At 39.2% G+C, this 144,179-nt stretch overlaps 2 protein-coding genes and 1 pseudogene across 23 annotated transcripts in view; 1 reads left to right on the top strand and 2 right to left on the bottom strand.

The window, feature by feature from the left end:
• Window positions 1-56,687, bottom strand: part of IPO8 (importin 8) — a 71,757-nt gene extending 15,070 nt beyond the window's left edge. Inside the window, exons 1-20 of the mRNA XM_025879751.2 lie at window positions 56,379-56,687; window positions 50,772-50,853; window positions 44,523-44,679; window positions 41,691-41,849; window positions 40,487-40,643; window positions 37,621-37,710; window positions 36,358-36,452; window positions 35,639-35,723; window positions 32,212-32,346; window positions 30,510-30,609; window positions 27,790-27,866; window positions 27,410-27,526; window positions 26,904-26,993; window positions 24,848-25,013; window positions 23,708-23,868; window positions 22,746-22,871; window positions 18,805-18,871; window positions 15,096-15,221; window positions 14,326-14,423; window positions 10,633-10,728 (exon numbers count right to left, since the gene is read on the bottom strand). Coding sequence (XP_025735536.1) covers window positions 10,633-10,728; window positions 14,326-14,423; window positions 15,096-15,221; window positions 18,805-18,871; window positions 22,746-22,871; window positions 23,708-23,868; window positions 24,848-25,013; window positions 26,904-26,993; window positions 27,410-27,526; window positions 27,790-27,866; window positions 30,510-30,609; window positions 32,212-32,346; window positions 35,639-35,723; window positions 36,358-36,452; window positions 37,621-37,710; window positions 40,487-40,643; window positions 41,691-41,849; window positions 44,523-44,679; window positions 50,772-50,853; window positions 56,379-56,462 — 2,268 coding nt within the window. The 5' untranslated portion in view covers window positions 56,463-56,687. The remainder of the gene's footprint in view (window positions 1-10,632; window positions 10,729-14,325; window positions 14,424-15,095; window positions 15,222-18,804; window positions 18,872-22,745; window positions 22,872-23,707; window positions 23,869-24,847; window positions 25,014-26,903; window positions 26,994-27,409; window positions 27,527-27,789; window positions 27,867-30,509; window positions 30,610-32,211; window positions 32,347-35,638; window positions 35,724-36,357; window positions 36,453-37,620; window positions 37,711-40,486; window positions 40,644-41,690; window positions 41,850-44,522; window positions 44,680-50,771; window positions 50,854-56,378) is intronic.
• On the top strand, window positions 3,572-3,681 carry LOC112830232 (U4 spliceosomal RNA; annotated as a pseudogene).
• A 10,267-nt stretch (window positions 56,688-66,954) lies between the features above and the next one.
• Window positions 66,955-114,068, bottom strand: CAPRIN2 (caprin family member 2). 22 transcript variants are annotated; one of them, XM_025879758.2, is made up of 19 exons: window positions 113,862-114,067; window positions 112,477-112,689; window positions 110,438-110,500; window positions 98,784-98,870; window positions 93,272-93,510; window positions 91,903-91,985; window positions 89,453-89,620; window positions 88,383-88,426; window positions 86,900-87,571; window positions 84,353-84,475; window positions 83,137-83,218; window positions 81,645-81,700; window positions 78,969-79,073; window positions 76,749-76,895; window positions 73,726-73,894; window positions 72,269-72,451; window positions 71,439-71,539; window positions 69,193-69,256; window positions 66,955-67,876 (listed from the first exon to the last, which is right to left on the bottom strand). In XM_025879758.2, exons 2-19 carry the CDS (start codon window positions 112,648-112,650, stop codon window positions 67,308-67,310), a joined length of 3,129 nt encoding a protein of 1,042 aa, XP_025735543.1. In that variant the 5' UTR covers window positions 112,651-112,689; window positions 113,862-114,067; the 3' UTR covers window positions 66,955-67,307. The 22 variants fall into 22 exon arrangements, with proteins under 22 accessions (XP_025735543.1, XP_073733844.1, XP_073733843.1 ...); XM_073877743.1 differs by having other exon boundaries at window positions 72,269-72,391; XM_073877742.1 differs by having other exon boundaries at window positions 72,269-72,448; window positions 113,862-114,066.
• Window positions 114,069-144,179: the final 30,111 nt, after the last annotated feature.

The raw sequence follows: 144,179 nt of genomic DNA, 5'->3' as shown, positions 1-144,179 counted from the left end.
TGGTGCTATATGTTAACTAGACTTACTGTGATCATTTCAAAACATAAATATCAAATCATTGTTATGCACCTGAAAGTAACATGCTACTCGTCAACATCGCAATAAAAAAATTCCTGTTAGTATAAGACTGAAGAAAAAATGATGGCCTTCACAATGAAGGCATCTGACTCCAATCCTACAGTATTGATGAACTACTTTTATTAGAAGTATTACCTAATAGTTATTTTCACTGAAAGGGATGGGCTGAAATGATTTGTGTAAAACAAAATTCTGAGGTCTTAATACAAGCTCATTTTAAAATTAAATGTTAAAAATCAAGGCTTGAGGGGAGGATTGGAGGACCAGTAAGAGCACAGAGGAGTATGAGGGTGGTGAAGACACTCTGTTACTGGAATGGTAGATATATGTCATTATTCATCTGTCCAAACTCATAAAACGTATGACACCAAGAGTAACCCCTAGGTGGGAGAGATGGGGTGGATGGGTGATGGACACTAGGGAGGGTATGTACTATGGTGAGCGCTGTGAATTGTGTAAGACTGATGAATCACAGATGTGTGCCCCTGAAACAAATATTACATGTTAATTAAAAAACAAAGAGTGACCCCTAGAGTAAACTGTGAAATATGCATTCTCAGTGTAGGCACATCAACTGTAACCACTATACCACCTTGGTGCAGGTGTTGATTAACAGAACACTGCATGTGTGGGGCAGGAGGATATGGGAAATCTCTGTATGCTCAATTCTGTGAACCATAACTGCTCTAAAAAGTCCATTAAAAAATAAAGTTTCGTCTGAGGGTTGCTGGGGGGGAGGTGGGTGGAGGGATGGGGTAACTGGGTGATGAATATTAAGGAGGGCACTGGATGTAATGAGCACTGAGTATTACATGCAACTGATGAATCACTAAGTTCTACCTCTGAAACTAATAACACACTATATGTGAACTAACTTGAATTTAAATAACATTTTTGAAAGAAAAACTAAAAAATAAAGTTTTGTGTAGAAATTTGAGTTAAATTTAATGTTTTTGTAGTCCAAACTATAAATATATTAGGATCAGCAGAATACTAGCCGCCTTTAGGAGGATATATAAAATTAAAACACATAACTACACATGGTAATTTTTTTTTTTTTAAGATTTTGTCAGAGAGAGAGAGAGAGACAAGGCCCAAGCGGGGGCGGGGGGGGGCAGCAGGCAGAGGGAGAAGCAGGCTCCCTGCTGAGCAAGGAGCCCAATGCGGAACTCGATCCCAGGACCCTGGGATCATGACCCGAGCCTAAAGCAGACACTTAACCAACTGAGCCACCCAGGCGTTCCTACACATAGTACTTTTCAGATTGAGATTTTATAAAGAGATGACTAATTTGATGTTTGATTAACCATATTGAGGGGGCACCTGGGTGGCTCAGTCAGTTAAGTGTCTGCCTTGCTTTGGGCTCCCTGTCTGCTTCTCCCTCCGCTTGTGCACTCCCTCTCTTTCAAATAAATAAAATCTTTAAAAAAAAAATAAAAAACCTACTGAATTCTTCTCAAATTCTGATACAGAGCATTCAGGTACCACAACACATGTAGGATACAGGCTATATTAAAAAATATTACTATGGAAGAAAGGGGAACTCTCTTGCACTGTTAGTGGGAATGCAAATTGGTGCAGCCACTGTGGAAAACAGTATGTACGTTCCTCAAAAAGTTAAAAATAGAACTACCCTATGATCCAGTAATCGCACTACTGGGTATTTACCCCAAAAGTACAAAAACAACACTAATTCAAAGAAATACATACACCCCTATATTTATAGCAGCATTATTTACAATATCCAAATTATAGATAAAGCCCAAGTATCCATCAGTAGATGAATGGATAAAGAAGATATGGTATACCATACAAAAGAATATTATCCAGCTATAAAAAAGAATGAAATCCTGCTATTTGCAACGACGTGGATGGAGGTAGAGTATATTATGCTAAGTGAAAAAAGTCAGAGAAAGACATACCATATGATTTCACTTGTATGTGTAATTTAAGAAACAAAACAAGCAAAGGAAAAAAAAGAGGCAAACCAAGAAATAGACTCTTAATGATAGAGAACAAACTGATCTCCAGAGGGGAGATGGGTGGGGGGATGGGTGAAACAGGTGATGGGCTGAAGGAGTGCACTTGCTGTGATGAGCACAGGGTGATGTGTGGAAGTGCTGAATCACTATATTGTACACCTGAAACTAATATTACACTGTAAGTTAACCACATTGGAATTAAAATTAAAACTTAAAAATTTTAAAAATTGTTACTACAGTTAATTATTGTGAATCAATGAAGCCACAAGAAAATGTAAACTAAGCTTGAAAAGCTCTTCTTGAGATGTTTTAATAATAAAGTTTCATTTTAACAAATATTTACTATTATACACAAAGCCATTAAGAATACAAAGAAACTGGGGTGCCTGGGTGGCCCAGTCAGTTAAGCGTCTGCCTTCGGCTCAAGGTCATGATCCCAGGGTTCTGGGATCGAGCCCCGCATTGAGCCCCACATCGGGCTCCCTGCTCAGTGGGAAGCCTGCTTCTCCCCCTCCCACTCCCCTTGCTTATTTATGTTCCCTCTCTTGCTGTGTCTCACTCTGCCAAATAAGTAAATAAAATCTTTAAAAAATAAAATGAATAAAACTAAAATTATCCCTTTTAAAACAAAATCAATTCTGGGGACTGATTATGCAGAATACTTCTATATACTACTATGGAGTGATCTACAGGATGGATATATGATTATGTGAAGAAAGCAAGATGGGGAAAAAAATATGTATAGTATGCTACTGTTTAAGAAGGTGAGGAAAGAAAAAAAAGTGAGGAAACAATGAATACACCTGTTTGCTTACTTTTTAAAATGAAAGGATGAACGAAAAATGGGGTGGGGGAGATGGGGAAATAAACTAAGGGTAGAGGGGAAAGGGATGGAAGCTAGACTTCCTTGAATACACCTTGTTTTGTAAATTATACTTTAGAGAATTACATATAGGTTATATATTTAGAAAAAATTTTAAAGCATTCCTAAAAATTAAAATAAAATGAAATAAATGAATCACACAAACAGGGGTTATTTTAAAGGACTTTAAAATTTATGATTTGACTATATTCTGGCTATATATATCCCTAGCATATGGATATACCCTGGAGATAAAAAGAGCTACTAAAAAATCTTAAATGGTTAATAGTAATCATATGTTTGTGATAATATTGGTATAATTACTCTGACACTGTATATTCATATTAGTGGGATAAAACAAGGGAGTAATTATGATGAGAACCAGGATTTTTGGTATGGCAGATATAGATTCAGATCAATTAGGTTAAGTAAAAATGATGTAGTCCTGAACTTGAATTGGAAATATCTGTGTACTAACAATAGGCAAATCTTAAAATGATACAATATGTATTGCTTGGCTTTCTTGTGGAAATAATGACCAACTCAATAACAATGAATATCTCTTGTTCTCGTAATCTTAAAATACCATTTCGCAGCATAGGGCAGGAAATGTACAAGATGAATCTGAAACATCTAGTCCTACCAGACAAGCTTTGCACAGTGGCAGTATCGTAGCCAACGAGGTTTATCCGAGGCGCGATTATTGCTAATAGTCCTACCAGACTATTAGGAATAGTCTGTAGTTTGTAGTCCAAACTACCAAACATGACCAGGATCAGGTCAAAAGCACTCATATGATAAACTCAAGAAGTTCCCACTGGCCAAAGCTGAAACAACTTTGTATACCTGAAATATACTGAAACACATCAAACAAACTTGAATTTATAAATTCATGATAATATTTTAAAAAACAAAAAAAGCAAAATACCTCATTGGTCATCTTGGGAGAATGTTAGGAAACAAACTTATTATCTTGAATCATGGTAAATAAACAGACATACTCAAACTGTTGCCCAGAGTAACCTGGTAATAGGTAAAAAAACCTTTGTATAAATATTTCAGCTCATACACGAAAAAGGAATGACAGAATAATCACCACCGACAGCACTAACAACCTAAGATGAGAGACAACTAGACACTCTGTGCCTCCTGGCAGAAATATAAACCACCATCTATGAAGTATTCTTGCCAAAGGAATCACAAATGAATCTAACCAAATCTCTAGACCTAACTCCCAAGTGACAGGAAATACACAGGAATGTAACTCCAAGCAATATAGTCCTTTAGTTCTACTAGAGTGCACCATAATTATAACCTCCCTAACATTAAAGGTTCCCTAGGAACCCAAAGTTTCTGACACAAATTCTTGAATACCAATTTTCCAATCCTCTGCAACCCAGTTTAGGAGTAGAAACCCACTGTATTACACCAGAAATTTTTATCTGTTAACTTCAAATGGGTCCATCCAACTAAAAGCTATTCTTTTTCTTTTTTTTTTTTTTAGTTTCAGGTATAGAATTTAGTGATTCAACACTTACATACAACATCCAGTGCTCATCACAAGTATGCTCCTTAATCCCCATCAACTATTTAATCCATCCCCCACCCACCTCCCCTCTGGTAACCATTAGTTTGTTCTCTATAGTTAAGAGTCTGTTTCTTGGTTTGCCTCTCTTTTATTTGGCACATGCCCCCCATGTTCACTTGTTTTGTTTCTTCAATTCCACATATGAGTGAAATCATATTGTATTTGTCTTTCTGACTTATTTTGCTTAGCATAATACTCTCTAGCTCCATCCATGTCACTACAAATGGCAAGACTTCATTCTTTTTTATGGCTGAGTAATATTTCACTGTATGTATACCGTATCTTCTTTACCCAGTCACCAGTTGATGGACATTTGGGCTCTTTCCATAATTTGGCTATTGTAAATAATGCTGCTATAAACATTGGGGTGCATGTATCCCTTTGAATTAGTATTTTTGTATTCTTTGTGTGACTAGTAGCACAACTGGGGGATCATAGAGTAGTTCTGTTTTTAGTAAAAGCAATTCTTTTATTCAACTCTTTATTATATATTAGACTCCTCCAAACTGAAATTTCAACTTTTTCCACTTTCTACAACCCTTCCTATTTTACTGAGAAGATAAAGCTACTGGATTTAAGCTTCCACACCCCTTCTTGCTACCTCAAGACATCTGTATATCAGCATTATCCAAACAGCACTTTCACAACAATTAATAGATGTTCCTTGGGTTTGGAAAACAAAAACATCCCAGAGTTAAATTAATTTGGAATATACAGATAGTAACACCCTCTTAGACACATTTTCAGATAAAGGCACTAGAAGTCAAGCAATAATGAAACCTACTGAATTTTGTTTTATCCAGTATTTCCAAGGCTTATCTGAATACTTTTTGTCATGAACACCTACAAACACCATTAGATGGTCACAGTTTAAGTAATATCACTGTATTCCTGTCCACTGGTATCCATACTTTCTGTATTTGTGGGAAAAGTCATCTTTATAACTCTCCAGGGTAAACCTGTGCTCTTGGGCTTTCTCCTGCCCTCCTCATCTAACAACCTGTTTTTCAATTTTCTGTGCAATGTTTGCAATGGTCCCCACTGTAAATCTTGTTCTAGTCTTCTATTCCCAATGCTGTCAGCCTAGAGTAGAACCCGTACCCTCAGACTTCAATTAGCTAATAGCCTCCTCGCTCATCTTCATAGCCCAGTGCATGCAGAAGACCTGTTTAGATTAAAGATACTGCTAGCAGACTCTCATTCTAAGTGCCTATCTTTGACCACGTCATTTCTCTGCTCAATGGATTCTCCATTCAATTGCAAGGGTTGGTAAACTTCTAGTCAATATTTAGTAATACTTTCAACTTTGGGGCACCTGGTAGCTCAGTCAGTTAAGCAATCAACTCTTGACTTTGGTTCAGGTCATGATCTCTGGGTAATGAGATGGAGCTCCGTGTCAGGCTACATGCTGGGTGTGGAGCCTGCCTGAGATTCTCTCTCCCTCTCTCTCCCTCTGCCCCTCCTCCTGCTCATGGCTTCTTTTGCTCTCAAAAATAAATAAATTCATACATACATACATAAAATTTTTTTTAAATTCTTAGTAATACTGGGATGCCTGGGTGGCTCAGTTGGTTAAGCATCTGCCTTCAGCTCGGGTCATGATCCTGAGGTTCTAGGGTCAAGTCCCATACCGGGCTCCCTGCTCAGCGGGGAGCCTACTTCTCCCTCTGCCCCTCCCCCGGCTCATGGTCTCTCTCTCTCTCTCTTACTCTCTCAAATAAATAAAATCCTAAAAAAAATTTTTTTAGTAATACTTTCAACTTTGTAGGCTACATCCAGTCTCTGTTGCATACTTTTTTTTTTTTAAACATCCCTTCAAAAATGTAAAAACCATTCTCCATTCCTAGGCCATACATATAGGTTACTGGCTGGATTTGGCCCACAGGCCATAGCTTGCCTACTTCTGGCTTACAGGAGAGATTCTAAACTCTTTGGCATGGATTTATTCTATACCTTTCTTGCATTATTAGATCTTATTGCTCAAAACTTTCCAAAAGTCAATCAATAGAACTAAACCCTTCACTACTCTCACTCAAGTCCTGTGCTTTAGTACTCCTTACTTTGTTACCACCTAAAACACTACTCACTGAAGCCTTCTTTGGGGTTCTTTTCTGTCTCTTTGAAACGGCAAACCTAGCTTCTGTCAAATCTGGCTTCTGTGAAATCAGTGCCTTTGAAAATACGTGTAAAACTTTATCAGTAAAAAAAAAAGGAGGCTGGAAGGTCACTCTCAAAAATAATGGAGAATTTGGTGGTAAGAAAATAAGAGGAGGCTGGTGGCTCCTCCTAATTAAAATAAAAAGATGAACCCTAAACTAGCAGTTCACATGGGAAAAGCAAGGAAAGAGATGGTCATGAAGAACCCTCCTGGGGTCAGAACAAACTCAAACATGGACTCAGAAAACTTCAAAACAGCCATTATAAATGTTTAAAGAATAAAGGAAGCCATTTTTAAAGTTACAGGAAGCTATGATGACCATGTCTCATCAAATATAAAGTATCTATTAGGACATATAAATTATAAAAAAGAATCAAATGGAAATTCTAGAGTTAAAAAGTACTATAGGGGCATCTGGCTTAGCCAGCAGGGCATGCAACTCTTGATCTTGGGGTCTTGAGTTCAAGCCCCATGTTGGACACAGAACCTCCCTTTAAAAAAAAAAGTACTATAAACAAAATGAAAAATTCACTACAGGAACTCAATAACAGATCTGAACTGGCAGAAGAGAGAATCAGCAAACCTAAAGATATACTGAAAAAGAGTATGCAATCCAAAGACCAGAGAAAAGAAAGAATAAAGAAAAATTATCAGAGCTTCAAAGAAATGTGTAACACCACTAAGCACACCAACATATGTGTAACAGGAGCATCAGAAGAAGAGAAGAAAGAGAAGTAAGAAAAAATATTTGAAGAAATAATGGCTGGAAACTTTCCGAGTGTGACAAAAAACAATCTATACATCCAAGAAAGTCAACAAATTCCAAGTAAGATAAACACAAAGACATTTCATAGGAAACATGGTAAAAGACAAAGAGAAAATGTTGACAGCAGCACAAGAAAAAACATACATCATTGCCAAGTACAAGGGAATGCTAATAAGCTTAACAACTGTTAAACAATAGAGACCAGAAGGATGGTATATTCAAATTTCTGAAAGAAAAATACTGTCAACCAAGAATTCAGTAGAAACTGTCTTTCAAAATTGAAAAAAAATAGAAACATTCTCAGAAAACAAAAGCAGAGATTTCATTGCTAGTGGACCTACCTTATAAGAAATATTAAAGGAAGTTCAAGCTGAAAGCAAATGACCCAGAAGGGAATTCAAAGACAAAGACACACACACACACACACACACACACACACATACATACATACACACAAGCTCCACTAAAGGTAATTATGTAATTTTCAAAAATAGAAAAACACTAGTTCTTTGACTTTCTTCTCTTGGTTTAAAAAACAATTGCAACTTAAAAAAAAAGAAAAAGCAACTACATAAAATAACATCTTAAAATTGTATTGTTGAGATTATAAAATATAAAAATATTTTCAACATTAACAATACAAAGGAGAAAGGAGCAAGACTGTACTGAAACAAGCAAATGACACCAGACGGTAACTCCATCCAAAGAAACAAATGAAAGAATTAAGAAATGGTAAATAAGGAGGTTAATATGACAAACTCTATATATACTTGCTTGCCTTTCTTAGCTTCTTTAACACATTAAATTACAAAAAATAATTATAAACTGTGTATTACTAGGTTTATAACATATATATGTAATATATATAACAGTAATAGTACAAAAAGGAGGAAGATAGAACTATATAGGAGTAATGCATCTATTTCTCACTAAAATTAAGTTAATCTAAATCTGAAGTAGATTCTGATACAATGTATTAGAATAAGCCCTAGAACAACCACTAAGCAAATTTTTTAAATAGTGGAAAAAAAATTAAAGCAATTAAAACATGCTATTAGAAAATATTTACTTATTTCAAAGTATTTACTTATTTCAAAAGAAAGCAGTAAAAAAAACAGGGGAACAAAAAATGAGACAAAAAATAAATAAAATGGCAGACTAAATCCATGCATAACAATAACAATATTAAGTATTAATAGATTAAACAATCAAAAAGGAGAGAATGTCTCATTGGATTTAAAAAAAAAGGGGGGGGCGCATGGGTGGCTCAGTCGTTAAGTGTCTGCCTTTGGCTCAGATCGTGATCCCAGGGTCCTGGGATCGAGCCCCGCATTGGGCTCCCTGCTCCGTGGGAAGCCTGCTTCTCCCTCTCCCACTCCCCCTACTTGTGTTCCCTCTCTCACTGTGTCTCTCTCTGTCAAATAAATAAATAAAATCTTTAAAAAAAAAAAAAAAAAAAACAAGATTCAACCAAATGCTACCTACAGGAAACACACTTTAGATTCAAAAATACAAACAGCCTGGGGCACCTGGGCGGCTCAGTTTGTTGGGCATCCGACTCTTGATTCTGCTCAGGTGGTGGTCTCATGGACATGGGATTGAGCCCTGGTAACACTTCCCAGGGTGATCTACAGATTCAGCACAATGCCAGCTGGCTTCTTTGCTGAAACTGACAAGTGATCCTAAATTCTAATGGAAACTCAAGGGGCCCAGAATAGCCAAAGGAGTCTTGCAAAAGAACAAAACTGAAAGACTCAAACTTCTTAATTTCAAAACTTACTACAAAGTTATAATAATAAAGACAGTGTAGTCCTGGATTAAGGATTAAAAAATTAACCAGAATGAGAATCCAGAAATAAATCCTCACATTTATAGTCACATCATTTGACAACAGTGCCAAGACAATTCAATAGAGAAAGAATAGTTTTTTCAATAAATGGTACTGAGGGAATTCAAAGACAACGACAAATTCACACACACACACACACACACACACACACACACACACTGGATTTTCTTTCTATCCACATGCAGAATAATGAACTTAAACCCCTTCCTCATGCCACACAGAAAAACTAACTCAAAATGAATTAAAGACCTAAATGTTACAGCTAAAACTATAAAACTCTTCGAAGAAAAAAGAAGGAAATCTTCGTGGACTCAGATTTAGCAATGGACTCTTAAATATAACACCAACCACAAGCAGCAAAAGAAAAAAATAGATAAATTGGGCATCATCAAAATTAAAAACTGCTTCAAAGGACACCATTAAGAAAGTGATAAGACAATCCACAAATTGGGAGAAAATTTTTGCAAACTGTGTATCTGATAATGGACTTGAATTTAGAATCTATAAATAACCTCTATAACTCAATAATAAACAAATAACCCAATTAAAATGGGCAAAGAATCTGAATAGACATTTCTCAAAAAAGATAAACAAATGGCCATATGAAAAGTCGCTCAACTTCATTTGCCATCAAGCAAATGCTAATCAAAACAACAAGATCCTACTTCACACCTATAAGCATGGCTATAACAAAAAGACCGAGCAAGAGTTGATGAGGATACAGACAAATTGGAACTCTCACTCAACATGAGTAGGAAGGGGCAACGGAGCAGCTGCTCTGGAGAAATAGTTTGGCAGGTCCTCAAATGGTTAAAAATAGAATTACCACTCGTAGATATATACCAAGAGAAATGAAAACATGTCCACACAAAAATCTGCATACAAATGTTCATAACATTATTCATAATAGCCAAAAAGAGGAAATAATCAGGGGAGCCTGGCTGTTTAGTTGGTAGAGCATGCAACTCTTGATTCCAGAGTATCTTCAATTCTGGTTAAAAGAAGGTATATGAGAATATTTCAACAGAATCCACAAAAAATAAAGGGAAAATGCAAATCTCTGGAAAACCTATTAAGGAGAATTTACATATTTATCTCCTTTAGGATTTGCTTGATAGCCTCTTAAATTATTACATATTTTCCTGTTTCTTTCTTTCTCAACTAGAATACAAGGTGCAATTTTCAAACCGCATGGGTATTTTTCTCTGACATTTAAATAGAATTTGTTCCAGCAAGCACGAACTACAGGCTATCTTTTTAATTTTCCATCATAATATAAACAAAATGTCATTCAGGTATGTAAATTTTCAATATAAACATCAAGTACAAACTTTCCATACATGCATTACCTGATCAATTCCCTTTCCTTTGCACTGAAGAATGATGACTTCAAGAAGTTTGGCTGCATGACATTCTGCATCTTCTCCTGCATCTCCACATAGTACCTACAATAATTACAATTCAGCTCAGCAGTGAATGGCATTGCATAGAATTTGAGTCTACATGAAGCAAATATCCCATAAAAATTCGGGCATTAGAATCATAGCTTTGGGGCACCTGGGTGGCTCAGTCAGTTAAGTGTCTGCCTTTGGCTCAGGTCATGATCCCAGGGTCCTGGGATCCAACCCTGCATTGCAATCATCACAATCACAATAAAGTAAGCTATATGAGTTAATTGTCCAGATAAGTGAAGCTTCCCTTTAAAGGCAACAAAACAATAAAATGAAATCAAAAGAAATTTTAAAAAACCTTCCATTTAAACAATGAAACAAACTCTGTAGTTTTGTTTCTTTTGAGTTCATTTTTTCATAATAGTAACCATAATTTACTATCACACACCTTTTAATTTCTCCATATGGAATTTATAACTACAAACATCTTCCATGGATGTTATAACCATTTAGGACTATAAGTATTACAGTACATAAATATAACAGTTTACCAGACCATTCCTCTATTGTCAATTTTGTATTTCTACTATTATAAATAATTCTACAATGCACAGACTCATACATAAAAATTGGAATATAATTGCCTTACAATAAGGTTCCCAGAAAAGAGGTTCATAGAGTAGAGCCATGCTTATATTGGAAATAAGAAAATATGGAAAAATTAGTAAGAGTTCAAACACGAGCTATAAGAAAAAGAACAGACTTAACCTGAAGAGGAGACAGAAATTAAAAATAGAGACAGAAAGAGGTAACAGAGAGAAACAAAAGACAGACTCATTGAAAAAAGACAACAAAGTGGACTTTTGTCAAAATTATTCTTAAAAAGCACAGAGCAAAATTATGAAAATATTAGAAATGAAAAAGACATAAATACACATAAAGGAAAGATTAAAATAAGCAAATACTATGAAGAACATTATATTCCTTATATATTTGAAAGCTCAGATGAATTGGATAATTTCCTAGACAAATACAATTTGAGAAAACTGAATTAAAAAGAAATTCCTGATAAAGAAGACAGATTGAACATTCTCATTTAATTTTATTACTTCCCAAAAGACCATTAAAATAATAAAGAGGTTTTAGAGGCATAAATCCACAAAGACAGAGGAAAGGAAAAAAAGTAGACAGCTATAAAATTTTGAAAATTGGAAAACAGATGGATCAGTGAACTGAATCACAAATAGGAAGCTGGCAAAGCCAAAAATCAGCCCTATAAAATTTAAAATTCTACTTCTTAGGGCAATATATCTACATTTAGATTCTAAACGTGAATGGGCTCTGGAACCAGAATCCCTTGGTTCAAATTCCAGCTCTGCCACTTATTATCTGTGCTTTTAGAAAAGCTAATTAAGGGGCGCCTGGGTGGCTCAGTTGGTTAAGCCACTGCCTTCGGCTCAGGTCATGATCCTAGAGTCCCAGGATCGAGTCCCACATCGGGCTCCCTGCTCAGCGGGAAGCCTGCTTCTCCTTCTGACCCTCCCCCCTCTCATGTTCTCTCTCTCATTCTCTCTTTCTCAAATAAATAAAAATCTTAAAAAAAAAAAAGCTAATTAACCTCCATGTCTTACTGTCCCCATCTGTAAAAGGACGATAAAATACTTACGTGGCAGTGTTGTAGAATAAAGAAAAAAACACTCCCTTTGCCCCAAATTGCATTTACTTGGGTTTTTGGTTGGTTGGTTGGTTGGTTTTTGTCCCCACCTCCAGAAGGAGAAGAAAAAATATATATTTCGGTAATTTTAAAAATGGGCTCTGGAGCCAGACTACCTGGCTTCAAATATGGCTCTAACATAGACTAGCTCTGTGACAGACAATTTGACTCAGGCATGATGCAAAAAATTGTGCCTCGGTCTCCTCTTTGACCAAAAGGTGATCCTTTCTTCATAATGTTGTAAAGATAAAATAAGTGAATATGTATAAAGTACTTAGGAAATGCCTCATATGCAGTAAGAGTTCAGTAAGTATTAGCTATTATTAAAAACCAAGAATACGACATATATTTTAGCCACTTGTTAAGTCTAAGACATCACTGTGAATATCACTTTTTCCCCAGCTGCTAGAACACGGAGCAGCTGTACTAATGGGTGTAGGACTGCTATGTTTTCTGCTTGCTGCTTTCTCTTCCCTTTTGCCTCACTAGCAACGGTCTCCACAACTTAGGAGAGGATACTGAAGACTGCCAAGTGATTACGATTTAATAAGCTAGGTTATTACAGGGCTAACTGGGTCTTCAAAAATCATGATTCTACCCCTTCAGTTTATATGTGATGAAACTTAGTGACCTCCCAAAATCTCCCAGGCTCTTTATGACTGAACTGAGACCTCAATCAGATGTGCTGATTATCAGTTCAGAGCTCTTAACATCTTGGTACACATCTCCTCTAGTGAGGAAGATAGGTTCTACACTAGATATTTTACTCCCAAGGCCAAACTTAAGTATCTGGCAGCCCTACGCAATGCAGTTTTATATTTATGTATATGTAAATATTCACCTAAAGGAGAAGGAAAACATTATTTATACTCATCAATGATTGCAAGATACAACCAACGGAAGGCAAAATCTAATCTGTGACAAAGACAACATAGTAGACAATCCTGTTTGTATGTAAATATAAGAGTAGCCAATATATGGCTAATAAATCATTCTGTACTGAGCTAAATGATGCCATTTTTCCAACTATTCCAATTTTTTTGTCTGTTATTTATATTCAAAATCTATATATATCTAGTGGCTTCCAATATACACGTTCAATTAAAGAAAATCAGTGACTGACAAACTGTGTGGTTATTTTCTTAGCACTTTGCTTTTCTGTTGTTGGGATTTTTAATAACACTTTTCTCTAATCAAGTAGTAAGTTTGCATTTTTGAAAGAAAAAACAAAAAATTATTTATCCTAAACATTATAAAGTACACAGCTACAAGAGTGGCAAACATCAGGAGTGCCTGGGCAGCTCAGCTGGTTGAGCATCTGACTCTTGGTTTCAGCTCAGGTCATGATCTCGGGGTCATGGGATCGAGCCCCACATCAGGCTGTGTGCTTGGCACACAGTCTGCTTGGGATCCTCTCTCCCCCTCTGTCCCTCCCCCAACTCGCACACACACACACACACACACACACACACACACTCTCTCTCTCTTTCTAAAATAAAATAAATAAATCTTTAAAAAAATAAATAAGGGGTGCCTGGGAGGCTCAGTGACTCAGTCGTTAAGTGCCTGCCTTAGGCTCAGATCATGATCCCAGAGTCCTGGGATCGAGCCCCGCCTGATTCTCCCTCTCCCACTCCCCCTGCTTGTGCTCCCTCTCTCCCTGTGTCTCTGTCAAATAAATAAAATCTTTTAAAAAAATAAAAAATAAATTTTAAAATTAAATAAATAAATAAAAGTGGCAAACATTCTTAAGCACAACACGCAATATAAAATTTTCAAATTACAATTCCAGGGTCTATTAGAAAATAAAAAATAGCAAATTTATGTTGAAGGCAACACAAAACTAAAGTATAAGAAACAAACTGAAAGAGCGTTCTGAAGTAAAACACTCAAACATTAGTAAGAACCACTATAACAACTGATTAGGGCACACTTACCTTTCTACACATTGTAAAAAGTATTTCTAAATGCTTTGGATTAGATAATAAAGTATCTGTATCTATTGTCACATAATTATGCAAGAGAGGCATCATATCTGTAAAAAAAAATTCAAAAGCCCAATGAGATTTGAGTAACAAGAGTAGAAATAAATTATTCCCACCGGAACCATATTTCTGTAGCACCCACACATTACTATCTTCCCCCACAACCACAAAATGCTAGTAACAAAAGTGATAGATCTGCTCTATTTATAGACGAGAAAGATGTGGATCAGAAAGATTAAAATGCTCATCATTTATTATAGTGATTGTTCTGAATTTTTGTCTTTTTCTCCATAGGAGTCATCACCATTTGACAAACTGTGTATTTTCTGGCTTGTCTGTGTGTCCCCCACATTCCCTGCCCTCTCCCCAACTAGAATGGAAGCATCAAAACAGCAAGAGCTATTTGGCTCACTGCTGTACTGCTGTGCTTAGAACAGTGCTTGGAATATAGACAGTATTCAGAAAATAGTAATTGAATTAATGTATGGGTATATGTTCTGACTGCAAACTAATTTAAGGTACAACAGGAAACAGTCTCCCTTCTACTGCCTATATTCCCAGAGCTGCAAAACACTGCTCCGATGGCACCACCCTTTCCTCCACGGGGAGAGAACAATTATCTTCTGATTAGTACTGGATTTGTATGTGTCTTTATGTCAAGTGTCAAAGGAAATAATGTCTAGACACAGAAAAGCAAAAATGTTAGATAGTCAAAGCCATACCTGTAAAGTATTCAAAACAATCCTGCTGAAAAACCTCATATAATATACCTAGCAGCTGCCACATTTGAGGGGAAATACCATGGCAGGTTAAACTATATGCCAGGGAAAGAATTTCTTCATAGAATTCTAGAAGGAAGAAAATCTCTATTTAGAATGCTAGAAAACAGGAAAAATTAAACACAAAGACCACAGTGAGGAAGATTTAGGCTACCCACTCGCATACACTCCTCTTACACCCAATATACTTTGAGCACCTCTTTCTCGGCATTCCCATCTTCAGCTACTACATTTGCCACCTTACATTTCTTACCAAGATCTGCCCCTTACCCAATAAGACAGCGCAAAGATTCGTTTTTACTGAACTTACCCATAATACTGGAAAAATGTATATTTTTGATACTGTGTAACAAATAAAATATAGTTTATATTTCTAAAGCTATGTTAGAAATGGATACAAGAGGGGCACCTGGGTGGCTCAGTCGTTAAGCGACTGCCTTCACTGCCTTCGGCTCGGGTCATGATCCCAGGGTCCTGGGATCGAGCCCCACATCCAGCTCCCTGCTGGGCGGGAAGCCTGCTTCTCCCTCTCCCCCTCCCCCTGCTTGTGTTCCCTCTCTCGCTGTGTCTCTCTATGTCAAATAAATAAATAAAATCTTAAAAAAAAAATGGATACAAGAAGGAATAGGTTGTGGTACATCTCTCATGTACAGGATTTTTAACCTACAAATAATTAATATTCTTTGCGAAGCTTAATTAAGCTAGGCTAAAATATCTTCCTGCCTCACATATGTTTACAAACTATATTCTGGACCATATTTTGTCAATTTACAAACCTTGTAAAATTTGTATTTACCACAAGCCAATTATACCTACCATAAAGAGTCCAAAGGGAATGCTCTTGTATTTGCATATATATTTTTTATTATTACCCTCTGTCAGAAGGAAATCATGTATAAACACACAATGAGAAAACACAATTCTCAATACAAAATTTTCAAATAATTCCTACCATGTCACTAAGCAAAAGTCTGTTAACTTCAAAAGTTTTTTTTTTCCTCTTATTTAAAAGGAACTAGGTACGCCTGGGTGGCTCAGTGGGTTAGGCGTCTGACTCTTGATTTCAGCTCAGGTCATTATCTCAGGGTCGTAAGTTTAAGCCCCACATCAGGCTCTGCACTGAGCGTGGTGCCTGCTTAAGAGTCTCTCTCATCCTCTCCCTCTGTCTCCCCACCTCCACTCCTGCACGCTCTCTCTCAAAAAATTTTAAAAAATCTTTAAAAAATAAAAGGAACTCAGGGCGCCTGGGTGGCTCAGTTGGTTAAGCAACTGCCTTCGGCTCAGGTCATGATCCTGGAGTCCCACGATCGAGTCCCATATCGGGCTCCCTGCTCAGTGGAGAGTCTGCTTCTCCCTCTGACCCTCCTCTCTCTAGCTCATTCTCTCAAATAAATAAATAAAATCTTTAAAAAAAATAAAATAAAAAATAAAAGGAACTCATATTCACCCTGGACACGCTTGGAGTTTTTTTCTGTAACATTATTTAAAACACTATATTCAAAAGCTAATAGATGTTTGCCTTACCAAGAGCAAAATAAGATGGAAATCACAGATGTTGGGAAATAATTTGTTACATAAGACAATCACTTGAAAAGCAGCACTATCTGAATATGAAATATCTGAAAGTTCTGTTTATCATCACCCCACACCTTGGATATGAGGAAAGGAGAGCAAATGCCTCTTCCTAACATGAAGCCTGAAGACAGAAAAGGGGCCCGAGATTTCCTTGCACACCCTTGACAGCTTCAGCACGTATGCACGACCCAGCCACTCCAATGCTGAAGATCAGGCCTTTGAAACTTGACAGAGAAACTAGAAGGTGTGAAGCTGTTGCAGATTATTTTTTGCGGCTGTACTAGAGTCTGGACTGTGGTGGGCAGCAGTGCAGGACCCCGTGTTGATAAAGGCAGCACTGGCCTCTTCGGCAGACCACTTCTAGGGCACAATCCTGGGGCTCCAGCCAACTCCAGCCTCCCCACAGAGTCAGTGAGCTACCAAACATCCTTCCGCTAAATTCCATTTACGCCTGAATGCAGCAAAAGTTATTTAAAGCATTCTCAACCAAGAAGACTGACTGTTAGGGTAGGATGGCTGTACTTACTTTGACTTCCTGCATAAGATAAAGCAGTTGAAGCAGTTAATAGCTAATCCTGGCTTCTAATAATAAATGAAATTTTAGGAGTAAATTAGCAATGAAAACAGTCCAGGGAAAAAATTAAAGGGGGACAATGAAAAGAGACTAGACCATGGACACAAATGAAGTCAGGCTGCTGGGGTGGAGGTCCTGGAATAAGAGAGTCAGCCTATATATATATATATATATATATATGCAGAATATATATATTTTTTCTTATCTAAGATCCTGTATAGCCAAATATTGGCTCAAAATGGGCCATTAACATTACAGCTAAAAACGTAAGAAAGATCATCCATCACCTTAGGGCTAGGGATGGGCTATCAGACAGGCAACTGGAGCCATGGCTTTCTCCTCTACCCACTGCAGCCAAAAATAGGGCTGTTTCCTTAACATCCTGATGTTGCAATTGCTCAAATCAAACAGTTGGGGGAGGGAGATTAGAAGGTTGGTATAAATTATTTCTCTTCGCCTTACTTCATGGTTTCACTCCTCAAGATTACTTTACTTTAAATTTAAATGGAGAATCTTCAGTTACAATCTCTTCCATGAGTAAGGGCATCAGTGAATATATTCTTTTTTTGCTTATCAGAATCTCTAGGGTTATGGTCCAGAAATATCATTTTAACTGGCTCCAGGTGATTCTTATGCACACCAGTGTTTGAGAACTACTGCTTTATAGCAATGATTTCAAAAGGAAGGAGGATGTACCTAGGCAGTGTACAAGATAATCCACTGAGAATGGAAAATAATGTATTACAACACTTTATATATATAGACATTTAATCCCATCCTTCTACTTTTCTATTTTTATGGATGTAAATGTAATTTAGTAGCATGTATATTGCCTATAATATGCATTCAAATATTATTCACCTATATTAGAAGTACATGCTCAATTTTTTACTAATGGTATGAATGATAAAAAGTTTGGAGACAACCACTCTTAAGCAGTCACATGCTTTTCTTCCACCTTTCTGTCTGCACACTATAAAGGCTGCATCTCCCTCTTGCCCACATGACTTGGGGCTGCCACCTTTAAAATGCTTGGATACTATGGGAAAAGTCTCCTCTACAAATTGCCATCAGTTTGCAACATCCTGATTCTATTAGTTACTCATTCTATTCAAAAGTCAGGCATTATAATATAACAGAACAACAATTATTTCATACTTCTGAGAGGACATAGGTCTAACATTTCACATTTTTCAATTCCAGATTAAAGTTACTTCACCGGAACCTCATCCCAGTTCTTCCTTTCTAAAAATATAAAATTTAAAGTTCTCTGTCCTTTAAAAATTCCAAGACTAAAAATTCTTCATTGGATGTATTAAATTTTTCTCTAAATGAAAATATAAATATATAATACTAGAAAGTATATCCAAAAACAGAAGAAAATGCAAGCTTCCCTTCCTCAAAATTGTCCATATTGTTGAATTTGAAGGGCTAAAAATGCACTTTAAATTCACCAAATTAAAAAAATATCAGTTTACCTTTTTACTCTACCTTTGAACTTACCAATTACATGTTTCTGTAAAACAAGATCAATGATCCGTAGACAGATATTCTCTAACTGCTGAGTAACCTAAAGACAAATTTAAACATTTAGTTTAAAATTCATCATGATAACCCTTAATCTATAAATATTAGCCCAATAAAAATACCAACAGGACTTTTTTGAGAGGAGAAGTTGACTCTAAATTTGAAGTGAAAAATATAACCAAGAGGGCACCCAGGTGGCTCAGTCATTAAGTGTCTGCCTTCGGCCCACGTCACAATCCCAGAGTCCTGGGATCAAGTACCACATCGGGCTCCCTGCTCAAAAGAGTGTGCTTCTCCCTCTCCCACTCTCCCTGTCAAATAAATAAATAAAATCTTTAAATATATATATATATATAAAACGAAGAAATTCTGAAAAGTAAACTAATGATAAAAGTGGGAGTTAAATCTGTAATAAAATTACAAATTAAGTTAGTTCCTTAGCTTATATTTTATACCAAAATAAGTTCCTAATGCATGAAAGATTTCAATGTGAAAACTTGGGCCATAAGAATACTAGAAGAAATGAAAAGAAGTTGTGTATAATCCTGAAGATGGAAAATGGCTCAAAGCACAGAAATCAGAAATAAATATATCAAGGCACTTGATTTCAAAAATTAATATCTGCATGGGGTAGGGGGAAGTCAGAGATAAATGAAAAATGGAGGGAATTATTTTCAAATGGTATCACAAAGGTCAAATTCCCTCCCATGAAATCAAATCAACAGAAAAAAAGGCAAAGGTTATGAAAAAGAAATATAAACAGACCTTAAGCTTTTAACAAGATGTTCACTCAAACACATGGTAAGAGTACAAATTCTAAGCCCCAGATTACCACTTTACACTTATCAGACTGATAATGATCAAAAAGTACGTGGCTGGGAAGTGAGACACTGCTGTCCATTGATCTGGGAAGTGTAACTTGGCCAAGTTAGCAATATCTCTCAAGCTTACGCATAACTACATCCTTTGACCCAGCAATTCCACTTCAAGGACTTTGCTCTCCAGACATATTATTACCTGTGCAAATGACATGTAAAAGGCCACTCACTATAGCAATGTTTGCGATCAGTATCGACCAAGATTCCATTTAACAAGGGACAGTTAAATTATATTCATTAATGAGGGACCAGTTGAATAAACTTGACATATTATATAAAGGAATATTATGCAACTACTAAAAATATTTAACTTAAGTGACTAATATGGAAGGATCACCAAGAGACAATTCAAAAGTGGCAGATAAAAACTGTATGCTATCATTTTCGTAAAAGAAAAATACACACACTAATTTTTTTGCTTAGCTATTACAATAGAAAAAAAATCTCTGGAAGGATACAAAAACTTGTAGAGGACCTACCTCCAGAGAGAATTAGATCTGGGGAGCTGGGGAAGAAGGTGAATTTTCACTATCTTTTCACATCGTTTGGATTTTTCAACATACGTTATACTAAATATTTTTTAAGTAAGCAAAAATTAAACTCCATCATGGGTTACATTTTTCATCTGAGTCTCCTATTTCAAGTTTGGGGCATATTCTCTAAATATTCAGCTTTAAAGTACTGTCTTAAATAATCAACATATTTTGCCACCAGTAGGCATGGACACCAAGAACAGTTGTCAGTTGTAAATAACTGATATGCTTATTTATCACTGCATATCCCTGAAAACCAGCCCTGGAAAGAGACATATGTGCATCAACATTATTTGGAAGGATATACAATAAATGTTAACAATGACTGTTAAAAAAAAAATAGAAAAAAATAAAGTTCCGTCTTAAAGTTCAAAGGATCCAAAAATCTTCCAGTTTAAAAATCTGTCAATATATTTAAAACCATTAAAGAAAGACTGCATATGCATAAGCATCTGGTTTAGATTTCTAGTTTTGTTCTGCATACATTGTATGTACATGTATTCATACACATGTGATTTTTCCTTTTAAGGAAAGATTCTTCTCAAAGTTTGCTTTTAATAAGTCAAAGTTCAAGATCACAGGACAGGCAGTCAGGAGACCAAGATTCCAGCCCTTGTTTTGCCTCTAATTATCTATGACCTTGGAAAAGCCACTTACTGAAGGCTTTCAGTTTTTGGGTTTTTTCATCTGTAGGTTAGGAAACTGGATTTGATTAGCGCTTCTCAATTTTAAACCGTGCCTCCTTTGACAATCACAGTAAGTTCACATGCTCTTTTACTTGAAATGAAAAATAAATTTAACATCAATAGTAAAAAAAATTAAAAGGAAAAGGTAAAATACTATTTTATTTTCAAACTGATCCTGCTGCCCATCCTCCACACACACATATTCTGGAAAACTGGACTAGGGGATTCTAAGGTCTCTCCAAATTTAAAATACAAGTTCTGCATATAAGGCGAAAGAATTATCCTTAGGTATACTTACTGTAATGTAATTTGGAACATCTCACTGTTCTGAATGGCCCATACAGTTTTAACAAGGATACAAAAATAAAACAAAATAACGAATATGGAAGTAAAAATTCACATTCAGCCTTTTAGGTGAAGGAGGCCTGCCCAGGAAAAGAATATCAAACTGTTTTTAAGAATCTGGTAATCAGGGGCGCCTGGGTGGCTCAGTCAATTAAGCGGCCTTCAGCTCAGGTCATGACTCCAGCGTTCTGGGATCGAGCCCACATCGGGCTCCCTGCTCGGCCGGGAGCCTGCTTCTCCCTCTCCCTCTGCCTGCCTGCCGCTCCCCATGCTTGTGCTCTCTCTCTCTCTCTCGCTCTCTCACGATCTCTCTCTCTGTGTCAAATCAATAAATAAAAAGTCTTAAAAAAAAAAAGAATCTGGTAATCAGGGCATCTGGGTGGCTCAGTCATTAAGCGGCTGCCTTCGGCTCAGGTCATGACCTCAGCGTCCTGAGATCGAGCCCCACATTGGGCTCCCTGCTCGACAGGAAGCCTGCTTCTCCCTCTCCCACTCCCCCTGCTTGTGTTCCCTCTCTCGCTGTCTCTCTCTCTCTGTCAAATAAATAAATAAAATATTTTAAAATAAAAAAAAAGAATCTGGTACTCTTCCATTGGTATGTGATAAACACAGGATAAATCAACAGCCACAGGGTTTAACAATACTATTTAAAGAACCGGCACCTGCTTCCTAAGTCACACTGTTCAAAACAGGAGCTGCCGCCATTGCCGAGCAAGTCAGCTTGAGCTCACAGAAGTAACGAACTTAAATCTGATTTAAGGAGAGGCTATGTAATGCTTGGGGAGGAGAGCAGAAGGTTTCGGGTGGAGATGAATGGATATATTATCAGAATAATCTGACTGCAAACCCAAAACTCTGTGGCTGTGAGCAAGTCTCTCAATACCACCTAAACTTGTTTTCCACTTCTGCACAGGGACACTACCATTTACTTGCTCTAGTGATCGCATAGTAACATTAGTAAAATTCTATCAGCTAATAGAGGGGAAAGCACTTAATAAGTGTCTGCACAAATTCTTATCCCAATATTCTTCTGGAATTCAGTTTAGGAAAGATGATGTTTTAAGCTCTTCTTCCCTTCCATTCTCATGATGTTTCTTACATTTGAATTTGTTCCATTATTTAATATCTGCCACTGTGATTGAATGGCTCTCTCTCTCTACTGAGAAGACTAGACTGTGGGTTCCACAAGGCAGAGCTCATGTCTTATTCAACTTGATATTCCCCAACAACCTAGCCTAGAACATAGCAGATGTGATAAACTAAATTCAGTTTAATACAAAGGAATATACTATGTATCTTACAACAATATGTAATATTCCCCCTTCAATTATTTTAGTATGTTCTTTTAATATTTGAAGGTAATTTTTAAAATCTAGCAACATAACAAAATAGCAATTTTAAAGTCATGACCATTGATCATGTAAATTTCAGTTAATGTTATTACAATGACATAATAAAACATAAAGAAATCCCACCTCTTTATGATCTTCTACAACTGTCAAGATAGTATCAATAGTATGTAAAATTCCCATAGCCATTACTGTTTTGTCTTCAATTTCTTCATATTCATCACTTTGAAGAACTTTGCCAAATATCTCAGCCTATGAACATAACATACACATATTCAACAATCAGTACTGTTATAGCTATCCCTCGCTGTTGATACAAGTTAATAAAAAGGCAGGGGCACTCATCTAGATGTCAGCCTTGCTCAAACTTAAGTTATATACTTTGCCGAGTAAATCAATGACAGAAACTGTATGTTTAAAATATGGCCATTTTTTCCTTATCTAATCACTAGAGTGGAATATACATTAGTTACAACAATTAGATAGCTAAAACTTCTGGTTATCATTAAACAAATAAATTCAAAGTCTGAGAAAAAGTGAAATCTGCCAATAGTCAAATGAAAAATTTGGTAAAAGGTAGAAGACAAAGTCAAGAAATCACCCAGAAAATGAAACCAAAAAAAACAGACATGGAAGACAGGAGAAAAAAGGTAGGAAAATTAAAGACTCAGTCCTGACCCAATATTTCATATCAGAACTATAGAACAGGGGGAAAAAATGGTAGGGAGAAATTAATCAAATAAGTAAGTAATCAAATAAGTAAGAAATTGCCCAAAACTGAGTTTCCAGATTCAAAGCTCAGAAAGTGAAAATTTAGAAGGCTCACATCAAAGCATATCATTATGAAATCCCAAAATACTACAGATGAAATGATCCCAATGTTATTAGATTTAAGTCCAACTGACCACAGAAATTAACAACTGTCAGAATTATTAGGGCAAACATCTTTATATTAACATTTCAAAGGCTTATAAAACTAAACTCCAAATTTTGGAATTTAATTTATTCAGATAAGTCAAGGCTTTTTATTTTTATTATTCAAGGATGAATTTACTTTCAAACTAACATAAAACTTTGCCCATTCTTACCAAATGTTGGGTCATATCAACAGCAATTGAGGCTACTTCTTGACTATATTCACATATCATCTTCTGGATAACATTAGTAACATCATCATTTTCTGTCTCTCTAACAATGTGCAACAGCTCCTGCATGATAGGCCTTACGTGTGGCTTCATATATTCCTTAGCTAATGCAACAAAACAAACAAAATCCATAAAAATTTAGGCATTCACAAGTGGTGAAAGGAATTAACTTGGTCACAAGGTAAAGTGACACAGAGTAATAGATTCTTGGCAGATACTTGCTCTATGGTAAATAAGACACAAAGCTGTACCAAAATAATCTTCACCAATATATCCACTTCCCTTTAAGTAATTGGGGCATCAACCTACACATGGGAAAGAACTGTCCTACCCAAAATTTCAAAAGCTTTCATTGAGAAATTCTAATTATACAAATGCTCTATCATCAGCATGATTTATAGGACATGTATATGACATCAAGATACAAGCATAAAAAAAATCATGTACATAAAAACTATGCCCAATATTGATGGTGCCCGTTCCCCACCACATATCCTGTACAATATCCACTGAAACACTGTTGAATAGAAGTAAACTAGGTTCATGTTCTTCATAAAACTGAATTTACCTTCAAGGGTTAACCTGAACTTTAAACAATAATCTTCTAAACAAACAAATGATTTATCTGTGTTATCACTCACTAGAAATACCACTTGCTACTTTCACAACTAGTAGAATCATAGAATCCTAGAATTGAAAGGACTCCTGAGGCCACCTAGTCCAAGCCCGTGAATTTAAATATATGGCTATCTAACCCTTGACATATGGTGTGCCTTGCCCAAGTTGACACAGCAACCTAGTAGCACAATCAAAACTAGACACCAGGTCACTGGATTCCCAGTATACCCCAGTGCCCAATGATTACCAACTTATTTCCTAATCTAAAATTTTTCTGGAAACCAGAAAAGGGGAAGAATAAAATTCTATAAAATTCTGAGGGGACAAAGGCTCAGAAATCTAAACCCTGCACCTTAAGACACAGAGAATCATCCTTATTAGGGAAGGAAGTAAAGAAACTATTTGAGAAGACTATGTCAAAAATAAAAATAGAATAAACCTCCTAAAAGGTATTTTTGGCTTTACCTTGTGTCTGGTTAGAAATTAATGACTGGAGAGCAAGGGCAGCTTCAACTTTGACAGGCATCTCCTTATCTTCAATCAGGCTCTTCTTTGCCAATTCAACTGCATTTCTTAGATTGAGCTCATTATGAAACTTCAAAGAACTGAATGCATGAAGTACCCAACAGGACTATGTTAGAAAAAGAAATTAAGTATGGAACTATTAGGATTATGGCATTCTATAATAAAGTCACGCATAAAGGAACTTCTTACTAAGTAAAATATAGTTAACTCTACCAAGTACTGTTTGTTTTGGGAGGGTAGCATATTAGCCTTGGTTGCTAACTTCTGGATCTCCCATTTTTTTATTTAAAAAGGCAGTATTGGGGGCACCTGGGTGGCTCAGTTGTTAGGCGTCTGCTTTCGGCTCGGGTTGTGATCCCAGAGTCCTGGGATCAAGCCCCACATTGGGCTCCCTGCTCAGCGGGAAGTCTGCTTCTCCCTCTCCCACTCCCTCTGCTTGTGTCCCCTCTCTCGCTGTGTCTCCCTCTGGCAAGTAAATAAATAAAATATTAAAAAAAAAAGGCAGTTTTGTAACTTCTAAATTATCTATATGAATTTTTTCACAAGGAAAAGAAAATGGAACCAAATTAAGTGTCTCTGAAAAAAGAAATCCTGTTCAAGCTTAATAAATATTATGATTCATAACTAATTTGTTATTTAGTTATATGTAAGAGCTACTACAAACCAATGTTTGACTTTCTTTTGCTGGCCTTCACAGCAAACAAATGAAACATTATTTTCCCTAACTAGCATCAGGATTTAGCAAGGTTCCTTTTTTTTTTTTTTTGCTCATATAAAGTATGAAGAATTTTTTTTTTAAAGATTTATTTATTTATTTATTTGCCAGAGAGAGACATAGCGAGAGGGAACACAAGCAGGAGGAATGGTAGAGGGAGAAGCAGGCCTCCCGCAGAGTAGGGAGCCCGATGCGGGGCTCGATCCCAGGACCCTGGGATCATGACCTGAGCTGAAGGCAGACGCTTAACGACTGAGCCACCCAGGCGCCCCTGAGGTATGAAGAATTTTAAACCTTCTAGAGGTTACCAAGTTTTAAACTACTAGACCACAGAATCATATTATTACTTTAATTCTCTATGTACATACAACACAATTACTGGTAATTTGAATCGCCAAAGACTTTTTAGCAAGAGAGTTACAATTCATAGAGCCTGTCAAAGACAACAGCCTACCTATAAAAAACCTGTATGCCCTCTGCACCTCTAATCTTCATGTGCCCAAATACTTCCCCAGTGAACATTGCCTTCTGTTTATAAAATGCTTTTGTGTGTAAGACATTGTTAACATATGTTCTTTATAGCAAGACATTCTTTGTGTTGATGTAGTTATAAAGATAAATACTAGGCTCTTGAATTAATGTTCTATTTTTATTTCTCCATAAAAGATATTGATTTCAGAAGTAATATACACTTAGAACATGAATAAGTTTAAATGGATTATTATTTTCTCTATTTTTCTAAGGCATATATATCAACCTAATATACAATTTATACTAATCAAGTTTTTAGCCAAACTAGAATTTCATGCTGTTTTAGACACTGAAAATTAATCAGTTTACAAATTTACATTGTATTATTGCTGTAACATCATCCCTCTCCCTGCACGTGTTACAAATGCAGCAAGTAGGGCTAGGATTAACATTTAAAGCAGCTGGAATTAAAATCCGTAAATCCCTTATTTACTAGTTTGTTTTTTATTAGCTTGGGGGACCATAAGGGACATTCTAATTGACTTCATTTTATCCCAATATGTGGTAAAAGGTCAATTTATCCAAAAACATTTAGTTCAATAATTATCTTACCAATGAAAATTTTTTTAAGTTTATTTTTTTTAATAATCTCTACACCAGTGTGGGTCTCAAACCCACAATCCCCACATGACCCCAACATCGAGTTGCATGCTTTTCTGACTGAGCTAGCCGGGTGCCCCTCAAATGAACACTTTAAGATACATAATGGAAAAAAAAAAAAGATACATAATGGAAATATGGAAAACTTACTCTAGCTCGAAGATAGCCCAGGTTAGACAATAGTAACGGAAATACATGATTCTGCAGCAACAACTCCATTTGGTCCTTGAATAAACTCTTCTGTAAGGAAGCAGAAATGAAGTTTCAACTTAGCGATGCCTTGTTCATATATAAAAATCAAAACTAATAATTATGCTTAATATACTTCTATGTACAATTTTATAAAATTATTTGATCTACATATTGAATATTTTAAAACAAGACAGAAACAGTACCTTACATATAATTTGATACTGATTGATTTTTGTAGCAATAAATAACACTAGTCATTTTGTATCCTTTTCTCATATGGCAACAGTTTCACACTGAAAAACTGACAAAAGTGAAATTCTCTTTTTAATTAAAGAAACAAGTGACAGAAAAAAGGATGTTTACAGTCAACTATGCAGAAGCAGTCATGGGTTTTAAATTATTCACAACTTTCATATTCTCTCATTTGCCTGTGCTTAAGTAAATTATATTATGAGTAGCCTGACCTTCAATAAAATATCAGCCAGGGAACCAATCACATGCAGGGCTCCATCTTTCTTCCTTGGGTTAAAGTTCGGGTCTGTTAGGATTTGATAACAAAATGCCATCATTTTGGGCAACACCTAGAGAAACAGAAGAATCCATTTTAGTCTATGTGAGCTCTCACTCCCTTACTACTACAGTATTAAGTATGATACACAAATTTTCAAAAGTAAAGCCATTTTATTGTGTTTTATCAAGCAATTATAATTAAGAAAATAACGCTTTTCCCTAACTAGGACAGGAAAACATTCAAGTGACAGATTATAACGAGTAATATAATTTTTTAAATAGTAGGGGTATAACTAGTGTTTCAATTTTGGACTTAAAAAGAATAACTATATACCTCTTTTCTTTTCTTTGCAGCAGTATACAAGAGAGTCTGGGCTGCTGTGGTGGGAGAAGCATAATCTTCAAAAATATCTAGGATTTTAAAAGGTTAAACCACATTAGCAAAACTACAATTATTTATTATAGATTTTGAACCCGACTGACCACTACTCCTAAACAAAAAAATAAAACTGCCCATATACGACACTGGTTTACAGATAAAAAGGTGAAGGATATATCATCAGTGCTCCCATGCACAACAATTATTTATCAAACTCTATATGTTGTCCTTTTAAACAATCATATTAAAGAGAACAATATATATTAGGCATATCTGTTTCACTGAGGACAAAAATTTATTTAGTGCTTACTATGTGCCAGGCACTGCTCAAGGCTCTGGAGATACAAAGAACAAACAAAAAGGGTTCTCAGGTGAGAGAAACAGATTATACACATACACACACATATACACATATGGAGTGCTAGTTTAAATATGGTGTCAGGGAAAGCCTCTTTAATTCTCTGTTGGGGTAACACTTAAGCAGAAATTGAATGAAGGAGGGAGAAAACTCTACACGGAAATCTAAAGAAAGCTCTCCAAACAAAGGAAAGCACAAGTGTAAAAGCCTCGGGGGACTACGAGACCAGCGTTTGGCTCTGTCAACAGGTGATTCAGCAGGTGTTCAATGGATATTTATTGAATATACACCTATTTAAAACACACCACTGAACATCGTGAAAATTTTCACAAATTTCAGAACAGGCAGATATTGGAAAAGTATCTCATATGTCCATACTTAAATAGAAAAATAAAACCAAATCTAAGTCTGCCAAAATATAAAATACAAATGTAATAATACTAATAACTAACACGTATTGAGTGCCAGACACTATACTCATGAGATTACCTACTGTGCCCAGAACTTACTCTTTGGCAGGCACTATGCTAAGATTCTACAAGCATCTAATATTCTACTCTAAGCAGTTAAAGAAGTTAGTATACATGTATTAACCGACTTAATCCTCCCAACACTATTAATACTGCTGATTTTATAGCTGAAAACAGTGCATCTCAGAGACTAAGTAACTTGCCCACAGTCACACAATGAGTAAGGGACCAAGACAGAATAGCACCCACACTGTCTTAATATCAAGAGCCTGCGCTCTCATAGTTTCTACCAAATCTAAAAACATTATTAATGTCAATGCATTTAGATTAAGAATACTTCATTCATACAAATAATTGTAAATGACAAAAATATAAAAAGAAAACTACATAATTGTGTAACTGTTCTTCCCTATAGTTATCCAAAAGTAAAATATACATATCAAATAGTAGGCACTATATCCTAGTCCACAAAAGAAAATGATTTTTTTCAAAAAAGCACTTCAGTCTTGAATTATCCATATTCTCTTTTAATCAATAAAATGTAAATTCTGTCAATCAACACTCACAGCTCTTTATTATTATATTTCTAAAAACTGAGATACTATCCTATTTGACATAAAGAGTAAGTGAAATAATGGTAGCTTTCTGAACACTAAACAAATACTCTGGTCGTTACAAAAACACACAGGTATTATAGACAAACTAAACACTAAAAGAATACCTTGAAAATAGAAGAAAGACTGGCTAATCATTCCACTCCCAGGAAAACAAAGGCATTAGGAAGGGGAAATAATAAATCATACATATGTAAAATGATTTTCAAAAGGAAACAGTAGAACGGAGGGATAAGTCAGATGTGTAAATATCGTTTCTCGTCATTTGCTTCTCGGGTACTTTGTCTCTAAGAGAAGAGGCACTCCCTCGGTTACTGAATCAAATGATACCAAATACAAAGCACTGTAAAAGCAACATAACCCAATCATCTAGCATCTCTACCAGCAGGCTTAACTCAAGTAGCCAGAGACACCTGGCCCAACAATGGAAAAGCACTGCGTTCTCACTATCTTCAACGTGCCTGGGGCAGTGTTAGTTTTATCGATTATTTATTCTAACGTTTATGGAAGGCAGACTAGAGCCAAGCACTAGTAGAGGAATGGAGAGGTAGAGAAGGGATGGAGAATGCAAAATAAAGCAAGTAAACAAGATAAAGTCCCTGCCCTCAAAAAGCACTAAGTTGCAGGAGAAAGAGGTACACAAGTAACATTCTGCTATGTGAAGTGCCTGAGTGTTCTAAGAAGCAATTAGTTTAAACCAAGGATAAAAGGGAATGAACTCAAGCAACCTACACAGTTCAGGAACTTCCAGAAAGATCCAAGTGAAAAGTTTCCTCCAGAGAACAGGGCCACACAGGGATATTCTCACTCTCTTGTGGAATACTTAGCCACTAAGATTAAGAGGCATACTAAATTGGGGTGTTCCCAAAATATGGAGAAATCCAAATAATCTCCCAGACGACAAACAACCCAATCTACAAATGGGTATCCCAAAAGGTACAGAAAGGGATGGTCCCTCCAGATCAGTATCACACAGAAAAAGTTGTAGACAGTTCCATGACTGCTTCAGCACCCCTAAGAGGGATGACCAAGATGGCTTTCCAACATCTACATGCTAAGGCCTCAAGTCCATTGGCTCAATAGAACATCAAACTCTCATGAGTTTCAGAGTTTACCAGGCAACACAGAACTTTGGGAACTTAACAAAGTAATAAAATCAGCTTAAAAATATAAATTTAGTTATATTACTCTACATATCCAGGAACTGATGAGGAATAAAATCATCTTGATTACCAAATTTCATTCTTATGTACTCATATGGATCTTCTTGCCACAGCTCTTCATCCTCATCTTTATAACACATCACAGAAAAAATCACATCTTCAGAGATATTCTGAGAAAAAAACAAAACAAAATAACAAATGGCTATGCGCTATTCAAATTTGGGGACTATTAATAACGTATTTACTGACAGCCTTTATCATGTTAGTTTTCCAGACTGTTACATTAATCTTTGTGGTAAGCTTGCACTGGCTCAGGGGAAAACAGGAAAGCAAGAGCCTACGGGAGCAGGGGAGAAAGAGTTAAACTTAAGATTGCTTTTAAACAGTAACTGATGAAAAGTATAGGGAAAGAGATGAATGGAAATGCTATTCTTTGAAGCAACAGTGGTGATTAATAAAGTTTTACTAACAAACCTTAATTCTTTAAGAAAGAAAAATAAATATCAAGCCAAGGTTATATTACTATTGTGTTTCTTATTGTGAACATTTTTATATTTCCATTTTGGCCCTAAATGTCAATGTACCAGCAATATTAAAATTTCTTTTCCTCTTCCATTTTCAAAAAAATTTCCTACTCTAGAAATGTAGATTTCAGGTGGGGAAAAAAGAAATATCTAATAGCCTCTATGTACTCTGCTGCTAAAGCTCTACTAAGCCCGTTTGTGCTTTAAGAACTACATATGTAAAAATAGGATCATCTCTTCTCACTTATTCCAAATTAAATTCTAGGAGAAAAAAATTCAACTAAGGGACTGGACTTTTCTTATTCCTACCTTACAGAAATGTAAAAAAATAAGGCCAAAGGCATCAAGTAAAGAAAAAAAATCCACTCTTAATTTGTAACACGGTATATAAAATGAAATCGGTATCTTTATGAATTGCAAAGAAACTATCACTATTTGATCAAGGGGTTTAGACAAATACTATTAAGATGTCCACAGAAAACAATACAAAAAATATTACATTTATAAGACCAGTAATAAGGTAACACTAAACAAATTCTATCCTGAACACCAAAGGCAAAGTAAAAGAATTTATTTTCCTTTTTAGATATTATCATAGAGATTACAGAATTTAAGAATTCTTAGTTTGAGAGGGAAAATCAGTTCCTAGCATCTTTGAATTATCCAAAATTATCTACATGCAAATAAGAATTTATTTATTAATGGCCAATAATTTTTCATTCTCATTTGTTCTTTAAACGATGAAGCTGAATTGTATCTTTAGGTAAACAAGTGATATAACAGAAAACTTCATATTTAATCCCCAAGAGAGATAAAAACCTTGTTAGTTCATACCTACAAAAGAAAGTGACCTTGTTTCATTTCCTGCAAAATAATACTACCTTAGTAGAGTCTTGGTGACTCTTTTCAAAATGCTATCACATAAAATACCAATTTGAGCCTAGCAACCTTTAGATAAGGACAGAAATATATTTCCTGACTGAACAGAAGAGAAACTGAGGCTAAATGGGACTCCAAGCAAGACCAAGTGACTCCAGGTCTTACAACTCATTAAACTTGAAGGCCTCACTCTTCTCAAATACTTAAATTTCCAAGCCTGTCATATCAGATATAAGACTGCATGCATTTGAAATTATTCATGGAAACAAAAATATATTAAATATATAATATAGGATGAGTAACCTACTTTGTCTGGAGAACCTAGCTTAACCAGAGAAAAATCTCGGAGAGCTATTCCCTGACACTAACCTGTATGTGTGGCTTCATCTGCTTCCAGGTGACAGAATGAACAATCCCTTGATTAAGATAGTTGAATGCTTGCTGAAGAACACGGGGGGCTACATACTCTTTCTGTCTATATTGGTCTAAAATTTTTAGTAGTACCTACAGGAAAAAAAAGTTCAGGAAAACATAAATAATTTTAAGGTTAAGGGGAGGGGCATTTTAGATATGACATAAAACCCACAATCCATAGAGATAAAAAAAAAAAAAACACAGATTCTGGGGGAAATCAACATTTTGTGAGAATACTCAATACTCAAGGTGCGCCTGGGTGGCTCAGTCGGTTAAGCAGCTGCCTTCAGCTCAAGTCATGATCCCAGGGTCCTGGATTGAGTCCCACATCAGGCTCGCTGCTCGGAGGGGAGCCTGCTTCTCCCTCTCCCTCTGCCTGCCTCTCTGCCTACTTGTGCTATCTCTGTCAAATAAATAAATAAAATCTAAAAAAAAAAAAAAACAGAAAACTCAAGGACAGTTTTAATTATTAGTTAGGTTCATGTTATATTGAATTCAAGGGTGTCTCACTGTAGTTTCCAGCCATTTGTCCCACTTCTAACCTAGACTACTCAGAGTAAGTCTATACTCTATTCCATGTAACTGAGCTCTTCAAATAAGTTAAGACTCCTATTAAAAGAAATAATAACAGACTTCACTAAGTGAAAACTGAAAACAACCACAAAGCAATAGACACCATAAACAGACTGTAATATTTGATAAAGTTGCATTTCAAATTGGAAGAGGAGTGGTAAGTTATCCAAAAAATAGTATCAGAACAACAAATCAGCTCTATGAAAATAAGAAGTCGGCTGCCTAACTCAACTCCATACCAAAATTAATTCCAGCTGGGGAGCTATTTCAGCAAGGTCAACAAAAAAATGAAAGCACAGGATGTCTAGAAGAAAATATTAAAGGAGCGCCTGGGTGGCTCAGTCAGTTAAGCCTCTGCCTTCGGCTCGGGTCATGATCCCAGGGTCCCACATCAGGCTCCCTGCTTAGTGGGGAGCCTGCTTCTCCCTCTGCCCTTCCTCCTGCTATGTGCTCTCACTCTCTCTCTCTCTCTCTCTCAAATAAATAAGATCTTAAAAAAAGAGGGGGGGCTGCGCCTGGGTGGCTCAATCAGTTAAGCGTCTGCCTTTGGCTCAGGTCATGATCCTGGAGTCCCGGGATCGAGTCCCACATTGGGCCCCCTGCGCAGTGAGGAGTCTGCTTCTCCCTCTTAACCTCCCCCCTTCATGTGCTCTCCCTCTCTCTCAAATAAATAAAATCTTTAAAAATGAAGAAAATAGAAAATATCGAAGAATTTTATTTTGTAATCTCAGACCACAGATAGTCTTTGTAAACATAACACAAAACTGAAAAGTTATTTTTTAAGTCTTATTTAAAAAAAAATATTTATGAGGAAGGAAACATGCCCAAAGCAGCTGTGACTGTCCCAAGGATCCTCCATCAGAGGTAGCACTACAACAAAGTCCAATCTTCCAATTCCTGGTCCCAGAGCATGTCATTATAGCAAGCTTAAAACTGAACTGCTGAATAAATAAAGAGTTCTTTCAAAACATGTACAGAATTTATAAACTCAGAATGAATTCAGTTCAAGTTATGTAAAATTCAGGTTCGTCAAAGTTGTCAGAAGTCCCACCATCACTTAGATGCCCTTTCTGCGATGCAAGCTACAGGTGGATGCTATTGCACATGCTTCTTCCTAAGACAGCTGTGGCTTCTACAAGGTGGAGGTGGTGGGAGAGGAAACAACAGTGAAGGGGAGAACAGTTTTTCATAAGAAAACAATTTTTAAATACTAGGAATATATACCTTAAGTGACCAAGGTACAAATAGTTTATGACATGGATGAAAGGCCATGAAATCTGAAAGTGTACGTATGTACAACATACATATGTTTAGGTGGCCCTGGAAAAACTGGGCTGAGCACACTTCAAGAGGGCATCAACTTTAGGATGCTTACTGAGTGTAACAGCAGTGGAAACAGCAGAAGACAGAGCTGACCCACTTCCTGATTATCCTAGTTTCCATAGAGAATGCCTGAACGGATCATTTTATTCACTAATTTTCATTAGTTCATTAACAGATCATTATTCTATTTTTCCCTACAGACTGCCTTATGGGCCAACAAAATAATTTGTGAGAAAATTACAGCCATAGTTTCCTGAATTGTTGCAAGGTACTTTTTTAGAAATGATCATCCATAAAAGGAAGTATTCCATCTATGATGACAGCACTGAAGTATTTAACTTGATATCACTGACAATAAAGAAGACTAATATGCACAGATTTATAAAAATCTAGAAACACCCTCTATATCATTAATGGCTTTTATTTTTTTTTAAGATTTTATTTATTTATTCATGAGAGACAGAGAGAGAGAGAAAGAGAGGCAGAGGGAGAAGCAGGCCCCCAAGGAGCAGGGAGCCCGATGCGGGACTCGATCCCAGCACTCTGGGACCATGACCTGAGCCGAAGGCAGACGCCCAACCATCTGATGTTTGATTAATCTTTGCTTCCTCACTGTGGTCTTGATACAGCCAGTGCTGGAATAGTTATTAAACTTCTTTGTTGAAATATAAAGAAAAATGTGACTTAAATGGCAATACAGGTCAACCAATCTTCACACCCAAATGTCCTTTGTAGGTTTTAAATATTAATACCAACTTGGATTATTTCCCAAGAACTAATTTTCACTGTACAGAATGGTTCCCAAACTTCCCTAAAAATGTGTAAGTTCCCAGCTGAAGGTCTTAACTTCTGAGCTCCAACCCTCTTGACACAGATCAATTCATTACAAAAATCTTCTGATATAAAAGCTTAGAACAAAGAGGTGGGGATCACAGGAATAGAGAATAAGAAACCCATAAGAGGTCAGAGAGTTAACAGACGAACCCAATCTAAGTACTGGTCACTGTGACATCAGTATCAACAAGCTTAAAAGGTTTGAGTCTAGCATCTAGGAGTTTGGAAGGACACTTCTTGTGGAAGCTACCCTAGGACATTTGGTTCTAAAACTGATTGCACTGTATTAGATTCCCAGAGCTGCCATTTCATCCCCTATTAATATATAATGTATTAATATGTCCATAATCTACTTTTAAATGGATAGAAAGGACTTAACTTTCTTTTTTTTTTTTTAAGATTTTATTTATTTATTTGAGAGAGAGAGAGTGCAAGAGAGCACACAAGTGGGGGGAGAGGGGCAGAGAGAGAAAGAGAAGCAGACTCCCTAATGAGCAGGGAGCCCGATACAGGGCTCAATATGGGGCTCAATCCGGGGACTCCAGGATCATGACCTGAGCCGAAGGCAGACGCTTAACTGCAACACTGAGGTGCCCCGACTTAACTACTTTCAATAATAAGCATTTCCATTTAAAAAGCATACGTTTATTACCTGCTGAATTCCCACTGCATAGGTTTTCAAAAAGAATTCAGAAAATTCAAAGTATTCTTTTGTGACATTTCCTGGGCTTCCATATCTTAAAATACAAAGAGAAAATGTTTAAATACTACAAATTTTTAAAACAAAGCATGCTCACTAGTTTAAATACAGCCCCTTGCTGAAAGATCTATTTGGGCAGAAAACTAACACTTTCCCCTTTTCCACAAGCCCCAAGATGAAATCATGATGAGCTTGTACTTAGATTCTGGGCCATACTTAAAATTTCAGACAGAGGCTTCCACCTACTTAACGAAGAGTTTCTAAAGGGCACATATCACAAATAAAAATGTTATATCTGACTTTTTTTAATAAATGTTTCTGTAATTCAAATTGACTAACTTTCCTCTGGAGCTGAGTAGCCATGCAATTGTACAGCCTTCCTGTACAATTCCTACATATTTCCAATGAGCTAAACAATGTCATGTCTCCATTCTTTTCTCACAGAAGAACAGAAATCCAGAGAAGACTGTCCACATCATTATGATCTCAAAGCCAACGTACAGTTAAGCCTACCTTAAAACAGAAGGTGACTTTTTTTTTTTTTTTGGCCCACTATGGCTTTTAAAGACAAATAATGATCTACTGTGGAGCATCAAGGGACCTATCCAGTTTTATGACATCCAATGCTGAGGTATTGATCATAAGATCGTAAATCTAATAAACAGAATTACCGTTCGAAGAGACGAGCTACAATATGCAGTGCCCATTTCTTACACTTCCACCAGACTAGTTCTGGTCTATCATCCTCATCAATCTGCAGAGTCTCCTAAGAGGACAGAAACACCCAGATTAAATTTCTGAATAAAAAGGTTTATGCAAACAACAAAGGCAGAATAAATCTTGTTATAGATTAAATAATACTAAATGTGAGTTTAGATTGCAAAAGCAAATTCTTACTTACAGACTGCTATGTAGGAATTAAATAAGCAAAGCAAATTTCAACTAACTAATGCTGTTGTTCGCATTTATCTCCTATCTTCAAAAGGCCCAAATAATGGAAAACTAAATACAAAACACCATGTCCCTTGAGGAAACTCTGGGATAACAGAAAGGTTTTATATCTTGATCTGAATAATAGTAACATGGGTGTATGTTTGTCAAAATTCACTGATCTGTTCTCTAAGTTCTGTGCATTTTGTATATAAAGTAAACCTCAGTATAATTTGTCCCAGTGTACGGATAAAAGAAAGAATACCGCACATTTGAAGACAAGCTTAAATTTAAAAATATGTACTTTAATTTAGTTATTTTGACTAATTATTGAGTTAATCTGGTAAGTGACATACAGCATCATTGTTATTACAGATAAAAATGAGACACCATCTTTCACCTATCAAACTGGCAAACTTAAGAACAAGTCCCTATTTATTAAAGTATAAGCCAGGGCAATATTTCTAGAGAGCACTTTACAAGACTTGTCAAAGCCCTAAACACTTCTAGGAGTTTATCCAAAGAAAATAATCATGTATGTGCATAAATATTTAACTACATCCTTATAGTTACGCTAATACCCTAAAGCCACCTAAATGTCCAGCAAATGAAACACTCCATAAAAACGACAGTTTAAAAACATTCATAATCATAAAAAATATTTATGAGATTTTGAGTGAAAATTTCAAAACAGGACCTAAATATTTTTATATTTAATATATAAATTTTTATAAATAAAATGTGGCCATATATAGACCCAGGGGGAAAAAAAGGCCCAAAGAATAAATACCAAGTTTTAAAAATGGTTTTTATCATCTTTAGTGAGATTATAGTTATTTGATTAATTTTGCTTATCTAAACTTTATAAAAATGAGTAGATATTACTATTTTTATTACAACAGTAATTTTTTTCCAAACAGCAAGCCAGGATAATCAATCAGTCTACCATAAATATCCCAAACACGAGTTTTCCCAATTTTTCTCAACAAGAAGCCCTTTCTTACAGGAGGAACCGTCCTGTCAATAATAGTTCGAAAGATCTCCATCCACGCAGTCATGGTTTGGTTATTCACTAGTTGAAGAGGCAATGCATACTGAAAACAGAAGAACATCATCATCAAACAATAATACCTCCCCTCCAAAAAAGCCAGCAATTTCATCTATATTCAAAGGTTCAAATATATGAAATGGCTAACATTTGACCATGAAAATAGTAATCTCATATGGCTTAACCTAAAATTTAACTTAAAATAGATCTATAAACATACGCAAATAAATTAAAATTTTGAAAATCCAGGGATATGTGAAATATGCATGCCATGAACTGTTTTCTCTGGGCTACTTGTTTAAATAAAAAAAACTTTAATACAGTAAAGTTTCATTTATTCAGCATGAGATTCTAGAGAAGTGATTTTTACCATTTACCCCTTTGTGTGTCAAGCTTTTCACTGTAACCACTTTTTCCCCAGCTTTATTGAGATACCATTGACATGTAACATTGTGTGAGCAGAAGATATGCAATGTGATAATCTGATACACACACACACACACACACACACACACACATATATACAGTGAAATGATTACTAAAATAAGGTCAACACCTCCTATAATTACCCTTTTTTTATAGTGAGAACTCATTTTAACCACTTTAATGAAAATCTTTACCTCATAAACATATTCTTCAGTTACTTTCTCTACACTGCAGCATCACACCACAACTACTGTTATCACTGTGGGCCTCCCCTGTTACACCATGAGTTCCACTCCTGTAAGACACAGTGCCTCTGCGTCCATTCATTTCAAAACCTGCTACATGCTAAGGACATAATGACAAGTAAGAGGCACAGTCTCTGTCCTCACAAAGCTTACACACTATGGGGAAAACACATATATGGACAAGGAATTACAATATGGTATGATATACAACACAGACAAAAACAGTACAATATTGTTAAAGGCACACATAAGGGGATCACCTCATCCAGGCTGGTGGTATCAGGGACATCTTTCTAGAAGTTACACACGAGCTGAGACCTGGAGAAAGAGCACGAATTGGCCAGCCATAAAGGACAAGAGTGCTCCAGACAGAACCTCAGAGGCTCAGAGAGAGAGAAGGCATGAGCTATCCATGGAGCTGAAGGAATTCCAGTACGGCCGGAGCATGAAGTAGACAGGTAAGAACGGTAAAGGATGAGATAGAGAGATGAGGGCTGTAGGCTGTGTTGAGAAGTTCCCAGTTTCAGTGCAATGGGGAGCTGCTGGGGCTTGAGATGGGGAGCAGAGGAGGGACAGATTCTGGGTTAGTGGGTGAGTGACGAGGAGTTCACTTCTGGACAAACTGAATTCTGAAGTATGTACGGAACATCTATGTGCCCTGCACACAATAAACATTTAAGAAATGCTACTTAGACAAAGTCAATTGTGTCACACTTTTTTTTTTTTTAAAGATTTTATTTATTCATTTGAGACGCAGAGATACAGAGAGAGAGAGAGCATGAGCAGGGGGAGAGGCCCTTCCCTCTCCCTGCTAACCTGAAAGGAAAAAAAAATTACCTCAGACCATCCTCTATTAAAAGTTTGAAAGATGAGGCGCCTGGGTGATACAGTCAGTTGAGCGTCTTACTCCTGGTTTCAACTCAGGTCTTGATCTCAGGGTGGTGAGGGTGGTGAGATCAAGCCTCGCATCGGACTCCATGCTGAGTGCAGAGCCTGCTTGAGAGTCTCTCTCTCCCTCTCCCTCCTGCTCCTCCCCCCCCAACTCTCTCTCACTGTCTCCTTCTCTCTGAAATAAACAAATCTTTAAAAAAAAAGTTTAAAAGAGGAGTCTAAAAATATAAATCTTTATTGAAGTGAAATATTCTGAAACACTACAAAAGCACCTAAGGGACATGAAGCCGAGAACAAATCCAACGTCTTGGCTCTCTAGCTTGACAACACTAACCTCTCGCATGACTGATCTAATAAAAAAGCATGTAACAGAGGTCTGACTCATTCATCATCAAACACTTTACAGACTGACAACAATTATTCTTCCTCCACCCAGATCTAAATAATTTATCCAAATCTTTCAAGGATTACATTTTAAATACTTTTATATTTAAAACATTCCATCTCTATCCTCTTCTAATTATTGTTTAGACTCTCATATTAATATTCTTTATAGCTTTCAGATAAGAAAAAGGAAGTTTTTGGTTTTTTTAAGATTTTACTTATTTTTCAACAGAGAGAGACACAGCAAGAGAGGGAACACAAGCAGGGGGAGTGGCAGAGGGAGAAGCAGGCTTCCCGCGGAGCAGGGAGCCCGATGCGGGGCTCGACCCCAGGACCCTGGGACCATGACCTGAGCCGAAGGCAGACGCTTAACAACTGAGCCACCCAGGTGCCCAGAAAAAGGAAGTATTTTAAATGAAGGAAAGTAAGGCACTAAATCTTTGTTGGCTTAATAAATTGGGTCAAATTACAAAGAAACTCATCAGTATGATTTCCCAGTACAAGAGGAACCCTCTTCTTTTCCTTCCCCTTCTCCTATAATCCTAACTCATCAACAGGCACAACGCTGCTGACAGATTAGTCAGGTAATCTCAGGAAGTTAATTACTCTGGTTCTCCTCATCCAGCACTTCAGACACTGGAGTGAAAGGCACAGTCAGTGAATCTCAGCTCTGCCACTAAGATAAATTTGGACAATAAAGTAGATTTCTGTGAGCCTGTTCTGCCATAGGATTTTTCCCCCCATAGGATTTTTTTTAAAGAAATACATGTGAGACTATATAATAATTTTTAACAATAACTTGCATATATTAAGCACTTTCCATATATCAGACAGAAATACAAGGTCCCATATTTATCTTCTGCAACAGAAACTTACCTGAACAAGTGCATAAAAGATTTTCAGAATCTGCTTTTGTAGTAAAACAGAATAATGTGAGGAATCAGGAAGGAGCTGCATGATTTGTTGCTGAATACGAGGCAGAAATATTTGCATTGCTGCTATAAGAGGCTCTCTTTCCTCTGCTTTCTTATATCTACATGAGCAAAGACAAAAAGAGAAAAAAATAATTTCTCCCCCTACAGAAGAACTATAAATAATGAATGAAAAAATATTTTTTTAAACTAGATATAGCTAACGAAATAAAAACATTCCAAAAACAGTGGCTTACATTTTCTGTTTGGATTGTCAGAATAAACTTGAAAGAAACTCTGAAAGAGCACATCCCTCTTTTAGGCAGAGAAATCTAAAATCTTTCTAGAAAGGGTTAAATTGATTTCAAAGAATTCTAGACTAGTTTGCAAATTTCCTAAGTGATTTTTTCTACTACTTAAATTAATTTTCATCACACCACAATTCTTCCTATAAAACACAAGTTGATATGCTTGTTTAAATAGACATTCCTATCATATAACAAATAATGTAGGGTAAAAATTTCTTCTTATAATATGCTAAATTGAAATGTTAAAAATAGTTTGCAAACTTAGGTGCTCTTAGATTACTTCAATTGCTCCAAGTCTCAAGTATCTTCTAAAAACTCTACAGAGTCTGAACTAGTTTTTTAAAAGGAAAACTACAGGACTCTGCATGCATAAGGAGCAACCCTCCTAGAAACCAGAAAGCAATGCTATTAAATGTGACGCTCACTAGCCTCCTACCTCCCGAGCAACTTTCATGGAAAAGAACGTTGCTAGCAAGGAAACTTTAACATTTTCCATCCTGCATCCAAGGAGTTAAATGTTTGGTTTACTTAATAATGTGCTCACTTGAAGAACTTAAATATTAAGGTACCTCTACATGAGTTTCCAAGGAAAGCTGTTAATAAATGGGCCTCTGAAACTGGCAAATAAATTCAAGAAACACTGCATATCTTATCACTGCCTTAGAGATTAGCAACGTACTTTAGCAGATTAAAGGTTCTCTGAATAACTGTAGTAAATAAACATATTTGACTGTGCTTAACCCAATATTTCCCAAACTAACCTGATTTTGCAGAACACCAATACAGCACACCTCTCTATGCAATTTAATTCTTTCTAAGTAACACAAGGCTGGTATCTTCAGCCAGTAGAAATCAACTTACTCATATGTCTTCACCAGTTGATACAGACATAATAAACTGCCAAGCCAGCTTCCACTGCCCTGTGATTGCAAGTAATAGTCTATCTTGTCGACTACTGCTGGCCAGTGACCAGGGAAATCATATTTAATGATGGCACGGAGACACATTGTTAACTGGACTCTGTAAGGTGGGGGGAAAAAAGTCCAAAATCTAAGTGGTTATAAATATCAGATTTCAAACACCTCTAATATTTACACAAAAGCACTCTAGCCTCTATTTACCTGTATTATATAGTTACATATCTCGGGCAGGGGAAAAAAAGAATAGTCCTATAAAGAAAAACCTCCTCAGTAGCTCCACTTACTGAAAATAAACAGAATGGGTAATTTCCTATAATGAATGAAAACTTTGAAATGGGATTATCCTAAATACAGCTTTGGAGGGAAAAAAGAATTTAAAGATAAAAATTCATTTAAAATTTTTCCAAAAGAAAAAAGAATGAAGACACCACTCAGCTGCAAAATTTCCCACATTGTTACCTTTTGTATTTTAGTTATCATTTCCTAAGAGGGAAACAAAACAAAACAAAGTATTGTGTCATTTCAACTGGAAAAACTTAGCCTAAGAATAGTCAAAGTAGGTAAAACAGAGGCTGATATAACAGTGGGAAGCATCTCTGTGAGCTTGAGCCAACCATTATCAGTAAATAGCCAACACAGTATGTTGCTCCTATCAAAGCTTCCTAAGACAGTAACGTTTGTCTTTTAGAATAAGAAACAAGTATTAGCTGGCAATTCTTGAAGAGGAAAGCTAAGTTATTTGTAAAGAAATAAAGAAAAAAAGCAATAAGAAAGACCTAAAACAGAGAGACTTCTCTTTAATAAAACCACAAAGTTAATAAAAGATGTGATCTCATAACATTTATGTCAGTAACCATTTCCTCAATGGGATCCCTACTATAATTGGGATTGGGGAAAAAAAAAAATGAGGAAAAAAATTTCTCTTCCACAAACTGTCAATATGTCCTTATATGGTTGTTTACAAATGGTCAGAAAGCGAACCTGGCTAAATCAGGATTCCATAATGCCAAAAAAAAAAAAAAGTGTGTGTTCAGTTGGCTAATAACTTGCATTCACTGAAATGAAACACACAAAATAATGCCTTTTCTTTCTGTTACCAAATCCATTTGGAAAAATTTCCTTGGCCATACTCTTAAATGAACTTTGAGAATAGTTCTTCAAGACTGATTACGATTAAGCCTTCAGGACATACAAGAAGCAACTGTCTCATGATAAAGATAAAAGTCTCCTCTTGTACCACCAGCAGTTGTTCCTGAACAATAAATCCGTCCTATCTGTGTGCAATAAAACTGAAACTTCTCATTTTTTTTCAGATTTCATCTTCAAGAGACCTCCCAATCCCTTCTTATTGCAAGCAAGCAAAGGGATGGCTATGAGCAGCCATCCTTCCATACGTTACTGTAGGAGCATCACAAGATTCAGAGAGAACTGAAAGTGTGAAGACTCGGACAAGACTCAGACACACGATGGTGTCAGAGGGGAGCCACTGCCACGCTGGCACGTGGGCACCGACCGAGACCAACAGGGATTTTCTTTCATCAGGACACGTCCTTTCTCCTCTTAACTAACAAGGGAACTGAACGAAGAGGAGTTCAATGTTTGTTCTCCTTCCTCGCTGTTCCCCTCACATTTTATTCCCTATTCCTACTGCTTATGACATAATGTACATTAGACACTCGGGGATAAAGTTATATCTCATCTCTTGATGGTAAACAATTTCATTCCCCTACCTCAGTTTCACCTCTTTCCCTCCTCCGTTTTCAACAGAAATCTAATTACTAGCTCACATGGAAAAGAATCTGTGTTTCCTATTTTAAAACTGCAAACTGTTGGGGCTCTCGGGTGGTTCAGTCATTAAGCGTCTGCCTTCAGCTCAGGTCATGGTCCCAGGGTCCCGGGATTGAGCCCGGCATCGGGCTCCTGGCTCAGCGGGAAGCCTGCTTCTCCCTCTCCCACTCCCCCTGCTTGTGTTCCCTCTCTCGCTGTCTCTCTCTCTCTCTCTGTCAAATAACTAAAATCTTTAAAAAATAAAATAAAATAAAAAAATAAAACTGCAAACTGTTTATGATTCTGCAGCTCTGCAGTGCAAGGGGGGAAGCCGCTAGCGTTATGTGCACACTTTAACCAATATTAGATTAAAAATTCAGTTCCTCAGTTTCAGTAGCCACATTCCAGGTACTCAATAGCCATGTATGTCACGTGGCTAAACACTGGACAGGATGGATGCAGAAGATCTCCGTCATCACAGAAAGGTCTATTGGACAGTGCTGTTCTTCAGCATCTAACCTGAATTTTAAAAACGAGGGCCAGTCTTCTAGCTTATCCCTACTCTATCCTGTCTTCTTCAAAGAAAAAGATACTCAGTTCATAAAAAAATGAATGAAAAGATAGGTAAAGTATAAAGAAAAGTGGTAGGTTAAAACTGCCAGGAGTCAATTTCCCTGTACTGGGGGGAAAAAAGCAGTTGGTAAAAAGTAAAGAGATCATAACTAAGAATACAGGTTATTTATATAGAAGGGATTTATATAATTTTAGTTAAGTTTGATTTTTGCCTTAAGTCTTTATTGGCAACTTATGGCAACTAAATCTTTTCCAAAATATTCTGAGGCAAAGAATTACAAATACAAAGACAAATAAGCAAAACAATATTTTTGAGTGCCTACCTTCATTACTTTACCTCTTCAGCAATACAAACTTGAGGCTGATGATTAAATACAACCTCTCCCATCCAAACATTTTGTGCTTCCTACTAATCATATATAGTCTAATGTACCTCACTAAATCTGGAGACCGAATTATTCCTTCCACAATGTTATCACGTATTTGCTGACGATCATTTTCATGAATGTTGAATGGAAATACTGCTTCTCCCGGTGGAGGTTCTCGGTCAGGCCAATATTGTGTCACCATGTTCTTCAAGTAAATGGCAGCTAAGGTAGAGAAAAAAAATGCTAATGTAGCAGTATTGAAAAGATGGCTTTAATTCAGCTTTACAGAGCATCAAAGGCTAAAGCCCTTCACTGCTAAACATGATACTCAGCAAAAATGGAAAAATCTTACAATTATAAATAGCCAACTGGGGAAAGGAAAATGTATAAGAATTTAAACTTTCCCTTTAGCTAGTAAAGCAAATCTAAGCAGAAAACATTTCATTAAATCAAGCTTCAGAGTTTACAGGACAGAAAAAATGATCCAGGAATCAAGTATATAACCTTAGACTAAATATAAGGTAGTCTAAATGAAACTCTACTAACTGCATTTTGATAGCATAAAGATTATACTGCTCCTAAGGCCTAAAGCTGAGTCCACAACAGGTGAAATTCCACCATCCTTCATGTAATACTGCTTTTCTTGTTTATTTTCTTTCACTGGCCACCGTTCTGTACCACCATATTTGAAATATCGCTAATTTCTGCCTTACCCTTCTGAAATATTTACCCCTTGTAAATGTAAGAATAGGGAAAAAGACATCAACCTTTAAATATCTTTGTAAAATCTCAGGAAATTTCTTACCTGTTTATTTCTATCAAAATACATAATGTTGTTCCTATTCTGTTTACCCATCTCCAACAGTTAGCCAAAGGGTTCCGAAAGAAACAAGCTGACATACTTCAGATAGGGTTTTGATAGGGAAGGTGAAGCTTTCTAACTATCGCAGCCGAACAGTGAATATAAATACTTATAACATCATATGCTTATATATACATGATATGTAAGGATGAAGAGATGTGATCTGCAAAGCATTTTAACTTTCTTCCCTTGAGGTTCTCCTCTCCCTTCTTCCCCCACCTCACCTTCATCCCAATGTTACATAAAACTAAATTGGTTCACAGAAGCATTATGACACAGAAAATAAACCAACATGTTCTACACTGGCTATAATACAACTGAAATGTAATGAAATTATGAACTTGACAAACAGCAACTTTCAGAGAGCAAAGATACAGACATGGTAAAATCATGAACTTATTTATAATAGTCATTAAATACCATTAATTTTACCACTAAAAATTTTTATTATTGGGCACCATACAAGATGGCCTACAAAAAAGGCACACTAATTTGTATATGTTAAAATAAATCCTTGGGGCTCCTGGGTGGCTCAGTCAGTTGAGCGTCTTGCCTTCGGCTCAGGCCATGGTCTCAGGGTCCTGGGATGGAGCCCCGTCTGGGACTCCACGTTCAGCAAGGAGCCTGCTTCTCCCTCTCCCTCTGCGCAACCCTCACTTATGCACACTCTTTCTCTCTCTCTCTAGTAAATAAATAAAATTTTTCAAAAGTTCTTAAAAAAAAAAATAAATCCTCAATTAGAGGCACCTGGGTGGCTCAGTCAGGGTTCTGAGATTGAGCCCCCCATTGGGCTCTGCACTCGGTGAGGAGTCTACTTGTCCCTCTCCCTCCCCACTGTGCACTCACACACATGCACTCTCTCCCTCAAATAAATAAAATCTTTTTTAAAAAATAAATAAATCCTCAATTAGTTAAAACAAAACTGAACTTAATATAAGTTAATAAGAATATTAATTTCTCTTATGGATAATCATGGATTGCTAAGAATAATGAAGAAAAAGCACCAAAGATAATTCAAACTATCAATAATCTAAAGACCTCCCTTTAATCATTGAATTAGTTATCTATCTAACCATTTGCCAGAGCTAACAAAACACAAATATCATCTTAATCCAGTCACATGGAAATAATTAAACTTTGTTTTTCTGCAAAATCCACCATTCCAAGCATCTTAAGTTTAAAATTAACTTTCTAAAGCATACACACAGTTCTCTCCTTCTCAAGCACAACAAATCATCACTTAAGCCCTATGGATCCAGACTCACAACTACACAGGCCAGTCAGTCCCATAACCTCAAAGGGGAAAGAATGCCAGTAGGAACTCAAGGAAGCATAATGCTGTGCTTTCTGAATTGATGTTTCCAAGCTTTTCCATTTTTCATTGTAATTTGATAATCCCTCTCTCTCTTATTAATCTGTTAAAGGCTAGGAAATTGAATAGCGTATGTAAATTATATCCAAAACAAGATTAAGTAGATTCTGAGTAAGAGCCAAGGAGCTTCCTACATATAAGACACATGAGTTTAAATGAAAGAGTTTCTTGTAATGCTTCTGGACTGATCAGAGGCATCTTTCCAGTTTTTTCTAGGTTCTGTATTCTAGAACACTGAGGTTAACCTTAAAGAATAACTTGTGAATAACTTAGCTAAAAGCTGAATTTTTATATCCCTCCCTATCCATCTTTTAGAAATATATACAAAAAGTCAGAAAAACAAAAAGCAAGCAACTTACAGAAAACAGAACCCATGCTGTTTATCAAATGAGGGTCCCCACATCAGTCACCAACAATGACTTCATCAGGTCTAATATAACACCCAACCCTCAACTACCACTTTTATTTATTTACTTTTTAATCTTTTTTTAAAAGTTTTATGTTTAAGTAATCTCCACACCCAACGTGGGGCTCAAACTTATAACCCCAAGATCAAGAGTCGCACACTCTGGTGACTGGGCCAGCCACGTGTCCCTCAACTACCACTTTCAAGTCCAAACTACTTTTCTGCTCATAGCAACTCCAAAATGTACTAAAGAAACTACATTTCTGAAACTAGGTTTAGGTATATTAGAGGGTCTCCTCACAGGCAAGGAATAAAAAACTGGAAACAAAGTCACCTGAGAGATTCTTAATCCTAACTATACTAAATTTAAGATGGGCTCCTTTCTCTGTACATTACATAATAATATTAATAATGCTATTATGCCTCTTAATACCTCAAAAGGAAAATAACAGGACATCCAAATTTATTTTGTTCTGCTTACCAATATCAAAATATTACATTTTTTTTCCTATTTCTTCACAGTAAAGTAATAAGGGACATTCACTAATGAGCTTGATTGATGGTAGCAAGAATATTTTAGGATGGCCCACAAGCCAAAAAATCAAGAACTGAATATTCTGCAGAACTGTCTTTCCACTTAATATTAGAATAATTTTTTACAGTTTTAAGCATGCTGACTTTTTTTTAAAGCAAAGATCACATCATTCTTTTTTAAATGTCATGATAAAATGATAAATTACCTGTCTGCATGTCACCATAAGGTTCTTGGGGCATCTTTGTCTTTTAATAATAGATTAAATAGGACAGAAAATTTATAAGTTTAGGATAGATATAATGTAGAATTTTATACTGTGTATTTCAGATTCAATGATAAAATGGATGCTCTGAGAGAAAACTGTCCTATTAAAAAATTAACCAAGATAAACTCTGTCCTGTGACTAACAGATTTGAAATCTACATAAATTATGAAGAAAAACTGCCTGTAAATGCTATTTACATTTCATATCAAAACTTAGTTATCTAAGTTATTAAGATTCAAAGTTGTATAGAGGATATGAGGAAACTAGCATTACTGCAGTTATGATACAAAAAGTAAGCAAAAGCAACTTGGTGAGAAGATTCAAAATTCAAAATTTAAATATCATTAACATCCTACAAGTATCCAGAGAAAAACGTCCAAGGATTCTGATTTTTTTTTTTGAAGATTTTATTTATTCATTTGACAAAGAGAAACACAGCAAGAGAGGGAACACAAGCAGGGGGAGTGGGAGAGGGAGAAGCAGGCTTCCCGCTGAGCAGGGAGCCTGATGTGGAGCTCGATCCCAGGACCCTGGGATCATGACCTGAGCCGAAGGCAGATGCTCAACAACTGAGCACCCAGGTGCACCTCCAAGGATTCTGATTATAGCTTAGCCTCTATCAACAACAACAACAAAAAAGAACAATAAAGGAAATATCCATAAATATCAAATTGTTTAAATAAACTAAACTAGTTCTGTATAAAGAAATAATGAACAATTGTTATAAAGAATAAAGTACATATATATGCGTATACACTGATATGGAACAATGCCCCAAGGGTATATGGTTCAATGGGGAAAAAAAAGTTATAAAACACCATGTGGAGTAAAAACAGATTTTTGATACATTTTTTCCTATTTTTTAAATATATATATATTTTTTTTATTATGTTATGCTAGTCACATACAGTACATCAATAGTTTTTGAGGTAGTGTTCCATGATTCATCGTTTGCGTATAACACCCAGTGCTCCATGCAGTACGTGCCCTCCTTAATACCCATCACCGGGCTAACCCATCCCCCCACCCCCCTCCCCTCTAGAACCCTCAGTTTGTTTCTCAGAGTCCATAGTCTCTCATGGTTCGTCTCCCCCTCCGGTTTCCCCCCCTTCATTTTTCCCTTCCTTCCCCTAATGTCCTCCATGCTCTTCCTTATGTTGCACAAATAAGTGAAACCATATGATAATTGACTTTCTCTGCTTGACTTATTTCACTTAGCATAATCTCCTCCAGTCCCATCCATGTTGATGCAAAAGTTGGGTATTCATCCTTTCTGATGGCTGAGTAATATTCCATTGTATATATGGACCACATCTTCTTTACATTTTAAAACCATCATATCTATAGAAAAAAAGGAATTGGAGAACCTTGCACCAAAGTTGATGGCAGCTATCTTTGAGGGTGTAATTAAGGGCAATCCAATGAGTTTTTATAATGTTCATATGTCGTGTAAAGAAGACATATTAAGTCAATAAACTGCTTTAAAAATATTTAAAAATACTGTTTCTCCAAAGCTTCACAGGACCTCCACGATGGCCCTATAAACACTCAGATTATTAAAATAGTTTCCATGGGGCACCTGGGTGGCACTGATCAGTCGTTAAGCATCTGCCTTCTGCTCAGGTCATAATCCCAGGGTCCTGGGATTGAGCCCCACATCTGACTCCCTGCTCCACTTGAAGCCTGTTCTCCCTCTCCCACTCCCCCTGCTTGTGTTCCCTCTCTCCCTGTGTCTCTGTCAAAAAAAATAAATAAAATCTTAAATAAATAAATATAAATAAAATAGTTCCATTTAGCAAAATGTGATTTCAGAACAGCCCTATTTCATAAAACAAAGATTAAACAACTGAGAGTTATGGTTTCAAAAAACAAGAAGTCTTATAAACCTTATTAAAATAACAAATAATTGCAACATGTAGGTTTTTCCATAAGTTTTTCTTAACAACAAAGGGAATCATACATATTGCTACAAGTATTTTCCCAAAGCTAATGATTCCTTACCTTTTCTTTTTATGTTCAAGGAGAATTAAATACTTTTATCAACATATAGAGTATAATCCTATCTGTATAAAACTGTTGATCTCTCCTTCTACCTGAACCTGCAAAGACTAATGTTCGCTGAATGTTAAGGATGGCCATTTCTGAGCAATGAATATTGGGTAAATTTTTTTACTTTCATCTTTGTATTTTTCTGTATTGCCCAAATTATTTATAATGAATATAAATCAAGTGACCTAATAAAAAATTTTTTTTAAATATCTACTTTTTAAATTAGCATTTGTCATTTTACTCCATTTATCTTGAAATTACTATCTTTTCAGACTCATGACACTCCAAGACTTTCTCCATTTTATACCTTCTGGGCTCTAATGACCAGCTCATTAAAAAGGCAAAAAGAGGAAGGCACAACATCATGGAACTACCATAAGGTTCCACAGACTTGAAAGTAAGTCTCATGTTTAAAATAAAAGTCCTGTTCCCCAAACATGTGTTTAGGAACATCTGTGCACATATTACCTCCATGATCTGACTTATGAATGGAGCTCAAATCCACATACATAAAATCACGGCCTTCAACTATGGACACAAAGGGTGGGCCACCAGGAATCATAAAGAATTAGGGAGATTAAGCCATTGAAATTGTGAAAGCTAAGGGGGGAAACGGCAAAGTTACAGAGGCAAGGAATCGGTACGTGAAAAGGAGAGAAAGAGAGGAAAAGCTAGGGAAGATGTAAGAGCTCAGTATCACCTCTAAATTTCCAGGGAAAAAGAAAGTGAGTTTTTAAGCCATTAGAAATACTTTATGTGTGCTTCCTATTTTTTAAAGAAATCACAGAAATAAATAATTTTACAAAGGATGAAAAACCTACTCACCTGCCTGGCGTACTGGGAATTCCACATGGTCAGACACTATAATCCGAAGTAAACTGGGGGCAAAATTGATAATCTTGTAGGACTGAAATTACAAAGAAATATTTATAAAATAGGCCAATATAAATGAGTAACTGTTAGCACTGTTACGGAATACATTACTATCCAAATAAAAGGAAAAGTTTTAAAGTGAGAGAAATTCTCCAAGGCAAAAATAAGATTACTGAAATACTTCAAATCAAAATTGGAATAAACTGATGAATAAAGGGGTATGAATATTTTTGTTTTTTAACTTATATTGTCAAAATGCTCTCCAGAAAATGTGTAGCAATTTACACTCCCAAAAGTAATATATACCTACTTATCCAACACAAGGTTTAGCATTATCATTCCTTCAAAATTGACTCATATTTTAAATTACATTTCTGCTAAGTTAAAATTTATCCTTCCTGTTGGCTATTTGTTTTCTTCTACAAATTTCTTATTCCCTTTATCCTTTTTGGAACAGAATATTTGTTTCATTCTTAATAAATCCTAAGAGCTATTTATGAATTTAAAATCTTAACCTTTTATTGGACCTATGCATTGCAAGTGTTTCTTCCCAGCTTATTTGTACTTTAATTTTGCTTATGGTATTTTTGACAAACAGAAACATGGAAAACATGGGCTACAGAAAACAGCAGATCCAACATTGGAAAACAGACAAGATAATGTGAATTATCTGTGCATGAGCTATGGAGAAGAACCAGTCCAGGTTGGAACAATGTGCCTCACAAGACAGTGTTGACAGTTGTCATCACCAACTGCCCTCTGTTGGTGGAGCCCTCTTTATTTTATTTTTAAGATTTTATTTATTTATTTGTCAGAGAGAGAGAGCATAAGCAGGGGGAGCGGCAGGCAGAAGAAGCAGGCTCCCTGCTGAGCAAGGAGCCCAACTCAGGGCTGGATCCCGGGACCCTGGGATCATGACCTGAGCCAAAGGCAGACGCTTAACCAACTGAGTCAGCCAGGCGCCCAGTGGAGCATCTTTTAAACCTGACACCCAAATGAGCCTGTGCTGACGTGCCTGCTGCCTGGGTCACTCCCCCACACACACAAGTTCTACTTTGACCTACTCCTGAGTTTGGACATGCTGATTTTAGAATTTAAAAAAAAAAAAAATACAGAGCAGCCGGTTCCTTCTGATAATACTCCCTCTAAATGTCTAGTACCTGGACCAGGTTACCGTTCTGCCACATTCCCAGAGCTTATACTTGGCCTTACCCGCTGACATTCCCAGAAAAGACTCATAAATTCTCAGTAAGGCTAAAACCGACAGTGATAAAGAGGAAATGTTCAGCTTCCCTTCTCCCAGAAGCCTGGACCTACAAGTGGCATCCTTTTCAACATACCACTAGGTTTATGTATACCACTCAACTTTTTAATTTATCACCTTTCCTACTCATTTATTCATAATAGCACTAATAAGATAAATGTTTGACTAAAAAATCTGGAGAAAAATGGTATCTTAAAAATGTCGATCTTTTCCATCCAAGAATATTTTGCTTTCCAAATCTTTCTATAAAATTTTGAATTATTGAGGTGCCTGGGTGGCTCAGTCGTTGAGCATCTGCCTTTGGCTCAGGTCATGGTCCCAGGGTCCTGGGATCAAGCCCCGCATCAGATTCCCTGCTCAGCAGGAAGCCTGCTTCTCCCTCTCCCACTCCCCCTACTCGTGTTCCCTCTCTCGCTGTGTTTCTGTCAAATAAATAAATAAAATCTTAAAAAAATTTTTTTAATTATCTTATAATTGTTCTTGTTTTCATCCTGTATAAAGCTCAGAATCTTAAATCTGTTGTATATAAATTCTCTTTTATTTATAATTGAAACTACCATTTTAAAGTAATTTTTAAGAAAACAGATTTCTTTTAACAGCAGTTTACAGGAGTCAAAATTAATACAGATTTAGCCCAATCTTCTAACCTTCTATGTGTAATTATAAAATAACTCATGTTTGTAACATTTGAGATACAGAAAGATCCTGTAGTGAATCACAGACTAAAGCATCCATAGTTTAGTTCTAATCTCTATAGTTTAGATACTTATTGCACATAAGTACAAAATAACCTGTACACTTAGATTAATGGTACCTATTTTAAAGCAGTTATTGTGGAGACTACTTTCATTTCAACACTGTTGCCTTTGTACACATATTGGAACTCCTCTTTTTGCAACTGCCTGCCATTTCAATGACCTTGTGCAACTTTTTGTCTTCTCCTTTCAGCCTTGATTCAAACTATGTTAATTTGGCCAGCTAAAACATCCAGGAGTAAATTCAGATAAAGTCTCATACTACTTTCCACACAAGTATTTAATCCAATTTCTTTTCCAACTTGGGGTTCAAGTTTCTAAGAAAAAAAAAAAAAGACATTTCTCGATATTTACTTTCTATCTGTGAAGTTTTCTGAAAATAAAGTTTACTTAGCATAATTCTGCATTTGATGAGAACTCATTTTAAAGCAAAGACCTACTGTCTCCCATTCTCTGCCTCACTGCTCCCACTACATTACCTTTTCTAGTACTCCAACATGCCAAGTTGAAGGCCTTTATTGGACTTGTTCTTCCCTCTGTTTCTCTCCCAGTTCTTCACCTGGTTCACTCCTTCACAATATCTAGGTCTCTGCTCAATGTCATTCTTCAGAGAATGACCACCCCATTTATACACTCCAACGCTGTCTCTCCAGGACTTTACTATCTGTTGCACTTATGACCTGATATTATTTACTTGTCTCTATTCCCCACTAGAATGCAAGCTCTGTGAAAGCAGAGCCTTGGATTAGTGTCTGCATTAGAACTCAATAAATATGTTATTCATATAAGCAAACTTGCTTAAAGGGCAATAAAAATGATATAGACAGATGCATGGAAAAGCAGAGATTCCAAAGCTCGGCAATGAAAGTAATTATTTTTATTTCCCTATTGAGGCCATGTGGAGAATGCTTTATTAAAAGAAGATACCTTTGTGGATGAGTTACTGGAGCAAGATAGCTACCCATTCCTACTTCCCTTTGCAGGTGCTAAAGGGACTGCTGGGCATACAGACAAGGAGGAATGCGCACAGGATGCATTCTTAATATCCTGAGATAAAACTGAAAATGCGTTCTCTGGGGACCCCTGGGTGGCTCAGTTGGTTAAGCATCCAACTCTTGGTTTCAGCTCAGCTTGCGATCTCAGGGTCATGAGATCGAGCCCCATGTCGGGCTCCAGGCTCACTGCAGTCCACTCAAGTTTCTCTCTCTCTCCCTCTGCCCCTCCCCATGCTCACAAGCTCTCTATCTCTCTCTCAAATAAATAAATCTTTTTTAAAAAAAGAAAAAGAAAAAATGAAAATGCATTTTCCCATAGAAACAATATCACACAGAGCAATCAAGGAACCAGTCACTGGTAACAGAAATATGTTGGCTAGAGAAAAATACAGCTCCAAACAAGAATTTATCCTTCAGAACAGAGGCTGTTATGTTTTGAAACTGCCTACTCTTCTACAAGGCAATTGGTAAATCATCAGTACACTGCAGAAGCTGCCCCCACTTCCCACGCAGAGCATATTTGCTGAGAGGGGACCTAGACTAAAATAAACTAGCTGGACCCTAATCACTTATGGTAGATTACCCACCCATTTGTCCAACAAAGCAGGATATTACAGTGGTGGTAAAGAATAAGCATACAAAACCCAACATTATAGCCGTATTTTACTATACAGTTATGTGACTTTATACTTGTCTTCTACTTACAGACAATTTAAAAAAAATACTTAGAGCATATTACAACACAAAGCATTATACAAAATATAAGTGTTCAATGAGTGGCATAGCAATAAGCTACTTTTAGAAGTTGCAGAGGAAATTATGGTCTGTGATGAAATGGGTGGATATGGGGCAGGGCAGAGTGAGGATGAAATGGGTTTGAACTGAAATACTATGAAGAAAAATATAGAATTCGGTCCCAAGTGTCTTTTCTAGTTCTGCAGGCTTCCCCACCAACCTTTCCCCTTCTCTACAGTCAACTGCACTTACACACTGATGAATCAGAAACAAAGCAAGGATAGGCTAACAGAGGCAGGAAGGTATAACATGGTATCAAAGATATCCCTACTGACACTATCAAAATAACATCTGGCCTCATTGTAAAGAGAAGGGGGTCACAAACAGGCCAACTCCCCTGTTCATACTAATAGATGCAAGTTCAGCTCTTGCTTTGTTCCTTCTAACCAACCCCTGGATTACTACTATTCTTCTAGCCAATCACCATATAGTACCTCTGCTCTGCAAAGCCTGGGACAGGTACTGACTTTAACTTTCCCCTATTCTGAGTAAGAGTCCTTTTCTTTTTGAGGTAACAACACATTCTCTTTAGGCTTCAGTTTAATTCAACCTTCTCTCCAGTGTTTTCACTCTCCCTTTATCTCTTGGGGATCCTGATTCACACTTAACTCCAAACACCATCCAGATTTCCCACTGGATTTCAAAGATTTAAAATGCACAGCTGCACTTTAAAGTCAACTCCAACTAGGGAAAACCTTAGTGAACTCCCACAGAAACTTTTACTTAAGACAACTGTTCTCACACTTCAGGAAGCACAGAATCATCTAGCTAGCTAATTAAAACATAATTGGGACCCACCCCCAGAGTTTCAGAGTCTCTAAATGCGAGGCCCAATAATTTCCATTTCCAAGTTCCCAGGTGATGTAGATGCTGCTCATCCTGGGCAACACTTTGAAAAACCACTAATTTAGGTATATTCCTTTATATTTTAAGGATTGCCCCAACCTCAACCAGCTGTCACTCTACCCTGGGGAGTAGACCTTAATTCGTACTTTTTAGTAAGAGGTCTATCATTCATTCTTACAGGTGAGGAGGGAAAACATGAGCTAAATTTTGGGATCACTACAATTTCAAAATGCCGGTGGTAACGCTGGAACAAGGTCAGGGCCAGTAAGAAGAACACACGATGGAAGATAAAAGAAAGTCTTACACATTTTAGCGCTTATAAGAAATCCCTCCAAACGCATATTACTTGACGTATCTTTTATAAAATAGTACCACGATGAAAACTGCCTCCCCTGCACTCTCCCGGCAGCACTTCCCAGCGCTCCAACACAACTCTGCCAATCAGTGTCAAAAGAGTCCTGCCAACCCCACAGATGCAGGCGATGGGCAGGGTTTCCCACCGCAACACTTAAAAAAGGCTGGGTCTGGAGAAAAGCTGAACTCAGATTTGAATTTTAAGTGAATTTTCCCACCCTCGTCCCTAAATCAGCGTACTTAGGGAATCACACCCTGCAAACACTAGCAAAGCTTTCCAAAGCCTCTTTCTGCGGATCAAGGGGACCGAACAAACTGCACTAGGAAAGGAAAACGACACGAAAAGATGCAAAGGTGGCCAACAGGTGCGCGAGTTGTTCAGAAAAGATCCGGGGAGTGCCACTAAACTGGACCCCGGGGCGGGGGGCGGGCCGGGCCGAGACTAGCTCCAGGGTCCGGAGCCCCGGTTGGGGTGGAGATCAGGGGCGCAGAGGAGAGCCGGGCGAGCCCGCGGGGGGCGCCAAGGGGGCGCCGCAGGCCCGCTCCTCACCTGGTTGAGCTCATTCTCAGCTGCAATCCGCAGCTTCGGGTCGATGGTGCCCTTCAGCGCCTGGATGATCCGGTTGAGGTCCATCTCCCCGGGTGGGGGCTCCGCGGCCCCCGGACCAGTAGGCCAGACTGCAGCTTTAGTTTTTCTTTTGACCCTCTCAGCCTCCTCCTCCGCAACCCCTGGACTACCTCACTCCCCACCCCCCGCCACCGTCGCCACCTGCAGCCACTTGCTGCGCCACTCTGACTCCGCGCCCCCTGTCCTCCCTTTCTACCCCCCACAACTCGCTCTCCATTCACCCTTTTACGACAGCCGGTGGGAGGCGGGAGAAGTGAGAAGAGGAAGCGGCGCTTCCTTTACGGCGGCCTCTTCCCCAGGGCGTGATGTTATGGCTGCTCCCACAGGCGGCTCCCATGCTGCTGTACGGAAAACAGTAACTGGCTTCTTCCCGGGAGGGAAAAGCGCGCACTAGCTCCGGCAGGCGGCCGCCATGCTGCCTTACGGAAAACAGCCTCCGCTCCTTCCCAGATGAGGAAACAAGCGGGCTCGGGGTCTCTTAACAGATACTTCCTAATTGAGCATATAAAGATGGAATGGCACTTTTTGTTAGTACGAAACTGGGCATCACAACCGAACCTGTTCCAGGGTAGACTTGTTGGGAACTTAAGATCATCTAGCCCACATTAGGACAGGGTTCCCTTGATCTATGTGAGCCATCATTCATTCATTCATTCATTCCCTCAACATTTGTTAAACATACGTTTATGGACCAGAGTACTGAGATATTTAGGTACCACATTATAACAAGATGACTGAGATGCAGGTTATTATGAAGGAACTTACAATCTGATAGAAGAGACAAATGTAAAAATATTTACAGAGTAATTGTGAAAATAAAGAGAACAAAGAAACTATGTGCCTGAGAGTTTCTGAAAGATGTCTGTACCTTCTCAGAAAAGTAGTGAAAGGCAAAAAGGATTATACAATTTCCACTCACTGTGGCCTTATCTGGCCCAATAAATTCAATCGCCTAGTGGTTGCCAATGTCTCTTACCGCTTCCAGTTTTCCCCCTCTTTAGTCCATTCTCCACACTGACATCGGAGTAATGTTTCCTAAAGGTTAATACTGTCATGTCCCTTCCTTGATAACTTCCCATCAATTTTAAGATATTATTCAAACTCCTTAGCACTCCAGGGTCTTAGGAAACGTAAGTGCTTTCATCTCCACACTATTTCATTAACCCACTTTTTTGGACCTCATGATAATCTAAAGCTCCTTGACCTCTGAAATCTTAACTCCAATATCCTCTTTTCAAATTAGGACCTATTCCTCCAATCTCTCTCTCCCTCAATAATTCTTCACCTGTTTTCCAACTCAATTACTTTTTTAGTTCTCCTTAGTCTCCCCATTCCTTACTACACATACTTCTTTGCTGTTAAACTCCCAATTCAACTTTTTTTTTTTTAAGATTTTATTTATTTGACAGAGAGACAGCGAGAGAGGGAATACAAGCAGGGGGAGTGAGAGAGGGAGAAGCAGGCTTCCCTAGGAGCAGAGAGCCCAATGCAAGGCTGGATCATGACCCGAGCTGAGGGCAGAAGCTTAATGACTGAGCCACCCGGGCGCAGCCCAATTCAACTTCTTAAGTCTACCTTTGACCCACTATGCAAATCAACACCGCTAGAAATGTGTGTCTTTTCTTTCTTTTTAATTTGTCAGAGAGAGAGAGCACAGCAGGGGGAGCGGGAGGCAGAGGGAGAAGCAGCCTCCCTGGTTTGCAAGGAGCCTGATGTGGGACTCTCCATCCCAGGAACCTGGGATCACAACCCAAGCTGAAGGCAGACTCCCAACAGACTGAGCCACCCAGGTGCCCCCCTGTGTGTTCTTTTCTTAGGGTCAACAATCCTATTCCTTCTTTGATCAGAACGATCTTCCATTTTCCCAGCAACTGTTCCAACCCTCAAGACTCTTCTCAAACTCCCTGTTTCACAGAGCCCTGAAAAGACGAGCAAAGCCATCAGGCTCAACTCACTCAAACACAGATTAATCTCTGCTTACCCCTATTCACCTCCTTACCTCCAATCTGAACCCAATTCTCTCCCATCTCTTCTGGGACCTTGCTCAATAAATCTCCCTTTTCTATATATTTTTCATAAAATAAATTTTGAGGGGACGCATGGGTGGCTCAGTCAGTTAAGCGTCTGCCTTTGGCTCAGGTCATTATCCCAGGGTCCTGGGATTGACCCCCTTCAAGCTCCCTGCTCAGTGGGGAGTCTGCTTCTCACTCTTTCTCTCCCTCTTCCACTCCCCCTGCTCATGTTCTCTCTCCCAAATAAAATCTTTTAAAAAAATAAAATAAGTCTTGAGTAATTGCATGCTCACAGTCGACAATTTTGTGAAACTTTTTTATATTTTCAACCCCTTTCTCTCCACTGATTCAATCTCAGCCTAAAAACATTTCCCCCAGTTAAAAAACAATCTTTCTCCAATAATGCTAATTATTGTTCTCTTTCACTTTTCATTCCAAAGAATGGTCTTCATTCCTTGTCTCTACTTCTTTACTTCCCTACTCATGCTTCAATCAGCTATCCCCAGGGTTCTGCCCTCATTTCCCCCAGTGAAGCTGCGGAGCAAAAATCCTTTAGATCCTTTAGATACCAAATGCAAGAGACATTTTCAGTTCTCATCTGAAAATGTCTCTCTTTGGTATCTGACACTGTATTATATGCTCTTCTTTTTTAAAAATATGTTTTCTTGTTTTAAAGAATATATTTGTAATAGTTTTTAAAGATTTATTTATTTGAGAATGAGAGTGCACGCACACAGAGGGAGAGGGAGAAGCAGACTCCCTGCTGAGCAGGGAGCCTGATGCAGGGCTCATCTAAGGACCCTGGGATCATGACCTGAGCCAAAGGCAGACGCTTAACCGACTGAGCCACCCAGGTGCCCTATATTCCTAATAGTTTGAATGCTCACTTGATCACCCAAGTCTTAAACACTGGTGCTTCTCAGGACTCTTTCACCCTCTTCTCTTTCTTTTCTCTTAAACCCATTCTGCTTTTGTCATTTCATCCACTTATATAACCTTAACCATCAACTCAACGGGGACAACGCAGAAAACTGCTTCTAACCAAGATCTCCTTCCTTAAACTAGATGTATCCAAATACCTTCCATGTTTCTACCTGGCTGTACCCAAATCCTTTAAGGCACATGTCTAAAACTGAACACTGGTAGCACTGAAGATGGTTTGGAGTAGGGAGAGACTTGATGCAGTTATTTTAATAACATAAAAAGAGACAAAAGACAAAAAAAAATAGTGACACCAGAGAAACTGGATCATTCATATATTATTGGTAGGGGTTTAAAATGATACCACCTCTCTGGAAAACAGTGGTTAAGCAAACTGGCACATCTATACTTACTACTGAGCAATAAAAAGGAATGATACATTCAACAACCAGGATGAATCTTCAGAGAATTAAGCTAAGTGAAAAAAGCCGATCCCAAAAGCTCACATTCTATCTGATTCCATTTATATAACTTTTACTAATATAACATTCTTAAATGGGGTGCCTGGGTGGCTCTGTCAGTTAAGTGTCCGACTCTTGATTTCAGCTCAGGTCTTGACCTCAGAGTCTTGATCTCAGAGTTGTGAGTTGGAGCCCCACTTTGGGCTCATATGCTGGGCATGGAGCCTACTTTAAAAAAATAAATAACATTCTTAAAATAACAAATCACAGAAAGAACAGATCAATGGTTGTGAGGGCTTAAACGGGGATGGGGACAAGAAGGAAAGGGGCATTACTATAACAGGGCAATATGAGGGATCCTTCTGGTGATGGATATGTTCTCTATCTTGACGGTACCAATCTCAAACATCCTGGTTGTAATACTGTATCTTGTTTTACAAAATGTTGCCACTTAATTTCTAAGGAAATTAAAGGGTACACAGGATCCATGTGTATTTTCTTATAACTACATGAGAATCTACAATTATCTAGGATAAATATTTTAACAAAATGCCTAAAGAGAGTTGATGTTCCTAATAAAACTTTGTGGGCTTTGGAAAGACTCAATGAAGATAAATTACTAAAAAAAAAATGCTGTCAAGTTAGCAGTGTCTAAGGCAACAGGAAAAAAAAAACATAAGCATCTATGATTCTGCTCTCAGATTTCTTTCCAAGTATTTTAAAATAGCTTTCCCTAAACTATAACTTAGGTTTAACTTATACTTGTGTTTGAGTCCCCTTTTTTAATTACATGAGAGGAGGTCTATTTCTTGATACACTAACATTATTTACGGTAGAATGTGAGCCAGCTATATTGTCTTATTGTACTGTCATGGTCTGCATATGCCTCACCTCTTTATACCTCTGTCTCCTCATCTGCTTCCAAGAGCTGTTGTAAGGACTAAGTAAGATAAGCACATTGCCCAGGGTACATGCTCAGTATTAACTATCTTTGTATTCTATTTAAAAGAGAGGACAGACCTTGTTCAACCTTTATTGAATGAGACATAGTGAGACCTAGTCTCATACTATGCCTGGTACATAAAAAGCAATCAAGAAATACTGGTTGAATGAATAAATGAATGCATGTGAGAGAGATAAGGGGTCTGAAACAGGACATCCATGATAGCAATTAAGAAGGTAAGAGATACGAGACATTTCACAGGTTGAATCAACAGGAATTTGTGACTTATACAATATATAAAGTAACAAAGGGAAGTCAAGAATGATTCTGAAATTTCAAGCTTTGATGACATATGGAACTCATTAACCGGGGCAACCTGAAGGAATATTAAAGTTTGGAGCGAAGATCAGTTTGCCTTTCAACATGTTGAACTAGAAGTGCTTAAGGATTAGACATCTAGAGGTTTCCAGTGACAATTGGAAATTCCCAGCTGGCACTCCCAAAACAGCTAAGGCAGGGGTTAGAGGAAGGAACACAGGGATGCTGTTAGAGAACTATGAGTCATCTGGGTATATAGGTTAGCTAGCGCACAGACACGGACATTACACAAGAAATAAAGCATAGAGGGAGAATAACTGGCATGATTACAACTCCAGTTACAGGAAGTAGTTTTCACTCCAAGCATTGTCACTGTGGCCTTTGAGATTTAACATTTTAGTCCTCTAAATGGAGTATCACACAGCTGTCCTCCCCATCTGTTGGCGGCAGCTCATCTGCTGGTCTGTGTTACTAGGCTTGAATCTGGTCCACACGGTAGAAAGAGAAAATGGGAGTTAAAACCCAATGCACAAAAAAAATCCTATTTGTTAAGTTTAATACATTTTTTTAAACCATGATAAATAATCTGCAAGTGAATACTTCTACCCCGAAAGTGTCTATATTGCCAGGGCTCTACAACATAGCATCTGAAATATATGCGAGAGTATACACAAACATCTTGTAAATTTAAGATCTTTAGTATTTTGTTAATGTAACAGCAGTCAACGATAGTCTCTAAAATGACACGTGTAACCAGAAGCCCTGAGAGCACTTTTCTAAAAGAATGTGACAGACCTCTCAGTTTTAAAAAATTAAAAATCAGTGATCAATAAGCTAAAGTAATAGGGGATTAGGAAGTTTCTGACCAGAAGTCAGTCTCTTCTCCGAGGGACTAAAATGGTAGTGGTGGTGGGAAGGGTTAGAACCTAAAGATAGTAATATTAACTAGGACTAAAATACTTCGTTTCAAATCAGGGTTTCTTTCCTCAAAATGTTTATTTCCTCAGGCTTTTCACATTTCACACTGGAAAAGAAGTCATCCATCTCAACTTCGGGATCTACTGGAACTACACCTTCTGACGACAGCTCAACAGAGTCCAGTTGGCCCAGTTCACAAAGTGTTTAGTTAACCATAGCAAAACTGAGTAGTGAACCAAAAACATCTGTGTGCAAAACAATGGGAAATATGGTAAAAGCAACAGCACCTGAGAACTAAAGAAGAGGAAAAAACTACTGTAGAAAATGATAGGCTGTATTTGGGCTTGAGAGAGCGGAGTCTGGCCCAGGCACTTCTGCTAGTAGCCTGAGAAAGTCAATCTCCAAAAGTCTCCATCTTCTTATGTCCTTAAACAGTATCTAGGATCTGAGGATCTAGTAAGATCACATAGATATGGGTACTCTGTAAATAATGAGGTAAAATGCAAATATTAGTGAAAGGTGGAAGGCAGTTAGGTTTTTTTTTTTTTTAAGATTTTATTTATTTGACAGAGAGCAAGAGCGAGAGCACAGGCAGGAGGAACGGCGAAGAGAGAGGGAGTTGCAGACTCCCTGCTGAGCAAGGAGCCTGATGCGGGGCTCGATCCCAGGACCCTGGGGATCATGACCTGAGCCAGAAGCAGACACTTAACCAACTGAGCCACCCAGGTGCCCTGGCAGTTAGGTTTTTATGGTAAACTCTTCCATGTGTTATCCCAGGCGTAATGATAATGAAAACAAATCCTCAAGCTCCAACCAGACAAGGTGGTATAAGAACCATAAAACCTACCGTTATCTTTTACTTGAAAATTTTTCACAAAAAAGTGGTATGTACATTTCAAGTTCTACAGTAAGATTCAGAATAAAAAGTAAAAGTCTTCCTCCCTCAATCTACAACCCCCTTTCCTTAGAGCCAACATTATCAAATTTCTTGTACAAATTACCAGAAAAAAATGATCCAAGTAATCATACACATATAGATTTGGAAATGTTTAAACATTGTTGCACACTGTGCTCTGTTATCTTCCATTCTGACTTAACCAGTTCCCTATTGGTAGGCATCTAGGTTGTTTCTCCAGATTTTCCTATTACAATTAATACTATACAGAGTATCTATATGCACGTATCATGGCATAATTCTGAAACTATTTGTATATTCCAGCAGTGGAATTTCTGGGTCAAAAAACATGCTTTCTTATTTTGATATTTACTCTCCAAAAATATACCAATTTTATTCCCATCTACAGTATGAGTGCTCATTTCTCCACATGCTTGCCAAAATACGCACCTAAAAACTTTATATATGCTTATTGATCATTTTTTATGTTTGTATTAACTGCCCCTTCATACATGTTGCCTTTTGGCCATCTTTTTCTCTATTTCCTCCCATTGCAGAGGGTCATTTGTCTTTTGACATCATTTCCACCAAACAGAAGTTTTAGGGGAATAAATTCTATGTGTAAAATTTGTCCATCCTTTATGGCTTCTGGGTTGTGTCCCACTTAGAAACTCCCACATTGATGTCCCCACCCTCCCCTCCAAATCACACTACCATAAACCCCAAAGTCAACTAGTCCCACCTCTGCATTCAATGTTTCCAATTGTATTTTTGGTGCCCCATTCTTTTTTTTTTTTTTTTTAAGATTTTATTTATTTATTTGAGAGAGAGAGAATGAGAGAGAGAGAGCACGAGAGAGAAGAGGGTCAGAGGGAGAAGCAGACTCCCTGCAGAGCAGGGAGCCCGATGCGGGACTCGATCCCGGGACTCCGGGATCACGACCTGAGCCGAAGGCAGACGTTGGTGCCCCATTCTTAAATATGAACAATCAACTGATTATCACAATATTCTGAGCAAATATAACAATACAGATAAGAAATTAGAACAAACAGAAAAAGTGTGGGGAATAGACTGCAGATGGAAGAAAACTTAAACTTTAGCCTCAGAAAATAATGCAATCTCAAAACGAGCAGCACACACACATGTAGAGAGCATTCAGACAAGTGTCCTCATAAATTTTAAACGTAGGAGAAATTTAAAACTCTGTCAAAAGGTAGGAAGATAAAATGAAGGAAATTTCCCAGAAAGAAACTTTGAGACAAAAGATTAAAGAACTGGTCCAAGGAAGTCTAGCTCCTGAGTATTAAGAGTTCCAGATATAGAACAGAGGGGAAACAAAGTGTGATAGAGTCAAAGAAATAATTCAAGAGATTGTCCTTCAGCATTATTTAAAATAGCCAAGATACAGAAGCAAACCAAGGACCCACTGACAGATGAGTGGACAAAGATGTGGTGTGTATATATATACAGAGGACTATTATTCAGCCATAAAAAAGGAATTCGATCTTGCAATTTGCAAACAGCATGGATGAACCTAGGCAGCATTATGCTAAGGGGAATACATCAGAGAAAGACAAATGCCATGATGGCACTTACACGTGGAACAAAAAACAGAAATATGCCCATCTATACAGAGAACTGGTGGTGGCCTGAGGGCAAGGGGTGGTAGGATCAAAGAGAGTGGGCTTCCAGTTGTGGAGTAAGTCGTGAGAATGAAAGTCCAGCATAGGGAATATAATCAATGGTGTTTTAACAGCACCGTATGGTGACAGATGGCAGCTACACTTGTGGTGAGCACAGCAAAACCTGAGAGAGTGATTTGCTCTCAGCAAATGAAATGGATGAAATTGATATACCTGTGTGTCTGAACATCTGAACATCATTTATCTTTGTAGCCCCAGAGCCAGGTATAAATTAGATAACCCACATATTTTCAAGACTAAGTTAATAATTTATTTCAAGGAATGAAGCCCTTGACATAAAATGAATAAAGAAATGATGCTTGGAAAATTTAGGATTAGTGAGCCTACAGCCTCCTGGTATTGATAATGGATAACTGTATTTTTACACTCTGGCATTCAGCATCTTGCACCGATAACAAGCGCGATCTATCAATTGTCAAGTTACCCAAAAGCTGAAGTCTTTAACTAAAGGGGTGATTAAGAATACCCCTCAGATAAATTAGCAAGTAGAGGACCTAGTCAGACAAATCTAAGTTTTTCATCAAAATAAAGTGTGTGGCAGGTAAGCAGAGTGGAATTCATATGGAAAAACTTTGTCTATATGCCAACAATTATTCCACCTTATAAAACACATAAACTATCATCCTAGTTATCACGAGAATCACAATAGAGCATCAGCCATTAAAGGTAAAGAATTAAAAATTTGCCAACAGGAAAGATCATAGTATAAAAACATAGCATGTGATGTCAAAGCAGCGTGAAAATATAGCTATTACGGAGTTGACAAAGTTAAAACAATGAGGTGGTTGACAAATCATTGGTACAGGAGGAGTGGGCGACTCTCAAAAAAAAAAAAAAACCCATGTCCTGCTTTAAATATCTGCATTTATTCACTAAATGATAGAGGCAATAACAGAAGCTCACATGGTTGGGGGAGAGACTAAAAAATTTAAAGTGAAAGAAAACTTCAGGGTGAATTTAGTGTATTTTATTAAAGGTTTTTTTTTTTTTTTAAAGATTTTATTTGACAGAGACAGACAGCGAGAGAGGGAACACAAGCAGGGGGAGTGGGAGAGGGAGAAGCAGGCTTCCCGCGGAGCAGGGAGCCCTATGCAGGGCTCGATCCCAGGACCCTGGGATCATGACCTGAGCCGAAGGCAGATGCTTAACGACAGCCACCCAGGCACCTCAAGATAGTTTTTAAAAGGAAGCATTTTGATTGCAGTATTCTGGAATATAGGGAAGGGTTAGAGAAGGGTATTATTAACCCTGTAACCAACTTGCTAAGGCAGAAAGTTCTTGTTTTGATCTTGTTTTGAAACTTATTAACACCTCTTATCCTGAAGTGTTAAATAATTTCAGGGAGTTGGTGTAAGAGCATTAAATTATTATAATTAATATATTCTGAGCTGGGCATGGGCTCATCAGTTAAACTCTTAAGCCACATTTAATTCTCCATGGTGTTAAATGTTAGTATAGAGGATATAATGAGATTAACTGAATTTTTTCAAATCATGGTGGATATTTTTTGGGTTAGGAATATTAGTATCCTAGGTAACTGAGTTATAGAAGTACTTATTCATGAGAAACATACATAAGCTTGAATTGTGAAGAAAGAATATGTGTCTAGAATGAATATTAGACTCTGGCAGTGCGTGCTACACTAATACTACATAAGACAGCATATATACATGCACACAGTTCTGTAGTTTTTGGAATGAAAAAAAATTACAGCACCTAACATTTATTAAATGCTTAGGTGCGCCAGACATGTGTTAAGTCTTTTAGATATATTCTTATTTGAACTTCACATTGCCCTATGAGGTTGCAGAAATTACAAAAAAAAAAGAAAAAAGAAAAAATAGAGATCATAAAGGTAAAATAACGTTGCCCAAGATCAATAACCAAGGGGTGAAATCAGGACTCAAAACACAGCATTGTCTGACAGGAGATCTATCCTTTCTGACGACTAAACATTCTGCCTCCTCAAACTGAGAATCCACTAGAAAGTGAAGTCTTAACTGATGGCAGACCAGTATTATTACCCATGTATCTCCCATTGTATCTTGTTATTATTATACATGTAGTAGGTACTTAAAGATAGTGAACAGGTGATAACATGTCCAGCTTCAAGGAGAAATATGTTATTTAATAGCCAACGGAAGACAGGAAATCTTTTGATGAATGACATGTATAGTATCAGAATAAAAAGATCTGTTACATGTTACAGTCTTATTTTAAAATAGCATGAACCCATGAATAAATATCCAAGTTTATCAGTGATGAATAGTAAAGATGAAGTATTTTATCTCTCAACTAAATGTTTAATCAAGTAAGACCACTGAAGGTGCATGTAACTTTTTTATTGAGGCACAACAAGGCATTATAACTTGCCTGAACTTGAGGCAGTCAGTTTAGTAAGCTGAACGTTAATACAGTTAAGGATTAAGTGCAAACAATATACATTCACAGCTTGACTAGCGAGGCTACATCACAATTTATAAAGTGCCAGATTAGTGCTAATTGTCATTCAGCTTGAATTTTTCACCTTGGGGAGGAAAACAAAAAAGTAAGGACCTCCTCCTTCCTCTAGGAATGAAACCATTTTCCTAAACCAGTCAGTCACAAGGGCAAAGACTATGTCTCCTTTAACCGCACTAATTAAAACACCATCCTTCTACTATCAATTCTGCACTGACTTTCAATCTTGATAAAGAAGGTAGCCTGAAAATGTAGAGTATTTCCAACTACTTCCATAAATCGCTCCCCTGTGCAAACGTAACCAGATCTGGTCTCCCTGGAAGAGCTGAAGAATTGCATGATTGCTAGCAGTTTCGTGGTCTGGAGCACCGTCATTGGCATAGGCAGATACCAAGACCTCTTCGTTCTTCATGAGGTTGACATACAGTGGCACATTCACTGCCAGCTTTAGCATGTGAAAAATGAAAACGTAAGTGCCATTCACCGGGCAATTAAATCTACCAAGCTGAAGATCAAAGGTTTCTCCCAGGTTGTTCAGAAGAAGATCAAACACAATGGGTTGGTCTAAAGTTCCAGGGGCGAGATTAGAGGTTCTGGCTGCTGAGAAGGCAACTCGCATCTGCTGAGGCAGGGGGTAGACGTGTACTGGCAGTATGGTGGCCGCTGGACTGGTCACAGGCACATCCACAGGGGTCATGCTACGCGAGTCTCCTTGTCCAGAGTCACCACTGTTAAAGGTTTCGTTGTCTCTTTCTGGGCTGCTCACCTGAGAAGAATCACTCCACCCTGCTGTTTTATTAGCAACAGTGAGTTTCTCATAATGAAGCAGTTAGCTTTGAACACAATATTTAACATTAGTCGGCTACTGAAACACAGATAAAGATACATAAAAGCAACAAAGTATAGCTACAGTATACTTTTCTAGATTTTTCTAGCAATAGGCTTGAGTACTATTCTAAAGCCAAAAAGGACCTAACATGATCTTATCTACTAGCCTCATATTTTAGTCTTTTTTTTTTTTTTTAAAGAACATTGAGGCTCCTGAAAATGCTGGCTAGGTAGCCAAGTCTAAAACCCAGGTTCGAACATTCTTTTACTTCTTTATCTTTCTTCTGTAATTCTCACTCAGTTCTTCATTCCTCAATGACAAATCCACTCAAAGTACCTAATGTATGAGGACTCAAGAAAATGAGGACTCAAGAAAACGAAGATTAAATAAAAGAACCAATTTTTAGAACTGCTAGACAAAGATATTTTGTAATGGTACTAAGACCCACGATGAAGGTTCTACATTTCCAAGTTAATGATCATGAAATTTTAATGCTTTAAGTACCGTACAAAACACAGCTCAGATACAAAGCCAAGACAGCATGAATAGCAACTGTTTTCTTAAAAGGAAAAGATTGTTTTCTTGGGATAAAGTTAATCTTCACTAATTCTTGATTTTCAGTTACACTGAATCTTCTAATAGTACCGTCACATTTTTTTAAAAAGTATCATAATACCCTGCTGTTGAAATTTCAAGTCATGGTATCTTTTACAATTGTTATTTATTTGACAGAGAGAGCACAAGCAGGGGAGCAGCAGAGGGAGAGGGAGAAGCAGACTCCCCGCTGAGCAGGGAGCCCCATGCAGGGCTCAATCCCAGGACCCTGGGATCATGACCTGAGCCGAAGGCAGACGCTTAACCGACTGAGCCATTCAGGTGCCCACGTCATGGTGTCTTAAATTGTTATTTATTCCTATCTTTCAATGTAGTGACATTAGAGTATCTAGAAGTTCCCATTATTACAAGAACCATCATCCTGAATCATCACATGAAACTAACTGAAGCATGCATAGTGAGTACGTATCAAAGGTGGAAATGTACTGCAGTGTCAGGCAAACTGAAAGAAGCACATACAGACTTTAATTAAACGGACAACTGACTGCCACAGCCGCTCCAGTAGTCTAGTAATCTCCCTCGGGCCTTCAGTACTACACTTACACAAAATGAAAACTTTAAAAGATAAATGGTGAAAACAATACACTCTGGGGAGAACTTCACAGAAGATAAAGAAAGATCTAGAGGTTATGTTTTGGGTGACCCAGTTAATTATCCTTACCTCTTGAATTTGTCCGAGGACCACCAGATGTCCCTCCTCGCTTGTAACACTGCTGGAAATTATCCTGAAACGAACACGTAGTATTTAACCTTGGCACCAAAACTGCAAGACTGATAACTAGTTATTTCCCAGTGTTACTGGCTGGTAAAACTGTAACATTCAAGTCCTCATAGCCTTTTATCTGGCTTTCCCCAGCAACCACAGAGGCTCATATGTTTCCAAACACCAAAAAAAAACAAAAGCAAGGGCCACAATAGCAACACTTGTTTCATCTGTTAATTAACCTGACCATCTAGGTATGCTAATATTTGCAAAAATGATAAGGCATCTAGGAAACACTATGTAAAAGATACAATACAATACTAGGTAATAAGGGAAATTCAGAAATATGGCATCGTCTTCTACCCCTTAGGTCAAGATAAAAGGAAGTAAGGCAAGAACACAGACTATTTCAATCTTGCCCTATTTATAAATCAAACTGAAGACAATTATGAACATTAGGGTTTTGTTCTGTTTTGATACAGGAGTCGATAAGAATTACATTGTATGAATGTACTATTGCCTGAAAACATAACAGTATCTTTAAGAAAAAATGTTCAAGAGGCAACATTTCAAACAGACTCCCAAATATGGTGAAAGTCCACCTCCAAACAATTCATGAAAAGAATATTTAATGGTGTAATTAGATTAATACGTGCAATAAAAAAAAATTTTAAACAGGACAAGGTACACAACAATTAACTCTCCTACCCCAAACTCCTAATCTTCTTCCCAGTAGCAACCACTATTTCTATCTTATGTTTCCTCAGGAAGAAATTTATGTATTTATTTTTAACATAAAGCTCTACACCTAACATGGGCCTTGAACTCACGACTCTGAGATCAAAAGTCATGCATGCTCTACTGACTGAGCCAGCCAGGTGCCCCAGGAATTCTTTAACACTGGTGTTAAGAACAGCTCCAGTGGACACCTGAATCGCTCAGTCGGTTAAGCGTCTGCCTTCGGCTCAGGTCATGATCCCAGGGTCCTGGGATCAAGCCCCGCATCGGGCTTCCTACTCAGCGGGGAGCCTGCTTCTCCCTCTGCCTGCCGCTCCCCCTGCTTGTGGGCATGCGTGCTCTCTCTCTCTAAAAATAAATAAAATCTTTAAATAAAGAAACAATTCTTTAGTCTCATTTGAAATTAAAAAAAAAAAGAACAGCTCCATTACTGACGTCTGTATTAATCAACGCATTCCCTTCACATACATGTTATTAAGAGCTAATATTTGCATGCTTGATATACATCTGGCATTGTGGTGCTAAGCATTTATATGTATTTATTCACTTAATCCTCAGGATAGCTCATAGATTAATCCTCACAACACTTCAGAGTGAGATGAGTAACTCGCAGATGAGTCATCATCTAACAGATAAGGAACCAGAGTTCAGAAAGTTTACCCAACATACCCAAGGTCACTCAACAAAGGAAGTAATGAAATCAGGGATCAAATCCAAGTCATTTAGGTGATTTGGTGTGTTCTCTGAAGTGTATTCTAAACCCCTTTTCAATACTGCCTCTGTATAGACATCTACCTTACTTCATGTAACTACAAGCTCTTCAAATACAGGTACTTTATATATTACAAGAGAACTCAGTTTGGTACCAAATACATACTTAAAGGCTCGTAAAACTTCAAAAGTGAAAATTCTGATGTATACAGTCATAGCCATATATGACCAATGACAGGGAGGTCCCAAGATCTCCCTTTGTTATCAGTCTTTTATCACAGTTGTAAAGAAAATCTGCGGAGTTATTCAAATAAAAAAAATTTAAACTTCCGAAAAAGGCCTTTCCTACCCCTGATATCTAGAAAAGTTGAATTGAAAGCAACACAATAAAGTGAAGCTCACAGGGTCTGGAGTTAGGAACATGCATGCTCATCTGCGTTCTACCACCTGCTTGCTGAGTGACCTTAGACAAGTTACTTAACTGGTTTCTGAACCCCAGTCTCTCTTATAAGGTGGAGGAGTAAATGAGTTAATACAAACAACATGATAAAGTCCTTAAGACCTTCCAAGTTCTGTGTAACAGGCAACCCCTCTATGGGTTACTGAAAAGGCTTCCAACTCAACTACTCCCCACAGTCCTGACAAGTAGTTCTCAAAGAGCGCCTTATACGAAATCAACTGTGACTCTGCTGTAGTTTAATCACCAGCTAACATCAACAACTGTAACACTATTCAACTACGACAACTATTCTTACCCTTTGGGAATAAGGTGTTCCAGGATATTCTCTAGCTTGGAACTGTAGCTGGCTATAATTTCCATTGGTAATTGAAGGTGGTCCTCTATAAGTATCAAAACCTAATAAATAAACAACTTAAATAAAATTATGGGCAAAATTATACTAAACTTTAAAATAGTCTAATTCTGTACCACTTTAAAAGTTAAACTGATCCTATAATACCATCATTAGATTTATTTCTTCTTTAAGCAAACTACTGACATTGCTTCCACAATACACCACATATTTATAAAATATCACTGACTTCAAATAAGCCAACTGTAGAAGTTTACTATTGCTGGAATGCAGGTGGGGTTCAGAAAGTGGGGTATCTAAGGCCTGTCTAGAGCAATTCTGCTAATACCAAGCAGTGACAGAACACTTGGAACCACCTCTTAAGACTTAAGAGAATATCACTATCAGTAGTCTCAAAGTTTATGTTTTTATCTATGGTATCCTCTGTTAGACAACTAGAAAGTGGGCATTACCTAATTAATGACATTTTGAACAGTCAAGTCAATTAACAAAGGAAAGTAAGTATTTAAATATGAAAACCAAAATTCATCCCTGGAAAAACAAGATGCTCAATCTTTCCCTTCAGCAAGTCACAGCATCAATATGCTTTTCACACAAAAAGTTCCTCTGTTATACAGACAACAGGTATATTAAAAATACTGCATTTTGCAAAGATAGGGAATTCTCTACCACAATATGGAGGGCAACTAAAAAAGGAACAAGGTAAAGTAAAAATAGTTTAAGTAAATATAAACAAAATAATTCAGTATAATTGAATTTTGTTCAGAGCATACCTTTATAACCACCAGGGGACCGATACGAATTGGTTAGTAATCTCCCACCACGAGTACATCCTCTAACAGATCCCCGGGTATTGACAAATGGTTGAGAGGGTCTGGGAAATACATTCGTCTGTGCTGGGTAAAAGGCAAGGCTACCATTGCTTACTTGAATAGTTCCATCAGGATAACTTGCTGCTTAAGGAAACAGTTTTAGAGTCCAAGAGTTAAATGGTAACAAAGATTTAATATGCTTTATACTTAAAAGTAATTGTATATCAAAACCTTTCATACAATTTCCTCCTTTAAAAAAAACAGGTACTATATATGTATGTTTATAGAGATCCTGGTATCTATACATATATATATTTAGGTAACAGAGTATTATTCTGCCTTAAAAAGGAAGGAAATTCTGACACATGCTACAACATGGATAAACCTGAAGACACTATGATGAATGAAGCAGGCCAGTCACAAAAGGAAAAATACTGAATGACTGCACTTACTCTAGGTTAAGTACCTAAAGAGGTCAAATTCAGAGTATAATGGAGATGCCGGTGGCTGTCGGGAGAGGGAATGGAGAGTTTGTGTTAAGTGGGTAGCACTTCAGTTGGGGAAGATGAAAAAGTTCTGGAGATGAATGCTGGTGATAGCTGCACAACAATCTGGCTGTACACTTAAAAATGGTTAAAATGGTAAATTTTATTTTATGTATATTCTAAAGGAAAAAAAGGCTAAATATTCCAGATCAAGGAGTAAAGACAATGATTTTTAGTTAATACTGTACTTGAGAAAGCATGTGACAAATATCCCCTATAGATCATCTGCCCTACGTTTTCACGTAGTACAGATGAGAACAGAATAGGGGCATGGGTGACAGGTCCAAGGATTTACTTTTAGTACCTCCTGTGATTAACCAAGTACCGGGAATGCCCAATTCATTTGCTCAGGCTTAAGTTTTAGAAAACTCAAAAGGGGTCTGAAATACCACCACTAAAAATCTACATGTGTTTTAAATTAGGATAGAATTACAAAGTTGCCTATTCTGTCATGTATTAGAATAGCATGAAAGAGCACAACAGTTCATCTCCAAGCAAACATTGGAATAAGCACACTAAGTTATATCTTCACCTTATCAATGCTTTAAGAGGGAAGAGAGAAAAGACCAAATAGCTGTCTTTCTGTGCTAAAAGATTTTAAAAGCAGCTCTACAGTGCCCTATCTACCTATCACTGTCCATGGTAATCAAAGCAATCAGGTTTAAAACTACACGACTGCTTCTAGGTTAAATCAACCACCTAAGTGCTAGCTCTACAAAAGTTAAGAAGAAAAGGCACGTAAGTGCTTCTCGACACGTGAAAAAATAATGCTTGACTAGTCAAGAAAGAACCCCTCAACTATCACGACTGAGCTGCTTTCCATTCAATCAGCTGTCATCTAAGTCTTCCAAGTGTCATATGCAGAGACCTTACCCGCCTCTTGAGAAAGGACAGCCTGTTCCACATGGACAGCCGGCGGTTGGCACTGGGGTGGTGTTTGTGTACTTGCCGTAGTAAAACTCTGATTGTAGCTAGATGAGTAAGGGGATTCTTTTATTTCTTGTTCTTTCCGCGGAGGCAGAGGGGCATTAACATTGAATACCTTAAAAGACAAGGGTACACCTAGTCATTTGTGAAGTTTCATAGAAAATTATTAAGAGTGACATCTAACAAAACTCTGCAACTTTCAAGAACTTCTATTTGATAGGCAAAGGACTTGAACAGACATTTCTCCAAAGAAGAGAAATAGTCAATAAGTACATGAAAAGATGCTTACCATTAGGGAAATACAAGTCAAAACCACAATGAGATACCACATCATACCCATTAGAATGGCTGCTACCAAAAAAAAAAAAAAAAAAAAAAACAAACCCCACAAAATCTAAGCAGTGGTGTAAATGGAACCTTGTGCATCACTGGTGGAAATGTAAAATGGTGCAACCCACTGTAGAAAACAGTATGGTGTTTCCTCAAAAAGTTAAGCACAGAATTACTGTGTGATCCAGCAATTCCACTTCTAACATATACGCAAAAGGAATGAAAGCAGAGACTCAGGTTTTGTACGCTAAGATTAAAACATCTGTAGCTTGGTTCTAATCTATATAGCTTAGATACTTATTACACATAAGCACAAAATATTATTCGTAATAGGCAAAAGGTGGAAACAACCCGAGTGTCCATCAATAGCTGAACAGATAAAATGCAGTAGAGGAGTGTCTGGGTGGCTCAGTCGGTTAGGCATCCAACTGATCTCAGCTCAGGTCTTGATCTCAGGGTTTAAGTTCAAGCCTCACACTGGGCTCCACGCGCAGCATGGAGCCTACTTAAAAAAAGCAGTATATGCATACAATGGAATATTACTTAGCCATGAAAAAAAGAATGAGATTCTGATCGATGGTACAACGCGGACAACCTTGAGAACATTATGCTAAGTGAAACAAGTCAGACACAAAAGGACAAATATTGTGATTCCATTTATATGAGTACTTAGAATAGCTAAAAGTCGTAAGAGGCAAAAAGGTCACCAGGAGCTGGAGAGAGGGAGGAATAAAGACTTACTGTTTAATGAGTAGTTTCTGTTCTGGATGATGAAATACGTTTTGGAAATAGTGGAAGTGGCTGTATAACCCTGTGGATGTACTGAATGCCACTGTATTATACACTTAAAAATGGTTAAAACGGTGAATTTTATGTTATGAATATTTACCATGGAAAAGAAAACACTATTTGGTTTCTAACAGACATAAACTCGAGTACAAAAATTAATTTCCTGCTACTATGATATCCTATAACGCATACTGAGAAAGAAAGCTACATAGGACAAGAGGGTACTTTTTCAAAAATTAAAGATGAATGAAAAAATCTGCTATCTACTAAATTTCTACCATATGGCAGGCAATGACCTGTCCAGACTCTGGCCATTGTCTATAAAATAGCACTTCCATTACTCTCTAGTCCCCTTACCCTGCTCCATTTTTTCCCTTAACACATAGCACTTGATAGTATTATATATAGAAATATTTTTCTCTCTAGCCCTCTATTTTGAAATTTAAGCTTCTTGAGCACAAAGACTTGTCTCTTTTTCATTGCTAAAACCCAACCCAAGTGATTAAGAACCGTGTCTGATTTCATCACTGTTTGTTGAATGAACAAATAAAGGAACAAATGAGAACCAATTCGTACTGAATAGGATTCAAACGGGTAGAGAAGATAGACTGGCATGAGCAAAAAAGGTACTGGGCCAAGAATATACAAGGCAAGTATGTGAGACTTGCCTGGAAGGTTATCGCAGACTTCAAAAGTTATTAGGTGTCAAGCAAAGGACTTTCAGTTTCACTCTGTAATGAACCACTGTTTGCTTTTAATTAGGAATGAGAAAAAGTCAGTAAAACCAATGTGGCAATACTGTGCAGGGTGGACTGACAGGGTTAAGAGGGAAAACAAAAACGAAGTAGTTCCAAGTGGCCAAGCAGGAAGCGGTAAGATTAGTGAATTCAGGTGTCTGAATTTACCAACCAACCTATCTCCCTGCATTGTACCTGCTTTCCATGGCCACTCCACTGGCCCCACCCCTCCATCACTCAAAAGTACCTAGAGTGGGGCATTAAAACATCATCAGATACCTATTCACTAAGATTTGTTTTTTTCCTAAAGAGTTGTTTTATAGCATCCTGTTTTACAGAATAAACATATAAACCTAGTTGTAGTATTACCTTAAAAAAAGTTTTAAACTTAAACGTTTGTAGAGGAATTTGTAATTCAGAATACCAAATTGCAACAATTCTCCAAAAACCAGCAGAAGATCAAGATGAAATCAAACTAAGTTTCAGGAATGACAGAACACCCAAGTATGTGTCCTATAGTTCAAGTTTGATGCTATGGAACATCACCAGTGTGGTATTAGTAATGGTTAGTATTATTAAGCTGTTCATAGAAAATTATGTTTCTCAGGGTGCGTGGGTGGTGCAGTCGGTTAAAGTGTCCCAACTCCCGGTTTCCACTCAGGTCTGATCTCAGGGTCATAAGATCAAGCCCTGGGTCAGACTCCGTGCTCAGTCAGCTCGGGTCCCTCTTCCCTCGTCCCTCTTCCCTCCACTCGCTTCTCCCTCTCCCCTCCACTTGCTCTAACAAATCTTAAAAAAAAGGAAAGAAAGAAAATTGTTTCTCAGGCACACATTTCATTAATTAATATGGATCCTCCGCTTTGCCTGCTACTAATTTTCTGAGAGGGAAAAATGTTCTGATAAAATACCCATTCAAAATTCGCAAGGCTTTGGATTTAATAGTCTTCCACTACAAATAATATCTGCATTGGACAAAAGTAAATTATCAACCCAAATAAGAGTAATACAAAGGCAAAGTTCTTCACATAGTAAGTACCCAATAATGGATGTAAGAGAAACAATGGCTTTTTTAACAGGAATAATGAACTACAATCATTCATGTTTCATACTCACTGTCTGCATGGCTTGAAAGGGCGCTGTGTTAATGGTTACTGAACTACTACTTGCTGGAGGTGACTGGAAGCCCTGTTCAGAGCCCTTTGACATGGGAGGATTTGGAGAAGCTAGTGAAGACGGCTGCTTGCTTGGGGGCACTGCTGCCTGGGGAGGAGAAATGCAGCATCAGCCAATCACCTGCCACATAACAAGCAGTTAACTTACACTAAACCCCAGACTGGCATAAGTCAGCAAGTTCTATAGGATGACATTTGGACACAGGAATGCAAAAGAATAGCTTTTGCTTACAATTTCAAATCACAACTGCTGAGGATGCACACTAGCATTTGCTTTGCACAGCTTGCTGACTAGGTGAAAGAGTCTTACTATTAATCAGTCTAACAAATGAGGTGCTCAACTTTTTATGAGTACCTAGTTCTTTTCAAACCGTGAAATGGTATTTTCCAGCTAATAATCTAATATTTCAAATCTATACAGAAGAATTAAGAAAAATCTTAGGTTAGTTGCTTAGTCAGTGTTAATCTTTCTTGATTTTAAAGTCTTATTCCTGGATCTCTATGTCAACTGCCTAAAAAAGAAAACCAAACCTGATTTAATTTAAATAATCCTTACCTACGATAATAAGCAAGTCCTTCATATAACAGATTACAAATCCAAAGGCTTAAAAATACCAAAAAAACCAATCCCAATCAGATAATGAAGCAGAGCTATGACTCACTTGGTCACACTTTCCTCTTCTTAAAATGAGGAACCAAGTAATTTCAGTTCAGACGAAGCCTGCACCATAAAACTTAATGTGTATCTATATTTTTTTATATTCTATAATGAATACATTCTCTTGTATAATACTTAACCAAAAATATTAAAACATAAGAGTTGTTAAATTAATCCAAAAAAATCATGGTATTTTGCTGCATCTACTTCAAGGATTTGCTCAAACTTAGCAAAACCTATCACTTTGGAATTGAAAGCACAAACTTAATATAGTCGACCCTTGAAAAATACAGGGGTTAAGAGTGCTGACCCCCCCCCAAGTCAAAAATCTGCATATAACTTTTGGACTTCCCCAAAACTTAACTATTAATAGCCTATAGGGACAGAAAGGAAGCTTTACCAATAACAAATAGTCTATTAATACATATTTTGTAGGTATATGTATTATATACGGTGTTCTTATAATAAGGTAACCTAGAGAAAAATGTTAAGAAATCCTAAGGCCCAAGTGTCCATCAATTGATGAATCGGTAAAGAAAATGTGGTATGTAGGTATGTGCGCACAATGAAACGTTATTCAGCCATAAAAAAAAAGAATGAAATCTAACAACCTGGATATAGTTAGAGAGTATAATGCTAAGCGAAATAAGTCAGAGAAAGATAAATACCATGTGATTTCATTCATATGAGGAATTTAAGAAACAAAAGAAATGAGCAAGAGGGCAAAAAAAGACCAAGAAATAAACCAAGAAACAAACTCTTAAGCATAGAGAACCAACTGATGGTTACCAGAAAGGAGGTGAGTGGGGAGATGGGTTAAGTGGGTGATGGGTATTAAGCAGGGCACTTACTGTGATGAGTAACGGGTGATTTATGGAAGTGTTAAATCACTAAATTGTATACCTAAAACTAATATATTCCAGTTAGTATGTTAACCGGAATTAAAATAAAAGCCTAATTAAAAAAAGAAAATAAGGAATACATTTACAGTACTATACTGTATTTATCAAAAAAAAAAAAAATCCACGTATAAGTGGACCTGCAGTTCAAACCCATGTTGTTCAAGGGTCAATGGTACTGTCAAAATGCTCTCAAAAAAAGAATGTAACTCTTTCCAACCAAGGCAGTGCTAACACTAACACTATAAACTTACTGAGTCTGCAGTTACGGAAGTAGATTTTTCCACTAAGGATTCCTTCAATATAAACATAATGAGAAACTTGACCTAATCCTACCTAGAACTTTTCATCTTTTTTGACATCAGCAATTCACACATTTATTGTAGCTGATAAGGCAATACACTATTAAGTCTATTTATATGGCAAAGTCACAGCAAAGTTACCTGTGTAAGCTCCAGGACCACAACATCTACAGAAAGCAATACATGAGTAAAGTATAAATGTTAAAAATCATTCAACTGATTGTGGTTGCAATGCATAAATGCATAAGATAAACTGGTTCCGCTATTTAAGACAGAGAAGAAATTAATTGGTCTCTTATTACCTCAGGAGTCTCTGAGGTCATAAACTCTGTTTCAGATCCCGAAGAAGCCTGATCGGTAGTAACCAAGCAAGCATTTGAGCTACAAGTAACTGAAGAAGCAGCAGCCTAGACACAGGAAAATATAAAACATTGTAAAAGATGTATTTTCTTCACTTTTTATTTCTTGGGCCCTGGGCTCCCTAACATGCTACTCTTACCACGCACTCACTAGTGCCAAATAACTACGCCAATCACTTTATACACATTAATCCTAACAATAACCCTGTGAGGCAGATACAACTATCCCCATTTTATTGACAAAAAGGCAGAGGCAAAGAAAGGTTAGGTAATTTACCCAAGATCACATGAAAATTAAGTTTTAGAGCTGAGAGTCAAACCCAAGCAGTCAGCTAAATTGCCTTTCCAGGGCTGGTCACCAAAGCTACACATCTAATCCCGTCCTCACTTCTCAAGATTCTTGGCCCTGGAAAACTGGGGCCAAGATTTTCCATTTGGCACTCAACAGCAGTTCACCAGAAGCAGCTCAGGGTACATTTAACACTCCAGGCACACCTCTGCCAGGGATCCTAATAACTATGCTTTGACTCAACGCTCCCAATGTCTTCAAAAGGTAGGTATAAGTACAAATAGAAAGGATACATAAATCACAGTAGCATCAAAATTCTAAAAAATTAAAGCTAGTAATATTTATAAAACAAAAATTGGGAACACAGTAGGAACTAAGGTTGTGACAACTGTCGCCAATAAAAAACTAAAGTGGCTAGAGAAGAATTTTATGGCACGATATTAGAACATAAAGAGATCTACAAAAATCTAGCAATTACATGTTATCAGTGAATCTACTCCTTTTATTTAAATGCTTTTATATGGGGCACCTGGTTGGCTCAGTCATTAAGCATCTGCCTTTGGCTCAGGTCATGATCCCAGGGTCCTGGGATGGAGCCTGGTGTCAGTCCCCCTGCTCAGCAGGGCGGGAAGCCTGCTTCTCCCTCTGCCTGCCACTCCCCCTGCTTGTGCTTGCTCTCTCTTTGACAAATAAATAAATAAAATCTTTAAAAATAAATAAATAAATGCTTTGATGTGATTCTCAGAAGCCCAAGTAACGTAATGGATAAACTGGAAACTAATGAATGGCTACCAAATATCCAGAGCAGTTATGTTTCAGTGACCTTCTAGGTGGTCATCAGAATAGGCCACTTCCTGGGAAGGAAAACGGAGACAAAGTTTTAAAAAGGTCTTAATTTTTTGAAATGCTTTGGAACATTTTATATATATCTAAATAAATAGGTATAATTTAGATCTGACCAAAATATTAGAATTATTACGAGGATGTAGCGTTTCTAAAATGTCTTTCTTCAGGCCAAGTATGAGACAACTGCCCAAAACAATTGGGACTGGCTGTTGCGGGGATGTAATTCTCTTGCCAGAAAGACTTACACAGCTACGTAAGGCAACTCAGGGCACTTGATACTTAAGCTTTTGAATTTTCATTAGAAGATTCACTGAACGACTTGAGACATTCTTCACATCAGTATTATTCAGAAGTTATGGCAGTTCTTGCTTCCAAATTATTGTTAAGCAGACCAGCTGAAGGTAGTTTTAAGTTTTAGTGAGTAAACATGATATTGGAGACCAGTGGTTCCCAAAAAATGGATGTGCAGATTCACCCAGGAAGCTTAGGACTAATACAGATGACTAGATAACACCCCTAGAAATTCTGATCCGGTAGGTTTTAGGTGTTATCTAGGAACATATATCTTTATTAAAGTGATCAAGTGCTTCTGATGCAGCCATCCACAGACCTGTCCCTGAGAACTAAACTAGACCAGTGGCTTTTCAAAAAAATTTAACTTGTCAAATGCAAGTCTCATTTAGAACCTAACAGCTAAAACAAATAAAATGGAGCCCTTAAAGCAGTGAGTGCAGTGAGGGACTCAGCTCAACAAATACATTTTGAAAACTGAGCCACACCTTATCAAACTAAATATAAACCACTGTAAACAAATGGTATTTACTCAAGTTTTTGGACAGGAAGACAAGAACTGTTGAGCCATCTGGTCAAAATATTTAACCTGTCAGAGCTGTTACTGTTAAGAAAATTGCCATAAGGTTTTCAGACGGATCATGACAGGTTTTTTGTTTTTGTTTTTTTAAGGTAATGAGCAGAAAACGAGCAAACCTCGAACTTACTAGTGAAGGAAATGCAATGTGGCATCAGGCATCTCAATGATCTGGTCCCTTTATATCTCTACATGTGTTCTGTGAAAATCCGTTCCTCAGGTTAACTCTTTATGTGTGGAGGGACGTGGGAGATTAGCTAACCATGGGTTAAACAAAATTAGTATCTTTCTTTAGATCCTTTACGATGCTGCTACACCAAGTGATTTAGGGAGCTCAGTGGCAAAGTAAGATTCCCAGGCAAGGTACCTATGAATTCTTCAGACTTGCTTTTTCCTTGCTAGCGTGAGCTAGCCTTCTCTTTTCTAATAGATGTCTTCCCCGTGGTCGTTAGGTAACCTTTTGAGGACTAGTTATAGTTTACCTAAAAAACTAGATATCCCCAGAACATTTTCAGTAATTTAGTTAGGTATATTAGAAATCAGCAAGTCTGATCATTCTTACCAAAGCAAGAGTTTCTTCCTGAATAGCCAAGAAAGATTACTTTAGAGAAGTTACCTGTAATGGCTCTTGAAGAAAATCACTTTGACTTGATAGATTTTGTTCTGTAGATGCTGCAGAGAGTGAAATCAACAGTAAACTACTCAGGGTAGAGAAAAGTTTATGCCTATCAATGGAGTGGAAACTAAAATTATTACTTTACCAAAAAGCAGTAGCTGGAAGAACCAGATCTGAAGTTCATCACGAATTTTCTATTACAGCTTTAAAAAGTCAGAGAGGATCAGAGAAGAACAGAATACTAGTCCCTTCTATAAAATACATAATGATGTTTTTAAGGTTAAAGGGGCAAAAGCAGCATTGCAAGGCTTCCAAAAGCACTATTACTTTAAAAAATAACCAGTAATTTGGTTATTACCAAATACCAAATCTGGTATTTTATCTGGAAGATAAAATCTGAGCTATCATGAATAGTAATCAACTGCTTACGCTCAAGTTCCAAGTTTCAAACTAAGTCTTAGCTGGATCATAGGTCTTTTCAGGTTTTTTCTTTGATCATGTATATTAACATACTTTTCAATTATCCAGTTTCGGTTTAGTTTCTTCTTGTTAATGTCCATCACTTTTGTTACTCTCTATTCTCCTTACTTCACCCACGAATTACTACACCAATCCTCTAGTCAGTGTCTGCTATTCACTACAAACTGGACTAGGGCTTTAGTTACATCATTCCTCCCCTGAGATAAATGAGTGTAGGAAAGTTTGAATGTCAGATCAGATTCAATTCAAAGTTCCATCATTACTTACTGTGTTAATCAGTGTAACAAATTGGACTGAGGTCATTTCACTCATAATTAGGATTGAAAAGTTTCAACATTAGATTTATAGAGTCAAAAGGACTCCAGTCACTTCAAAAAGAACATAAATTACAAAAACAGCCATTGCACATCTCCATTCAAACATGTGGAGACTTTCTCTAAAATGCAAACAGAGAGATGCCTGGGTGCCTCAGTCAGTTAAGCCTCTGCCTTCGGCTCACATTATGATGCCGCATCAGGCTCCTTGCTCAATGGGGAGCCTGCTTCTCCCTCTGTTCATGCTCTCTCTCTGACAAACAAATCTTTAAAACAAAACATCTTCTGGGGCACCTGGGTGGCTCAGTCGTTAAGCGTCTGCCTTCGACTCAGGTCATGATCCTGGAGTCCTGGGATCGAACCCTGCATCGATCGGGTTCCCGGCTCAGTGGGGAGTCTGCTTCTCCCTCTGACCCTCCCCTCTCTCATGCTCTCGCTTTCTCTCTCTCCAATAAATAAATAAAATCTTTAAAAAAGTCTTCTAAAAATAATAAAATAAAATGAATGCAAAAAGATGAGTACACTAATGTCTTAATGGTAATTTACCCTTACATAACTGATGACATATAGATAAATTTAGAATAAATTAGCATATAGACAGTCTAACCCTTAAGATATCCAGAATAAAATTATCTGTAAAAGGAAACAACTGTTAAACCTATGCATATTTATTCTGAGTATTAAGGATGAATACATACCTACTGGGCTACCTGGAGTAGTTGAAGGCGGTTGTGACGATGGAATTGCACTTGAAGGTTTGTCAAAATCCAGAATAGATTCCTAAAGACAAGATTTTAAATCATGACTAGAAACAATTATTCATTTAAAAGCTATTGCCATTAAATTATTCATGATGCCGTCCATAGCTATTAAAGAATCTAGCTAGTAACTATCACAAAATGTCAATAACTTAGTCTTTATTTAAGAGAAAAAATAGAGTTAAAAATAAAATCTAAACTGTCAAACCTTAAAATTATGTCAAATAATTCCAAGGCTTACCTTGGGGGTGGGGAAACCCACTTGATTTGAGGTCTTAAACATTAGCATTAATCCTATAACCTCACTTTTATTATGTCCAACCAATGAGGGTTTAATTATCTCAATCACTAAACTAGCTCATGCTATTATTAAACCTTTCATAATGAGAAACCATTCTGTACCTTGGTTCTCCCAGGAATGTTTCCAACATTTTGAATACTTAAGCTACACTTGTAGTAACCACTTTAGTTCTTTCATTTATCTTCACATAACCTAAATGGGTAAGGAATTCCTTCATTTTACAAGTAGAGGGTTACAGGATAAATACCTTGCCACAGATTTCACAGCTAGTAAATTGCAGAACTGGGATTTAAACACAGGTCTACTTCCGAAGTTCAGGATCTTTTTACTACACTAAAATATCTTATTTGTCTACTTCTTCCCTCAGTAATTGTCGTACTATTCTGAAATTCTTTAAGACTCAGTCTGACTCAATTTAGCACATTAACTACTGCCATGACACTACAATCTTCTACAACTGGAGTATCAACTCCTTGAAGGCAATAAATGTCTTACAATTTTCTACGCACAACAGCACCTACCAGATACCAGGCACAGAGCAGGTCCTCACAGTCTGAGTGGAAACTACCAAAGATCTACAGCAGAAATTATATTTGAGCACTTATACTTTTTACATGTTTAATTCATTTTATTACAACAAACTTAGTAAGAAACTATTATCCTCATTTTTCAAAAAAGACAGAGACAGTGAAGTAACCTGCCTGAACTGTGAGAGCTAGGAAGTGGCAGAGCCAGGATTCGCCCGCATTCTGAACACCGGAATTTATGCTCCTAACAATTTCATTAAAATGCTTCAGATCAGAAGCTAGTAGCCCCAGGAATTTCATTCAAGATTCATTTAAGAATGACTCATACTTGCATAAAGTTACAAGTTCCTTGAATCTGGGTCATCAGATCCTGCAGTTTTTCTTTCCTCAATACTGGATCCTTTGGAAGGGTCGAGGAAGAACCTACAGGCTGATGCATAGGCTTAGGCACCTACAAAATAAACCCACAATCTGTAAGAGTGAAATTCACATTCAACAGCCTAATTCTGGAAATTCAGCTTATTGCTACATCTTAATGAAATCAAAACACATAGCAAAGTCCATTTATCAGATTTATCTCAGATGAAAAACTTCCAGATAAATGCATTCTCTAAACAATTTAAGCAAACTTCAAGCACTTTTTTCCCCTTCAGAACCCCTTTAATGGGAGTATTTCTAAAACATCCTCTTTTTAAAGGGAAGACCCAAAGTAACAGAACTTCCTTGATAAAAAATTTTTCATTGTTCACAGTCAGCTTGTCCTTTATTAGATGCCACTAACTCTAAGACACATAAAAGCTTTTTCCCCAGAGAAAAAATTACTATACCAAATTAAATATACATCCCATTTTTAAATGTCTGATTTCAGAAACATTAAGATGTAAAAATATATACATACACATCTTAAAATTGAGGAAATACACTATTACATTTTGTTACTGAGCAAGTGTAGTTTGGGGGGCTATTAAGAGGTGAGCACTTACACTAAATCACTTACACATGCTGTATACCCTGAATTAGACCTAATGCTTATAGAGTTAACTTCTTACAGCTGCCGGTGTGCCTACCGGCTCCTCTCCACCTTCTAATTCACTGGGAAGTCACTCAGCTAAGCCTGTCAGAAGTGTCATAAAGTAAGAGTTAATAGACCCTAGGTGAAAATATGAAAGACTGTTAAAAGTATGAGCTTTAGTGATTAATTTCATGTTATCTAGTCTTTTAGTTTTGAACTCTATTTTGGCCTTGACTGTACTTAGTCATGTTCTATACGTCTAAGATTGCAAAATAGAAAGTGTAGAGAAATGTCCTCTCAGTCACTGAAAGGCCCTGCAACTTCAATATAATGCTGTCTGTACCATAAAAGCAAATTAAAGGAGTTCCAGCCTTTCCAACTAAGCACTCCTGATTTTAAATATTATTCAACAAAGAGCATAATATTCTGGTATGGTAAAGGCTCAGCACTGCAATACCTAATGGAATTTTAAATTAGGTTTTTTTTAAAACAGCTTTACTAAAATATTAAATTGGGTTTCTAAAATTAAGTTTCTCAAAATAGTTATCATTACAATTACTGTTGTGTGTATCTGGTTAATGAAGTAAGACTATCAATCTTCTACAGGGTCAGAAGTTAAAACTGGTATTAACACTTCAAGAAGAGGAAGAAAGGCAAGTAAAAGGAGACAACACTAAAATTCTCTTCCCTTAGGGTAGGACTGAGGTAGGGGCAATTTATTTATAAAATGCAATGCTTTGATTTCTCCAAGCAAATGTTTTTCATCGTGTTAGAGGGTCTCTGGCTGGGGTGCCCGGGTGGCTCAGTCATTTAAGTGTCTGCCTTCGGCTCAAGTCATGATACCCGGGTCCTGGGATCAGGCCCCGCATCAGGCTCCCTCCTTGGCGGGAAGCCTGCTTCTCCCTCTTCTACTCCCCCTGCTTGTGCTCCCTCTCTCGCTATGTCTCTCTCAAATAAAATCTTTAAAAAAAAAAAAAAAAGAAGAAGAAGAAGAAAGCCTCTGGCTAAAACGACATGGAAGTGCAGGGAACATTACTAGACAGTGACAGAAAACACTGGGAAGATGAGAAGTTCACATTTCTTAGCAAACAAGCTTTTAACAAGTTTGCATTTAAATAGGGGTAAATAACTTGTAATTTAATAAACTAAATAGCAGAGCATCCAAGTATTATTATAAGCCTTCTTATATTCCTGAAACAGGTTATTTACCATTAATAGAATTAGGTCTCATATTTGAACCAATCTCATACTCTAAAAACCTAGTTACAGAATATTTAAAGTCTATAGTTTCCATCTCCAGAAATTTCTCATTTTGAAACAGAAATAGAGAACTAATTCAGATCCTACCCCACCTTCTGGAATATCTGCAACCACCAAACCACCAAAGAGTACAGGCTAATCTGAGCAACTACAAATGAGTGAAAGAAAAGCAAGAAAATACAGAAAATTCTAATTTCTGTCAGAAAAAGTCATCTGTGGGCCAGCTGGAAGAAAATGAGTGAAACATAGTAAAACAAGCCTCTTATCCTGTGACATGCATTTATTTTTCTCATTTGTTCACATCATGATCTTATCTGAACCATCCACTATTTTTATGTCATACCATGTCAATAAAATTGTGGCATTCAAACAATATGTTCTAACTGTGGAAATTTCATCTCAGGTTAGGCTCGAAACACAGAATAGGTCTACTTCCAATTATCTAGGGAAAACGATAAATTATGCAATGAAGAGTTAAATGAAATGCTATATACATTAATTTAACATGGATTTCGTACATTTTTTTTAAGAGGACTAAAAAATCATTACAAGTTCTTATTTATGCCTACATTGACCAAAGCAGACTGATACAAACAAACTCACATCTTTGGGTTCTGTATTAAACTTCCTGGGCAAGAGCTGGTCATTTGGTATGAGGCTTGCTGGAGCTACCCCCCAGGACTTTGGAGAAATCTGTGATTGTGGTGTTAAAGGGTGTTTTTGACTCTCAACATTGTTTTCCCAGGATTTTGGAGTCTCTGGCTGTCTTGAATCCTGGTCTTCACACATGTTAGTGGTCCATGATTTGGTGATGTCCTGTTCATTCTGCACAGGTGTCCAAGACTTTGGAGACTGCTTCTTTGGATCCTGTTCTTTCTGCAGCTGAACTGGCCAAGGCTTTGGTGTCTCCTCCTTCTTCTGTTCTTCTTGAATATATCCTGTTTTGGATTTAGGAGCTTCTTGCTTCCAATGGCTAGGAGCTGGCTTGGGTTTGGAGACGTCCTGCTTCTTCTGCTCTTCCTGCAGAGTGGACCTGAGTTTTGGATCTTGTTTCCTCTGTTCTAAGGAAACTGCAGGCTTTGATACCTCCTGGTGCTTAACAGAAGGCTCCCAGGATTTGAAGGATTCCTGTTTCTTTTCCTGACCATCTGGTTCAGTAAGCATATCCCAACATTTGGGGAGATTTGGTTTTCTAGCATAATCTGCTTCCCAAGATTGCTCGTCATCTTGTTTGCTTGAATAATCTACTTCTGTTATGTAGCGTCTGTTAAGAAACTAGACCAGAGAAAAAAATGTGAGTCACAAAATCTGTAACAGACCTTGAGGGGAACACTGAATTCTTTTAGTATTCCTATGTCCATTGGCCTGAGTCACTATGCTAATGGGAAATTTCTGTCCGCATCCTCCTTTTCTGTCCAACACCACCCTCGACACTTCAAACATAGCAATCTAAGAACTGCACATCACAGTGCCAAGTTTGCTTGATTCAGGTTTTTACCGAGGTTATTCTGCCTCTGCTGACCTTAGACCACTCCACCCACCTGACTCCCTAACATGTTAAGGCAGGAGACAGTTCAATTACACACATTTACATCATTCGGCCGCAGGTTTCCGGGATTCCGAGCCCTTCCTTTATTTCTATTACGCATCAATCACACTGCGACTCTGACTCTTCCTTCTTTTCAGCTTCCAAGAATTTTAATGTCACTTCAGAAAGCGAATGAATTACCAATGTGAATAAATTCTGACAAAAGCAAAATCCTACCCATCTTTAAATTCTAACACAAGGGCCAAGAACAGCAGCTAACACTTGAGCAGTTATTGTGCACCAGGCCAAATTCTAAGCAATTTAGAATTGAACTCCTTTAATCCTCACACTAACATGAGGCAGGCATTACTATTATCCCCATTTTACATATGAGGGTAACAGACACAGCTGGGCTAAACATCTTACCCAAGTCACTAAGCTAAGTAAGCTGCAAAGCTGGGGTTCAAGCTTAAATCTAGTTCCAGAGCCTCAGCTCCTAAACTCACTGTACGAAAGTCTCAAAAACCAAAATCAGCAAATTACCTTTCAGAAACTTACCTCTTGGGGCTGTATCTCTGGCTGTGCAAGTTCCATAAGAGACTCTGGAAAGATAATACTCCCTTGAGTATTAAATAAATACTAAATAATCCACATGTTTTTAGGCTGATTACAACTGTAGTTAATTGTAGTGACATATTTCAGAAGAAAGGATAGTACAATGAAATATATTCATGGCAAAAGTAATCCCCACTATAAAGCATGTGGTCTGAAGCTAGCTGAAGCTAGCAGCTCTCCTTAAATGTCACTTTTCTAAAGTCACGTTCCACCTATAAACTGATTTTTGGTTGAAAATAAAGACTATCTCCTCTTATGCACAAATACAGTTCCATTCAAGTTGAAACTATGTAACGCCAAGCCATGGGGTAAAAATTAAGTCATCTCAGCTTGAAACGAAGGCCTTAAAGGCCTTTTACAGGCCCCTAAAGGCCTCCTCAAAGCCAGCTTAAGGACGGAAGTTGGTAAGGGAATGGAGACACTAAAGCATTAGACTAAGAGAAAGTAAACCTAAGAAATGACTTGAATCATGCTAGTGAGAGGCTACTGGAACCCTGACCTGGACTACCTACATAGAAGTGATATTTTTTAAATAAATTGAGTCCCAACAAACCAGAACAAAAGTGCCACTGACTCAAAGTATCTCTTCCCCCTAGAAAAGTACAATTTTGAAAAATTTCCTTTATTGACTTTGGCACATTTTTTTCCAAATATGTTAACCTTAGATTATTTATAATCTCATTCTACCACCATTTTGAATTCTACTATGAGGATTTTAATCAAATTGAATTATCTTACTAATAATTTAACAAAGAAATCCATTCAAATTCCATAAAGGCCTCATTTGCACAGCGTATTCTCTTGTAACAAAGAATAACCTTATGTTTCTGCAAAGATTCACTCTGTAAATATGGTAATAAAGCCTACAGACATATTCCAGGCCTAAGCTTATCCAGCTGCAAGTAGATTTCCATGCATGTAGAAATTAACAAATCAAAATAAGGCAATCCTTTTGACAACTCATTGTGTTATTAAAAATGCAAGCACTATAAAGCATTTCTGAGATAACAAACCTGACTCTTTGACAGATTCAGTTTTCAGTAATTGTTTTTTCTTCTCTGATTTTATTAGCATCTCTTCCTCCAATGACACTTCTTTTTCCTTAGCATTTTTTGGGACTGGGATACTCTCAAAATAGCCTGAGTTCAGCAATTTAGACAGCAGATCTTTCATGTGTTTGTCTAAGAAAGAATGATTAAGACTTAGTTATCACATAACCTAATAGTTCATGGAAATTATTTGGAACATAAATCCTAATATAACTTTATCCTAGTTCCATTCTGTTATAATATCCTACACACTGGGGGAATTCAAAGAACTGGTCAGTACCAGAGTAAATACGCAGTCCATCCTTTTGTCACGCTGAATCAAAATTAGGATCAGAATCCCAAAGTTTAGCAAGTCACTAAAAGTTTCTCTTGGCCTCCATTTCCACCATTTGAAAAATGACTAAAATCAGAGACCCCAAAGACTAATATGTTACAAAAGCACAAATCTATTCCCTGAGCTCAGAGAAAAGCCATTTCTCCTATCTGTCCCCAAGATCTCACAACTAGCATTACTCTACCTTCCAAGTAATTAAGATCTTAGAGAAGTAAAAGCTCCTCAAACCTAACCATTAGAAAACCCTATCTTGGACAATCTAAAGGATTTTTAAATTACAAAATCCCATGATAAAAATTTTACTCTTGAATTATGGTCTCTGTGACTCTTAGAAATATCACCATTAGTAAGAAAAATCTTATTAAAATGATGTTAAAGTCGCTGCACCATAAACAGATCTAAAGTCTTTCATTTTTAATGTCCACTAAAAATGTAATTCCAAAGTTAAACAGTGTCCATACTTGATTTGGGTTATTATTCCTTTCATAGGAGTACTATGACATAGCTTTTTTAAAAATCAATTTTGAGGTATAATTTACAAAACACAAAGTTCATTTAAGTGTACAGTTTTTAAAGTAATCTTTACCCCCAACATGGGGCTCGAACTCCCAACCCTGAGATCAAGAGTCATGAGCTCCACCGACTGAGCCACCTGGGACCCCCTAAGTGTACAGTTTTAACAGATACATAGCCACGTTACTCCCACCAGAACCAGGATATAAAACATTCTCATCAACTCAACAGTTCCCTCATGCCCCTTTTATATCAATCTCCTCCACCCACACTCTTGAGAACCACTGACCTGCTATCATTCTAGTTATGTTTTTTCTAGAATTCCATATAAATGGAATCATACAGTATGTACTCATTTTTGGTTTGGCTTCTTTCACTCAGCATAATTGAGATTTACATCCATGTTGTTGCAGTATTCAATAGTTCATTCCTTTTTTATTATTGAGTAGATTCTACTATATGGATATATCACATTTTATCAATTATCAGTTGCTGTACATCTAGGCTGTGTTCAGTCTGGGGCTATCATTAATAAAGCTGATACAAACATTCATGTACAAGTACTTATGTGAATATACATTTACAATTCTCTTGGGTACTATAAGTATAATTGCTTGGTCATATAGTAAGCATACTCTTAATTTTATGAACTGCCAATGTCCCCCCGAAGTTATTTGTATCATTTTGCATTCTAACCAAGCAAAAAATTTCTATGATTTAAACTTGAAAGGACTTAGAAATTTTGAGATAGTTATACTGCATCCTTAGAATCTTTTTTAAAAGGAAGCAATACTAGTAACAAAAATGTTTACTAGAGGTGCCTGGGTGGCTCAGTTAAGCGGCTATCTTCGGCTCAGTTCATGATCCCAGGATCCTGGATCGAGCCCTACATCTGACTCCCTGCTCAGCAAGAGCCTGCCTCTCCCTCTCCCTCTGTCTGCCACTCTGCCTACTTGTACTCTGTCAAATAAATAAAATCTTTTAAAAATAAAATTTAAAAAAAAAAGTTCGCTAGCTTCTAGCGTTTTCATTATCCTACACTAATACACAAAACTATGTACTTATGTCCATTTGTACTTGGTCATTTGGCCAAGTCTATTTAGGAAGCCAAAAGGACTCTTTTCTCTCCAGATCATTTCCACATCGATAGACAACAATGTTTCAATTAACTATATACCCAAACCATTCATAGTTTCTTACATCTGGTAGATAAGCCTTACCATTAACAATGTGTGGATTTAAAATTCATAAATAGAACAGGTACTACCATGCAGAGAACTGAACCCCAAAACGGTCAGGCGAGATGAGTCTTTAGCTCTTTTTCCCAAATCATAGTAACTTGCCACTTCAAAACTCTCCCTAGGTTCCGTTTGAGTACCATTATATAATAGCTGCTTTTAAAAGAACTAAACAGATTATCATTCTCCACATGAATGTAGTATTGCCAGACATGTAAGTTCTAACGGACTGACAGTTTCAGCCCTCAATATCAAAACAAAATCAGCCCTACACTTCTAAACAAAGTCTAGTATTTACAGCATCTAAGTCAAGAGTAGAGAAAACTCACATGTCGTTCCTACCACTGCTTTCTCACTACCTTCCAAAAGGTCCCAAAAGTACAAGGATGACTGCTCCATCTGGTCTTCAACACTGACAAGGAAAAGCAGTAGCAGAACAAAGTAGCTTCAGAGGTACATACACATAAATACATATATATGGAGCAATACAATTTATACAGTGCAACTCATCAACAGTCAAAACATTCAATGTTAATTTTGTCTTTTTACTCTCTCAAAATGAAAAAATTCAAATTTTATAAAAGATGACTAAATGCCCACTTTAGGGATTTCAAATGTAAGCATTTTCCCTTAAAACAACTAAAATATTTTACTAAATAGAACTATTAAGGAATAGACAAAAAAGAGTTTAAGGCTCTTTTCAATGCAAAGTCATTAATTATGAAGTAATGTCCTAGAGGAAAGAAGAGTGGAATGGCAATATTAAGATCTACATTTGACTTTAAAACACAGCAGTTTGTTTTCCAAATTATATTTCACTTATACATATTAAACTAAGCTACACTCCCTAAATCCATCAAAGTGAAGAGAAGGAAACAACCAGATAGACGATGATGGACTAGACTATCAGAATGGAAATTAAAAATATATATATATGGCTATATATGTTAAAATTAAGTTTTATTAGGTTTTTTTCCTGATACAGGACTGAGTTCCAAAACAACTGACATCTGACTGTGCTTTAGCATGGCCAAAAGACAACACTGGAAGGACCTATACTAACAAAGCAGAAGCAGAGATTTGTTCATTAGCTGACTTCCTCCATCAAACCAAGAACAACAAATGGATAACTATAGGGGGAAAATCTGGATAGCCTAAATTTTGCTGATTTTGTCTCTTAAATTATCAGATTTGTTTCTCGGTGTTTATTCACAGCATAAGAAGACCACCAAATAATTCTCACTTTGGGAAAGTTCAATGATACTGGCCAAGTTACATTTTATTTACCTCCACTTAAGTACAGCAGTAGTAAGAAGGGAAAGACTCTCAGGTAATACAACAGCCTGAGATAATTACAAAAAAAAAAAAAACTTTTAAGTATAATACATCATCAGTTTTATGGTTACTTGTATAGAGGCAAAACTTGATCAGACATCATTTTTAAAATCAATGTTACAATTAAAAAAGCACATTAATGAGATCTTTCAAATTGACTTTCCTTCTAGAAAGCCTTTCAACCCTCTCACAGTCTGGTCCCACCAATGTTTCCCATGCTGAATCAAATGAATGTTCTCTTAATTTCTCTCTCAGTCTCTCTATATACATACTGTAATACATATATGTTATTATGTGTGTATATGTATATCTAGGCTAAAATGTTCTATGTTCTCTTTTAGGAAAATATTTTCATTAGCTTACCTCAGACTTTCATTTCTTTCAGGGCAGGTCAATTTTGAAAATTTAATGAGGTAGTCAAGTTCTTTTAAAGGCAAATACACTGCACCATTCAAGCCCCCTTTGAAATCCTTCTGTACATGTTCCTGTGTTAAGTTCTGTAATACATACTGAACTTGAAGTATAGTACGAAGTTTTTTCTTCTCAGCCTCAAGTTTTAGCATGTGCTCCCTTCTCTGAGCCTTCTTCTGCGCTTTAAGTAGCTGTTAAAACAAATTTTCATTAAAGTTGCCAACTCTCCACCACCCCGTATTAGCATTTCATTGTCCACAAAGTCTAATCCCAAAGAGTTAAGATTAGATGATACATCTCATACATACATAAACACTGTGAAATTCACAGGTTCATTTAACCCCTTTCCTTTTCAGTTGAAGAAGGGACTGAGTAATATGGTGGTATGTCTCAGGTAACCGGAGCTTAGAAAGTCCAAGAATCTCCCAATTCCAGGCTGATTTAGTACCTCTGGTATCACCATGATAAACAAAGTACCTATCGCTGATACATATATTGATCGCAAAACTTAACTTTTCCATATTTATGTGTATCAAGCTTTCTTTAGGCCAAGGATTTTAAGAAAATGCTTCAGTTCAGTTTTGAAGTCTTTGGTTTTTTTAAATTTCTTGTTCTAGAAGAATATTTCAACTAAAACGGTCCATTTTCAACAAACCAAAGAAGACTAGCTAAAGTGTAAGGAACTGAAAACCAAACAGAAAATGTCTCACAAGCATAATGCTAAAAAAACATCCACAGCAAATAGTTTTTTTAAGTAAAACTGAGATTTTCATAATAGTTCAGCCTGGATGGAGCTGTGTTTTTTGTTTTTAAAATTTATTTTTAAGATTTTATTTGACAGAGAGAGACACAGTGAGAGAGGGAACACAAGCAGGGGGAGAGGGAGAAGCAGGCTTCCCGCTGAGCAGGGAGCCCGATGTGGGGTTCGATCCCAGGACCCTGGGACCATGACCTGAGCCGAAGGCAGACCCTTAACGACTGAGCTACCCAGGCACCCCAGAGCTGTATTTTTCATTATTTGGCTAACCAAACACGTATGGATAGTTAGCAGAACATAAATTTTCCATCAAATAAATATGTATGCAGACTGAGCACCCTGTGTCTGGCTCTAAAGCTCAGAACAGTAATCTCTTAAAGTCTGACATAATACATGGGTCCCAGAAGTCGCTTCCCATTTATAAAATACCAATTAATAAAAAGTACCATCTATTTCCAGTAGGAAACCTAAAAGGTCTTTTCTCCCCAGAGATGTTGTTCTAATTGTAATATTTCCATCATACTGGATATATTCCAAGTTATGAAGATTAAGAGAACAAAACAAAAATCCAAAAGTTTTCCTATATGCAGGTTAAAGTACTTGTTATACCATCATATTTAAGACTCTCCAAAAGACATGTTCATAAATCCTAACAGATTAAGATGAGAGGAAACCTCAGGAAAAGATTCATTATGACATTATTAATTCCTTTCTAAGAAGGAGGTATGAAAGTCACTTAATAAATTTGACTTGTGCTACTACCAGGGACGAGAGACCATAGGTGAAGGTAAAATTTTGAGAATGAGAAATGGACTGGTTGGGGTCATGTGGGTTAGGATATTTTCAGGATGGCAAAGGCTCAGAAATGCTTTTTCCAAGACCTCAATATGGACTTAAGCCAGTAACATTTACCAAAACTACAGGATTCTCAGTTTCTGCTTGAGAGAAGGAAAGAGATTAGAGGTGGCAATTCTACCTCTCCAAGACAGTAGGATTCTCTTGGGACAGTTTCATGATGGTACAAGGAAAGGCAACTGACGCTGAGGGCATCTTCAAGTTTATATCCCATGATTACCTCAGAACTCTTGTTAGCCATTCCCAAGGCTGGAGTAGATGTTCTTATGGATTCAAGATACCCTGAACTTCCCCTATTCAAGTACCTATTACATTAAATGGTTACCTTTTTATTTACCTGCATCTCCATTAGGTTTCAGCTCTGTGATGACAGGGACTATAACTCTGTTGTTTACCAATATGAATCACTAGTGCCCAGCATAGAGCCTGACAGATGACAGGACCTCAAATATTTGTTGAATCGATCAAGTATCAAATAAGAAAATGAGTTGTTTCTTACATCATAATCAGAAAACTACTGACAATAGCCTATTTCTCCTTATTTATGTAGAAACTATGAAATCAGGTTACATTTTCTTCTTCTTTCAGCTGAGGACTGATTTGTAAAGAAAGAAGACATGAAGTAAACCACTATCAATAAATCATATTGAATAATAAAATCTTCTGATCCCTTGTAGAATGATAAATCCCCACCAGGACAGAGCTCATGTCATGAAGACAGAGATACAGCTGGGAAGAAGAGAAAGGCTTCCAACTAGTTTGAAGGGAAAGAAAATGTTATACAATGCAAAACTGACTCTCAAGAGGTTTGACAAAAGAAACTTTAGTAAAAGTCCAAAAATTACTATGTTGGAAGGTAACTGGCAACCACCTTTGGGGTCTTGATTCATGAAGGCATGTTCCAAAGTACTTTAACACCTCACCTAAAGTGAAAGTAAATCCATGGTATAAATGAGAAAAAATAACCAATGAGGTTAACTGGTAACTACCTCTAGACAAGAGCGGAAGAACATGTAAATAGAAAGATACTATATCCTTGTATAAAGAACACGGTTTTTAGGAGCAAAAAATAGCTAGGGCCCTACACCCACTCTACCACTTACTGGCAATACGATTTTGAAGAAGATCCTTTTGTTCTGAGCATCAGATTTATCTATAAAATGGCACTATATATGCATCTATTTCCTAGATTGCTGTAAAAATCAAGTGACATTACATAAGTACCTGGCACACAGAAGGTGTTTAAAAAAAAAACCTAAAAAGGGGCGCCTGGATTGCTCAGTCGGTTAAGCGTCTGCCTTCGGCTCAGGTCATGATCCCAGAGTCCTGGGATCGAGCCCCACATCAGGCTCCTTGCTCAGCGGGGAGTCTGCCTCTCCCTCTCCTGCTCCCCCTGCTTGTGTTCCTGCTCTCGCTCTCTGTCAAATAAATAAATCTTTTTAAAAAATAAAATTAAAAAAAATAAAAAACCTAAAAAGAATTAAAAAAAAAACCATACTTTGAAAAAAATAAACACTTGAATAAAAAACTAAAATTATCAAATAACTTTGAGTAAAGAGAGTTAATAGAAAATTTTAAGTATTATAGGGGCGCCTGGGTGGCTCAGTCGTTAAGCATCTGCCTTCGGCTCATGATCCCAGCGTCCTGGGATCGAAGCCCGCATTGGGCTCCCTGCTCCACGGGAGGCCCGCTTCTCCCTCTCCCACTCCCCCTGCTTGTGTTCCCTCGCTCACTGTGTCTCTCTCTGTCAAATAAATAAAATCTTAAAAAAAAAAATTTTTAAGTATTATAGATGTGTACTTCCAAACATCCAACCAGAGTGAAGATATGAAATACTTTTTATAGTAAAGTGGGTCAAACTAAATAAATCTAACATGGGAGGGGTAATCACACGTGTAAGAAAAAACTTGAGGGGCGCCTGGGTGGTTCAGTTGGGATCCAGCCCCGCATCGGACTCCCTGCTCCGCAGGAGGCCTGCTTCTCCCTCTCCCACTCCCCCTGCTTGTGTTCCCTCTCTCTCTGGGTCTCTGTCAGATAAATAAATAAAATCTTTAAAAAAAAAAAAAAGAAATAATTTGATTTAAAAGTATATCTAAAATGGCCTACAAATATTTAAGTTACTATGGAATTCACAGAAACTACTAAAATTAAGGTATAAATGAGTAAACTTGAGTTAAAATATGCTATGGTTGGCAAAAAGATTATCTTGGACTTTTTTTTAAAAGTAAGCTCTATCCCCAACATGGGGCTTGAACTCATGACCCTGAGAGTTTGGGTCAGATGCTCGACCAACGGAGCCACCCAGGTGCCAGAATCTTAAACTTCCATTAACAGAATTATCCAGAAAACAGAAGGTAATGGCTCTATATTAGGCTATTTTAGATTTACACACTACCTTTTAAGAGTTAATTAAGTCAAACATCCAAAGAGAGCAACGATATTATAAGGATTAAGATGGTAGATGTCTTCAGTCCAGAAATGATTATGTTGGCCTTTTTTGTTAGGGGAGGTTTTTTTGAAGCCAGAGGAATGGAAACGAGAATTTTAGTTCACCATACAAGAAGAAAATATCCAGGAGCGCCTGGGTGGCTCAGTCAGTTAAGCATCTGACTTCAGCTCAGGTCATGATCTCGGGGCCCTGGGATCAAGCCCCACATCAGGCTCCACACTCTGTGGGGAGTCTGCTTATTTCTCTCCCTCTGCCCCTTGCCCTGCTCATGCTGTCTCTCTCAAATAAATATATAGGGGCGCCTGGGTGGCTCAGTCAGACGTCTGCCTTCGGCTGGGGTCATGATCCCAGCATCCTGGGTTTGAGCCCCGCCAGGGAGCCTGCTTCTCCCTCTCCCTGCCTGTCTGCCTACTTGTGATCCCTGTCAAATAAATAAAATCGTTTAAAGATAAATAAAATAAAATTTATTTTTAAAAAAATCAAATATATAAAATCTTAAAAAAAAAAAAAAGAATATCCAAAAAGTGAAAGACTATCTTAGGAAGTATGCTCCCCACCCCAGAAATGAATTTACAAAAAAATTTCCTTAATTGTTAAAACATGATCTTTATAGGCCTTTTAACACAACTGTAAAGCAGCAAAGAATACTTCATTAATGAATGCTTTAAGCTTCATATTAATTACTAACTAAATCTGTCAGAGATAAAAGTGTCAACTGCCAACAGAAAATCTAACAAGCTGTGAAACCAGATTTAACTCTAACAACAATCACAAATCTTCCTGGTAATAACTATCATGGTCTCAAGAAAAAGTTTACCAATTGTCTCCTAACATGTTAAATAAAGCTAAATTTACAAGCCTATGCTATAAAAATTTATAAACCTATATTCTAAAATCTCTCTCATAGGAGTGCCTGGGTGGCTCAGTCAGTTAAGCGTCCACCTCTTGACTTCGGCTCAGGTCTTGACCTCACAACCCTGATCTCCAGGTTGTGAGATCAAGCCCGTGTCAGACTCTGTGCTGGGCATGGAGCCTGCTTAAGATTCTCTCTCTTCCCCTGCCCCTCCCTCTCCCTCTCCCCATTTCTAAAAAATAAATTAAAAAAGGACTGCTTTAAAAAAAATAAAATCATCTTCATAAATGTACCCCCTTCTCAATGACTGCTGTAACTCCACAGTGAATACACATTTAGAGAACTAATACTTTATCACGGTACCTCATATTCAGATACCATTTGTGTTTTGAGACTCCAGAAATCTGAAAACACTAATTCTTCATTAGCTATTGTCAACCCCAATAAAGTATCAGCAGGAATTAGATGATGGTAACTGAACATCACTAATGGACACTAATATCTTTCTCAAGATCAATAAAGTGGTTTCAGAGAAAACAAACATACTCACATCTTGGCTCAGTCCAGAAAAGGTTTTCTGAAGTTCCTTGGCAAATTCTAAGTTATGCAGTACTTCTTCGTATTTCTCCACTGCTTCCTACCAAATAGGATAAGAAAACATCAATTCTGTTAACTTCTAAGTACAAATATTTCCGAATAAGTGTTCCTATAAAAATAACAGAGAAGACTTCAAACTTTATTAACTAGTCATTTACTATATATAGTCAAAAAAGTAGGAGGGCCGGGCTCCTGGGTGGTTCAGTCATTAAGCATCTGCCTTCCGCTCAGGTTGTGATCCCAGGGTCCTGGGATCGAGCCCCGCATCGGGCTCCCTGCTCTGCAGGAAGCCTGCTTCTCCCTCTCCCACTCCCCCTGCTTGTGTTCCCTCTCTCGCTCTGTCGAATAAACAAATAAAATCTTTAAAAAAAAAAAAAGGAGGGAGATAGAGCATTTAATACAAGTTATATAAAGTTAAATTTAAAAAATTCAGTATTTAGGAGCACCTAGGTGGCTCAGTCAGTTTAAGCGTCTGACTCTTGGTTTCAGCTCAGGCCATGACCTCAGGGTTGTCAAGATTGAGCCCCTGCTTGAGATTCTCACTCTCCCTCTGCCTCTCGCCCCTCTAAAAAAAAAATCTAAAAATTAAAAAATATAAAAATTCATTTGTATACTAGAAATCTGAGCCATAACAGTTGAGTTCCTGTCTATAAAGTGTAAGCTCACAGAGACCTATTGTTTTTAAGAGCAATAAGCCAACAGAATTCCTGTCAATATTCATTCACTACTCAAATATAGTACACAAGAAGCATAGTGAGGATCACACAGATGAATAAGCAACTTCAAGAAATCTCTGGTGCCTGGGTGGCTCAGTCAGCTGAGCATCCAACTCTCAGTTTTGGCTCAGGTCATAATCTCATGGATCATGGGATTAAGCCCCATGTTGGGCTCCATGCTCAGCAGGGAATCTGCTTAGCTTACTGATTCTCTCCCTCTACCCCTCCCCACATGCAGGCACTCTCTCTCTCTCAAATAGTCTTTCAAGAAAAAAAATTCTTATGGTAGAAAAGATTTGTCAATAATTACCTTAACAGGCAAAATTAAGTATTACAAAGAAATATTGTAAATATGGGGCACCTGAGTGGCTAAGTCATTAAGCGCCTGCCTTCAGGCACAGGTCATGGTCCCAGAGTCCTGGGACAGAGCCCCGCACTGGGATCCCTGCTCAGCGGGAGGCCTGCTTTCTCCCTCTCCCACTCCCCCTGCTTGTGTTCCCTCTCTGTGTCTCTGTCAAATAAATAAATAAAATCTTAAAAAAAAAAAGAAAAGATACTGTAAATTTGAGTTTTAGTATTTCATAGATGAACAACAACAACAAAAAGATTTCACCGGTTAACAAAGCTGATAATTAGAAAAAGTGTAGGGACACCTGGGTGGCTCAGTCGGTTAAGCGTCTGCCTTCAGCTCAGGTCATGATCCCAGGGTCCTGGGATCGAGTCCCTGCTTCTCCCTCTCCCTCTGCCTGCTCCCCCTGCTGTGCTCTCTCGCTCTGGCAAATAAATAAAATCTTAAAAAAGGGGGGGGGGCACCTGGGTGGCTCAGTCGTTAAGCATCTGCCTTCAGCTCGGGTCATGATCCCAGGGTCCTGGGATCGAGCCCCACATCCAGCTCCTGGCTCAGCGGGGAGCCCACTTCTCCCTCTGCCACTCCCCCTGCTCGTGCTCTCTTATCTCTGTGTCTCGATCATTCGAGATAAATAAAATAAATAAAATGAATAAAATAAAATCTTTAAAAAAAGAAAAAGTGTAGATTTTTTAATGGGACTTTAATTCTATATGGAAGAATAATATGAAACAGAAGATGGGAAAATTGTCTAACCACATATATTTTAAAGTCATCATAATTAAAAAAAATAAAGTCTTCATAATTAAAGTAATACAGTATTCCACTTCTAGCTATCTACCCAAAAGTAATGAAAACATATGTCCACATAGACATACATGCAAATTTCTATAGCAGCATATTCATTATAGCCCCAAATAAAAACAATCCAAACATCCAGCAACTGATAAATGAATAAACATAATGTGGTATAACCATTCAAAGGAATGCTCGTCAGCAATAAAAGGAAATGAATTACTGATACATGCTGTACCAAGGGTGAACCTCAAAAACATAATGCTAGGTCAAAGAAGCCATATGGGAAAGACTATCTTATATGAAATATCCTAAAAGACAAACTTATAGAGCTAGAAAGCAAATGAGAACACAAAAAGGAACTTGAAGGGGTCACAAAAATGTTTGAAAACTGGATTGTCCTGGAAATTGCTTAACTCTACAAATTTTTACTATAAATCACTGACATACACTTAAAATGGGTTAATTTTATGTACATGATACTTCAAAAAGCTGTTTTAAAAATGGTCTGGTAATACTAAATCTTTTTTTAAGATTTTATTTCTTTGGGGTGCCTGGGTGGCTCAGTCGGTTAAGCATCTGCCTTCAGCTCAGGTCATGATCCCAGGGTCCTGGGACTGGGCCCCACATGGGGATCCCTGCTCAGCGGGAAGCTTGCTTCTCCTTTTCCCACTGCCCCCTGCTTGTGTTCCCTCTCTCGCTGTCTGTCAAATAAAAAATCTTAAAAAAAAAAAAGATTTTATTTATTGACAGAGAAAGAGAGAGCATGAGCAAGGGGTAGGAGCAAGGGGAAAGGGAGAAGCAGACTCCCTGCTGAGCAGAGAGCCCCATGCAGGGCTTGATCCCAGAATCCTGGGATCATGACCTGAGCCAAAGGCAGACGCTTACCCGACTGAGCCACCCAGGCGCCCGGTAATACTAAATCTTTACAAAGATATAGAATAATAGGAACTCCTATGATACTACCAGTATTAGCATGAATTAGTAAAATAATTTTGCAAGAGTATGGCATTTTTACCTATGAAGTTAACTATGGGCATACCCTGCAGCCCATGATAGGTATATACCCTGAAAAAATCTTGCCCTGTGTCAATAACATGTGTAAGATTGCTCAAAGTAGGTCATCTACTTATAAACTACTACTGAGTAAGGCAAATAAAATATAATTACTTTCATTAACATAAAAATCTTAAACTTAATGAATGCAAAAGCCAAACTGCAGAACATGTAGTAAGATAACATTTATCAAAAGGTACAAGAGAGCAACTCTAACAGATTCCAGGGCAACAAACAAGTGCTATTAAAATAAAGCAAGGTAATGGTTGTGGAAGTTTAGAGTCAGGCTATAGGAAAGAGAAAGTACCGTAAGGAGCTTCGGTGGTGCTGGTAATGTACTACTGGAGTTGCATGGTGGATTCTGATGCTTGCTTTATTGTGGAATATAACCTACATGTAGCATTTTGTTGGGATCATGTTTCACAATAAAAAAGGTAAAGAGGCTTGGGGCGCCTGGGTGGCTCAGTCGTTAAGCGTCTGCCTTCAGCTCAGGTCATGATCCCAGGGTCCTGGGATCAAGCCCTGCATCGGGGAGCCTGCTTCTCCCTCTCCCACTCCCCCTGCTTGTGTTCCCTCTCTCGCTGTCTCTGTCAAATAAACACAATCTTAAAAAAAAAAAAAAAAGGTAAAGAGGCTTTCTGACTATAGAACCAAGAATGCAGACGATACAATCATAGTACACAGCCCTCAGAGGTACGTAAAACCAGAAGGGAATAACCCCCCTCCCTATTTACCCCCAAATGGTATTAACTTTGATTCAAGAAAAGCAGCATCAAATGGGAACTACTACCTCAACCTCCCATTATCCAATGTGGATCCAGCCTTTCTTCCTCCCTTTGTTTAGAGGAGATATCCTTCTTCTACCTGTGCCCTGGATCCTTTTCAATTATGCTTTCAAGAGAAATCTTAACTCTGTGATTCCCGTTTAAAAATCTTGAGTTTCTCCTTCTCTGTCAATGCTTAAACCATCAAGCCCTGCATGGGGCTCTCTGCTCAGCAGGGAGTCTGCTTCTCCCTTTCCCCTTGCTCCTACCCCTTGCTCATGCTCTCTCATGTTCAGGTCCCCCCCCAACCCCACCTAAATTAGAAATTTGGCAACCACCTCCTTCGGGTCTCAGAAAAATTTCAAAAATGTCTACACAGTCCCCATTTCCTCTTCAGCCTTTATCAACCTGGATTCTGTTTCCACCATTCCACCGTAACTATCCTGGCTGAAAATCAGCAATGTCAATACCACCTTTCAAACCCATGGATCTTTTACAGCTCTCCTTTTGGTTTACTTGTCAGAAGACTTCAAGATGAAGGCATCCTCTGGCTCTACAAATATCTTTGTTTTTAATAACACGAAACTTCCATTCTTCTCCCATTTCTCCAGCTGTTTATTTACCCGTAAAATTTTTCCATTAACCTCTCACCTCAGTTAACATTTATGAAATAAATAAAACCTGTATCAGAGAGATGTGGGCAATTCAAATTACTTCATATTTATAAATCACTCAAAATGATGCCTGACCCTAAGTTCACCGTATTTTGTCTTTATTATTCAAACATCAAATATCAAAAGCTCAACCATCAAATATCAAAAGTCCTAGGCTTTTCTCCTTTCTATATTCTCACCCAAGACAGTCTCATCTTTTCTCATGGTTTCAATTAGCAGCCGTCCAGAGATGAGGTATCTGTAGACTAAACTTCTCTGTGCTCCATCTTAAAATACTTACCACATATCACCCCTTATGTTTCACAAGCACATTAAAATGGTCCAAAATTGAGCTCTTTATCTTATCCTCCCAAAACCTTATTCTCCCCCAGTGTTTCCAGGCCCAATAAATAGTTTTGCCATCCATCCAAGTGTTCAAGCCAGAAACCTGGAAACCATCCTTGGCTCTTCCCTCTACTCCTACACCCTGTCAACAAGCTATGTTAATTCTACCTCTCAAATCCAGCTACTTTACTCAAACCCCGCTGCTGCTACCTTGGTACCAGCAAGGTACCTATAACCTCTGACCTAGACTATAGCCAACACTTATCTTGTCTCCTTACATCAACACTTAACATCTCCAAACCATTACTCACCCTACAAAGTGATTTTCTTTAATTATAAATCTATAGTCATGCTCTGCTTAAAACCTATCTGTATCATTTCTGATAACCTTAAGAAAAAGCGCAAAGTCTTTAAATGGCAAAGAAAGATGTATATGTGGCTTTCCCCCTCTAACTACATTACTCTATCCATACTGGCTTTCTTTCCAGTTTCCTAAGGGCTCTTTGTAAAAACATTCTTTTCCTACTCAGGCCCTTAACACAGTCTAGCACCTGCCTAGCCTAGCCTGCTCTTCTTCCTCCTTTCCCATTTTAACTTGCTAAGTCCTATTCATTTTTTTATGTCTTAACTAAAGCACTTCTTTCTCAAGGAAGCTGTCCTCAATTCTCCAAACTAGGTTAGATTCCTCATTATAATCCATCATCACTCTGTACTTCTCCGTAACATCCATCCCATTTGTATTTACTTATTTCCCACCTCTCTTTTCCATCACACTGTATCCACGAGGACAAGCATCACATTTGCCCCTTAGGTTATAACCCTTACACTAAGCACCGAACCTCCCAGCGTAAATAATACATTAATGTATTATTGTTGAAATAATAAAACGCAGTTCAGAACATGATTATAGCCTCAAATATGCTAAAGATTCTGACCAGAATTTTAACAATTTTAAACAGAATTATATACTGAGATTTCTGTTTCAAAAAAAAGAACACTAGCGGGAGTAGGACTGGAGAACTGAAGCAAGGCGTCAAGACAAGGACATTAATTAGGAAAAGCCTATGTAACATTTAGGTGGTGTGCCTTGACTAGGCCAACTGCTGTGGGACTACAAAGCACAAAAGATACTGTATTATTTAATGAGTTTGGCATTACGCATTAAATATAACATAGGCTCAGAGTTCAGCAACTAGAGATGGGTACCAAATCCTGATTCTTTAAAAATAAAAACTTCAATGAAACTGAAAGTGCCCCTTGCCACTTGCTCAAGCACTCACTTGCATCTCACTTCTCCATTTCAAATCCAGAGCTGAACCAAAAGAGATACTGAAGTTCTAAGTGGGACTCTAAAAAACCTCATTAAGACAATCTTCTCAATGAGGTACCTGGGTGGCTCAGTCAGTTAAGTGGCTGCCTTCAGCTCATGATCCCATGGTCCTGGGACTGAATCCCACATGGGGCTCCTTGCTCAGGAGGGAGTCGGCTTCTGCTCCTCCCCACCCCACTCATGCGCACATGCGCACTGTCTTACATAAAATCTTAAAAAGACAAACTTCTCACGGGGCGCCTGGGTGGCTCAGTCATTAAGCGTCTGCCTTGTGCTCAGGTCATGCATGATTCCAGGGTCCTGGGATCGAGCCCCGCATCGGTCTCCCGGCTCAGCAGGGAGCCTGCTTCTCCCCCTCCCACTCCCCCTGCTTGTGTTCCCTCTCTTGCTGTCTCTATCAAATAAATAAATAAAATCTTTAAAAAAAAAAAAAAAAAAAGAAATTTCTCACTGTTTCAAAGGAAAAATCTAGGTTTATGCTAAAAATCTTAATGAAATCTTTCTAGTCTTTAGCTTAGTCTTTTTTTTAAATTTTATTTATTTATTTGAGAGAGAGAGAGAGACAGAGCATGAGAGGGAGGAGGGTTAGAGGGAGAGGCAGACTCCCTGCTGAGCAGGGAGCCCAATGTGGGACTCGATCCCGGGACTCCAGGATCATGACCTGAGCCGAAGGCAGTTGCTTAACCAACTGAGTCACCCAGGCGCCCCTTTAGCTTAGTCTTGACAGGTTACTTCAAAGTTACTAAAAAGAGGTTATAATAGCCATGCCGATCACAGAAAGCTTTATTTACAATATTAAAAACATATATTGGGTTAAAGAAGAAATACAAACTGAAATTACAAAATTTCTAGCCTACAATATTGAAAATACAGTATCCAATTTATAGCTAAAGCAGCGCTTGAAAGAAAATTCACATCCTTAAATGCATACCAATGAGGGAAAAAGGAAACAAACGAACTAAGCCCTCAATTCAAAGTTAGAAAATGAAGCAAATAAACCAAAGGAAAGCAGAAAGATAAAAGCAGTAGAAGAGAAAAACTAAAATAAACCAAGAAGCTAGCTTAAAAAAAAAAACCTAAAAGTGAAAAACCAGAACCACATAAAATTAGAAATAAAGTAACAAACTTACCAAAACTTACTTTGCTTCAATCTATGAAAATAAATTTTTAACTGGATGAAATAAGCGATTTTCAAAGTTTTGTTTTTTTTTTTAAAGATTTTATTTATTTGACAGAGAGCGAGCCAGCGAGAGCAGGAACACAAGCAGGGGAGTGGGAGAGAGAGAAGCAGGCTTCCCGCTGAGCAGGGAGCCTGATTCAGGGCTCAATCCCAGGGTCCCCCCGCATCGGGCTCCCTGCTCAGTGGGGAGCCTGCTTCTCCCTCTACTGTGTTCCCTCTCTTGCTGTCTCGCTCTGTCAAATAATAAAATCTTAAAGTAAAAAAAAATAGTTTAAAAATAAAAAAAAAGGGACAAGAATAAAGGCCCCAAATGTATCTATAGCTAAGCTAAACTGTATAGAAAATGGAGTAAGAGAAGGCAGGGAAAAGAGTATTTGCTTGCTTATAGAAACCTAAAGATATTCTGGACAGATACCTAAGAACCTACTAGCAATCATTCCAGTAGTTCCCCCTTATCCACGGGGGATGTGTTCCAAGACTCCAGGAAATGCCTGAAACCAGATAGTATTGAACCATATATATACTGTTTAACACATCCCTATGATGAAGTTTAATTTATCAATTAGGCACAGTAAAAAGATTGACAATAAAATGGAACAATTATAACCATATACCATAACGAAGGTTTTATGAATGTGGTCTTGCAAAATATCTCACTGTACCGCAGTCACCCTTCTTATGATGATGTGAGCTGATGAAATGCCTGCATGATGAGATGAAGTGAGTTGAAGGTCACAGGCACTCTGACAGTGTTAGGCTACTATTGACCCTTTTTTTTTTTTTTTAAGATTTGACAGAGAGAAAGAAACAGAGCACAAGCACAGGGAACGGTAGAGGATCTTCTGCTTCCAGACCTAGGCTGACCACAGGTTAATTGAAACCAGGGAAAGCAAACCCACAGATGGAGGGGACTACCGTACTTTAAGATAAGTGAACAGAGGAAGGACAGGGTGAAAAGCAAAACTTTTTTTTTTTTTTTTTTAAGACAGGGCTAGGTGGGGAGAGAGAGATAGGGGGCTATGTGATCAGGTTTACAGAAATCCCCAAAAATGTAGAGGTGTGGGGAAACCAGAGATAAGGGGACAAATCGGACCACCCAGCCCTAGGAATGTGGGGTGGGTCGTGTGGGACGGGTGTCTTTGTGATAATTACCTGTGATCAACAAAGAATAACCACCCCCTGAAAAGAAGGTAAGCCATTCAAGGTGTTATCAATAGAGATGTTAAGAGGATTTAAGTTGGGGCACCTGGGTGGCTCAGTCGTTTAGCGTCTGCCTTCGGCTCAGGTCAGGATCCCAGGGTCCTGGGATCAAGTCCCACATCGGGCTCCCTGCCCAATGGGAAGCCTGCTTCTCCCTCTCCCACTCCCCCTGCTTGTGTTCCATCTCTCGCTGTCTCTCTCTCTCTAATAAATAAAATCTTTAAAAAAAAAAAAAAGATTTAAGTTCCCTAAGTTCCCCGGTTAGCTTTCTAGAAAAGACCACCCTAAAGGCCCAAGTTGGCAACTCTGTCAGGACCCCTCCCACTCTGAGAGCTTTCTGTATCTTCACTTAATAAACTTCTATCGCTTTACTCACAAGAAAGAGCTTTTTAATTAAATACTACACTACTGATGATGGTTCTGAGGGGTCAGATTATAGATTTTTTTTCTTCCCATTTATCTGCATTTTCTAAATTTCTACCTCAACTATACATTGCTTGTATGAGATTATTAGTTCTCAAAAGTACCACAAACTATATGCTTAATTGTATCTAAAAACATGTAACATTCAATCATTTTATATTTAGTAAATCTATACGTAATAAATATTTTACATGTCTACTATATGCTCTGAACTATTTTACATGTCTACTATATGCTCTGAACTATCCTAAGTACTAGGAAAACAGCAATAGACAGAATCTCCACTTTAATGGAACTGACATTTTAAGAGAGACAGTAACAAAATAAACTTTACAGTTGGTCAGAGAAGCAAGGCTGGGCACCTGGGTGGCTCAGTCGGTTAAGCATCTGACTCTTTGATTTTGAGTCAGGTCATAATCTCAGGGTCATGGGATGGAGCCCTGAGTAGGCTCCGAACTCAAGTGCATACAGAGCCAGCTTGACGAGTCTCTCTCCCTTTCTCTCTGCCCCCCCCCCCACTCAAGAGCTCATTCTCTCTCTCAAATAAATGAAATCTTTAAAAAAAAAAAAAAAGAAATTAAAGCAAGGCAAAGAGCTAAGGAGTTTGAATGGGGGAATGGTGGTACAGCGTTGTCAGGACAAGCCTTACTGAGATGACCTTCAAAATAAAAAGCTGAAGGAGGTTGAAAACTGAGCCATTTAGACACCCGGGGAAAAAGCATCCCAGGCACTAGGAACAGCATGTGCGAAGCCGAAGTGTGCCTGGATTGTGTGAGGAACAGCAAGGCCAGTGTAGCTGGAACGAAGTTAGCAAGGGATGGAAACGCAGGAAATGCAATAAAGATGTGCAAGGAAAATAGGGAGCATCTTTTATAGGACTTTGTCAGCCACAGTAAGGACATTTTGCCACCATGATGGGAACCAAGGGAGACTTAGAAGAATGTCCAACTGACTTGCATCTGAACAGGATTACTGAAGTTACCATGTCGAGAACAGGCTTGGAGAAAAGAGCAGAAGTAGAAAAACCTGTGAGGAAGCTATTACAGTAATGTAGATGAAAGATGATGCAGCTCGGACCAGGATGGCAGAAGCGGAATTTGAGAAAGGGACAATTTCCAGATTTACCTTGAAGGTAAAACTGACCTTGCCAATGGCTAGATGTGTGGTATCAGAAGAAAGATGAGAAATTCTCCAAGGTTTTTGGCCAACTCCATCCTTCTAATTCCTAATTCTAATAATTAACCGACATTACCAAGATTAGAGGAGGAACAGGTTTTGGGGGGCAGGGTGAAGTCAGAAGATGTCAAATGGGCAATTGAACATAGGAACCTAAGGTTTTGAGGACTTATCTATTGGCAATGTAAATTTGGCAGTTGTCAGCATTTAACTCAAGAATTCAAAGTGAATACTATAGGGACGCCTGGATGGCTCAGTCAGTTGAACGTCTGCCTTCAGCTCAGGTCATGATCCCACAATCCCGGGATCGAGTCCCACATCAGGCTCCCTGCTCAGTGGAGAGTCTGCTTCTCCCTCTGCCTGCCACTCCCACTGCTTGTGCGCGCCCACTCCCTCTCTCTCTCTGACAAATAAAAATATTTAAAAAAAAAAACAAAGTGAATACTGTAGAAATAGAATTATGAAGACAGTAATGAATGACTGAGATTAGAGTCTGCCTGGCTGGAAGTCAAAAATACAGCTTGTCCTAGACATTTATTTCTTAGAGAGCTACCATGAGAACCACCAACTTCCCCACCCCAACTCCCTATTTCCCAAAAATCACATACTATAACAGAACACTTTCTTCAAGGGTATTTACACAAAGAAGAGTATTATCACCTTAAAAATTACTGAACATACCCATGACTACTTGAAAACAAAGCTATGTTGAAATGCTGGATGTCCAGCTAAGTCCTCTCACCAGCTATGTGAGCACATCATTCTCAGAGCTCACACAATTCAAATCTGTGCCTCAGCAAAATTATAATTTCCTACATCACAAAAATTCTAGGTCAGTGAAGAGGAGTCAATATGGCAAGGGAAAAGACCTTGAATGCCAGTATCTGTGATACACAACGAAAAATCTTAGTTAAAAAAGATGAAGACAACAGATCTACAGACTAGACCAAATAACTTAATTTTGTCCCTTCCTAGCCAAGATATGTGATCAGGCAAACATCAATAAAGCACTTTTTTTATTTCCATATTGCAAAAACTCTTTCACCACATTAGATAAAACTTACAGTTACCAAGTATACCACAGACAGTATTTTTAAAAGTTGCAAATACTCTTTTATTGTAAGGTTTAAAAAAGAAAAAGGCCAGATAAACATGCCTCCTGAGAGGTGACATGGCAATCTAGGAAAGAATGGTAGGGAGAAAACACAAAAGGGATTAAGGGAAAGCAAAAGGAGAAAACCTAGGCAAGCTAGAATAAATACTTTAACATTTTAGAGCAGAAAGACGACCAGTTTAGAATAAATCAGTGAACAGTGGAAAGCTAGTCTTCCCTCCAACTTCTTCAGTCCACCCTAGCGAAAGTTTAATTTAAATCCATGTTAACTCTTAGTGATGGTCTACATTTTCACTCAAATATAACAACCCACACCCCATCCATACCATCAGCTAGAGCAAAAGAAATCTGTAAGATCTCATAGGTGAAGACGACAGTCTTTTGAAAAATCCAGTGGATTTTCTTCATTGGTCTTATCAAATCTTTGGTCTCATCAAACCCATCTAGAGTTTTATTAAGAAAAAAAAAAAAAAACAGCAAGTGTGACCAAAGGATCATAAACCACTTACCAACTGGTCTGGATTAAGTTGCTCCCCATTTTTCAGGCGATCCTTGTAGTCTTCCAGTTTGAGCTACAAAAGAGAAACTTGTATCTACTATAGCCTGATATAAAATTCTGAAGAAATAAACTAAGTAACAGAGTGCTTCTTATGAAAACAAAGTTCCTGAAGTAAGCTGTTTATCTGTAAGAATACCAGTTTACTATAAGGCAAGCAGCAACTGTAGGTTAAGGTTCAGTCAGGGAAAAAAATACTACAATCAACATTAGTCTGGAATTAGAACTAAATTAAGCAGTAATAGAACTCTTTTCTCTTCATGGCCTCTATTTATTATTAGACTACTTGAAACATAGGCACTTAAATAGTCAATCATATGCACTTAACCCAGTGGTGCTCAACCAGGGTCAATTTTGACCCGCAGGGATCTATGGCAATATCTAGAGATTATTTTTGGTTGTCCCTACTTGGGAGGATGGGAAGGAGGAGAAGAGTGCTACTGGCATCTTGTGGGTAGAAGCCAGGGATGCTGCTAAGCATCCAACAATCCAGAGGATAGCCCCTCCCCCAACCAACAAAGAATTATCTGGCACAAAACGTCAGTAGCATTTAGGCTGAGAAACCCTGCTCCAACCTCATGCTTAAACTATTAGTTACCTGTTGAATTCTGTGGCATTTGTCCAATAGCAAACTTCTTAATGTAAGTATAGAAATGTAAAAGGTATAAGGCATTTTCTCTAGAATTCTTAAAGCTTTTTTTCATATTAAATTTGGCATTTCAGTAAATACATGACAATTTGCATTTATTGTCCCTGTAATGACATGACCCACTAGGGTATTCTAAAAGCAGTATTTAGGCTCCTCCCATATTGATATTGGCTTTATAGCTTTCAAGTGCTTTCCCAGAAGCTTGAAACAAAAGCACTGGTACTGACCAGATTAAGTATTCAAAAGTAAAGAAGTACTATAGTTAAGCTAGAGAGTATAAATACATGTATTCATGTAGTTCCTCTGCCTGGGGAGGAAGACATTAGTCTCCATCAACAGATCCTGCTTTGAATGGATCCTGCTTTTTACTAGTTTCCCATAGTGGCAGGAAATTTGTGCTGACCCAGGCACACTCACCTTATCACACTTGTGATCAACTGCATAACTGCATGCATTCAAAAGACAACAAAAGACAACTGGTGAGAGCTAGGGCTACAGAGAAGCTACTAATAACTGGCCTTTCTTCACTATCTTCACTATCTTCACTACCTGGGTGGGTGGGCGGGGCGACAACACAGTCAACTAGACCCAATCTCTTCACACTCCTCCATTAAAAGCAACTTTCCTAAGGTTTAACTAGGTCATAGAATAAAAATATGTAAGACTTTCCAGGTCCAGATAGTCACTCACTCACCTTACTATCACAAGCAAGAGAATCATGACACAACAAAGCAATGTGCAGTACTGTTTCACAGGCTACATGACTCAGGAAATGAGCAATGAGTAGGATCTTTACATCAGCATTTACTGTAACGTTAGGCTGATTATAAGCCGTCTCTTCATAAGGCTTTCTACAATGTTTTCACCTACCAGTCTTAAACGATCACCTAGCAACACAAAAATCAGTGCTAAAACATTTTCTGGCTCTATCATCGTTGAAGCTTCCAATGACTGCAGCAGCTATACTGCAATATCAACTGCTGCAGAAAGTCACAAGGAAAACATGCTAAAAAAAAAAATCAGGCTATTACTCATCTAAGAAACATTAATACTACACTCAAAGAATTAATCTGACCTAAAGTTGCTACCTCCTCAAGTATTTCAACAGCAGCATACATAATTTTACTATGAAGAATATTTTTATTTAGTTATGCTGAAAAATCAAACAGAAAATGTTTAATATATCTAATATTTAACCTGCTTGTATGTTTCCAGCCAGCTAAATCCCAAGGTTACATCTTTTAGGAAAGAATACCTATGAACCCTGACAAAGTAAAAATGTCGGTTCCCTGACCCTTATTAAAGATGGTCCATATACAAGGATGGGAGGGGGGGGAAGTTACCTTCTTTTTCTCGATGTTTCTAATTTTGTGTTTAAGGCATATGAGTCCATTATCAATATATGTCTCATATGCTTGGGAAGGAGAGGCAGAACTGAGAGTAGACTGCAAGGGGCTCATGGCCCGCTGGCTTTCCCCATGCTGACTGTGGTTCACTTGGGGCTTGGCTGACTTCATATTCCCCTCTCTTCCCTCCTCTGAACGGCCTGAAGGTGACTGGTAACCAAAAGGAGATGAAGAGAGTTGCACCATTGAAACAGATGAAGCTGAAGGCAGAAAAAAAAAAAAAGTCAGATATAAAAAGTAAATTCAGAGTAGAGGAATACACGGAAGCTTTAACTTCCTAAGAAGTCTAGACCTACTCCCTCAAAATTCTCTTCCACAGAAGTGAGCTCAAAACCCAGTTACGCTTTAGGTACTGTGCTTCCATTTCACTACTTTTAGGGCGATTAGTACCAAGCACTAGCGCCTTTACACAGGCAAAATCTACACTACGGGGGATGTTTCCAGAAATTCAACTTTCCACAGAGGGAGAACTGCTAATCAAATAATGGCTTCAGAGCTCCTCTCGTCTCCTAAGGACAATCCACATTCTGAATAATTTCTATGGTCAAATGATGACACACAAAAAAATAAGCTCTCCCCATTAGGACCTTAAGGCAGCCTTTCAAACCTTTCTACATTATCCCTCACCACTAGCCCCAAATCCAATCATAAAACAACGCCATTTAAGAGAAAATCCCGAACACGCAATTCTTTTAGAGCCTCATTAACTGAAGAGTAGCTTCTTGAACAAGACCTCTAACTTCCCTTCGCTTGCTCTGGGGCCTACAAGGCACGTCCGTCACTACTGGACATTTGTAGCGAGGTAGTTCCATGAGCCCCGAGTTGGTTTTCTGTTCCGTTTAGACTAAGCGGTAACCATTCACACCACACCAGTTTAAAGGTTCATCTTCGCGAGCCTTACACCGCCCTGGAAAGTGGTCCTTGCACCCCCTTCACCTCCGCGCATCACCTCACCGAGCACCCCCAAAGCAAGGGCATAACAGGCCCCATGCAGGCCAGCGCTGATCCTCAGTCCCCGTACGGGCCAGCGCGAAAGTCGCCTCTAAGGGGCGGCCACTTCAGCGCCCCGAGGGCACCGACCCCCGCCCCTCCCACAAGCCTTCCGGACGCCGAGGCACCAGGCTGGGGCCCCTTCTGCAGGTGCCTCTGGGGAGGCCGACCTGGAAAACGCACAGGCCACCTGCCCTCGACCGCCCCGCCCCGAGGATGCCGAGCCGCCCTTCCACCTCACCGCCGCGGCGGCCACCCAGCCCTGCCCACCCTAGTGGGGTGGGCAGCCTCCCCACGCCGCGTCGACCCAGGCCGCCGCAGCTCGGCTTCACCTCCGCAGGCCGCTGAGGCCGCTGCCGCAGCCCGGGCCCGCCTTCGAAAGCCGGCGGGAGCCAGGAGAGCTGCGGAGGTGGACTGGCGCCACCCCGCACTTGCGTCTCCTCCTCCCTCCTCCTCCCTCTCCCCTCCCTGTCCTCGCTGGCGGCGTCTGCGGCGACCCGGCACTCCGCCGACTCAGCCGCTCTCGCCCAGGCCCGCCCTTTCCGCCGCGCGGGGCTTATATAGGCGCCCCCCGCCCCCATCCTCCCGCACGCGCATCCTCGGGCCGCCCCGGCACCGCCTCCTTCCGGTGCCCCAGTCCCCGCCGCCGCCGCCGCCGCCGCGGGTCTCGGCCCCGGAGGGCGTTTGTTCCAGGCCCGGCTGCGACGGGAATTCGGTCGCGAGAGGGCGCGTTCTCCCCGCGATTGCGCAGATTGCTGGGCCCCAGGTGGGCCCGGTGTGTCGCGGAGAGTCAACGGGCCTTAAACCCAGCAGCTCTGCCCGACCTTGCTGATTGCACGCGGGTAGCTAGTGGATATGCGACCTTGAACAGGTGATTTCGATCGTCAGAAAAGGGCAGCGCGCCCTTTGTGGAATTACCAGTGAAACGAGTTTGAGCCTCTGGGGTTCAGGTGCGCATTCTTGAAATGCTGGCGTGCCTTTGCCCTCCCAGATTCCATCCTTCACAGTAGGATGGGGAAAATCACTGTTTCTTCAGAAAGGACTCAGCCTGTGAGAGCAGAATGCCCCGAATCAGCATTGCCATAAAAACGGAGTGAGTGAGACTCGGCGCAACCCTCGATATAAGATTATGTTTATTTAGGCTATGTCATTTGCCGCTTTGAAGCAAACGGATCTGTTGGCACTCAGAGAAAAGACTGATAAAAATCTTGATAAGGTTGCATAAAATCAACCGAAAAGGCTGGAAACACATCAGTATTTCTGAAGAAAGGCATGGTGTTTTTCATACCGAACAAATAAGGGGGGGGGGACACCCAGCAACATCTGGGCCCCAACTTGTGTCCAGTTATTACACCACGTAGAATTGATTTAGGTCCTGTCCCTGAGGCTCTGATAAAATGTATTTAGACCAGCAAGAAAAGAATAAAGTCAAAAATATAATCAAGGAAACAATGGTCCAGTTTAAAGTGTCAGCCAAGCCCACACAAAAATTACCATGATTTTTAACATTTCTTGATACAGTATTTTGCCACTTACTATCTCTGTTCTTTTCAGTCCCTCCTGAAGTAATGTACCTGAATGTTGCATTTTAGCTTTGAATCTCTGAATCCCATATGTGACCTTGAGGGTAAGACAAATATTAGACTGTGCATTTGTTTCATTGTTTATAACTAGAGAGAACAGAAGCTGCTGAACATGAAACAAAAAGCGGGACATAGTTTTAAAAAAAATGTGAAGGACACACTTTTGGATCAATGAGAAGGCAGAAAGTTACAGCACAGGTTATGACTGTTGTAGCCTGAACTAATACCTAAGAATGGTAATTCAGTCATATTAATCATGATATATTTGCCTTCTAACTGACCAGGGAAAAACTATCCCTTGGGTCATATAGATCTGGCCATAGGTCCTAAATATTCCATTAAATGGAATAATTTGGAGTAAATCTGTATGGATTTATTTCCCAAAATGGATTCAGAAAATGAATTGAGAAGGAATGCAAAAACAAAAAAAAATTAAATTTCAAGTCCAGTAAGGTACAGCATAACATAACATTTGTGGGAGATTGTAGCTTAGTAGATAACGTTGCAGTGATGTCTTCTGAAAACAAGAAAAAAGTGATTCAGGAAAAAAGCTTTCCTGCTAGAGAAGATCTTTTAAGCCAGTGAATCTGGTTTATTTTGGAACAACATGCCCAAAGCACAAATTTATCATCTATTTTCCTCTCCCCCACTCCCTATTTTCTACAGCACCTTGATTTGCCTTGCCAACTCTGAGGTAGTTTGTGGAAAGTCCCCTCCAAGCTTAGCAAAGTAATACTATATTTAAAATGTGATTTTTTTTAAAAGTGTCACTTCCAATCCATAGGGAAAGAATACATACATACATTCATTCATTCAACAAATATTTATCATTATATGTCAGTTATATCTCAATAAACCTGGGGGGAGACAGATTGGGCATCTGCTATGTGTTGGGTGATAGGGATATAATGGTAAGTGAGACACATGTAGCCCCTGCTCTCTTGGAGCTAAGTGGAAATTCAATAAAAGTTGCAAGAATAAATAGCAAAAACAACCAAGTCGATAAAATAGAAAAACAAAAATACTAAAGACTTGTAATGGATGGTTTGTTTGATTTCTATAAAAACAGCCAAACTTTACAACCCTTGAAAATGTGAAGGTTTTATATATGCATTGTCTGGCAAATGTTTGGCTCCTGCAGGGATGGTTATACTGTAGTCACTTAAAATTAATGTAGCTTCATGTTGTTGAAACTGGAAAGATTAATTCACCAAAGGAAGCTAAAGCTGGAAGCATATGAGTGGAGATACAAGAAATGATCTTAGAAATTTTGTTATGGGTGATAGAAATCTGCTTCTCTGTGACTCTTACAAGGCTTTGCAAAGTGTTAACATGAGGAAAAAAAGGGACAAAGAAAAATAACAAGTCTGAGAAAGACAGAGATTCTCAGGAAACATCTAATCAAGTAAAATTGTTTAAAATATTGCACTTTCACATGCTTTCAGATTCATAAGGTATCTTTTCAAATTTGTGAGGAGAGAAACTTATGAAAATAAAGGACTGGCCAATATAGACTTTAGGCAGAAACGAAAAGTTGCCATAATATTTTCAGGCATTTTTGAGAGAATTCCCATAGCTTCTAAAGTTAATATTCGTGTGGGCTTATTTTTTCATAAAATTATAATACCACATTCCCAGTGGTTCGGTTTATACTGTTTTTCTGGTATTGGAATTAATGCACTAATAGTGCTTCACCTTTAAGTCCCTGTGAAATAAAAATTCTTGGGGCGCCTGGCTGGCTCAATTGGAGGAGGATGCAACTCTTGATCTTGGGGTCATGAGTTTGAGCCCCACGCTGAGTGTAGAGATTACGAAAAAAATAAACTTTATATGTAAGAATAAAAATTCTTAGGAGAGAAAGGATCAGTGTAGAACTTGCGAATGTGTGTGTGGTCAATAATATCAAGCCCATAAATATACAATTTCTGTCCAACTTCCAAATATTGTAAAGCGTCAACAACACAGACTTTGGAGCCACACAAAACTAGATTTCATTCTAACTTCTGCCCCTTAGTTGAGTGATGTTGGGCAAGTTACTCAAATTCTCTGGGCCTCAGATCCTTGAGCTATAAGACAGACATAATAATACCTGCTTAACAGTGTTTTTAAAAACTTTAGTTCACTTATGAAAAGGCATATCTTTTTTTGGCTGGCTTGCTGGCTGGCTCAGTCAGTGAAGCATGCGACTCTTGATCTCGGGGTTGTGGGTTTGAGCCTCACATCCGGTATACAGATTACTTAAAAATAAAATCTTTTTTTTTTTTTTAAAGAAAGAGGAAAGGCATATCTCTTGGTAAGGGTCCACAAAAACATATACTTCATGGAGGTATTTTCATTTGCTGCTTTTCTGACAATGCAGAACCCCGCATTTCTCCTGCCAGCCTGAGGAGAACTAGAGAATTTTAGGGCTGTGAAATCCCTTATCTTGAATATAAGACTAATAAAGCTTCTGGTCATCTGGGAGTTTTCTAAGGACCTAAAGAATCTAAGTATCCTGCCTACTAGTGCAAAGGGCATCCCAAGTTTTTCACCCTTTTCCTTGCTACTTCCATAGAAAATATAGAAGTAGGCAATTAATTACACTAGCAGAATTGAAGCTAAAAGGAATGAACAATTCAGTATTATTACATCTTCAAAGGAATTCAGTCAGTAAGACATCTTAAAACAGTCTTTTTTTTTTTAAGATTTTATTTATTTATTTGAGAGAGAGAGAATGAGAGACAGAGAACACGAGAGGGAAGAGGGTCGGAGGGAGAAGCAGACTCCCTGCTGAGCGGGAAGCCCGATGTGGGACTCGATCCCGGGACTCCAGGATCATGACCTGAGCCGAAGGCAGTCGCTTAACCAACTGAGCCACCCAGGCGCCCCGTTAAAACAGTCTTATATTTTGACCCAATAGTCCTTATTTTAGGAACTTCACCTATGGAAATAAGCAGAGATGTAGACAATAATTTATTTATAAAAATTTTTTTAATTTAATTTTATTATGTTATGTTAATCACCATACATTATATCATTAGTTTTTGATGTAGTGTTCCATGATTCATTGTTTGCATATAACACCCAGTGCTCTGTGCAGAATGTGCCCTCTTTAATACCCATCACCAGGCTAACCCACCCCCCCACCCCCCTCCCCTCTAGAACCCTCAGTTTGTTTCTCAGAGTCCATAGTCTCTCATGGTTCATCTCCCCCTCTGATTCCTCCCCTCCATTTTTCCCTTCCTGCTATATATTTTTTTTAACATATAATGTATTATTTGTTTCAGAGGTACAGGTCTGTGATTCAACAGTCTTACACAATTCACAGCGCTCACCATAGCACATACCCTCCCCAATGTCCATCACCCAAACACCCCATCCCTCCCACCCCCCACTACTCCAGCAACCCTCAGTTTGTTTCCTGAGATTAAGAATTCCTCATCTCAGTGAGGTCATATGATACTTGTCTTTCTCTGATTGACTTATTTCGCTTAGCTTAATAACCTCTAGTTCCATCCAAGTCATTGCAAATGGCAAGATTTCAGGTTTTTTGATGGCTGCCTAATATTCCATTGTATATATACACCACATCTTTTTTTTTTAAGATTTTATTTATTTGACAGAGAGAGACACAGCAAGAGAGGGAACACAAGCAGGGGCAGTGAGAGAGGGAGAAATAGGCTTCCCGCAGAGCAGGGAGCCCGATGCGGGGCTCGATCCCAGGACCCTGGGATCGTGACCTGAGCCGAAGGCAGACGCTTAATGACTAAGCCACCCAGGTGCCCCTACACCACATCTTCTTTATCCCCTCATCTGTTGATGGACATCTTGGCTCTTTCCATGGTTTGGCTATTGTGGACATTGCTGCTTATTTATAAAAATGTTAATTACAGCATTTTTTAAGTGATGAAAAATGATAAACAACAACCTAGGCATTCAATGATAGAGTAATAACTAAGTAAGGTGACTCTGATCCACGAATTATAATTCCAGCAATACAAATAATCTGTTTAAAGAATATTCAGTAACATGATATGTGAAGTTTTAAAAAAGGTAGGATAATAACATGACATAAAACATTATTTAGTACAATTGTGATTTTGTAAAATGTTTGATTTTAAATATGCATAGGAAAGGCTAGAGGATATTTTCCTCTGTTGTTTATAGCATATGTTTATTCTAGATATCAAATAAGACAAAAAAATTCTCTCCAAAGGTAACCACTATTAATTTTTTTGCTTATCTTCCAGATTTATTTCCAAGCAAATATGTGTATAATTTTATTTACAAAAATGGGAATGAACTAAACATATGTGGTAATTATATTTTCACTTAAAATATAGTAAGCATTTTTCTATTAAAACAAATTTTAACTTTTTATTTTTTAATGTAAGCTCTTCACCAAACATGGAGCTTGAACTCAAAACCTCAAGATCAGGGGCGCCTGGGTGGCTTAGTAGATTGAGTGTCTGCCTTCAGCTTGGGTCCCTGATCCCAGGGTCCTGGGATGGAGACACACGTGGGGCTCCCTGCTCAGCGGGGAGCCTGTTTCTCCCTCTGCCCCTCCCCCTGCTTGTGCTTTCTCTCTCTCTCTCAAATACATAAAAATCTTTTTAAAAAATATTAAAAAAAATTTTTTTAAAGACCCCGAGATCAAGAGTCTCATGCTCTACCAACTGAGTCAGCCAGGTGCCCCACAAATTTTAACTCTGAGTTAGCTTTGGGAGATAGAATTTCATATGATTTTAATTCTCTTCTTTTTACTTTCCTGTGAACAAGTTAGAGATTAGAAAAATAGGCTTTTAGGTGATAGCTCATTATTTAATAGAAATGTTAATCATCCAAATAGGAACCACAGCAGTAATATATGATAGTACATATTTGAGTAAATGGTCACCTGCATAATTCTTCTTCTCATAAAAGGACAAGAATCCTAAATGAAACATGAAAAAGTTATCCTAAAAGAGTACAACTTATTTTGCCATTTGAAACACTTATTCACCATCACTTTGTTATCCCAGAACTTCTCACATAAATTATTTACTCATTTTTAATAAGCAATAGGTGTGACACAGGGATGAGGGGGCAGAAGGCTGACACTCTGCAACCTCCCCCGACCCCCCCACTCCTGGGTGAGACATGTGTGACATTCTTCCAGGGATCTCCCAAATATCTTAATGTTAATACCTTGCTAAAGGGGAAAATAACCTTAACTTGACAATGACAAGACCTCTGGTATCTTGTAGGTATCTTGTATGTCAGTGGTCTTTAGCATATGAAGGTTCTTTCAAAACCTCCCTTTTCCTTACTTCCCCAACTCCCAGTCAGCCACTCCTCCAGAACCCCAGACAGGAGCTCTTTCTGCCCACAGGAGAGCCTCTCCTGGTGTTTTAATAAAACCACCAGAAGCCTCAAGAATTCTTTCTTGGTGTTGGCTCCGGACTCCACCCCACTGAACCTCACCTATATTCCAAAACCACATCAACCAAGAGCACAGCAATAGAATTACAAATAGATAAATTGAACTTAATCAAAATTGAAAACATTCTGTGCTTCAAAGGACACAATCAAAATGAAAAGAAAAAAAGTTCCCTTGAGACATGTAACTTTGCCGTCAGTTTTGATGTGGATACACTGTGATACATAAATGTTGGACAACAGTAGTTTTTAGAGTAAAATATGAGAGGTTTAAAAGGTTGGAAAAAAAGCTCTGTCCCTTACGTATTGAGTCACGTTAGCTTTTTCCTTTGTATTTCCATTGTATTAGATAAATAAATGTGAATGTAGAATTGTATAAAAAAAAGAAAATGGGGCAAGCCCTTCGGGTCCCCTCCCTCCTTGGGAGCTTTGTACTATCACTTCGCTATCACTCAATAAACAAACCTTGCTTTGCTGCCCACCACTCTGTCTGGTCTGCCTCTTCATTCTTCAAAGTGGTGTGACCAAGAACCGCAGGCAATGAGGGAGAAAAAAAAATCCTGCAACATTTTGGGTGGCTCGTCCAGGATCTCCACCATCATTAAGGACAACCAACCAGTAAAGGTCATCAAACTCCAAATGGTTGTGGTTCAGATGGAGCCTCACGTGGAATGACTTCAAACCAGACATCTACAGGGGACCCCTTGATATACTGGACAAGAGGAACCCTGACTGCCGCCCCATCCAATGCCCCTGACCAACAGGAAGTAGCTATGATCAGCTGTCACCCTTTTTCCCTAACAGCAGTTAGGGTTGGGGAAAATGATGAAGGATAGCTGGAAGGCAGGCAGGCAGGGACAAGAGACCCCCGCCCTACGAGGAAACCACCCTTGAAAGGATTTTGTACCACCCTGGAAGGAGCCCTCCACCTTTCCCATGTGATAGATAAGGGGACAAAAACCTGATTGAATGACAGGCTCAGGGAGGGTTAATCAGATTAAAACAGCCTGTCAACAAGCCCCTAAAAACCCCTAGACTTAGAAGCTCTGGTGGTGGGGCACCTGGGTGTCTCAGTCGTTAAGCGTCTGCCTTAGGCTTAGGTCGCAATCCTAGGATCCTGGAATCAAGCCCCGCATCAGGCTCCCTGCTCAGCAGGAAGCCTGCTTCTCCCTCTCCCACTCCCCCTGCTTGTATTCCTGCTCTTGCTGTCTCTCTCTATGTCAAATAAATAAATACAACCTTTTAAAAAGAAAAGCAACTCTGGTGGTAATCTTTTCAGGTCCCCTCCCTCCTTGGGAGCTTTGTATTATCACTTTGCTATCATTCAAAAAAACTTGCTTTGCTGCCCACCAAAAAAAAAAAAAAATGAAGACAATCCACAGAATTGGAAAAATATTTGCAAATCACATATCTCATAAGGTACTTGTATCATCAATAATATATATCATATTATATATTATTATATACAATATGTTTTTAAATTTTTTTATTATTTTTTAATCATTAAAATATTTAGGGATGCCTGGGTGGCTCAGTCGGTTAAGCGTCTGCCTTCGGCTCAGGTCATGATCCCAGGGTCCTGGGATCGAGTCCCGCATCGGGCTCCTTGCTGAGCAAGGAGCCTGCTTCTCCCTCTGCCTGCCTCTGTCTCTCTCTAACAAATAAATAAAATCTTTAAAAAAAAATAAAATATTTATTGAGCAGCTAGGAAAATAAAAAAGTCATTAAAACATTGTTAAAGGAGGTGCCTGGGTGGCTCAGTCGTTAAGCGTCTGCCTTCGGCTCAGGTCATGATCCCAGGATCCTGGGATCAAGCCTCACATTGGGCTCCCTGCTCGGTGGGAGGCCTGCTTCTCCCTCTCCCACTCCCCCTGCTTGTGTTCCCTCTCTTGCTGTCTCTCTCTGTCAAATAAATAAAATCTTAAAAAAAAAAATCGTCAAAGAGGTAAAGCAAATGCACACATCATGGAACGCCAAGTGTAAGGGGTCACTAAATCACAACAGTCAAAAGAAAAGTGCTTTAGGAAATCAAGAATGAGATTGCTTCCAGTTTTGTTTTTTTTTTTAAGTAGTTTCCACACCCAGCATGGAGCCCAATATGGAGCTTGAACTCATGACCCTGAGATCAAGACCTGGACCCTTAACCGACTGAGCCACCCAGGTGCCCCTTACACATTTTTTTTTTTTAAGATTTTATTTATTTACCTGACAGAGACACAGTGAGAGAGGGAACACAAGCAGGGGGAGTGGGAGAGGGAGAAGCAGGCCTCCCGCCGAGCAGGGAGCCCAATGAGGGGCTCGATCCCAGGACCCTGGGACCATGACCTGAGCCGAAGGCAGACGCACAACGACTGAGCCATCCAGGCGCCCGCCCCTTACACATTTTTAGATAAGAAAATATAAAGAACTCTTACACTAAATAATTAAAAAAAACAATTTTAAAATGGGTAAAAAATCTGATTAGGAATTTCTCCAAAGATGTACAAATGGCCAATAAATACATGAGATGCATAACATCACTGCTCATCAAAGAAATTCAAATCAAAACACAGTGTGATGGCACTTCACAACTATTAGGATGGCTCCAATCAAAATGACAGATAATAATAAATGTTGACAGGGCTGTGGATCAATTGGTTGGAATTCTCACTACTGGTGAGAGTGTAAAATGGTGTAGCCACTTTGGACAACAGTGTGGCAGCTCCTCAGATAAACATGCAGTCTCCATATGACCCAGCAATGCCAAGTATATATTCCTAGCTGTATACAACAAGAAATGAAAACCTATCTCCACACAAAAATCGAAACACAAATTTTCATAGCAGCATTATTCAAATAATCAAAAAGGAGAAGCAATCCAAATGTCTATCAACTGATGAGTGGATAAATAAAATGTGGTGTACTCGTACAAAGGAATATTATTCAACCATCAAAAAGAATGAAGTATGCTGGAAATAGCAAAGCTGAACCTTGACAACACCGCACTTTGAGAAAAAGAGCCAGACACAAAGGGCCACATACTGCATGGTTCCATTTATGTGACGTGTCCAGAATAGACAAATCTATAGCCGAGAGGAGAGTGGTAGTTGTCTAGGGTGTGGGGGTAGTTTTAGAGGGGAAACGAAGAGTGACTGCTAACTGTATAGGGCTTCCTGGTGGGGGGATGAAAATGTTCTAAGGTTGAGAGTGGTCATGGGTGCACACTTCCGTGAATATACTAAAAACCACTAAATTGTAAACTTTAAAGGGGTGAATTGTACGGTGTTGTAGGTTGATTTGTGTCCACCAAAAATGATGTGTTGAAGTGCCAACCCCCAGTACCTGAGAATATAACTTTATTTGGAGATAAGGGCTTTGCAGATGTCATCAAGTTAAGGTGAGGTCATACTGGATGAGGGCGAGCCCCAAATGCACTGGTGTCCTTGTTAGAAGAGAGAGATTTGAAGACACAGAGGAAAAATGGGAAAGAAGGCCATAGGAAGACAGAGCTAGAGACTGAAGCCCCAGAGCTACAAGGCAAAGAGCACCAAGGATTGCCAACAGCCACCAGAAATTAGGGAAAGGAAAGGAGGGATTCTTTCCCAAAACTTTGGAGGGATCATGGCCCTGCTGACACCTTGATTTTGGACTTCTAGTCTTTAGAACTGTGACAGAATAAATTTCTGTTGTTTTAAGGCGCTTTGTAGTAATCTGTTTGTTGTTGTTGTTGTTGTTGTTTGGTTTTGGGGATTTTTTTTTTTTAAGATTTTATTTATTTATTTGACAGAGCGAGAGAGAGCACAAGTAAGGGAGCGGCAGGCTGAGGGAGAAGCAGGCTCCCCGCCAAGTGGGGAGCCCAATGCGGGGCTTGATCCCAGGACCTGAGCCGAAGGCAGACGTTTAACGACTGAGCCACCCAGGCACCCCCGTTTGTAGTAATTTGTTATAGCAGCCCTAGGAAACTAACATATATGGTGTGTGGGGTTTATCCTAATAAAGCTGTTTGGTTTTTTTAAGGTTTTTTTAAGGACCCTGGTTTTAGTTTTGTCATAAGTGGAAATTTATATACTCTAATGGCAGAGAGCATCAAAGTGTAGAAGGTGAAGGAAAGCCCTCACCATGAAGATTTCTCCTGGGGAGGCCTGAACTCATATTTCACGCATACCAACTGTTGTAGCTGCCGGGCAGTATAATCCATCGGTTCCTGAGTCTTTTATTCTTTCTTGTCTCCAAAATCCTTGTCTCATCCGGGTTTAATTCTGTAACTGGGCCACAGACAAAGCAATCTTGCTTTCTGCCTTGTCTTACAGCACTTACTTCCTCAGTTTATTTCAGATTCTCAGATTTCCTAGGAAGAGCCTGGACTAGAAAACAGTCTGAGATACTGTGCATTCTTCTAGATCCAAAAATTTGCCCCAAGTAATGTTTATTATCCAAAATTTGATACTGTCCCATTTGTACCTTTGGGGTTTTAATTTGTGGAGGTGACTGAGTGACAACACAGAGAGGTCCATGCCATTGAAAGCAGATCTGTGTTCCTGACCTTTCCCACAGGGAGGGGTCCTGCCACCCCACCCAGGGCTGCATGGGAAGCACCAGGTTTTGGTGAGGAGGCAGAAGCAGGAGGGAGGGGAAGGCAGAGGCCAGGGCCATGATTGGGGTTTCTGCAGGAAAGACAAGGCCAAGCAAAGTAACCAGTTTAGAGTTGGTTAGTCTGAATAATTTCAGCAGGCTTGGCGCCATAGAGAGTGGTCTCTAGTTGCTGGGGGATGATTTAGGGCAGGGGAAATTTCGGCTTGGTGTGTGAGAGGGTAAGAAGATGTGTGAGTTCCAGGGGCGCCTGGATGGCTAGTCATTACGCGTCTGCCTTCGGCTCAGGTCATGATTCCAGGGTCCGGGGATCGAGCCCCGCGCCAGGCTCCCTGCTCAGCGACAGCCGGCTTCTCCCTCTCCCATTCCCCATGCTTGCGTTCCCACTCTCGCTGTCTCTCTCTGTCAAATAAATAAATAAATAAATAATCTTAAAAAAAAAAAAGAGAGAGGTGAGTTCCAGACAAGTTGACTTGCAAAAGGGTAAACACTGGCTGTGATTCATGGATGCCATGTAGACATCCAGAACCTAAAAGCACAGAACAGATCCCCATTGCTTATTACCTTCAGACCAAGGCTCCCATCGACCCGAGTACACTGTCTGAGAGGGTAACAGCTAAATAATCTTCCCTCTTGTTTGGAATTGTTTGGGAATGAAACTTGTGTTCCCACTTTTATTTTCTTCAGTCATTGCCTCCCTAAAGCCCTGTTCATCCCTCCTCACTGCCAGTCTTTCCCAACAGGTCTGATCATGTCACTTCTCTACCATCACTGAAAGATCAAAACAAAATTTGAGTAGCTTCCTCCTGCCCTCAAGATAAAATGCTCTTTGTAAATTACTGAAATTTTACTTTTGAATAGCTAAGGCAGTACAGCCGCTCTGCAGAAGGAAACGTCTCCCCCTTCACTCTTCTCACTTCCCTTCCTCCGAGGCAACCAGCACTGTTTCTTGGGTATCTTTCTGTAGATTTGGATGCACATACAGTAAATACACACACCTATTCTCCCACCACTAACCGTCTTTTTCGGCCAAATGTTTGCATACAAACACCGCTGCCGCTCGGCTTTTTCTCTCCTGATGGAATCTCTTTGCAGTCCTCCCAGGTCACTGTCCAAGGCGCTTCCTCGTTCTTTCAAACCAGGTTTGTTCGCACTGTTTAAATGTATTACGGCACCAGATTTATTTAACCCCACCTCTAGTGAAGAAGACTAAGGGTATTTCTGAACTTTTGCCGTGACAAACAATGCCTCAAGGAATAGTCTTATTCATACACCATTGTGCACATTTGTGAGAGAGTCTGGCAGAGAAATCCTTAAAGGCAGAATTACTGAATCAGTTGTACTTAGCTAAGTGTTGCCAAATCACTCCGCCCCCAGTAAAGGCAGTACCACTGAGATTCCCATCAGCAACAAACAATGAAACCCATTTACCTCACCTTCATGAACATGTGTAGCAGCTGCCACGTGCCCTGCTCACATTCCAAACACCCGTGTTCCTGTGATTTACAACTGTCAGCATCTGCATCCTTGTGCCTGAGGACCTACCCTTCCCATCCCTAGTTGCAGAAAGTGCTTTATAGGATTGCAGGGGAGGTCAGATGCACAGAAAATTATCCCCCCCCAAACACACACACACACACACACACACACACAGCAGCCCTCACCCGTGACTTTTCAGGTCCTTCATCCTTCGGGTGGGACAGTTCTGAAGTTTTTGTTGCCTTATCTCCCAGAATTTTCCCACAAGGTAGCTTGGGGCTTAATAATGTCCATTTTATAAGCTGCCTTACTTTCTCTATGTCATGTCCCTACTTCCCTGTCCAGTGTCCCTTTCTAGCTGTCCGATTTGAAATGCCTTCCTTGGTTTCTTTTTGTTTGAAATTAAAATCAGGCAAAAGTGGGGTGGGCCAGGTCTACCTCCCCAAAAGTAATTGAGCTGCTTCTTATTATTTGATCTCAATGTTCCTCTATCTGTTTCACGCTCATCACAATATTGATATTTTTCGTCTATTGGCAACTAATCTCTTTAAAACCATGCTGTTTTAATTAAAGCTTTAAAGCAGTTGTCTGTGCCAGAATAAATTCAGTGAATTACCTATTTTATTTTTTTTAAAGATTTTATTTATTTATTTGAGAGAGAGAGAGAGAATGAGAGATAGAAAGCACGAGAGGGAAGAGGGTCAGAGGGAGAAGCAGACTCCCCGCTGAGCAGGAAGCCCGATGTGGGACTCGATCCCGGGACTCCAGGATCATGACCTGAGCCGAAGGCAGTCGCTTAACCAACTGAGCCACCCAGGCGCCCAATTACCTATTTTAAAAATAAGAATATTTTGTTGGGATGAGCACTGGGGGTTATATGTAAGTGATGAATCACGAAATTCTACTCCTGAAACCAATATTACAATATATGTTAACTAACTTGAATTTAAATAAAAATAAAGTTAAATAATAAGAATATTTACCTGGGCACCTGGGTGGCTCAGTTGGTTGAGTGTCAGACTCTTGATTTCAGCTCAGGTTTGATCTCAGAGTCATGAGATGGAGCCCCACGGGGGTGGGGGAGGCAGGTTCCGTGCTCAGCAGGGAGTCTGCTTCTCCCTCTCTCCCTCTCCCTTTACCCTCCCCCCCCGCTCATGCTCTCTATCAAATAAATAAATCTTAAAAACAAAAAGAATATTTACCTTAATCTCAGGAGGAATCATGAGAGAATGCATACTGTCTTTCTGTAGGCTAATGAAATGATTCTTGGGGGGCACCTGGGTGGCTCTGTCAGTTAAGTGTCTGCCTTCAGCCAGGGTCCTGGGATGCAGCCCCACATCTGGCTCTCTACTCAGCTGGAAGCCTGCTTCTCCCTCTCCCTCTACTGTTCCCTCTGCTCATTCTCTCTCTCTCTTTGTCAAATAAATAATATCTTTAGAAAAAAATAAAAAGTAAATAGAAAATAAGTGGATTTCAACCCCCAACCTTCCACTCTTCGTGCCTTGTAGCCAGGAATTCAAGGACTTTCTGCTCATAGCCAGGTGAAAAGATGCCAAATCTGTCAAGATAAAAGAATAATAATAATAATAATAATATGAAGTTTAAAGTTTAGTACAGCAGAAACATTTATACCTTGTTCATCACAAAGAGGAGGCAGAGAAACTGAGGCAGTCCCTGCCCCCAGGTTTGGCAATGAAGGAGCTGAAAAGAACCAGACACATTGACTGAAACTATATTAAAATTTTTTATTTCTTTAAAAAAAAATAGACTTCATGAATTTCCCATTGCCCTCTTTTTCTTAGAAATAATTACTACTAGTTTAGTTTTAAAAGTACTTTTGAAATGGGTAAAAGATTTCCATGTTCTTTGTAAAGACTAATTTTTCTAAGAAACCAATGAGTTAAAAGGTAGCGATTGTTCAAATAAGCTTATTTACATGCTAAGACTGAACAACAAACTGATATCTGCTCTGCTATAATATGGCAAGATAGCAAGTGAAAAAAATAATATAACAAAAACTATGTGCTCATCTCATGTAATTTAATACTCGCGGCAAACCCTATGAGTTAGTTACCGTTGTTTACAGAAAAGGAAGTTAAGACACAGGGAGGTTGAATAACATCCCCAAAGTCAAACAACTAGTATGTGACATTTAGTCATTTTCTTTTTAATTTCTATCCATTGATTTTTGTTTGTTCTCTCCTGTTTTTTTATTTTCAAGAGATCATTTTATTCTTTTAAATATGGCTTTTAAAAAAAACATTTCAGGGGTGCCTGGGTGGCTCAGTCGTTAAGCATCTGCCTTCAGCTCAGGTCATGGTCCCAGGGTCCTGGGATCAAGCCCCGCATTGGGCTCCCTGCTCAGCGGAAAGCCCGCTTCTCCCTCTCCCACTCCCCCTGCTTGTGTTCCCTCTCTCTCTGTGTCTCTGTCAAATAAATAAATAAAATATTTTTTAAAACATTTCATTCTTTCTTCATGAATGCAAAAGCTTCTTCAATCACTCTGAGACCATAACTTATAGGTCTTAATTTTTTTTGATTCGGCTACTGTCTCAGTTTCCTGCAAATTCTTTTCTTTTTGTTTTTATCTCTACATTTTCATACTGGAGATTTTCCTCAAATGTCTTGTAATTCTTATGTATTCATATATAGTTTAGAGTGAGGCACTAAAACCTAACAAGAAAATCTGTGTGGGCAAGGGGTAGACTTCCTGACCTTGGCAAGTGTCGACCGGGCTGCCAGCATTCTGGGAGTCAAGTTAGAGGAAGAGACTTGAGAATCTTACTCTGCAAGATATTGATTTCCTTAGTCCCCCTGCTTTCTGCAGTGCTCCCTGTCTTTCCCCTCTGTCTGAACTTGGAGTCCCTCCACTCAATACCCTTTCCTTTTTCTGCGGGGGCAGGGGGGAGGGTGTTGCTTGGTTGCCTGTGGTGTGAAAAGGGATTTGGGACCTAACTGCTCCATTTCTAGAATTTCAATCCATCTTTCTGTTTTCAGCCCTGCCTCTCACCCTGCCTTCAGAGATAACCTGCAGCACAATTCCTGAGACTCTCCAGGCTCCTGAACCAGGGGTTTGCTTCTTGGTTTCCCCCTCTGCAGGCGGTGTGGTTTCAGCTTTCTCTGGTCTGCTGGATCAGTTAGCAATTGCCCAGCCCAGATGCTTTTTGGCTTCCAAAGTTGGATTGACATCTCTCAACTGCTCTTCTGCTGTCTCCCCTCAAGCTCTCTACTTCCTCAGAGGTTTAAGTCTTTTTTAACCCCTTAAATACCAGTCCAGTATGTGACTAAATGTCACATACTAGTTGTTTGATTTTGGGGATGTTATTCATCCTCCCTGTGTCTTAACTTCCTGATTCAGGAAGGAGCAGAGGTGAATGCGAGTATCCAATCTTCCAGGTTTAACAAGAAACCAGTGCTTTTAACCTCTCTGTTATGCTGAATTTGTGTGTAGCTTGTGTGTCTATCCTCCACATAGATTACGATTTTCTTGGAGGCAGAGACCTGAAAATAAAGACGTTCCCACACTCCTAGGAAAAGATGAAATGCTCTGTAGTTACAGCAAAAAGGAACCACCAGAACCAGTTCTGAACTGGTTTAATGGATCAGTGACAGCTGGCCTCAGCTTAATGAATCAATGGCAACTTCCCGAAGCGAACACACTTCTGAACGTCAGTCAGAAATGGCTCCATGCTTTTGGAAACCCAGCCAATTCACACTGTTCTCATCTAAGCAAGCAGGTTTCCTCAGCTGGCATCAACCCACTCCTGCCTCTGACAGTCCACCAATCCCTCGACTCCACACTTCCCACTCTCTAGATCAGCTCCTTGCTTTGCCAGAGAAGGCTGTGCTTCAGTAAGTATTCAATCTGGCTTTTTATTTGGGTATTGAGTGGTAGTCTTTTCCTTCGACAGACCCTAGCAACTACCCCCTGTCCAGCACGTGAGAAGCATTTGGTGGGCAGATAAGGAAAGGTGCCAGGGCAAGTGTGTCTGAAATAAAAGGGCCTGAGCTGGTTAGCCTAGTGAGCCCAGTGGCAAGGCTACTGCAGGAATTGCTATATATAGGCGTGCCTTGGAGATACTGCGGGTTCCATTCCAGATTACTGCAGTAAAGCAAATATCACAATAAAGCGAGTCAAATGAATGTTTTGGTTTCCCAGTGCATGCAAAAGCTATGTTTACGGGCAACCCTATCAGGACCCCTCTCACTCTTGAGAGCTTTTTCTTTATTTTCGTTTAATAAACTTCTATCGCTTTACTCCATCTCCATTGTCCACACGATTAATTCTTAGACTCCGTGAGACAAGAACCTCGCTCTCCCGCTTCATTTTGGTGCCGAAATCCAGCATCATTTCCGTCGAAGGGTGAGTAAAAGTGGACTCTTTTCTTTTCTTTCCTGGGAGACGTCTCTCCCTTAGATGACCTCTTCTCATAAACAGCAAAACCAGGCACCAGCCGGCCAGTTAAAGGCAAATAGTGTAGCCCCCGGTCTTAAGTCTCAGGTGACAGGCTTCTGGACAAAATTTTGGTCGATCCCCCTTCCTCAGAAGAAGGGAATGTTGGCCTAACCCTACCCAGGTCTGCTTTCTGTTCATAGGTACAGTTTAGGTTTAATCAGGGCCAGGGATCAAAACCCAAGTTATCAGCAAGTAGGATTAGGGCTATCTCTTTATATGTAAAGTTGGAGGGAGCCGAATATTTCCTGGGCATTTACTTCCCTTGGAATATGTTGGGCATTAAGGAGGGAATTACAGACCCCCAGCCAATTCCTCAATTGGTTAGATTAGCGGCTGGGACTTTTTTTTTTTTTAAGATTTATTTATTTATTTGAGAGAGAGAATGAGATAGAGAGAGCATGAGAGGGGGGAGGGTCAGAGGGAGAAGCGGACTCCCCGCTGAGCAGGGAGCCCGATGTGGGACTCGATCCCGGGACTCCAGGATCATGACCTGAGCCGAAGGCAGTCGCTTAACCAACTGAGCCACCCAGGCGCCCTAGCAGCTGGGATTTTAATGGGTCATATAATCGAGGCTTTCTTGTTCCAACAACAGAAATGTGAAATTATGATGATGCTAAATCTCGGGGTCTGTACCCCTCAACAGCGCCATTCTTGCAAATGGGAACTCAGGTATACAGACAGAAAAAGCGCCTAGGGGTAAGGCAAGGGAATATAATTGAATCAAAGTTTAAGCTGTTAACCTCACTAAGCCTTTATGATTGGACCAGACTTTGGGGGGGGGGCGGTATCCAGAGGACAAAAGGAAGATCAGGTGACAGATGGGTAAGAGTGGCTACTCCCGCCTGCCTGAGCCCTCCTCAAGCCAAGATGTTAGGCCACTCTTTCACCTTGGGTAGGAAACCACGGGATGCCTTGGTTCACAGGGGAGAGCTGGTATGTAGGGACTCTTTCATAGTCACCTCTCTATAACAGGTACAGGGTAACTCCTACCGGGATTGCAAGATGGGAAACAAACTATCCTCCATGGGGACTCCTCTGGACCGCGTACTGCAAAATTGGGGTATTTGCCCTTGTAAAACTTTTCTAGTATTTTCCATGGGTTAAATGGCGGGTTCTTCAAGGCAAGGTAAAATAAAACGTGACCTTCTTAGCAAGTCATGGTCTCTTCTTCAGTTCCCAAGGACTCTCCCTTGGAGTGCCTTTTAACCCACTGGAAACAATTTGGATTGCAAATTTAGGAAAGGATTGAGCTCCTCTAACACTCACTGAGTGGCCTCAGTGGGCTCTATCAGGTCTCTTCTGCAGGAAACAGCGTGAATAGACGGGTACTCTAGGTCCAGCCATGCTGTCAGGGCTCTAAATCAGGACCCAGACCTAAGGGCTTCTTGCAGAATGTGTTTGGTGGTAACGAGACCAGTAAACTCCCTCCTGACATATTGGATAATTGTCTAAACAGGCCTCCTCCAAATAAACCCAGGTTGCTGGAGGAAACCCAGGCCCTCCCTAGGAAAGGGGATGCTGACTCTCACTCTAACTGTTCCTCCTAATAGATGTGGGGGCTTCTCCCTCACTCATTTCCCAGGTTAATGGCTAGAAGTGGAGCCAACTGTGGTTAGTCTACCTTAGGACAGGGACTTTAAGGAATATTCTCAAGCAGCTACCGAAACTCCCTTTGTTTTGGGGAAATTCCCTGTCTTCTCTGGCCTGACATGGACTGCCTAATCCCACTTGTTGGTGGATAAACATGGCGTTTACTCATTGTCCAAGTGGATGAGCTTTAGAACTGAGAACTCTTTTTCTCTGTCCTCTGCGGCACTTTGCCTCTTCTGTCTGTCCCACCCTGGCCTGTTTCTGCACCTTGGGTGCATCCCGCATACACTGCTCACTTCAGATTTCCCCAAGAGTGTCTCAGGTAAAAATTGATGGTGGAGAACAAAATGATTGACTTTTAAAAGTGGACCCAGGGGCGCCTGGGTGGCTCAGCCCTTAAGCATCGGCCTTCGGCTCAGGTCATGATCCAAGGGTCCTGGGATGGAGCCCCACATCGGGCTCCCTGCTCAGCAGGAAGCCTGCTTCTCCCTCTCACACTCTCCCTGCTTGTGTTCCCTCTCTCGTTGTCTCTCTCTGTCAAATAAAATCTTTAAAAATATAAATAAATAAATAAATAAATAATAAAAGTGGACCCAGGTGGAACATAACTTGGTATTTAAACTAAGTTAAGTTTGTTGGTTTAATTAAGATAGACATGTCTTTAAAGTTATCAGCATTCAATGTGAAACTGATAAGGAAAATCTGTGTCCTAAGATGGCCCACTGAGCCAGCGAGAGAGTCCCAGTCCCTGCCCCAGGGCTCTTCTGGGTTCTTCTCCCTGCTCTGCTTCCCCGCCCCGCGTCCCCCACACCAATCCGGGTCCTTCTTCCCGCCTTGCTTCGCGCATGCGCCAAAAAGTGCCAAGTATGCAGAAGTAGGAGTGTATAAATTGCCCCCTTGTTTGCACTCAGGGCCCAGACCCTTGGAGACCACTGTCCTCTGAGCCCAACAGCGATAAATAAACCTCCTATCCTCCAAGATCTCCAGGGGCTGCTTGGTTCTTCCGTCGGGCGTTCCAGTCCAGGTTCCGTAACATTTGGTTCCCTGACCAGGAAACCCAACCGCGCAGGCACATTGTTGCCACCAGTTTGGGGGCAATGGTGGGGCGGTGATGGAAGGAGGGATCCTAACAGAGAACGCGTGCCCTGCCTAATTTTCGCCAGTCTCCCACCCTGGTCGCCTGGGGCCAGCCCCACTCTGCTGTTCCCGCTGGACTCAAGGAGACTTGGCAGGTGAGGACCTGGTCCTGACGTCGGATTCCGGTAAAGGCCTGGGGCCCCAGGACCCAGACAGACCCACGCCCATTGGGGTGGAAGGGGAGCCTGATCACCTCCCAGAGACCTCTTAGAGGTCTCACAGGTAGGGATTCCCAGGGAGGGAATGTAATAACTTCTGGAGTGTGAATGTGTGAGTGAATGTACAGTCCGACCTGGCTTGTTCATGCGGCCTGATTGTGTGACTCCACGGGCAGGCACCCTTAAGGTCCCCAGAAGCCTACGGAGTCTGAGTGGGCCCGTCTGCGATTCCATGGTGAACGGCATACAGTCTATGGTGGCATCAGAATAGTTCTGATCATAAGTCACAACGCTGAGACCGCTACGGCTAAGCATCACCTAAGCTCCTTCGGAACATGGCCAGAAGGGCATCTGATTGGTCTCCTCACCTCAGGAGGCACCCCCTACTTTGTCTCTGCACCACCACACATGGGGGCATCACCATGGGGTCAGGGCAGAGTAAACCTACAGTTCTAGAGACCATGATCAAAAATTTCAAGAAGAGGTTTTTGGGAGACTATGGAGTCAGGATGAACCCCGGCACGTTAAGAACTCTATGTGAATTGGAATGGCCCACCTTTGATGTCAGGTGGCCTTCAGAAGGGGACATTGGATGTCCCAATAATTAGTCAAGTATGGCGAGTCATAACAGGAGAACCAGGACACCCGACCAGTTTCCGTACATTGACTCCTGGCTAGGAATCGCTCACACCCTTCTCCCATGGGTGCGATTCACTTGCAATAGGCAGGGACAGGCCAGAGTCTTAATTGCCTCATCCAAGCGACCTAAAGAAAATCAGCAAAAGCCCCAGTCTCCGCAAATCCTAGCCGGAGATCCCGAGGACAAACTGATCCTGCCCCCACCATATGCACCCCCAAGACCGTCTACACCTGGCCCTTCAGCTCCAGACACTCCGCCACCATTGGTTTCACTGGGGCCCCCAGGCCCAGAGGATCCACTGGCACCCCCAGGCCCAAAGGATCCACTTTATCCAGGACCAGCAGCCAGGCTGCACCCCAGGCTGGGCGCAAGCACCCTCCAAATGCCGGTACGAGAGATGCAGGAACCTGAGAGGCATGACCTCCTCAGTTGGAAACATAACAACCCATCCTACACCGAGAAACCACAGGCCATGGTAGACCTCATAGAATCCCTCTTCCAGACTCATCGGCCAACCTGGGAAGACTGGCAACAGTTACTCCACACCCTGTTTAACACAGAAGAAAGGAGGAGAATAACGAAAGGTGCATGGCGGGACCTGGAAGAGCATGCACCAGCGGGAGTCATCGACTCTGCTGCCTGGGCTAATATGACTGCACCCTAAGAGCACCCAGTATGGGACTTCACCACAACCGAGGGACAGGCCCACATCCACTGGTACCAGGAGGCTCTCCTCCGGGGAATCCAGGCAGGCGCTAAGAAACCCATGAACATGGGCGCCTGGGTGGCTCAGTTGGTTAAGCAACTGCCTTCAGCTCAGGCCATGATCCTGGAGTCCCAGGATCGAGTCCGGCATCAGGCTCCCTGCTCAGCAGGGAGTCTGCTTCTCCCTCTGACCCTCCCCCCGTCATGTGCTCTCTCTCTCTCATTCTCTCTCTCAAATAAATAAATAAATAAAATCTTAAAAAAACAAAAAAGAAACCCATGAATATGACTAAGGTATCCTCAGTCACTCAACAACCACGGGAGTCCCCCGGGGACTACTATGAAAGACAATGTGAAGCCTACAAGATATACACTCCATTTGACCCCGAGGCACAGGAAAGCCAACAGATGGTAAACACCTCCTTCATGGCTTAGGCATCCCCAGACATCAGAAAAAAACTTTGGGTGCCTGGGTGGCTCAGTTGGTTAAGCGACTGCCTTCAGCTCAGGTCATGGTCCTGGAGTCCCGGGATCGAGTCCCGCATCGGGCTTCCTGCTCAGCGGGGAGTCTGCTTCTCCCTCTGACCCTCTTCCCTCTCGTGCTCTCTCTCTCTCATCCTCTCTCTCAAATAAATAAATAAAATCTTTAAAAGAAAAAAAAAGAAAAAAACTTCAGAAAACAGAGGGTTTTGCCAGAATGAACATCACCCAACTAATAGAGATTGCCAGTAAGTTCTACGTGAACAGGGAGGCTGCAGCCGAACGGGAAGTCGACAAAAAGATAAAAAAGAAAGCCTCCTCGCACCGCCCTGAAAGAAAAGGATAACACAAAGATGGGGAGACCCCAACCACCGAAAGGGGGGAAGCCCAGAACCCCCTTGGCAAGGGATCAATGTGCCTACTATAAAGAGAAAGGGCATTGGAAAAACAAATGTCCCATCCGGGGAAAGGCTCAAAGGCCCAGCCGCTACAAGGAAGAACGCAAGAGGAGGACCTCATAGGCCTTGCGGGAATGGACTCAGACTGAGGGAGACTGGGCTCTTTCCTCCTTGGCCCCCATGAGCCCATGGTCAGAATGAAGGTAGGGGGCCAACCAGTGACTTTTATGGTTGATACTGGGGCTGAGCACTATGTTGTCACCTCTCCAGTGGTCCCTTTCAGCAAAAGGACTACGACCATCCTTGGGCCACTGGGATGCAGGCGATAAAACAGCCCTTTTCCAGGCTCGCCAATGCGAACTCAGGGGCCACAAGGTCTGACATGAATTCCTTTATCTGCCTGATTGCCCCATCCCTCTCCTGGGCCGAGACCTACTCTTCAAGCTTAGGGCTCAGATAACCTTTGAGCCCATTGGACACACTAGCCTCCAGTTGAACCCAAGGCAAGAGGAGACAGGGTCTCTCTCTCTCTTTTTTTTTTTAAGATTTTATTTATTTATTTGCCAGAGAGAGAGAGCACAAGTAGGCAGAGAGGCAGGCAGAGGGAGAGGGAGAAGCAGGCTCTCCACCGAGCAGGGAGCCCAACATGGGGCTCGATCCCAGGACTCCGGGATCATGATCTGAGCCGAAGGCAGCCACCCAACTGACTGAGCCACCCAGGTGCCCCAAGACAGGGTCTCTAATACTAGCAATTACCATAGCAAGGGAAGAAGAATGGAGGCTATTCTGTGCCCAGGCCCAACCAAGCAGCCCACCAGAGTTCAGACTCGCCTTCCCTTAAGTTTGGGCTGAAAACAACCCACCTGGACTAGCCGGGAATCAGGCCCCTATCATTGTTGAACTGATCCCAGGAGCCCAACTTCAGAGGCAAAGGCAATACCCCCTTCCACAAGAAGCTAAGATTGGCATCCAAGAACATCTGACCAAACTCAAAGAAGCAGGTATTCTAGTTGAGTGCCAGTCGGCCTCGAATACCCTACTCCTGCCTGTCAAGAAGCCAGGAGGGGGATACAGACCAGTTCGAGACCTATGGGCCATCAACAAGGTGACCATCTCTTTGCAACCAGTGGTCCAGAATCCATACACCCTCCTTGGCCAATCCCAGGGTCAGCCAGAGGGTTCACTTGCCTAGATTTGAAGGATGCCTTCTTCTGCCTCCACTTAGCTCCCCAGAGCCAGCCACTATTTGCCTTTAAATGGTCTGAACCTGATACAGGGCACCAGATGCAACTGACTTGGACGTGCCTTCTGCAGGGGTTTAAAAACTCATTAACCCTCTTTGGGGAAGCACTGGCCGTGGCCCTCGCCAGCTTCCCAAGAGAGGCGACACGATGCACCCTCCTCCAGTATGTGGATGAACACAAGAAGACTGCACAAAAGGCACCAAGGCCCTCCTACAGCTCCTGTCAGACTCGGGATACCGAACCTCATGGAGGAAGGCACACATCTGCCAACAACAGGTCTGATACCTTGGTTTCCTCCTCACCCAAGGGAAAGGGAACTAGGGCTGGAGAGGAAAAGGGTCATCATCTCCCTGCCACAGCCCCAGACAAAAAGGGGCCTACAAGAATTCCTGGGGGCTGCAGGATTCTGCCGCATCTGGATCCCTGGGTTCTCGGCAATAGCGAGACCCTTCTATGATCTCTTAGGAGGACCAGATCGAGAACCCCCTGCCTGTACTGAGGAAGCAGAAGCCACTTTCACAGAGATAAAGACCGCCCTGGGGCGGGCTCCAGCCCTGGGCCTACCAGATGTAGAAAAACCCTTCAATCTCTTTGTGCATAAAAAGGAAAACATAGCTCTTGGGGTACCCCCCCGACTGTTGGACCCTGGCAACGGCCAGTTGCTTGCCTGTCAAAAGAAGCTGGACCCCGTGGCAGCAGGATGGCCACCGTGCCTTGGTGCTGACAGCAACAGTCCTACTCATCAAGGAGGTGGACAAACTTACCCTGGGGCAAGGAGTTAACGTCAAGGTCCCTCATGCAGTTGTGTCCCTCATGAAGGCACAGGGACACACACTACTTCCTTCCCAACTCTTGGCTAGCACAATACCAAGGGCTCCCCTGCGAAAACCCACAGGTCACCCTCGAAACAGTAAGGACATTAAATCCAGCAACCTTTCTCCCCACGGAAGAGGGGGAACCAGACCATGACTGCTCTGAGGTGACTGATGAAGTCTACACGGGCCATCCAGATCTGCGGGATCAAGCCATAAAGAATCGTATTCATTTGTAAACATACTGAAGCATTTAGCTTTCCTCTCTACCTGAACCCTCTGAAATTCAAAAGGTCTCTCTATTCCATGGCAGTCATAGTCGTTTGCATAAGTTCAATAATAATCTGTTCTCCTTGTTAACACTAGACCATTGGAAACTGGTTATTTTACCAAGGCTTTGACTGGAATGTCATATTTGAGAGAGACATGCATAAACTCAGATATGACCAACAGCTTTAAGGAACTAAGGTTGACTTTATGAAACGTGGAGCCATTAAGGCCCTTGGAAATGTTGGCCTGATACCTGCTTACAGAGTTCCCAGCAGCCTCACCAGGTGAGTAAAGAATGTCACCACCTGGCAGGTGCAGGAACATCAGGACATATTGGGAACCTAAGGAAGAGGAATCCACCTACATCTACAGGTATTGCAGGCATGTCTGATGGCAAGGACTTGGCTTGGCTTCTGGCCTGGAGAGGCTACTAAAAGTTCGACCTAGAGATCCCTTACAAAAGTTCCAGCAAAGCAGATTCTAAAATATCTATATGATAAGCTGCTGAGCTTATGTAAATAATTATGCCATTTGTTAAAACTGGACTTGTTTTTCAAACAAATTAGTCTTATTTGGCTATCTCTGGAAACGAGGGTTATTATAAAGAGAAAAATTATGTTTCAATAACACACCTTTGTGGATGCTAAATTTTAGTTTTGTGTTTGAATGTTTGCCTAAGCTAGACAACTTGAGGTAAACTTCAGAGAAATTGCCACAATAGCTCATGTATAGACAATCTTCTTGCTTGTCATTCTGTGGGGATAACGGGACCCATGGGTGTATGATCACTTGAACAACTGCAAAATGGAATAGATTCCCCAACAATTGTATAACTCAGCTATCACCTTGACCAATTCTATGTGGCTGGGATGACAAAAATCGCTCTTTAAAAGCCAGAGGGTGCCCCATGGAGATAATGGATGGCCCCACTTCCTTTATGATTAGATTGGATGATGCACTTGGGGATGCTCTTATCTCCTGAGACAAGTCTTCTCCCATTTGCCAGTGATTCCTTGTAATTAGGATATTGTTAAGGCTGGACCTCAAAAAAAAAGGACTTCTTGATGGTCTTATCCCTCATAGTCTTTTATCCTAGAAGCCACCTCTACTGACATACAATTGCAAACAAAGGCTTTAACCAAGCATCCAACTGTCCTCCTGGTAAAAAGAGACTCAAAGCTCACTATGGGACTTCCAGGACTTACATTAGGACTGCAATATAAAATCAGCAAATCAGTCTGGTTGCTCAGCAGTACTCTAAATGATAATTCCCAGGCATTAAATGCACTCAGCCAAGAATTAAATTCAGAGAAGGACTTCTCAAGAACCACTATTGACTGTCTACTATTGCTACACCATTTGGGGTGTGAAATTTCCTCATGTATTGTTTTAACATTACAGTTAACTCCTGCAAGTTGTCTCAATTAATAGGGGACATTTGTGATCAATTAAATAAGATCAAGATATCCACTGATCTATTTGACAAAATTGGTAATTGGGGATCTTATCTAAGGAATGTGATCATATGGGCCTAATACTTTATGTTCATCCTTTTTGCATGTGCTGATGCATGTACCCTTTGCTGCCCATCATGAACCCCTGGAGCCATGCCACAAGCCCCTGAACCAACCCCTGGAGAGGTTCTAACTGCTACACAGCGCACTGCCCCATTTCATCAGGAAGCAGCCAGAGGGCTCATCATCCCATTCCCTAACAGCAGTTAGGGTTACTATTCCAGGGGGAGGAATGAGTAAGGGACAGGCAGGGCTAGGTGGGGAGAGAGAGATGGGGGGCTATGTGATCAGGCTTACAGAAATCCCCAAAAATGTAGAGGTGTGGGGAAACCAGAGATAAGGGGACAAATCGGACCACCCAGCCCTAGGAATGTGGGGTGGGTCGTGTGGGACAGGTGTCTTTATGATAATTACCTGTGATCAACAAAGAATAACCAGCCCCTAAAAAGGAAGTAAACCACTGAAGGTGTTATCAATAGAGATGTTAAAAGGATTTAAGTTCCCTGGTTAGCTTTCTATAAAAGACGAACCCTAAAGGCCCTGGGACCCCTCACTCTTGAGAACTTTTTCTGTATCTTCACTTAATAAACTTCTATAGCCTTACTCACATACAAACACACACACAAAATTAAAATTTTAAAAATTAAAATAAAAGCTATGTTTACACTAAACTGTACTAAGTGTGTAATAGCGTTATATCTAAAAATCAATGTACATACCTTAATTTAAAAATAGTATTAAAAGTACTAAAAAAAGGGCACCTGGGTGGCTCGGTTGGTTAAGCGACTGCCTTCGGCTCAGGTCATGATCCTGGAGTCCCGGGATCGAGTCCCACATCAGGTTCCCGGCTCAGCAGGGAGTCTGCTTCTCCCTCTGACACTCTCCCCTCTCATGCTATTTCTCTCTCGCTCGCTCTCTAATAAATAAATAAAATCTTAAAAAAAAAAAGTACTAAAAAAGGATGTCATCTGAGCTTTCAGGGAGTTGTAATCACTGATCACAGATCACTATAATAACAATGAAAAAGTTTGAAATATTGTGAGAATTACCACAATGTGACACAGAGACACAGAGTACATGCTTTTGGAAAAAATGGCGCCAGTAGGCTTGTTCAATGCAGGGTTGCCACAAACTTTCAATTTGTAAAAGAAAAAAAAATGCAATATATGTCAAGTCCAATAGAAGTGCAATAAAAGGAGGTATGCCTGTTTATATAGACATATTTATAAATGTATGTTTGTATAGAATTCATTCAGCATTCACTCATCAATCAAAAGTTATAGGTACCAGAAACAAGTATGCTTCCCTGCCACCTTTGATCAATATAGTTAATGGTATGTAACCTGAACAATGAGTCGTGGTATTCTCCTCAAAACCAAACTTAAAACACAACGTCCTTCCTAACTGATACAGAAATGGACCTGTTCTTGCCCCATCTTTCATCTGAAATCTTTCAATAGCTCCCCATTGCTTCCAGCATAAGGCCCCGGATCCATGAGAAAACTCACAGGACCCCTTCAGAGGGGGCCCCTCTGCAACCCTACTGCTATTTAGTCTCCCACTAGAATGATGCCCTCCAACCATAACAAAATGATTCCCTGGCCTGGCCAACCTCTCCCTCATTTGGGGCCTTTGCATATACATCAGACCCCTGGCCTGAAGCCTTCTGCCTCCTCCCTATTTGTCTACCTCACTCACAGGCAAGCCTAAGTCTCCACTGAGGCATCACTTACCCTCTAAGAAGGGTTCCAAAGAACTCTGACTTCACACTGCTCTTATCTCAATCCACTGCATGAAACAAAATTTTTCCCTGTTGCCACCAAACTGGGCTCCTTGAAGGTAAAACTGTGTCTGGGTTAACATTTTATTCCCCATGTTGCCTTAGTGCCTGAGTCAACTTAGACACTCTGTATATACTTGCCTATTTAATTGAATCCAGTAAAACTATGAGTTTTACTGATAAAAAATTTGAGGTCAAGGGCATGAGTGGTCCAAGTCATTGAGCAAATTGATGGAGATAGAATAAAGCCCAACACTTTGTCTCCATCAGCCAGCATTCCTTCTGCAACACTAGCCAGCTTGGCTTCAGCTACATGTCTGTGCCAAACAACTGCTTAGAAACTACTGGTTAGGGGCGCCTGGGTGGCTCAGTTGAACGTCTGCCTTCAGCTCAGGTCATGATCCCGGGGTCCTGGGATCGAGCCCCGCATCAGGCTCCCTGCTCAGTGGGAAGCCTGCTTTTCTCCCTTCCCACTCCCCCTGCTTGTGTTCCCTCTCACTGTCTCTCACGTAAACAAAATCTTTAAAAAAAAAAAAAACAACTACTGGTTAGAAAGCAATGGATTTCACTCAGATTTGTATATATACATACTAGTTGAAGCCTGTTAATTGTGTTAGTTGAATTCTCAAAAAATTGATTTTTGGCAAATGTGATCTGTCAGTTTCCAAAAGAGAGTATGTTTAAAATCTCATTCTAATTATAAATTTGTCTATTTCTCCTTGTAGTTCCACCTGCTTTTGATTTGTGTGTATCACAGACCTGTGGCGGGTTCCACATAATGTTAAAATTATTATACCTTCTTGGATCTATGTTCCTTTTATCACTATGAAATGTTTTTCTTATTTTTTTAAGATTTTATTTATTTATTTGACAGAGAGAGACACAGCAAGGGAGGGAACACAAGCAGGGGGAGTGGGAGAGGGAGAAGCAGGCCTCCCGCTAAGCGGGGAGCCCGATGCGGGACTCGATCCCAAGACCCTGGGATCATGACCTGAGCCAAAGGCAGATGCTTAACGACTGGGCCACCCAGGCGCCCCGAAATGTTTTTCTTGAGCTCTTTTAATATTGTTCACCTATGACACTATTTTATTATTTGCCTAATAAATATTTTTAGATGTCTTTTTCTAATCTTTTTCTAATCTTTTTCTAATCATTGTGTATCATTTGAAAATAGCAGTAATCTTTTTCTTCTTAGGCCTATTTTTAATTCTTTGTAATGGATAATGAGAGAAAGTTTCAGGGCACCAAAATTTCAGAACACCAAGAAGCCAGTTAAAGGGGATTTCTGTTTTTCCCTTTACTCTCTATCTTAAACAATGCCGGAGATTCTTCAAAAAGTTATATATAGGGGCACCTGGGTGGCGCAGTCAGCTACGCACCCAACTCTTGGTTTCAGCTCTGGTCTGATCTCGGGGTCTTGGATTGAGCCCAGCATCGGGCTCTGAACTCAGCAGGGAGTCTGCTTGAGTTTCTCTCTCCCTTCCCGCCCCCCACTCTCTCAAATAAATCCTTTTTTTAAAAAAACTTACATACAGAATTACATATGACCCAGTAATTCCACTCCAAGGTATATACCCAGACAAATGAAAAATATGTCCACACAGAAACTTGCACACAAATGTTTATGGCAGCATTTTTCATAATAGCCAAAAAGTAAAAACAACCCAAATGCCCATCAATGAATACATGCAGAAATTGTCATATATACATACAATGGAATATGATTTAGTCATAAAAAGTAAGGAAGTACTGATACATGCTACAACTTGGATGAACCTGGAAATCATTATATTAAGAAAGAAGCCAGACACAAAAGGTTGCATAACTGAATGATTTTCCTTTATATGATATATCCAGAATAGGCAAATCCATAGAAGACAGAAAGCATACTAATGGTTACCAGGAGATGAGGGGAGTGGGCAGTGATCACTTCAGTGTATGGATGTTTATGATGAAAAAGTATTTTTTTTTTTTAAGATTTTATTTGAGACAGAGAGAGAGAGAGCATGAGCAGGGGGAGAGGCAGAGGAGGAGGGAGAAGCCAGCTCCCCGCTGAGCAGGGAGCCCGATGTGGGACTCGATCCCAGGACTCTGGGATCATGACCTGAGCCGAAGGCAGATGCTTAACCGACTGAGCCATCCAGGTGTCCCTATGATGAAAAAAAAAAACTAGAGAGAAGTGGTAGTTACACAACATTATACATACACTAAATGCCCCAAAATTGTACACTTTATAATGGTTAATTCTGTAATCGGTAAATTTCACCTCCACAAAAAATGAATGCATAGACCAACACTAGATACTGCCTTCTGCTGGTGAGATAAATTACTTTTTGCGAACGCGTAAGCAGTTCTGATCTCATTTACTTATCTTGGCAATGAAACAGAGGGTTTGTCTACAATTTACAGCCAAATCTGTGGCATGGCCAAGTGTCTGC

This window comes from Callorhinus ursinus, unplaced genomic scaffold, assembly GCF_003265705.2.
Source record: "Callorhinus ursinus isolate GAN/ISIS: 27379988/994484 unplaced genomic scaffold, GSC_fseal_2.0 scaffold27, whole genome shotgun sequence".
NCBI lineage: Eukaryota > Metazoa > Chordata > Mammalia > Carnivora > Otariidae > Callorhinus > Callorhinus ursinus.
This window is presented reverse-complemented; position numbering and strand designations above follow the sequence as displayed.

What these genes read in the sequence shown, in the direction of transcription:
- CAPRIN2 (XM_025879752.2), bottom strand. Translation starts at nt 112,725, where the DNA reads ATGGTGCAACTCTCTTCATCTCCTTTTGGTTACCAGTCACCTTCAGGC. An exon ending in GAAACATCGAGAAAAAGAAG is followed by an intron (nt 110,501 to 112,476) that starts GTAACTTCCCCC and finishes TCTCTTTTGTAG; the next exon opens with CTCAAACTGGAAGACTACAA. An exon ending in AGCAGTGGTAGGAACGACAT is followed by an intron (nt 89,621 to 91,902) that starts GTGAGTTTTCTC and finishes ATTCTTTCTTAG; the next exon opens with ACAAACACATGAAAGATCTG.